The 142,903-nt window shown below is 47.7% G+C and overlaps 1 protein-coding gene across 6 annotated transcripts; it reads left to right on the top strand.

Moving 5' to 3' along the window:
- Positions 1-34,793: 34,793 nt before the first annotated feature.
- On the top strand, positions 34,794-134,072 carry FGFR2 (fibroblast growth factor receptor 2; the record flags this gene model as incomplete). Of its 6 annotated transcripts, none has more annotated exons than XM_082674335.1 (17): positions 34,794-34,959; positions 58,028-58,294; positions 59,181-59,258; positions 69,941-70,110; positions 81,238-81,361; positions 96,861-97,051; positions 99,774-99,918; positions 101,974-102,170; positions 111,080-111,231; positions 114,002-114,123; positions 116,453-116,563; positions 118,477-118,667; positions 125,069-125,191; positions 125,741-125,811; positions 127,466-127,603; positions 129,291-129,396; positions 132,413-134,072. In XM_082674335.1, the coding sequence occupies 17 exons, from the start codon at positions 34,794-34,796 to the stop codon at positions 132,575-132,577; spliced, it is 2,517 nt and encodes an 838-aa protein (XP_082530461.1). In that variant the 3' UTR covers positions 132,578-134,072. The 6 variants fall into 6 exon arrangements, with proteins under 6 accessions (XP_082530461.1, XP_082530460.1, XP_082530463.1 ...); XM_082674334.1 differs by lacking the exon at positions 99,774-99,918 and adding an exon at positions 98,394-98,541; XM_082674333.1 differs by lacking the exon at positions 58,028-58,294 and having other exon boundaries at positions 34,851-34,959; positions 132,752-134,072.
- Positions 134,073-142,903: the final 8,831 nt, after the last annotated feature.

The following is a 142,903-nucleotide window of genomic DNA, read 5'->3' as shown; positions in this document are numbered from 1 at the left end:
AACCAAACGAGGAATTACCTTTGTGTCTAGAAAAGTCATGACTGTGTAAAGAACCGGAAAATTCTAATGTAGTGCAGCTCCTGAGTCCCAAACTCTTGCTCCAAGAAAAGAAAAAGGTTGGATAAAATTCAGCATTTTCACTAATACTCTTCAATTTAGAGAGAAACAGCATCTCTAGCAGAGAAGACAAGAGTAGGTAACACTGTGAAAAGATCCCTTGAGTTTGGAAGGCCCTAAATGTCACCTTCAAACCTTGGGGGAGATTAGGAGTTGCCAAGGATTGCAACTGTGCAGGAAGCCAAGAACCACGGAAGTGTGATACAGCCTTGGCTGGATGGAGTGGACCCTGATTTATGATGTGTAGTGGCATCCCAGAAGAGGGAGCAGAGCCCTGACTTCCAAGAGAAAGCTACTGGCCATGCTCCCTACCCATGACTGGCCCCTTCCCCATCTCTGTATCCCCAGACTATAGGAGAGTGGAGAGTTTAGTAAAATCCATCACTGCACTGTAGCCTACAGAACAGTGAGACCCAGATAATGTGAAAAGGGTGTAAAGGAAAATTCCCCTGGTATTCAGAGTAAACAGATTCACACAGAGCTGCACTCATTAAACTTGAACAGTGCAGCCATCATGCAAACTCGTGATAGCAAACAACAACAACAAAGGAAAGAAAGGGAACATAGCAGGAAAAAAAAATAGATGAAGGGCCTGTCCTGGATGAAAACATATTCCAGGAACTACCTATGAACATTTTGGATAATAGAACTTAATAAGACTATTAATTCAGTAAGGCAAAACCTCAAAAGTGTGATGATGTGAAATAATAGAACGAGGTTTTAAAAGATTTCAGAGCAAAGGAAACACACTAAGTTTAAAAAGCAATTTTGATGACTTAATACATTAGAAGTAAGGAATAATAAAGTCACCACTGAAAAATCAAATTACTGACAAGGAAGAATTACTGAAATTATTCATGATAAATAAACAGGAAAAAGGCAAAGAGTAAAATAGGTTAGAGGAGATATAGCAATAAAGGACAAAGATGATCGAATAAAATAATTGATGTCTCTGAATTAGAGACTCAACAGACGAAACAGGGAACACACCACTCAGAGAGAGAAATCATCAGAAATAAAATACAAACCTGTAGATCAAAAGGGCACAGAAGAAAAATATGTAAGTACTGACATTAGGCTGTATCCTGGTTAAGATATTGAACTTGGAGGATAAACAAAGACTTCTCAGACATTCAGGCAGAAGAATCCTACAGGGGAAAAGTCAGGTGTCCCAGACTCATTAAGAGAAGACAATGGGGCTTCCCTGGTGGCGCAGTGGTTGGGAGTCTGCCTGCCGATGCAGGGGACGCAGGTTCGTGCCCCGGTCCGGGAAGATCCCACGTGCCGCGGAGCGGCTGGGCCCGTGAGCTATGGCCGCTGGGCCTGCGCGTCCGGAGCCTGTGCTCCGCAGCGGGAGGGGCCGCAGCAGTGAGAGGCCTGCGTACCGCAAAAAAAAAAAAAAAAAAAAAGAGAGAGAGAAGACAATGGAGTGATGTCTAGCGTGTTCTGAAGGAAAGAAAAGCAAAATCCAAAAATATTAAACCAGCGCGAGCCAAAGAGCAGCAGCCAGGCACTGGAGTCTTTGCTGCAAATATTTTTTCCCCAGTCTTGTTTATATATGTTTTTATATGTGTGCATATGTCTTTATATGTGTGCATATGTCTTTATATGTGTGTATATGTTTTTATCATCAAAATAATCTTTTTTCTTTATAAAAATACATGATTATTGCAGAAAAGTCAGATAATATAAACGGAGAAAAAGGAAAAAATCAGACAATTCCACCTATTCAAAAACAACCTCCGTTAACACCTTGGAGTGCACTTTTCCAGATGATTTTCTATATAGATACAAGTTGGGATGTTTTTTTTTTACACAAACGTCACAAAACCACACTGTTTTGCAATATGCTTTTCTTCACTGGATTTACTGTGAACATTTTTTCATGTCACTAAACGTTTTCCTAGTTTAATGATTATGTCCTGTTGTATGGTTTCGCTCTTTATTTTTAGTTAATTCACTCTTGGCCCTTTAGATGGTTTCCTGTCTTTCACTATTATAAGTCATGATGCAGTGAATGTGCTTTATAAATAAATTTTTGTGCACACCCATATGTCTTTCCATGTAACGTTGCTGGGACAAAAGCAAAAGATATTTTTAAAAGATGTTTGACATACATCAAAGGCTGCCGTCTAGGAAGCTTGACCAAATTTCAGTCCCACCAGAAGTACATGGCTGCTTTTTTCCCTACAACTTGCTAAAGAGGCATCCCATTGGTTCCTTAAACCTTCTGGTAGGTGAAAAATTGTGTCTGAAAGTTGCTTTAATATTTTCACATTCTTCGATTACTAGGGAGGTTGATTTTCCTTTCTTTCTTTTCTTTTTTTTTTTACTATGTATGAGTCATTTCTATTTCTTCTATAAGAATTTCACCTTCATGTTTTTTGCCATTAAAAAAAATTGGGCATCTGTTTCTTCTTGTGTCGTAAAGATTGTACCCTCGGTTATATATTTTATAAAACGATTTCCTGATTTGACATTTAATTCTGATTATGATCTCTATACAGAAGTTTTATTTTTTTCTGCCACCAAATTTGTCAAAATTCTCCTTAAAAACATCAGGGAGGACTTCCCTGGTGGCTCAGTGGTTGAGAGTCCGCCTGCCGATGCAGGGGACACGGGTTCGTGCCCCGGTCCGGGAAGATCCCACATGCCGCGGAGCGGCTAGGCCCGTGAGCCGTGGCCGCTGAGCCTGCGCGTCTGGAGCCTGTGCTCCGCAACGGGAGAGGCCACAACAGTGAGAGGCCCGCGTACCGCAAAACAAAAAAACATCAGGGAAGTATACAGTATAATATAGAAAAGTTTCTGTTTAACCACAATGGAAATGGAGAAGCTCAAGCACTTGACCTTGCAAATTTGACCCTCCAGCCCTGCTCCTTCTGCTGAGGTTTCAGATCATCTGGTTCCACTGCAGTTTGCTTTCATCTCTCCCAGTGCCAGGTTGTTGATGACCTGCTATGATCCATTTCTCTTTTCTGGAGCACCTGCGGCTCACCAGGCCCTGTGGATGGAGAGATCAGAGATGAGGCCTGTGCTTTGGGTACCAGGGCTGTACGCCAGGCTGGTGGAGCTTCCAGCAGGCACCAACACAAGTCCTGCAGAGGCAGCCGTTTCTTATGGGGTGCCTGTTGACATCCCCGCACATGGGAGGTGTAGGCCTGGGTCCCTGGGGGTTGTGGTTCTGGATCTGGACTCCATCCCTGGGACACCCGACGGGCGGGCAAGGTGACACTCTAATCAGAGAACTTGGGGGATCAGCTGAGAGCCCTGGGCCAAGAGAATGAGCTGGGGCCCTGCGCGGACAGCAAGGTGTGAAGAAGCGTGGTCATGAGGAACAAAGCGACATCCTCGGTCCAGAAACCAGGGGTGGTCAGAGTACAGTGACTGCCAGAAAAGGGCTCTGAAGACAGCTGCAGGCTTTAAACTGTCTTGACTTCCTCCTCCTCGGGCTTGAGGCCATATCGCCTTCTCTGAGCCCCCAAAGCACTTGACCTGCCGCTCTCCATTGTGTTAGGGTTATCGATGTGCGGGCATTATCTCCCCTTGCGGATTGCAGCCCCTCTGCAGGGTCATCTCATCTTTGGATCCCATTGAGCGACCATCGCATTGGCTGGATTGCACAAGCGTTCCTGCAGTGCATGCCTTCCAGGATTGTGCGACCACGTTCATTTTACAGCTACCGAATTAGCAGCCACTGCTGCTGCTCCTCCTTCTTCTCTTCATTATGGTAACGACGGTTTCATTGATCATGTAGTTCATCCAGTTTGGAAGTTGCAATGAACTAGAATTATTGAAGAAATAGTTTTCCCAGCCATTCATTTTTGTCCCAAAGATGAAGTTTGTTGTAAATAAGAATTCTTGGTTGGTTACAAATTACAAAATACTGACCCAAGATTATATTTATCTGTAGGCTTTCCCAAGGCTCAAGCTCCAGGCAGGAGCTTACAATAGTACTTCCTTATCAGTTTCCATAGAACCAGCCGAATGAAAATGGAAAGCTCGTGTTCTGCTTGCGCGGAGGCCTGGGGGACGCTTTGCTCCAGGGATCCACTTTATGATGTCACAGAGGGAAGGCTACTCCAAACCCACTGGAGGCCGAGCCAAGACCCCGGGGACAAGCACCCTCCAGTTAGAGATTTGCTATCTCGACACCTGGGGCGGGCAGTTGTGAAAAGGAATGAGTGAGACCACTTGGAAGACACAGCAAAAGATAGTCATGCCTCTGCCCCTGCCCCGGGGTCTCTGTTTCCAGCTTTCGAAAGGCAGCTGTTGAAAATAACCCTGAACTACTTATTTTCCTGCACATAAGCTCCGCCTGCCCTTCTTGCTGGCACTGACCTAGAAGTACAGGCCGTCGACTACATTCGCAGCCCAACTCAAGCAAACAGCGTGCTCTGGTCACTGCGCGGGCGTGGGCGAGGCCGACCTCCACCCTCCAACAGGGTCCCGCCAACAGGGGCTGCCTGAAGGAAAGCCCACGTGTGCGAGTTCTGGCTGACTGGGGGGGAAGACAGCCGGGAGAAGGCTGGCTTTGCTGAGAACCTGGTGTTGTAAACCCCAGATCTCCTGGGCCACTAGAAAGGAACAGAGGAACGTTTGTTCTTCTCTAAAATGTGTCTCTTAAGCATGTGGCAAGTCACCGTATATAAAAGTAATGCATGTTCCAGTGAAAGGAGGGTTCGAGCGAATAAGGCTGACTCTTCACTGTCTGGCCCAGTGTGTTTGACTTGAATGACAGGCAGAAGGATGAGTGCGTACTTGCCATTTCTTCTCAAACAGAGCGTCTAATGCGTTGCCAATCCGCCTCCAGGATGGGCGGCTGGGAGAGACCTCCTCTGTGTGTTCCCCAGCAACGATGTAACTGCTACTGAATCACTCAGCATGGAACCACTTTGGGGGAAAAAACTCAGGGATCCGAACTTTACTTCTTTGTTCCAGTTACCAAACTGGGGGTGTGGATTCCCAGCTTCCGATTTGAATCTGGTCACTTTGTAGCTGTGCTACCACAGGCAGGTCGCTCGGACTCTTTGTGCCTTAGTTTAGGGATTGGTAAAGAGCAGACGGTCAGACTTGTATTTGTGAAAACCTTCTTTAGATCAGGGGTTGGCAGACTGTGGCCCATGGGTCACATCTAGCTTTTGTATAGCTGGTGAGGTAAGAAAGGGTTTACATTTTTCAATCATTGAAAAAGTCCAAAGAAGAAGAATATTATGTGACATGCGAAAGTTGTATGAAATTCACATTACGCTCAGTGAAATAAGCCAGATGCAAAGGGATACATGCTGTATGATTCCACTTACATGGGGTACCTGGAGTAGTCAAACTCATAGGCACAGACAGTAGCAGCGTCATTGCCAGGGGCTGGGGAGGGGGAGGGGCAAGTTGTTTAGTTTTCATGGTGTTTCAGTTTGGGATGATGAACAAGTTCTGGAGCTGGATGGTGGTGGTGGTTGTACACAATGTGAATGTACTTAATGCCCCTGCGCTGTGCACTTAAAAATGGTGAAAATGGTCAATTTATGTTATGTCTATTCTACCACAATCAAAGTTATGTGAAATTCAAATTTCAGTGTCCATAAGTCCAAGTTTTGTCGGAACGCAGCCATGCCCATTCACTTCAGGGTCATTTATGGCTCCTTTTGCTACAACTGCAGGGTTGAAAAGTGGCAGCAGAGATCATATGGCCCACGAAGCCTAAAGTATTTCTATCTGGCCTTTTGCAGAAAACGTTTGCTGAGCCCTGGTTTAGAGACATAAAACCTGCTGCTTTTTTCGAGGGGGGCACAACTCTATGTCAGAACATTAATTCACAGCCTGTATCCCCCCATATTCAGGCATCTCTGAATTCAAAGTGTCGCTTTGGGGGCAGAATGCTGAGACAGAAAGAGATGGTGACAATGGGGGTCTAGCTCCGCCACAGATGGTCTGAGTGACTTTGGACAAGTCCTTTCCTTCTCAGGGCCACAGTCTATTTAGAGTTGTGAGGGTGTGTGTGGCCCTGTGTTTGTCCCTAGTCAGAGCCACTTAGGAACTGTGGGACATTGGACTAGTTACTGCACCACTCTCTGCCGCAGTTTCCCCATCTGTAATTGGGGATAAGGATTTAAAGAGTAGTTGTGTGTTGTTAGGGGTAATGAATGAGTTCTGAAGATAGGTGATGCTTGCTCACCATTGTGAATAAACTTAACACCAATGAGCTGTCCACTTAAAAAGGTCTAATATGATAAATTTCATGTTGTGTACATTTTACAATTAAAAAAAAACAGTGGATGTGCATACAGTGCTTAGACTTGTACCTGGTATGCAGCAGGCACTCAATAAATGCAAGCCGTCTATGTGGTAAGGTTGAAACAGGATGATGGTGAAACATTACGGTAACACTTGTGATATGAATGAGCGTGTTCACTTTGGGTCCCAAATTTATCACACACAATGAATCCCTGGAAGCAGAATCTCTCTGCCCGCGGATCCTCACAGACAGCAGGGGAAATCGGGTAGGCGTTGGGGCTTTCCTCCCCACTGAAGGAAGCCAACCATCGAAGGCATGTGCTTGAACTCTTTCTATCATATGACACCCAGGTGGCCCAAATACGGCTTCCACCTCCCATAGCCCCACTCAGCGCATCCTCAGTAAGACTCAGAAAACAGCCGGGCCGAAATGACCCTGCATAATGATCTTAGAATGCGGAGCTAAGGCAAAGTGCTTGCTTGGTTTCTTCCAGTGCTATGAGCAAATAGTTTCCTTTAGAGATGGTTAAGAACATTACTGCTGCTATGTAATTAATTGTCTTAAAACCAGCTCTTGAAACGCAGTGACTTACTATTTTTAGTAAGCTTTTCCAGTCTCTTCATTTTGTTTCCAAAATAATTGAGTTGCAGAGAAGTTAATAAGGCATGATTGGTTCACTGCTTGAAGAGGCTTTTGCTTCGTCTTATGGAAACAGGCAGGGCCCCAAACTGTCATTTCTAACAGAGTCAGAACAGCAGGGAGGACAGTGGAGTTACATAAAGACTTCTCTTCAAGGTCAACTTTATCTCTGGTTTTTAAAACCACCATAAAGAAATGTTTGTGGAGAAAGGCAGTTGAAGCCCAGCCCTTGATGTTTCGTTACGCGGAGAGCCCTGGTGCTTGGAAACTGACCAAAATGCAAGGTCGTGCTGAGATGCGGGGTGGGCGACTGGAGCAGGCTTGCTAGAAATCACAACGCGCGCTGCAGAACGGCAGCTCAGATTTCAGCCTCAGAGGTTTGCCACAGTCTGTGACCATGCGTTGAAACAGTCAGGTCGTAACTTAATTCTGTAAATCAGCGTTCCGCAGAAGGAGAGGTTTTCAGCTGCGGGGCTCTGCCCGTCCTTTTCTCGGCAGCCTCGCTTGGAAGTGGTGTGTGCCTGTCACCCTCATCAGATGCTTAAAGACGGAATTGAGAGCTGGGAAACTTTAGCCTGTTAAAAGAAACTCGGTCCATATGTGGACCCCTGACAAGACCCAGGGCGCGCTGGAGAGTACAAAATGTGATGATCACATTTGGTGTGGGACATGGGAGCGGCGAGTGGAGGGGAACTGGGTAATTGTTTTAGCAAGTAAAGGCCTGTGTTGGGCCTGGATCTGAAAGAGATTCTGTAAACACAGTTTTACAAGCAGCGTGCTAAACGGACTCATCTGATTCTGTTCTAGATGATACTTGTGTCTTCTGTGACCGTGGTATGTTGACTGCCCATAGTTACCAGGGAAGGGCAGAGGAATTGAGAGAGCTGGTAGAAATTTGGGAGGACTGAGTTGATAAAGAGCATGTGACGTGAGCAATCAGGCAGGGTTTGGTGCCACACACGCAGTGGTGAGCTGTAAACGTTAAACCACTGGTTCTCCGAGAAAAGAAAAAGAAAAAAGAAGAAGAAGCCCTGATTTATAGCATCTGCTGATTTCTGTGGTGCAAATACTCCCACCATGGCCAAGTTCAAGCCATCCACGTGAACTCCCCGTACACGGCCTTGGCAACAGTAGCACTAAGTTGGTTCCCGTGAGCCAGGCCGAGCCGGCCCCCTCACTTGTGTGAGATAAATGTTGATTCTCCCAGATTTAAAAGAGAAACGCAAATGTCCACGAGGAAAGAAGACCTGGATGAGGAAACCGATTAGGTGTAAACTAGGCTCAGTTATTCAGGAGGAACTCTCACCCGTCACTTTGCACTGGAGGTAGGTCCTTGCAGCAGGGATGCCTGGGGCCCTTTCTGAGAATTTTCATGTCTTGAAAATTGGGAAAGTTGGGTCACTGGTAGTTCCTGTTGGACTGTCAGCAATGTGACGGATGCTGAGAACAGTGACATTCAGCACACTTCTGTGTGAGCGTAGCCTAATACCACTGTGGGCAGCATCCCTCTCTACAGAGTGCAGTCTTTAGAAACAGACACCGGGAACGGGTACGATGATAGAGACGATGATAGAGACGCGTATGGGAGCAAGGTGAAGGGGCAGTGACTTGTGACTGGGCTGTCTGTGTCACGCACCAATAATCAGGGTGAATTGGTGAGCTCTGGAACACACCAAAAGAAGATGGGTGCACTCGAAGTACGTCACTGGTATCACAGCCGACATCAGCGTGCTAGCCACCACTCGTGCTGGTACAGACCACGCAGCGATGGCTTACACTTCAGTGGACGAGAGTCTGGGAGATGGCTGCAGTCCCAGCACCTGCTCATACTTCTGTGTAGCCTTGGGCAAGTTTCTGAACTTCTCGGAGGCTCACCGTCGTCCTTTGCAAGATGGGGTCTTGCAAAAATGCAGTGACAGTTAGAGACCGGCGCCTTACAGCGTCTCTCAGGACTGCTCATGTTCTTGAGGGCAAGGAACTTAGCATCTGCAGTGTGACCCTGAACCTGGGGTTTGCTAGGAGGCAGTGTCACTTCAGGTCACTCTTAACCTCCCCAGGGCTCACCAGCTCACTAGCTTCACGTGTCAAAGAAGTAGGTTGGATTTGATGATCTCTAAGGATCTCCTGTATCAGACAGGAACAGCCAGGGTGACCAGATGCCCTCGCCTGCCTGGACAGTCCTGGTTGATGCTGGCTGTTCTGGTGTAGTTATGATAGCTCCCTATTCGCTGCTAAAAGTGTCCCTGTTTGGGCAATAGTGTATTCGGTCACCTTTAAAAGCTAACATTTTTCAAGGACTTACTATTTGCCAGATAATGTGCTTTATAAATGTGGCTTCATTTAATATTGTACTTTCATCAAATCGCCTAAGTTTATGAAGACACGGGCGTAGAGAACTTAAGGTCAACCAGTAATGAACGACAAACAGAACTGAGACCCAGACCCAGAGCCTAGGTCTGTCTGAAGGCAGAGTCTCGGTCCCTCTGAGCCACCATGCTTGACGGCGTCCACGTTGTCAGTCACTCAGCAAATCTTTACAGAGCGCCTGTTATTCTATTCTAGTCCTGTGGTTCCGGAGACAGTTCCAGAAACCAGCTCAGAAAGCCCTGCCTGTGAAGTTGGTTCTTGCTAATAAGTAAACGCATCAGTAATTAGGCCGTGCCCACGGCACACGCTGGAGGCTTTTGTGCACGTGTGGTGCGTACCAGGCCCGTCCGTGCCTCAAGGAATCTCGCAGTAAACGAGCTTCGCCTTTTCTACTCGATGCTTTGGGGAGGCCACAATAATGTGAAATGTTAGCTTAAGTAAAGCACCAGTTAGGTAGGTGTGTTTGGTGCAGGGCATGTTCCAGGTTGATAATTGTTCTTTATCACACCCAGATGTGGGTCAGATTCCCAGAGATGACCAACCCTGATGCCAAAGAAACTCAGGGAGACCTACCAGGGGCTTAAAGAGACAGCACAGCTTTTTAGATACAACTGGATGGCTCAACCGGGAACACGGGGACTTTGAGACAAAGGAAAAGAATAAGGGATCCTGTAGGATCCGTAGGGGATGCAGGTGAGAGGTGGGGACATGTTGGTTCTATGCTCACACACGGTCATTGAAGCAGAGCCCCCTGTGTGTGTGTCAGGCACTGTTCTAGACGCCCATTTTGCATGATGTTTATACAAAGCTGCTCTATGACTCCCGATCGCTGTCTTTCTAACTGTTGCAGATTTGCTTACGCTGCACCAAGTCCCCTAGAACTACAAGCCACGGCCGACTCTCAACCACCTTCATTCAAATCCTCAACTAAGGATTCTGGTCTGTCTATTTCAAGTCTGGGTAAACGCTTCCAGGCTTCTAGACCTGACTGCTCGTTATGTTAACGACGTCTGTTTCCTCTGATGGGAAAGCAGGGCAGGTGATGTTGGCCCCTGTACAGATGGGCCACCGGGGCCAGGAGGTGGGATGCTTGTCAGTGATGTAGCCGAGGCTTGAGTGCCATCGAGTCCAAACTAGTGCTCTTTGCACAGCACCCTGGGGGACCCGGGGACTGAGTACAGCTCTCCAAGTCTCAGGAATGAAAAGAGGCAGAGATGTGTCTCATGGCTTCAGTCCACGCAAGGCAGTCCATCACAAATCCACCTTCCACGGTTCAGCTGTCCATCCACGCCACACACCCAGCTGGAACAGAATATTATTTCAGGCAAAGGTAAATTTAATTAAGTTTACTGATGGTCCTGGCACCTGGTGGAGACCCCTCTGAGCTCTCCCACAGCCCCTGTGTGATGGGGGGCTGCTAAGGACAAGCTGCTTGGTCAGGGTTGCAGGGAGCACTCAGTGTTCTGTGGTCCCTGGAAGACAGGCAGACATGCAGCATCTCAGGCCCCATCCCAGAACAACCGAATCGGATTCCGCATTTTTACAAGCAGGCTCCACGTGCACACCGAAGTTTCAGAGGCTCTGCTGGGTGAGTGGAGACCCGCTCCAGCGCTGACTGCCCGCCCAGAAGGCTGAGGCTCGGAGGCCGACAAGGCCGACAAAGTGACTTTCATCACTTTGTTTTGTTTCCCCACCTTGTTCCAACCTGTAATTGCTGTTTATTTATTTACTTACTTATTGCTTTGTCTCCTCCAGAACGTAAATTTTAGGGGGCAGCAAAGATACTGTCTTATTCGATACTGGATCCTTCGTGCCCTTGGGCAGAGCCCGCACAAGGCAGGTGCGCAAAAATTATTAGTGGGTTGGCTAGTTGGTTGGATGAATGAATGAATGAATGAATATGGAGAGAGGGCAGTAAAGAAGGAAAGAGGAGGTGGGTTGGCTGACATTTCCTAAAGCAGGTCTTGTCAGCCGCTCTCACCTGTGAACTGTTTGTCACTATTTGTCACAAAGGTCCATTGATAGAAATGTGTGGTGTTCACAGGTTAGCTGTAAGGGGTGCGGACTCGTCAGAAGGGTCCTTCAGTCGCCCAGCGCCATGCTTGTCACGTTCGTTTTAGCAGGGAAACTCTTTGTGAATGAAGTCTGACGTGGAAACCCAACCTAGATGACACACGTAATCCGGTGTTCATCGCCCTGGGGTTCCAGATCAGGGGACACCGGTGCACCCAGTCCAGGGCCCCCCACCAGGTGTGCTGCATGGGGGCAGGGTGCTCCTCGTTAGCCTCTGCTGGGGGCTGGCCTGGGCACACTCTCACCTCGAGCCTTCTTGTTCTGACCCTCGCCGCCTTTAGAACACAGCCCAAAGCGCTCTCGCTCCTTGCCTTTCATGACGGGGCTCCATGGTCAGGGCACAGAGTGGTGCAGGCAGAGCAACCTGCCCCAGCCACATAGGCTGAGCTTTTTGTCCTACTAAACAGGTAACAACAGCAGAATGGTCCCTAGGACAGCAGTGTGGCTGGGGGATCAGGACCTGCTCCCCAGGGGAAACCTCCCCTGCCTGCAGCTGCCTCCTTGTTGCTTTGAAGAACTGTTCAGTGAGAGAACGTGGTCCGCCAGTCCTTCCCCCACCCAATTTGCAGATAAGAAAACTGCAGCCAGAGAAGGGCAGTGACCTGCCTTTGGCCCCAGTGGCTGAGCTGGGACAGCCCTGCCTCTGCCTCCCCAGGCTGGCCCTGTCTGTTAGCCAAAGGCAAATGCAAAGCATTGGTGAGAGCTATAGACTGAAGGTTTGTGTCCCCCCCCCCCCAAACTCATATGTTGAAGCTTAATCCCTAAGTGATATTAGGAGGTGGAGCCTTTGGGAGGGGATTAGCTCATGAGGGTGGAGCCCTGGTGGGTGAGATTAGTGCCCTTATAAAAGAGAACCCAAGGAGCTCCCTCTCTTCTTTCCCCGTGTGAGGACACAGAGGGAAGACGGCTGTCTATGAAACAGGAAGAGAGTCCTCACCAGGCACCGAATCTGCTGGTGACTTGATCTTGGACTTCCAGCCTCCAGAAACAAGTGTTGTTTAAGTCACCCAGTTGGTGGTATTTTTGTTACAGCAGCCTGAGTGGACTAAGATGGGGTCATTGGAATGATGGGCTCTAGGTGTGGGTCATGGAGAGGTGGCTTGTTTTTCTCTGTGGTCAAGTGTCCACTTACTGGTATGAAATTCCAAATCTTTGTATGATATTTGGTAGCTGGGGGTCATTTCATCGCGTGTGGAACTGTGTCAATCAAAACGCAGCAGCAGACAGCATTAGTTCTGGACTTATTTGTTCATAATGTATTACTTGTTCAGATAGGACTTTGCTTTATAGCTGCAGAATCAAAATTGCTATGATTTTCAGTGATACACAGGATGGATGACATGATTCAGTTTTGCAGTAAGGAGCTGTTTTCACGTGGCCCTGGGCCTGCCTTTTCTGTGGCCCTCTTCCCACTCGTAATGACTTAGTGATCACCTGCATTCCCACCTGACCACAAGCTCTGAGACGACAGGGATATCCTGCTCGTGTTTACCGCTGTCCCTAGCTCTGGCATCCCAGGTGCTGGATAAACGTTGATCGAATGACTGAATACACACAGCCACAAGTCAATGGAACTTGTCTGCAGTTTCTTGGTTATTTACTGCATGTTGGTCCACATGGTGCCTTTTTATCAAATGCTCCTGTTACCTCCCAGATATGCCTTGTTGTGGAGACTGACCACCTTTTTCGTTTCATTTGGTTTGATTTGAAATTTGCTTTGGGATAACCTTGGGAAAGGAAGCAGAAGAATACGTTGAAACAGCGGATTGGCTTACCACTTGGCACTGTGGAGGGTGGAGACGTAGAGCAGGGTGGCTGTCCAGCCCCTCTGGGCCGTAGTCTACAGCTCTGCCGTCACATGCTCTGGAATTGCCTTGGGGATGAGAACGCCCTTTCTGGAAATCTGGTGTGGTTTTCACACTACTAGTTTGGGGAGCATTTCGAGCTGTTTCTGACACCCATACCTCTCCCCTGTGCTTTTCTAAGGAATTGATTGGACTGGCCTTCTGGGTATGCAGGGGGCTCCTTAGGGGCTCAGCTCAGAGATCCCTGCTGGGCTGAAGGTGCCTTACCTGCAGTCTGTGCATGTGAAATCAGGAGGAAATGGGCAAAATGAATTAAAAAACAAAAGCAAGTGTGTAGCTCTCTTTCCTGCGGTGTTCTCTATCTGTGTTGATTTAAATTTACTACAGGTGAATTAAACCCTAGGCTTAAGCTCCACTTTCTCTAGATCCAGTGCTGTCACAGAGAAAACAGGTGTTGGAAGTGTGTTTGGAGCTTGGGATTGAAAAGTACAGAGAGGAAGGATACTTCCTAGTCTCATCTCACCAGTAGACCTAAAGTAGGCGTCCGTGTTCAATGAGGGCTTCCTGTTTGAATCAGGAATGTTCAGACTCAAAAGGAGAAAAGAAAAAGATGGCCAGGCCAATGGGTTTCAAAGCCAAGCCACTCTCCCCCTGCCATTTCTCACCCACTGAGGGAAGGATGGAGATGTTCTGCCGTTTACATGACTTTGTGCCTCCGGCCATTGGTCTCCCTGCCAGTTCCATGTCAATCCAGGACAGGCATGTAACTGATCCTTCTTCCCAGCCTGTCGTGAGTCTGAAGCCCACACACTGGTGTCTTTTGCACCATAACGACAGGGCCAAAGTGGAGTGTCATTCTCCATCCCCATGGATTAAAGATGGGCTGAGAATTCTCTGCCACTCCTCCCATCAAGAGGTGAAGACGCTCTACTCTCCCCTTGAATCTGGACTGGTCTGACGTGCTTTGCCTGATAGGTTGTGATGGAAGTGATGCTATGGGACCTCCAAGCTGGGTCTTCACAGATGTGCAGCTTCTGCTTTCACTTACAGAGCTCCTGCTTGGAGCAGCGTGCTGTGCTGTGAGATGCTCGAGGCCTGTGGGGCAGCCACATGCATTGGGGGTGGGGGGGCAGAGAGCCCAGGTGCTTCTGTGGACAGCTCACCTGAGCACCCAGTCAATGGTCAGTACAGATGGCCGGCCACATGAGTGAATGACAGTGGTCATTCCATCCCAGTTAAGCTTCCAGATGAGTGCAGCCCCTGGTGACACCAGCGCAGAGCAGACGAACCCCCCAGCTGAGCCCAGCCAGCTCACACAACGGCCAGTACATTTTGGGATGGGCTGTTATGTGACAGTGGATAACTGAGCGACCCGAAGATGGGCTTGCTGACCAGACTTCTGAAGGCTGGGAATGTGTTTTCCCCATTTCTTATAAAGTGCAGTGTTTAGCCAAGATGTGAATTTCTAATGAAAACTCCTCTGGTTGGTGAATTCTTCAGTGTCAGAGACCAGGAGAACAATGTAGACCCTGTCATCCACCTTTTGCTACACAGGCAGTGATGCACCTGGTCCAGCGTCACCTGGCATTCCCTGTCCTCACTTTGGCACCCAGAGGCCTCTCTTTCCCTCGGCCAATTTCTCAAGCTATTCTTGTAATATGGATTACCTGGTATTTACATACCTTCCCCGCCTCGGCCTCCAACCAGCCAGATGCTTCTTTAAGTCAAAACTTGGTACCTGTGGCCACAAAGTGCCAAAGGTGTTCTTTATTTGTGTTTGGCGTGAGGGAAGATCAGGAGGGGTTGGGATACCCAGAACCTCCATGCTGTTCCCCACTGTCTCATGTCTGCAGGCCCATTTTAGCAACACTCCAGATGTCTTTGCCAATCCTAGGGATGCCAGCTCAGAGCTAAATGGAGTAAGAGATTATCCACTTTTATGTCAAGTAAGCCTGCATTATCGGGGCAGGAAAGGAGGCACAGAGGGAGGAATAGAAGCCTCTCGAAGGGGAACAGTAGGCTAGGAGCCTCGCCTTCCTTCTCGTCCCTGGGAGAGCCTGGCTGTGACATCTGTGACTGCTGTCAACTAAAAAAACGCACAACGTGAGAGTTGTGGGTGAAGTTTTATCTGGGGCAAAATGAGGACTACAGCCCGGGAGACAGCCTCTCAGAGAGCTCTGAGGAACTGCTCCGAAGGGGTGGGGGGAAGGTCAGTGTTACATAGGATTTTGGTGAAGGGGGTGCGTGCAGTCAAGCGCACGTCTCAGCAGAAGGCCGCTGCTGGTCACGAGGAGCAGATGTCTCCGTTCATGATCTTAGTGCTTTTCTAGATCTGAGGAGGTGCAAGACATGGGCTCATAAAACCTCCTCCTGAAGATCTCTCTCTGAAGCCCTGTTCTGCCAGTTTTCCCAGAGCACAGAGGGCCTCATTCCTGATCTCCGCCCTGAACTCCTCTCAGGGAGTGTGGAAGGTCAGCGACTGCAGTGGCTAGTGACCTTGTAGAGGCAGATGGCGAGTGACAATTTTCAGCCGGCACTGCCGAGCCAAAATTCAACTTCCGCTATTATCTCAGGTCGGATCCCCGTGCCGCAGACTCTGAGGAAGCTTACTGGACGTGTCCTTGGCACCTGCATCCGTGGGGGAGCGACGAAGGTAGGACGGGGCCAAGGTGAGCTCCGACGCAGCCACGGCAAAGGCCTCAGCCAGCCCTTCAGGAGCCTCTGGGGCCAGAGTGGCCCTTCAGAGCCGTCTCTTGCTGGTCGAGGGGCCAGGCCTTTGGTGCCCACCCCGTGCGACAACTATGGTGACCAACTCTCGCGGGACTGAGGGGCTCCTGGCACGTGGCCTTTCAGCCCCCAAATTAATGGGCCACCCTTCTAACGCCCAGTCACTGGACGTGGGCTGCCTCTGGAGGTGACATGACCTTGGGAAGGGGAGGGCGTGTGCGGTGGAGGCCAGCTCCCCACGGGGCTGAGAGCCATGACTGCCGACGCTCACCGCGGCCGAGGCAGCGAGGCCCACGGTCCCGAGGGGGCATGGGTGCTCCCCCGGGCCCACTGCAGCCGTGTGTTTCCTCGAGGTGCTCCTGGCTGTGTGACGGGAGCCACGGGGAATGACAGGAGAGGCAGCAGGCCCAGGCGTCCTTCCAGGAACCGGAGCCTGGTGGCCTCTGCTGCCTGGGCGTGTGGGTCGGGAGGCGTTAGGGTGCAAAGTTAGTGGCGAAGGTGACAATGCAGGTGAAAGGACCCTCGGAGATCCCTGGAGAAGGGTTGGAGACTGCGCCGTTTCTGTCAGTCCTCCAGCACCAGTCCGTCCCCAGGGCTGGAGCTGGCTCTACTGCCTTGGGCACCAGAGAGAGTGGTGGGTTTTCTTTTTGGAGCCATGTTGTCGAGAAGGAGAAGAAAGGGGGTTCACCTCAGGAGTGAGAGGCGCTGGCACTGTGACAGGTGCCCAGGATCATGACGGAGGGAACAGTGTTACCTGTCTGTCACCTCAGGCCTCAAATGGTGGGGCGTGTGGCCTGAGCCGTTTAAACTGTCTTCCCCTCCTCTCTTCCCCCTCTTCTCTCTTTTTCTGTCTCTTTTCTGACCCTGTTCCCCCTCTCGACCGACTCCCCTTTCCTAACACAAAACCCTGTGGATAGGATGCGACTCCACTGAGTGGTAGGAAGACCCTCCATCGGGGAATCGGACCAGACTCTGGGTCTCTTTCTGTCACCTGCTAGGTGAGCCCTTGGCCCAATTCCCTGACACCTCTGGGTTTCCAGTTCCTGAAACCTGGCCTCTGGCTCCTCTGGACTGTATGCGCCCCTGGAAGGCTGCTGTCTTGCTCAGCATTGCGTGATGGGCGCCGGGACCAGGACCAGTCCTGAGCGGGTTGCCAGTCACCTGATGCACCAGTGAGTGAATGAATGAAGGAAAGAACGGCCCCCCTGTGGGCCTCCCAGGGGCTGCTGTGCGAACGGGCTTTGGGGACCGGCGCCATAAGAATAAACGTGCCGTCTTTGTGACGGCTCAGAGCAAGGGAGGTGGCAAGGACATCTCCAGGTACCTTCTAGCCTGAGATGGAGAAGGAGTGAAGCCCAGAACCGAATCTTCTCCCTCCTTCTCCTCTCTGCGTGTCCCGTGAAGGGATGGAGGCAGGCAGACGCCTGTCTAAGGTGCCTCGGAGTCCCAATAAAGCGGGGGGCGGGGGTTCCCAGCTTAAAAGACTTGGGTGGCTTCTCACCTGGCTTACCTGACCCCCCGTGTTAGGCTGAGCTGAGGCTGGCAGCAGCAGATGCTGGGGGCCGCCTTCTGGGCTATGCGAAGGGTCGCCTGGCTTGTGCCGTGGGCCTGCCTGCAGATGTACTAGGTGGACCTGCTGCTCACGCCGTCCCTCCCCCACGTCCTAACAGGGAGCATTTCCTCCGAGCAGAACTTTTACACACAGGCCCACAGGGGGGATCCATAAACTAGGTTTATCCACCAGCTGAAAGGCGAGTAGCTTGGGACCCAGGGCCCTGATGCTAGGAAGATTCAAACATCACCACGTCTGTTTATTTTTTTTTAAGTTTCTGAGCGAATGTATATTTCTGCATGTTTAGAGATTGGCAGCCCTGGAAAATGAAGTTTATTTATCTACCAGATACACATCATATAAACAGCTGCAAACGGTACCCCCCACCCCACCCCCCGCCAGCTGCCCCATGGGGCTGTGGCACTCGGCTCTGACCTGCAGGCCTACAGCTGAAAGGTGGCTGCATTTCTTGCCTGCTGTGCTCTGGGCCAGGCCAGGTGACGCCCATGGGAGGTGGAGGCCTGCATCCTGGGACTCAGGTGGGGCTGAGACCCATTCTCAACTGCAAGCAGGGGCAGATTCCAGAATCTTCTCTGGCTGCCTCGAATCCCAGGTCTTCAGTTTATTTGTTTCTTCAGCCAACCCATAGTGATCTTGCCCAGGCCCCATGCTAGATCCTCGCGATGCAGAGGTGATCCGCCAGGCCCTTGGGAGCCCCTCACCCCGCAGGTGAGAGCCTTGAGGGGCCGTGTCTTGAGGGGGATGGTGACTTCCCTCTGGAGCGTCTTTCAGCCCCAAACAAGACTGCCTGTCTCTTCTGTTCCTCCGGCAGCGACAGCTGTCCCTCGTCCGCCCAGCTCTGTTCCCATCTGTGCTGGGGGAAGTGAGCTTAAGGATGTTTCCGGAAACGAGGAGAGGTCAGGACGCTCAAGTGTTTGGAAGTCGTTCTAGAGAGTGAGCGCCGAGGCCTGCACTCTCCACAGACTCTGCCGTGGCTGGGGACTGCTTTGCGTTTGCACATGTTCTAATTGATTAAACATGGAGGTACAAAAAAAAATGGAGTGAGATTCCTGCACTGCTGATGGAATCCATCAAACCTTTCCTCCTTTGCATTTTAAGTCAGGCCAACGTAATATGAACAAATGTGCAAGGGTGGTGATCAGTGTCTTGTATGTAGTGCAGACCCCCAAAGAATTACGGCCCTGGAATGCTAACTTGGCCAGGGTGTTTGGATGTTAATTGCTCTTCTTTCTAGGAAGAGCAGCTCGCGCTTACAAGACGGATTATTATCAGACCAGGAGAGGCAGAGGGTGCAATTTCTTGCCTGAAAATTACCCTTCTTCTGAACCTTTCTGCCACTGAGTCAGCATCTTGCTTTATCTTTGTTTCTCCCTTGAGTTTTTGACCTGCATTGCCTGATAGGAAGGCTCTGTTTCCAGCCAGCTGAGCGGCGGGATTTTCGGGGTGGAATAGCCTTTCCAGTCTCCATCTTTAATTGGCCCAACCTGCCAATGGGTACAGCCACCTGGGGGGTGGCCTTCCAGAACAGGTGGGGCTTGAAGAGTGGCCAAGATGTGGATTTGGACAGCCTGGGAGAAGGGAGGGGGCATCACCGACAAGGGGGCAGCCTGAGTAAAGGGCTGGGGGGAGGGGGTGAAGCTGAACACAGGATTGGAAAGGAACGGTCAGGACGCAGGACAGAAGGAAGTGTGATCTCTAGGCTCCTGCCACACATGCACCAGCCGGCCCCGTCCATGGCCGTGGTCACCCAGTGTGTCTGAGACTTCACTTGTGCATGCCAACCGCTACTATTGATTAAGCACCGGCCAGTGGTCAGGCCCCATGCCTGGTGCCTTTCTGGCATTACTTCGTGTTGGGGTTGAATTGCGTCCCCCCAAAATAGTTGTTGAAGTCCTAGCACCGGTATCTGTGAATGGGACCTAATTTCGAAATAAGATCTTAGCAGGTGGAATCAGGTTAAGACGAGGTCGTTAGGGTAGACCCTCATTCAGGATGACTAGTGTCTTTTTAAGAAGAGTGAAATTTGGACACAGACATACAGGGAGAAGCCCACGTGACGAGAGAGGCAGAGATTGGAGCGACGAGCTGCAATGCCAGGAACGCCAAGGATTGCCAGCCACCACTAGAAGCTAGGACAAAAGAGAAGGGATTCTCCTATGGTTTCAGAGGGGGCATGGCTCGCTGACACCTTGATTTGGGACTTCTAGACCCCAGAACTGTGAGACAATAAATTCCTGTGGTTTTAAGCCATCTAGTTTGTGGCACGTTGCCACAGCAGCCCTAGGAAACGAATGCACCTTGTTTTACCCTACAAAATCACTACCCCATCTGCGGTAGGCAGAATAATGCCTCCCCCCTCCCCTGCCCCAAAGACATCCATCGTCTAATCCCCAGAATATGGTAAAAGGACTTTTCAGATGGAATTAAAGTTATGGACATTAAAATAAGGAGATTAACTGGGGGGACCCAATCTCATCATGTAAACCCTTAAAAACAGAGAACTTTCTCTGGCTTGAGCAGAAGGGATGCCGGAGGGGAAGAAATCAGAGGGATTCCCAGTGTGGGAGGGGCTTGGTGTGTTGCTGCTGACTTTACCAATGGAAGAGGGGAGTGGAGAGGGGCTCCTGGCAGCCAGGAAGCAGGGCCTGCAGCCATCGGGAGCCGAATTCTGCCAATAACCCGAATGAACCTGGAAGCAGGTTCTTCCCTCCGAGTCTCCAGAAAGGGACACAGCTCTGCCAACACCTTGAGTTCAACTGAGCCCACCCGGACTTCTGAACCACAGACCTGTGGCTTAGCTAAATTCCTGTCGTTTCAAGCCACTAAGTTTGTGGTAATTTGTTACAGCAGCAGTAGGAAACTAATACGCCATCTAGAAAACAGGTGTAGCGATGGACACACAGAGAACTTGTCCAAGTTCAGAGAGTGGTTCAGTGGAGGAGCTGGCCTGGGAACCCAGGTCTGCCTGAAACCAACATCCATGGCTTACCTGTCGGAAGCTGAAGGCATTGGTGACAGAGGCAGATGACGGGTAAAGTGAGCCCTGATGCATGACGTGACATGACAGGGGCTGGCAGAGGGGATGGGAGGGATGGCCAGTGGAATCCATGATCTCTGGGGCTGGTGTTGGGGTGACACCCACAGCAGACGGCTGACACTGGTGGGGTCATGAGAAAGTACTGGGAATTCAGCAGGCTTGAGCAGAAAAATTGGCTCTGAGAAATGGAGTCAGGTAGAGTAGCAAGGGCTGCCACTGGAAAAATGGCCCAGGTGGATGGGGACATATTTGTAGCAGAGGTCCTGTCTGCTGCCATCTTGGACCAAAGTTGTGTTTTGCCCATCAACTAACTCCCCGTAGGATGGCAGAGATCAGGTGAGGAAGCACGGTAGCTGAGAGGCCCGTCATCACAGGCCTTGTGACCTGTGGCAAGCTGCAGTGCCCAGGGACTGTCACACACACTTGATGGCAAAACATCATGTCTTCTCCAATAGTGCAGTCAATACCGTAGTTACTACTTCATTCAAGAGGAAGCATGGTTTTATGATAGATTATTATCTTTATCTCCAAATAGCACTCTCAATGCATAAATTAATCAGGTCCAGGATGGGAGGGGGAGGCAGTTCCCAATGACCTCTGGAAAGAATGCCCAACTCTCTTGGACTTGCCCCAGTCAGTCAACTTGTGGGAGTGCCTTCTACCCAGTATAGGGTTGCCATATAAAATATAGAACATTCACCACAACCGGAATTTCAGATAAACAATGAATACTTTTTTAATAGAAGTATGTTCCATGCCATATTTGTTCATGCAATATTAGGGAATACTTATACAAAAAAAGTATTCATTGTTTATCTGAAATCCCAATTTAACTGAGTGTCCTGTATTTTTATAAATAGCTAAATTTGGCACCGCTAACCCAGTGGTGTTCTGAAGTGGTGTCTTGTCTTATTTGGAGGCTAACAAATGTCTTGATTCCTGTTTTGAAGCACACAGAGGATTTTTACAAAGAAGTGAATGGGTTCTTTCCTTGTTCCCAGAGGCTGGGACTAAATGATGCCTCAGTTGGATAAAACCAAGAATCGGCTGTTGGTCATGATGAGCCAACACTGGAATGAATTTCTATGTGATACTGAGAAGCCCCTTAGAAGAAAGTGAGCAATAATTTGCCCTAGACAGCTTGAGCTGCTTCTGGAATCAAGGCTATTCGGGGTGAAACTTGAACATGGTGACATCCAATGCTCACCACCTATAAATAAGGACACAGGAGGCTCAGAAAGCCCAAGTAACTTGCCCATGGTAACACAGCAAAGAGAAGTAGCAGGAAACAAAGCCAGGGTTAGGACAGAGCTACAGAGAAGGAGGTCTGAATGCCTCTTCATTCAGACTGGAGATAATAACACCAGCTAACATGTATTGATCATGGTATTAGTGTTACTTCATTTTACAGAGGAGGATGTGGAAAGAAGGTGCAGATGTGAGGCCCACAGCAGGCAGAGCTAGACTGCAGGGCCCACGATCCCAGCCACTCCAGGACAGCAGAGGGTGGGTGCAACCTGCAGGCCCACAGGCCAACTGAAAGAGGGGTCAGTCCAAAAATTGACACAACTGTTATAATCTGAATGGGATGGCCAAGCTCTCTGGAAGGATCAGAAGAATCGGCCCCATTGGCCTCCATTTCCATCCACCAGCTGAGGCTGCTGCCCCACCCTGGACCTGATGTGGCCCCCACCGCCTGCTCAGGGAATCCTGGCAGCATAAGGGACAAGCATCTGCCCCAAAGCCAGGCTCCCTACCTCATGACTGTATGACTTCGGCACACTCTCCATGTTTCCACTGCTTGATTTGTAAAACGGGGGTCAGAGTGGTGCCTACCTCACAGGGTCCTTGTAAGCAATAGGGGGTCACCCATAAGGCCATGATCACATTTGCTTGGACCAGAGCAAGTGCCTATTAAATGCCAGCCACCAGGCACCCGCTCTGTGATGACAGAGCAGAGGGTCGTGGTTCTAGCAGATGCATGAGCCGCCAGGGCTCTGAGTGATGAAGGAGCAGGGAGGTGGTCGCCACCTCCGGGTAGAGTGGGTGGCGGAGAGCAGAGGCTGGAGGGAGACGCGGGCCCAGAATCCTAAGGGACTGGGGATCCAGGGCAGCTGCAGTGATGCTAGGAAAACAACAAACCCGAAAGGGGGTCGGGCTGTGCGTGGTTTTCAAAAGACAGCCCAGATCTGGGCACGGACGGACTTTGGTGGGAGGGGAGCTGGAAATCCCCACCCTGGAGGGTGGCAGTCCGGGTGGGCCCTGGGGCCGGAAGCCCAAACAGGGGGCGGGAGGTAGGAGCTGGTGTAGGGATGAGTGTGCAGACGTGGTTCTCAGGCTTGATCCATGTGGAGAGATGTGGCCACACACTGGAAGTGTGGGGGAGAGGCCACGCTGTGGACAGAGGAAGCCGGAGGTAAGGACACGCCAGGCCAGGCCAGGCCCGGTGGAGGCCGGGCCGCCCGCTCCCCTTGCCGCATCCCGAACCCCAGACATCGGGGCAAGACATCCGTCCCAGCAGGATTCCTGCTGCAGACACGCCTCGACGTTAATCGCTCATCACCTGCCCGAACGACTTCCGGGAGAGGCCGGGCGCAGGCGGGATCGTCCCTGCTCCGGGCCGGGCTGCACCCCTCGTTCACCCGGCCCCGCGGAGCCGGGGCGCCACCGGCCCACCCAGCCACCCTCTGCGCGCACGGGACGCGCGCGGCCACACGGGGGCGCTGGCGCCCGCCTCCTGCCTCAGCGCAGAGTCCGGAGAACAAAGGGAGCTCTGGGGACCTCGGCCTCAGTCACCTGGAGCCACCTGCTCCCGGGGCCGCGGGCCGAGCGCCACGCCGGCATCCGGCTCCCGCGAAGGAGTTAATTTTGGTTCAGCGCCGCTCTTAGAAATCTGTGAAAGAAATCGCTCCCCCCTTGATGGTCTTTCTCCCCAGCCTGGGGACAAAATACAAGAGCTCTGGGACTCTAAAAGTGTTACTGGGCTTGTGGTTTACGATTTCTCCTCTGTATTCTCCGTCTCCTTCCCCAATTTTACCAGGATCCTGGCCGCATCATTTTTCTCCCCTTCGGTTTATTAAAGTGAACTTCTTTTCTCGTTTGGACGAAGTAGACACGCACCCTCAGGGAAATAGCAAACCAAACCAAACGCAGACATCAAGAGGAAAGGGGGAGGAAGGCGCTGTGGAAATCGCGTCTTGCGAAGAAGGGAACTTCCACTGCACAGCTAGGTGGGCCTTGCCGTAAAACGGCTTTTATTTTCTAACTTCTAAATATACTTCATGGACTAGCTGCAAAACCCTATGTAAATGTTCCCAGACGCCTTAATTAGGAAGCCCCCAAAGAGGCTAAGTTCAGTCACCATCAATCACCAAGTACCTGCTGAGGGCCCGTAGGCACAAAGGCAGCGCATGAACTGCCCACAACCAGCCAGGCAGTGTGCCAGGCCCTGGACCGCGAGATGGGAGAGGCAGGCTGGGCTTTTTATGCATGTTATGATCTAGTGGTCCCCAATTAACCCTTTTATCCCCAAATTGTTGTCCAAGGTCAAATTCGGCCGGGCTTTCTCCCAGGGCATTGCCATTTTGGTTCAGCCGGCCTTTCTCCCTCTGATTCACGGCCCTGGAATCAGAAGGTGATGCTACAGGCACCTCATCACTTTTATTCAGCCAACGGTAATATTGTATTTGTCCATCAAAGAGTATCCCGGGTCTCTCTGGCACTCTTCCCATTCCGAAGGGTAGAATTCCTATCCCTAAACCCTGCTGGTAGGGACTTCCCTGGTGGTCCAGTGGTTAAGAATCCACCTTCCAGTGCAGGGGACGCGGGTTCGATTCCTGGTCCGGGAACTAAGATCCCACATGCCGTGGGGCAACTAAGCCCACGCGCGGCAACTACTGAGCCCGCCACCACAACTAGAGAGAAGCCCGTGCGCCACAATGAAAGATCCCACTTCCTGCAACTAAGACCTGATGCAGCCAAAAATAAAATAAATAGAAATTATAAATAAATAAAAATAAACCCTGCTGGTAGCACAAGACGATGGAGAGCGAGTGGGAGTTGGGGGGAGAAAGTCAGGAGCAGGTCCTGGGGACTCCCCTGGCTAAGGAGATCCTCTTGGAAGGCAGGGAGCCTCTCCAGGGAAGTCCATCTGATACAGCATTCTGCCATGATGACAATTTCCTCTAACATCTTCACTGTCCAATGTGGTGGCCCTAGCCACATGTGGCTCTCGAGTACTTGAAATGGGGTTAGTGTTAACAAAGACCTGAACTTGAAGTCTTATTTAACTTTAATTAATTTAACTTAATCACATTGGCTGGTGGCTGCCGTATTGGACAGCACAGCTCCAAGCAGCGACAGTGGGCACGGATGGGAGGGGGCAGAAGGTGGCAATAGGACACCATGGTTGATCTCGTTCTAATTTGTCCTGCACCAGCTAAAACCACCTGCATGTTTTCTCTCCAGTCCGCTTGGAGGCGTTGTGGTAGAGGTGGTGGTTGAGGGCGGGGTGGGAGTGGAAGGAGAGCACGAGTCTTGCAGCCAAGCAATGACATGCCGTAAATTGCTCTTAAGCAGCAATGGGCCGGGGATTAGAGGACTTTTCCGGCAGATACCGTTACTAGCAGACAGGGGTCAACAGCAGGGTTCCTGGACTATGGTTTCAAAATACTTTAAAGTGGACGTTGACTTCCTGTAACCAGTTCGCTCTTCAGTGATGGGTAAATGACAACCTCTCTGTTTCTCTAGAGGCAAGGAATGCTCTGAGCTGGGAGGGGCTGGAGATCATAGACAAATTTGTCTTTGCAGCTAGAAGGGGGAGACCTCAATTATGCAAAAGTGGGTGATGCCAAGGGTGGTGGGGCGGGCACATTCAATGACTTTGCTGTTAGTCCCTGACAACGTTGGGATGAAAACCCAGGTCTTGGGTGCCCTGGCCTCGTGCTGTTTCTGCTGCACAAGGTTGCCTGTCAAGTGCCCTGTGACTTTGGGCTTCATAGATATCACATCTGGCTGGTTTGGCCAACCGTTGAATCGATCAATCAAATTTCCTTCACGTGTTCAGACTGGCAGACGCCAGGGAGGAACTTGCAGCTTATGGGGGTGACACTAGGGGACAGTGTTGAGACCAGAGTAAAATTTCCCCAGTTATGCCCTCTCCCACTATCTTTTACAGTGATTTTTGCTTTTCTTGAACCAGAACACAGTCAAGGTTCCTGAATTGCCCCTCAATTGCATTTTGAGTAACAGACCCAGTTACCCAGATGCAAATAGCAAATGTGGGGTGGATTTGTAAGCCTTCGTTTTTCAAACGCAAGCCTCAGCGATTCTTCAGAATCTTCCATTTCCATTTGTTTTTATAATATCACTGATAAGAATCATTTTACGAACCAAAAATGTTGGCCTTTAATTCTTCCCGTTTTGAAGACTGTGCAAATTCAGCTAATGAAATTGTAAGTGTGCAAAAGAGATGTCAGACGATCTCATGCACCTGAACTTGAAGGTTCTTTGAAACATAACATAACAGCAACGATAACCCTTACACAGATTCTTCTTGGAACACTTGAAGAAGGAGAAATGGGCTGGACCCATGGGGAGTGGGTAATTTCTCTGGAAATATTAACATTTTGGGAGGCAGTGAATTCTACTCAAAATATCTCAGTTCTATACTGAGCGGAATCGCCTGGCGTAAACAGATGAAAGTGGCTGACTTTTTGTCATGGCCACTGAAAAGAATCCCAGCCTGATTGGGAGAACAGATTTCTGGGTTTCCCTGCCATCAGCCAGCGTGGTGGCCTAGAGCCCGTCACTTCCCCTTTCTGCACCCTGATTTCCTCCCCTGTAAAATTCGGGAGTCAACAGGATGGTTTAATACACACTTCCTCACCTTGGGCCCAGTCTCCCTAGGAAGACCTACCAATGTCATCCAAGCCATTTGGAAATCTAGCAAACCATCAGAGCAGGGCAGAGTGGCAATTTTTATTCAGATGCTCCTCACGTTTTCAAAGAAGCTCTTTCTTAAGCTGTTCACTGGTGTTAAAAGTGTCTTCTGCCCAGCACCACCCCCTCTATCTTCCTTGCCATTCCCTGGGACCGCTTCTGGGCAGTGGGTACCAATGAGCGTTGTAATGCTTTCCAGTTGGATGGCCATTTGTATGACTTGGCTGCCTTCCAGCCATTTCATCTTAGGGGGGTCTTGGGTAGGCACCTCCAGGCCTTTCAGCTGGGGCAGAGGAGGATTGGGGAATCCAGCAGTGTTGGCTCCAGACTCGCTTTAATTTTTCCAGTAGTCCCAGGAGGTGGGAAAAATACTAACAGCTAATAATAATCATAGCAAACACATTGCATTTCCCATGTGCCCAAGAGTTGCTCTAGAACCATGGGGTATCTGGATAAAAAGGTCTAAATGCTTGTCACACCTTAATTCATTTAATTCTTTGAGTGACTGTATTAAATTACAGCAAACCCCCTACATACGAACGAGTTCCATTCCGAGAGTGCGTTCGTTAAGCCCTATTTGTTCGTAAGTCCAACAAAGTTAGCCTAGGTACCCAACTAACACAATCAGCTATATAGTACTGTACTGTAATAGGTTCATAAGACGTTTGCATCGTCGAAACTTTGCAACTTGAAGGTTCGGATGTAGGGGACTTACTGTACTACAAGATAGGTACCATTGTTTTCCTAATTTTATAGCTGAGAACATGGAAGACTCAGATAACTTAAGTTTTTCTCCAGGGAAGTCTTGGCTCAGAGATTCAGGCCCTGTTCTAAGTGTAGAATCATTGGTGATGATCAGTGCTGGGATTCATGATGTTGCTTCAGCTAAAATGTCATAAGCTCCCCGAAGATGGGTCCAAGCTCTCCGACCCCCTGCCTCCACCAGCCCATCCTAGGATTAAGGACTGTCACCATAGTCCTTGGACTATTGTAGATTTCTCCTTTCGAAAGCTTCTTTTATGCTACAGACATTCTTGAGATGTAGCTTAAAGAATAAAATTCATAGTTTTGCAGGGCGCTCAGAACCACGTTAAAATGGCTCATTAGCACTTAAATGTCAGTAGCCTTTTTATTCCTCTAACTTTTCTATCGGGTGAACAGCCACCCATTAAAAAACAAATTATTAAAAGAGAAATTCTAAATCTTTAAAGGAGAGAGGCCCATGGCAGCTAGGGTTCCCACCCCCTCCCCTTTTCTCTTCACAGAACCAATGGGCGAGCAGCAGTTTGTCCCTTGAAGCTTATGGGGCATTGGAGTTCTGGTCTCCTCATTTTCCTTCCTTCCATTGATGTATCATTACTGGAGTGAAAAAAAGAAGGGCGTCTCGAGGGCTTTTGAAAAAAAATGGGTGACTACTCAAGACATTTTGTAAAGGGGGGGAAATTGTGAGGAAAAGGGGCCTCAGTGGGGGGCGGAGGGGCTGTGAATGGGGCCTTGTCTGGCGGTTCTTCCAGCTGAAATCTGGTGCTGGTGTTCGTGGTTCAGTTCAAACTGTCACCTTTAGTTCTTTCTGGCTTCTCTGCCCTCGGCCCTGAACCTCAACAGATTGGGGCTTATTTACCTATTCACACTCGGCTGTGGAAGCTCATTAATAGGCTTATTAGCTACACCATTCACGGGAGGCCATTGACAAAAGGGGTTCCAGCCACTTGAAGAGGGAAGAGAAAAAAACTGTAAAGAGATTATTTTCTCATTCAGAAGCCTCGCTGGTGTGAAAGCTTTCCTAGACCCTCTGAGGTCACTCGAAGCCTAAATATGATGACAGGATTGGTTTTTTTTTTTTTAAATTCCAAACATGCTTTTGCTTTTCAAAAAACCAGTTTGCTGTTGTGGGCTTGCGGGCTTCACTCACTTAAAAACGGACACTCTTAAGGGAATAAGGGGCTTTTGATGGATGGGTGTCTTTTCATCCCTTTAAAGAATAAATTCTGCAAACTGCATCTGGACGTTGAAGTAGGTGTTCTTATCTGTCATTTTCAGCGGAAGGCTTCCTTTTTATTTGACGTACATAGAGCCATTGATGAATGGGGGATAGGGACGGCAGCTTCCTGCACCACTAATTTATGTGAGAATGTGTTAACAGCATTTTCAATGGCTGATGGATTCCTTGCAGGATGGGAAAGGAATCTGTACTGAGACGCTTGAGTTCCCCATTGGCAGGGAATATAAAGATGTAAGTGCCAGTCTCTGAGCAGGCAGACGCTCAGCCACGTCTCTTTCCGTGACCCCTGATCTGAGATGCTGAAAAGGTACTGATGTGGTCATAACAACTCAGGTGTGGTGGATGGCTGAGGGTCACCTGGCTGAGGTGTCCATGAATTAAAAGGTTCTGGGACTGATCCAGGTTTGAAGACTTGACCAAAACACATAGCCCTCCCCCAATCATATACATGAACTAATTGTTTTACTTGAGAGTCAGACTATTACTTTTGCTGTCACGTTTCCAAAATAGAATTTCATAGCCATTTGCCTGAAGCATTTCAATGGATCTGTTACTCCTGGCTTTTAGGGAATTTTACATAAAAGTTCTCTGAGATGTATTGTGAAGAAAAATGATTTTCTAATGATGTGGCACCTTGAAAAAATATTTCCGTAAATGTTATGAAGTGTGCAGTGTCAATGACCCATGAGCAACTGCATTTCTAAATTCAGGAAAAGTCGATTTCCCAGGTCACTTTGGTACTGCTGCTTCATCCATCTTCAGGACTCAAAAGCACTTCTGGGTTTAATGACCTTTTTCTAAGGAAAAATAATTAAGGTTTTTATCTATATTGTCTTGGACTTAAGGCACCACTGCTTAGAGCTGGATGAGTGAAGAAGAGAAAGTATATTAAAGAATAAATTATCCGGTAGATACAGCCTAGTGGAAAAGGTAAATGGAAAATATGAACTTTAACCAGTTACAGCTTGGCATTTGGTTGAAGACTCTTAAGATTGAGAGAGAGGAATTGATTTGCTCAAGGTCGTACAGCTATTTACAGTGGAGTTGAGTCTTTAGAATCTTCCGAATTTATTGATCCAAATATATATTACCAAACAACACTTTTTTTCCTCCAGTTTTGAACTTTTTCTAAGAGATCCAGATTCAGAGCCAGGCTCAGCTGCTGCCTACTCAGTAACCAGTTGTTTAACCCTGGACAAATAACCTCTCTCATCCTCAGTTTCCTTACCAGGAACTGGGACTATTACTCTGCAGGGTGGCTGTGTCAATTAAAAAGAAGACTATTCCGTGTGTCCCACCCACAGCAGGGCCTCCATAAATATTCGTTTCTTTTCTCATTGCTCTCGTTTTGAAGGACAGAGCAGTGTAGCGTCCAGCAACCATTCCCAAGTTGCTTCTTCTCCTCTCAAAGTTTCAGTTGCATTACGTTTCTCCCCCCAATACCACGCAGACGCATATTAAAGTCTCTTTCGGGGGTAGAGCAGGCATTCTGTCATTTGTTTTGACTTGAAATAAGACAACGTAACGCAACCGCCCGGCAAACCGTCGGTCAGGCCAACTCCCGAAGAAAGGGGGCGGGGGCGGGGGCGCGGGACCCGGCCTGATTCACCGAGGATGCTGATGCCTCTCTCCGTCCCGGCGCTGGCCGGGCCCCTCGCCTTCCCGGCCGGGGTCTTCGGGCCGCTCGCAGGCGTCGGGAGCCGCGCGGAGCAGGGGCGGTCGGGGCGCGCGGCGCTGATTGGCAGAGCGGGCGCCGCCGTCCAGGAAACGGCTCGGGTTTCAGCGGGGGCGTGACCCGCCGGGAGGGGGCGGCGGCGGCGGCGGCGCGGGCGGCGGCGGCGGCAGTGGAGAGCGCCGCGGAGAGCTGAGCGGGCGGGCGGCGGGTGAGGAGCGGGCGGGCGAGCGAGCGAGCGAGCGAGCGCGGCCGCCACAAAGCTCGGGCGCCGCGGGGTCTGCGCGCGGCGTAGCTGGCCCCGCGCGGCGACTCCTTTCCATGCTGGCTGGGCCCGGCCGCGAGCCCCGGGCGCCCCGAGGCCGCGGCTTTCCTGCGCGCTCCGAGCGTTCGCAAGTTGCGAGCAAAGTTTGCTGGAGGAAACGCCAAGCCTGAGTCCTTTCTTCCTCTCGCTCCCCAAATCCAAGCGCAGCCTGCGGGCGTCATGCCCGCGCGCCTCCGCAACCTGGGGTGCGCTTGAAGCCTCGGAGCCTTGGCGCCGGCGAGGACCCAAGGACCACTTTTTGGGGGGAGCTCGTCGTTTGCTCCGTCCCGACCCACGCCGGGCGCGGGGACAGAGCCGGTCGCCGGGGATCGTTGCCATTCAAGGTAACCTCCGTGGTGGGCCCCTCGGGGAGCCTCGCGGGACTGGAGAGTGGGCCCACGGGAGAGTGGGCGCCCTGAAAGCCCGGGACGCCGGGTGCACGGTCCCCCGAGCGGAGGGCTGGCACTGTGGAGGCTGCTCCTTGTTCTCCCTCTTTGGCTGCATAGGTGATGGGGGAGCTGGGTGCATGCTGACGGCTGGCGTTAGGGAAGTTCTGCCTCAACCACCCCCATCCAGATGCTGACATCTGCCTCTGGCGCTCACACCCGCCCCCCTGTCATACTCCGGCCGGCGAGATCCTCCGACCCCAGAGCTGGCGGGCGAGCGGCGGGGCTGCCTCGCTGGTGGCACAGCCGCGCAGGTCCGGAGCTCGGAGGGGCATCTTCGGGGTGCCTCGTTCCGGGGCCCGGGGAGCACCCGTCCCGTTCCATCCAGGCCCCGACGGGGGTGCCCTTCCCCGGGAGGGAGCCGCTGGGGTGGGGCCGGCGACACCTCCGTAGGGTAGGAGGTGCTCGGGGGTGGCACATTTGGGGAGGGGGCTGCTCCGGTTCCCCGATTGTAGTGCCGGGCGCCCCTGGCCCGCAGCCGCCGTCGGCGCTGGAGGGAGCCCGGCGCGCCTGGGGCTAGGGGGCGAACTGGACCGACTTTTTCTAGTTCGCTGCCTGCTCCGCCGGCAGCAGCTCGGAGATGTCGAAAGCGCAGGCGAGTTCTAACTTGCGCGCTCATTCTTTCGGCTGCCGGACCGCGCCGGGGAATCAGCTGGGGGCCGGGCCAGGAGCTGGCTCCGACCCTCGCGGCCAGAGGGCCAGGCGCAGAGGTCCGGCCCGGGGGCGATGAGTCTCCGCCGCTCCCCTCGCCGTCCGCTCCCTTGCAGACTCTTCTCGCGACCTTCCTTCCTCTCGCCCAATTCAATAAAACCTATCCTTAAAGGCAAACCTGCTTTCACCCATTATGTGTTTGGTGTGAAACGCTATCAACATTTAAAACCCCATTGTCCCCGTGGTCCCAAATCCCTGTAAATCTTCCACTGGCCTCGACTCATTTTCATCTGAAAAGACTGTTTAGTTTGAATAGAAAAGAAATCGGGAGCCTCTCTCTCTCTCTCTCTCTCTCTCTCTCTCTCTCTCCCTCTCTCTCTCTCTCTCTCTCTCTCTCTCTCCCCTTGGAATGTCAATTAAAATGCAGATTTCTCTGAGCTCTTTAGCGCCCAGAGAAGGGGGAGAAAATCAGATATTCCAAGCAAACAAATGAAAGAAGTGCTACAATGAAGCCGGGTTGGTGGTGTTCAGTTCTCCCGAAGCGGCGGCAAGTCCTCATTGGCTTGCCAGCGTTAACAGGGAAGAGAAGGTGGTCCCAGGTCAGCCTGTATTTTGCATTTTTTGAGAATTTCAGTATGTTGAGTAATCCCCACACCCACCGCATTTGACCCCTTGAGAGGCCCCTGCCCTGTTAGCTGTGGGGAGAAGGGGAGCTAGGGAGGCTCTGAGCCAGGAGTGGGTCTGCCCCCGGGGGACCTGGGCGCCCCCGCACCTTGCCTGGCTCTCTTGACTGATGTGAAATATACTGGGAACAAAACACCCAAGTGCTCGTCATGGGCGGGCAGGCAGGCAGACAACCTCTTAGGGGTAGAAACTCAGGTAAGGCGGGCGCTGCATGGGCTGTCTTCTTGGAGCGTGGTGGTGGTGGGGTTGGGAATGTTCTGGTAAACCGAGGAGCCCAGCATCGACCTGCATAGGGACCACTCCCCAGCCAAGCCCACTCGCTTGTCACTTTGCCTGTCTTTGGGGGCGGGCTTGTGCCGAGGTGAAAATGGACCAGGGGGACGGGTGGCCATGAAGAGCCATCCATCACTGGGAGGGTGACAACTTCTCCCGCGCCCAGGCGGAGAAGAGAGTTCCCTTTCAAGGGGAAAAATAAACACGCTGGGGCTTTCACTGAGGCTCAGACTCCAGGAGGGATTATGGTATTGAAGGCAGGAAGCTGGGATTGTGGCCGCCAGTGGCATGCTGGGCCTGTGTTCCCAACACCGAGCCTGGGGACCTCATTATCCTGCCTAGGAGGTCCCTCCATACTTTTGTCCAGTCCGGTGAGGAGTTGTGCAGACCTGCCGCCCTAGGCCTCCATCTTCCAGAGATTTGGGAAGGGGGTGGCCGCGGGGCCTGGACCTGGAAATGGCTAAAAGTCAGTTTCTGGTGCAAGCTGTTGGGATGAATGAATGGTTTGGGATTTAGCTGAGGTCACTTACTGTCCACCTTTCCCTGCCTAGAGCAAAGGAAGCTCCTCTAGGCTGGGACAGGTGGGCGAGGCGGCTGGGGAAGCAGCCTGGGGCCCACTCTCCTGCTAGGATTTAAGATTGTTCCTGTGAGGCAGAAAATTCCCATGCATTCTGGAAATGCTTAGTAAGTCAATGAGAATGTTTGTGTGTTTCCCTCCCACGTGTATGTAGAAATAGATATGGAATTATCTTTTGAGGCTCTTAACTTGAAGAGGAAAGAAAAGTTGGCCAAAAAATCCTTCAAGCAGACTGAAAACAGGGTGGGCACACATGCTTTTCTTGCTTGTGCCGTGAATCACACCACTTCACGTGTGCTTTCTTTGAAGCAGAGATTTTCTTTATTCCTCCTCTGGAAGTGGTGCAGCATCCTCTTTTCCCTTACCCACTTTAATCCTTAGTTAAAGCTAAAAGTTTTTTCTGATGTAGCTTTGGGGAGGCTCCAGCAGTATTGAAATCGTAGTCATAATTCGAAATATCAAGTCATGCAGAGAGCGTGGGGTTTAGAAAGTTCTCACCCCTACCCTCAATCCTATAAAATGTGGTTCATGCATGTATAGTTCACAGAATCTGACTGTGTCGATTAAATTCTCTAAAGTTTGTGCATTTCGGTTCTATACTTAGTAATTGATACCTAACAAATTTAAAGTTATTTGGAATATCTTAAGTGCGGAAAATTTTCTTTGCCTTTGGATCAAATGAGTGAACAGAATAGCAGGTTGGGCACCCCCTTGTAATTTCTGCTCTGAAATTTTAGCCAGTAGGTTAGCATACTGAAAGTTATTGGCCCAATCACATACCTTGATAATAATTTACATATCAGCAGAAGCAGCATCATTAATAAATGCCTGTGATATTCATCAGAATTTGCATTTGCTCCACTTCTTAACCCACTCTGTCTGAAGACATTCACTAGGCCTGGGTTGCCATTAGTCATAGTGGAACGGGATTCAGCCTTCGAATCTCTTTTTGGATCAGCTGCTTTGAATGTATTGCAGTTCCGTTCATTCTTTGTAAGTGGCTGCTTGGCGAAAGATTGAAATACATTTCTGCATTTGAAAATGAATCTCGACAAGTGTAAACTGGTGGGAATTTTTGGTCGCCTTCCTGGGGTTCTTTTTACTTTGCTTGTCTCCCTTCTTCCTGAGGGCTCCAGCCCCCAGAAGCAGATGCCTCTGAAGCGCAGTTGGCCTGAGAGAAGTTAACGAGAGGCTGGATATGCCAGCCCGAGCATCATTAACTTGCTTTTGTAGTTGCCCTTGAAGCTAAGGTCACGCTGCTTCTGCTTCTTGAGGGCGGTAGAGGTGACAGTGGGTAGGAGAAGAGAGTACACTTTGCCTAACTGAAGTGGCCGCACGTATCTGTGTCCTGTAGCTCCTCTTTTTTTTATCTCTGTTTCTTAAAAGTAGGCTTTCTAAACGATCAGCCTAACACCTTTTGTGGACGGGTCTGGTGGAAACCCCTGGGACTCACGTGCGGATGGAAGGCATTTGCAGATAATGAAAAAGAACTGGGTTGAAATGAATTGGAGTTGGGGAGGATTTCACTGACTTGCCGACTCTCTCCTCTAGAAGCTACAGCAGCAGCAGAAGTGGCTGCAGGGCCAGCAGAGGCTGTCACAGCACCTCGGTTCCCGAGCCCACCGCCGGCTGAAGGCGTTGCTGCAGGCAGTCCATGCTCATAGAGGAAGTGTGCAGATGGGATTAACGTCCACATGGAGATATGGAAGAGGACGGGGGATCGGCACTGTAACCATGGTCAGCTGGGGGCGCCTCGTCGGCCTGGTTGTGGTCACCATGGCAACCTTGTCCCTGGCCCGGCCCTCCTTCAATTTAGTTGAGGATACCACGGTGGAGCCGGAAGGTAAGTTGTTTAATTTCACTTTCAGGGTACCAAGTTTGTTTTGGGATCTGTCCGGGGAAGTGGCACTTAGGTCGAGGCCTGTCTGAGAATCAGCTGCCCCTTACGTTGTAAATGAGTCTTCCAAGAGCAAGGGAGAGTGGGCTGTCTGCTCCCCGCACGCCAGAGATTACGAGAGCAGGTTCCCAGCTGGGACACTGCAGGCAGAGTGGGGTAGTTTGGTGGTTTTTTGGCATGTGCGTTTCTCTGACCTGGGTGAGGGAGACAGCGGGCAGTTTATCCAGTGCCCAGGAGAGCCGCCGAAGGGGAGCTTGTAGCTGAATGCCATCTAGGGCTTTCTGCAGGAGCATGCTTACCGGAGAAAGTTTTGCTCACAGTGTAAAGAATTGCTGTTTTCTGACAAAAGGAGTCACTAAGGGAAATTGCCGACATCTGAAATGCTTACATTTTATTTTCATTGTCTAAGGAGAAAAAGCAGCCTCTGAAGTTCAGCACGGAGATGCTTGGCACATTACATTCTTTTGAGCCATTGTAATTCATAATACTTAAGCAGTACGTCACAAAGCGGTAGATTCTATTTTAAGTCAATTTGAAGTGTACCTGGGCCTTTCCTGAATTTCTGAGAACTTCCAGATCTAACAGGGCGTGCGTTGGTGTTTCAGCTTTGGAAATTGCATGAAGGCAACACATTATGCATTTTGGAAGGTACAGAAAGGCGTGAGGCCAGTTGTGAGCACCGAACAGGGCTGAATTATCCCGCCGGGCAGATTTGGAAACTCTTCCCAGGTCCTTCCAGAGATGTCGGTAGCCAAGCCCTGACTCGGTGCAGCACTGAAATCTGTCATCAGGAGGGAATATCGGTAGCTGAGCTATTTTTCAAGTGGTAATCTGAGAATAAAACGGCAGATCCTAGCACTCATCGCCACTTAATGAACCTGTTTGCTGAGAGCCCACCTGGTGCCTGCTGAGCTCGGGGGCCTGAGTGGGCTGGGGTCAGCTCAGCTGTTCTGGAAAGGCACCCAGCACAGAAGAGGACCGCAAGCCCGTCTAGGACCACGCGGGAGGGAGGGCTGTGTCCCCATCCGAGGGGGGCTCCTGCTGAGACCCCGAGTCAGGAAGCATAAAGGCATATCTTTTTCTAAGACGGAGGGACTTCTTACCGGAAGCAGTCCAGCAGTCGTGAGATGAGGCTCGTGCACTTTTTCTTACACAGAGGTACGGAGGCTTTATAATGAACAGGTGCGGTGACATCGCCGAGGTTTCCAGATCTCCGGGAAGGAAATCTTGTAGGAGCTTGTGTCTGTGACTACCTCCTTGTGACATAAGCATGGCTGTAATGTGCAGGGGTGATGATTTTTTTTTTTTTTGCGGTACGCGGGCCTCTCACTGCTGTGGCCTCTCCCGTTGCGGAGCACAGGCTCCGGACGCGCAGGCTCAGCGGCCATGGCTCACGGGCCCAGCCGCTCCACGGCATGTGGGATCCTCCCGGACCGGGGCACGAACCTGCGTCCCCTGCATCGGCAGGCGGACTCTCAACCACGGCGCCACCAGGGAAGCCCAGGTGATGCATTTTTAAAGGGTTTAACTTGAGGGAAAAGGGTCCTGGTTTCTGAAAGTCATGCCTGTACTTCTTTAATTTTGCTAATAATTAAAATGGATGTTTCTCTAATTGCCAGTTTTCCGCCGAGTGCGTGGCTCAGCCCACACGGAGGCAGCTGAGCTGGGATTTCCCAGGAATGGCCCAGGTTAGGAGGAAAATGTCATTTTTCATTTAGACTTCCAGGGCAGCATTATTGGGAGTTTATTTCAACATAAAGTGTAAAATGGTCCTGGAGGACTTCTTTTTATCATATTTAATTATTGAAGAGAGTTTAAAATATGTGTGCACATACTGGAAGAAAGAGGTGAGGCAGAGAGGGGGAAAAGCAGTGGACAGGGATGGAGTCCGCACGGTGGTTCTTGGTTAAAAGTGTGCATCCAACAATGTGAGTATCGTTGGAAGCAGGTCTTCCCAACTTGGCATCTGTGCGCTTGCGGGTTGAGGGGAGGTGCCTGAATTCCCTGAAATGGTAGGTCATATTTTGCAGATGTCCTTCTGTGCATATTTCGGGGTTCATAGCTTCTATGAGGTTTGTGTCCAGAGTTGTGAGAGGTTAAAAAAAAAAAAAGATTTAGTGGACCCCACAAAAGCCTGCAAAGAGGTGACTTTGGAAAAGCTCACAAACCCCTGGACCTCAGTTTCCTTCCCTTTCTGTCGTCTGAGGGTTGGCTAAGACAGTCTTCAGGGTCTCTTCATTCGTGCTAAATGAATATTTATATCCTCAGAAGCCTTCTGATGACCTGCCTCAAAAGCTTGCTGGGAGATTTAGGTGGGCCTGGACGTGAAGTGCGGTTAGCACAGGGCCTGGCGTCTAATGAGCACCTGGGATGTGTTGTCATCATTGTTCCCAGTGAGCTGGGCACATGCATCTTCCTGGTCCCGTGGGCTGGCTGGGTCAGTTGCCACAGTGTCAGGAAACATCTAGGCTTTTGGAGACAGTTGAGTAGAAAGTTGCTCTCTAATGGAGGAGGCCCTTCGTGTTTCCAGGCAGCTATGTTTGTTTGCTTTCTGTAGGGTCTGTACTTCCCCTTCCAACTGATTTGAGCCCTAAGATGAGTTCTTCCAATGCCGGAGTTTTGCTTTGGTGTCAGAGGTTGTTAGGAAGGTAATCTAATTGTAGATGAGGAAGAGGAGATTTTAGCAACTGGAAGCAGACTAAGTAGGGCAGCTCCAGTTTAGGCTGTGGTACCAACGAATTGGAGAGAGACAGACAGAGAGTCCCCCATCCATGTGTGTCCATCAGTCCCCGTCTGTCCTCCATGGTGAGTTTAACTGTAGCTTTGGTTAAAATAAGTTCAACCTTGACCTTCTAGTGCACAAGGCCTTATCTTATTTTTGTTTTGCTAATTGGGAAGCTCAGTTTAGATAATGTGTATCGGGCTGGACCAGAGGAAAATTTGTGTGGAGAAAAAGGTAACTAAGTTCCAGGAAGGAGCCCTAATGCTAGAGGGTCCTTTTCCAATTGTCCCAGCTTTGTACAGTATCATGTCATCTATCATCACCCTATCCCATCCATCATCATATCATGTATCACATCATCTCATCTACCATGTACCATCATATCATATATCCCATCATCTGTCATATATCATTTGTCTCTGGACACATTCTGAAGTGGTGGCAGTAGGTTTGGGTCTACTCAACTGACCTAAGAAGAAAATAATCTCTAGAAGATTTTAGTTAATATTCCAGACTAAAAATGAATATTTTCAACTGGTCATTCATTTTTGTAGGTGACCAGCTGCGAAGGGTTTAAACTCAGTTGACTCGAAGGGGCCAGTAGTCCTCAATGCCAAGTACTGCTCTGTTGATTAAGATTGTAATTATTTAAAGTATAGTCAAGCTTGATTACCTTGGGGTGGAGGCGACTCTTACTTTCAAGTTCTTCCTGACATTGTCACCTACTCTGGTTAATTAAGTCATTGTTGACATTAACCACATCTTTGTTTACATCAGCCCAGTAGGAGCTAAAATAAAGGGCTTTTCCAACCCAAAACGCTTTATTACTTTTCCACCCTCCACAAAGTGTCATTCTGAAAAGCAACAACCTGGGAAGAAAGTAGTATGCCTTTTTTTTTTTTTTTAATCAATTTTTGGGCAAGGTGATCCTGACTGATGTGAGTTGGTCCAAAGTTCAGTAGCAGAGAGATTGAGCATGGGGTCCACACGGAGACCTCCTTACCTCAGATTTTTCCAGTATGGTTTAAGTCCTTTGTTAGAAGTATTGTAAATGCCATGATATCAGCCATACGCATTTAATTGCAAGTTAAAAGAAAAGAAAAAAAGAATATATCCGCATACCAAGAATGAATGATTTAAAATAATCTTCTGTTTTGTATTATCTGCATCTTTGTTCCTCAGTATGTGTTAATATTTAAGAGTTGACTGTAACTTGATAGCTTAGGAACAAGGACTTATTCTTGGTAAATTAAACCAAACGTAGGCTTATGCAGTTCAATACACAACGAAGTACACATTCTTTATTAGTATATAAAGTATTTCACAATTCATAGACAAAGAGCTGTGTTTAATATTACTTCTAGAGCAAAAATTTGGCAAGCCCAGAGAATTGGTATTTGTATACTTTCTGTACTGGCTCGCTCTCATCCAAATTCCAAGTGTGTGTGTGTGTGTGTGTGTGTGTGTGTGTGTGTGTGTGTGTGTGTGTGTGTGTGTATTTTGCCTTTTTATTTTAACCAGTTAAAACACTGAGTACCTACTAGGTGACTAGTCCTTGCTAGGCCATAACTGAAGACTTGTTGCTCAGCTGAGGGTGAGAATTCAAATAACTAGAGCAATCCAATATGAGATGTTTCCAATATCAGACTTAATGAATAATTACATGGTTATGAAATAACTGGGGTCGTGTTTAAACAGGAAGAGTTTTGTTTAATGTTTGTGTTCTCAGTAAAATGTGTCCAGGAGCCGTCCCATTTGTAGTCTCTTGTTTGGGTATTTACTTATCCAGGGTAATTGTTAAAAGGCTGCCCCCCTCTTTCATCAGAGTCTGGCTTACTTTTACGTTTCCATTAAAAATGCTGTCTAATCTTAGTCTTTAAAGGAAAATGTGGGAAATTGATTTTTGGGTGCCGGCATCTTAGGCTCGGTAGGAAATACAGCTAGTGTGCTCCTTTCCGCTGTGTCGGTTTGACTCTTAGCAGGGTGCTTGCCTTGGTAAGCAGTTCAGAAGTGATTGTTTGGAAGTTTTTCAGGCTGTCCCACAAATGATTCTGATCCAGTGGGGTTTATGAGGCTGTGCAGAAAGGCCCATGGTCTTTATTATTATTTGGTTTTCCTGGAGGGATGACTTTAGCCTTAGGTTTTGCATCCTTCTTGTGCTTTTGCTGCATCCAGGTGGGATTTAGAGATGGCTCTGCTTTTCCGGCTTCCCTGGCATTGCAGTGCCTGATGCCACACCCTCACCCCACGTCCTTCTCTCTGCCTTACCATCTTAGCAGTAATTTCTTTTAACTGATGGTGACAGTGCTGAAGGCCATATGTGGCTGAATCGTGAACCTAATGTAAGGGCTGAACGTTTGGCCTTAAGCCAAAGAGGTGGGTTTCTGATCATTATATCCAAGATGAACAAACCCCGAAGAATTCAGCTTTGACTCCTTAGAGGCTTAGAGGCTCTTGAACTGGAGTTTTTAAAGCTACGCACAACTCGTGTTCCATTTTGCGGACAGTGTTTATCTTCATGGGAAGCCTTAAGGCTTTCTGGCAGCCTGAGAGTCTGCACAAACTGGCCACTTCCTCCTGCTTACCCAGATAGACCTGGAGTGACCCAGCCAGGTTCAGCTCTGGCTTTCCTGGATCAGGGAATGGGAGGAGGTGGGGAAGGGAGCTGAGGCCGAGTTCTGTGAAGAAGTCTGGTTGAACAAGCTGCTGGCCTTTTCACTATGATGGGCCCCCATGTCTTGGAGATGTCTCCTTTTGAAATTAACAAACGTCACACTTTTCCCAAGTTCTTTTTCCCCCGTGCTCTGATTGTTACTACCCCGGTTTTGGGCATGACAGGAAACCCAAAATGGTAGCCACGTCAGTGGTAGATGGTGGTTGCAGGCTTTCACTGGCCTCTGTTTGTGTAACTTCAAGCTTTTACCGTTTATATAATCATGTAAAAGGATATTTTAAATTATCAGGCTAGACCACTGTTGTCCATGAAGAGTGCAAATCAAGTAGAATAGGCATGCTTTAGAGTTTCAGTAATTTTGGTTTTAGGAAACTTGTACCATGATGGAGTTTTAAGATGTTGGGTGTGAGCTGTTGTCATTTATTCCACTTTGGAATCCCATAAGGAGTTACGTCCCATTCTGGACTTTTGCCATTTCATGTGAATATTAAAAATTTCAACTTCTTTTTGACTGTACTGAGTCAGGGAGCTAAGGTGTGGCCTACTCTTTGCTCTACCCCTGTCCAACTAAAGCATGGTAAATTCCGAGTCGTGTCTGAATGGAATGCACATATATAGAATGTCGGGTCGTGGTGAACGTGTTTTATGGGGAGGTCAAAAAAATAGCTTATAAGGAAAAGACTGACAGATTCAGATTGAGGTCAAGGGACATATATATTTTATGATTTATATACAGCACTTGACTTGAAAGAAAGAACCCAGTTCTGAGCTCTGACATTGATACGGTAAACTCTGTATATATTGTCATGATTATTTTCTAACACTAGAACTTCTTCTGAGTTACTATGTGTGACCTCTTTTTAAAGGCCAGTTTACTGTTAAGTTTTGCCATACATAACCAGCTGTAATGTTTTAAGAATATCAGGACATCAAAAAGTCCAACTTTGTGTGTTGCAGGGGGCAGGGGGGGTAGGAGGTGGGGGGGGTGCTATAAAATGTATGGAAAGATCTTTGCAGTGGTGAGTTTAGGGTTTAAACTCTTTGAAAACCCTTACACTTCAGATTGTGAGTAGACAGTGAGTTTGCCCCGAAGGAGTGTGGCTGCCTTCAAGGCACCTCCTTCCTTTGGGAATTCCATGGCGGTCCAGTGGTTAGGACTCTGCGCTTTCACTGCTGAGGGCCCGTGTTCAGTCCTTGGTCGGGGAACTAAGATCCCGAAAGCTGGCTGCACAGGTGGCGGCCACCCCTAACCTCCGCCCAAAAAAAGGCACCTCCTTCCCATCCCACTAAGCCTCCTGGATCTTGACCAAAACTTGTTGCCTTTTTAGCTGACCCAGGCAGGCGCACAATTAACTATACATCCTAGGGTTCAAACAGAAAATCACTCAGATCTCTAAAAGACCAGGAATACTCTATGTTATTATCGTAAATTCTGCATCTGACTTTTTTTTTTTCCGTAGAAATGAATAAAATCATTTAAAATGGTATGTAATGTGCTTTCTGGGGACCGAAACTCACAGAAGGAACTTGGCCTTGGGAGCTAAACAAAGCAGATTTGAATCTTTCCGTTATCTACTGGTGCTGTGACCTTGGATAAGTTAGATAACCTCTCTGAGCCTCTCTTTCTTTATCTAAAAGTGGGTCTGATAACATCTATCTTGAAAGGGGGACCATGAGGATCAAATGCAAGTAAAGCCCGTACAGTAGTTCCTGGCAGATAGTAGGTGCTCAGTAAGTGCTAGTTTCCTCCCTGCCCCACCCCACTTCCTTGTAGAGGTAAAAACCTGAGATAGGATGTCAAACCAATATTTCTGGGATGTTTACCCTACGATATACAATGACAGATATTCTGATGAGAGGCATTTACTTTAATTAAAGTAGAAAGGGAGCCTGTCCAACCCTTTGTATTATCCTGGGCATTTACAAGTGTGGACCCTAGAAATGGGGTCCTCTTGCTGCTTGCAGTCCAAATGGTTCAGGGTTGACATTTTTTTTCCCTGTCGAAAAAAGTCAGTTGCGGCTGTGTAATAACGGCTGGATATGTGCTTCATAAGGAGCAATATATTTTGGCAAGGAGTTCTGTGCTTGGGGCTTCCAAACAAAGGATTGTCAAGAGGCCCTGTGAAGAAGGATGGAGAGGGACTTCCCTGGAGTCCAATGGTTAGGACACTGCACTTCCACTGCAGGGGGCACGGGTTCAATCCCTGGTCAGGGAACTAAGATCCTGCATGCCACGCGGCACAGCCAAAAAAAAAAAAAAAAAAAAGAGAAGGATGGAGAGAGGTTTATGGGATGGGTTGGTGGGGAAGGGGGGTGTCACATGCTCTGCTTTTGTCCTGGCCCGTGAGGGGAGCTCCATAGCATGTTATGATAGGCTCTGCCAGGTTGGCCTGTGGTGACTTCCCCCGGGCAGTCTGCTGGGCCTTCCTTAGGTGAACAGGTGGCTGGGCTTCCAGTCTTCGTGGAAGGGAGCTCAAGGAGATTGTTATGGTACCCATGGTACTGGGGGTGTGAGTGGGGGTGGGCAGTGTGGATGGGGTCATATTCTATTAGCCCATTCCTTGAGAGGCTGAGGATGCAGGTGGTGGTAACAGTAATTCTTATTACCATCTATTAAGTGCCTGCTGTGTGTTGGACATTGTGCTAGGTGCCTTGACATGTTATCTCTAATCTCTTTCCCCAGTTTTATTGAGATATAATAGGCAGCACTGTTTAAGATGTATGGCATAACCATTTGAGTTACATATATTGTGAAATGATTACCACAATAAGTTTAGCTAACATCCATCATCTCATACAGACACTAAAAAGAAAAAGAAAAAAATATTTTGGGATTAACTCTCTTAATGACAGTCACATATACCAGCCACAGAGCCGTGTTAACTCTAGTCATCACGCTGTACATTATACCCCTGGTACTTATTTCCCTTCTAACTGGAATTTTGTACCTTCTGAACCACCTTCCTCCAATACCTCCTCCCGCCACCATCTCTCAGCTTAGTAATGCAGCTGACCCCAGCTATCCACATTCGCATTTTATGGCTGAGACTCTCGGAGATGAAACGATTCCTCCAAGGCCCCGTAGGTAGTGAGTGCGTGTCCAGGCCTTGGGGTACATTGATTGGTGCAACAAAGATTTCCCAGTGGCCTCCTCTTTCCTGAGCAGGTGGCTCTTCTGTGGAATACTGTGGGGAGCTGCTCATTCTTAAATCTGTCATTTGACTCTTAAACATGTAAGGACAGTGCTGGTTGATGCAGTTTCTTCTCATCTGTCCACATCTATTCCCCTAAAGCTATTTGAGGAAAAGTCGTAGACGATAAAACCATTCCAATAATTACCACTTCGTGGTTCTTCTGGAATGGCCTCTGGTGGTATGTCGCTTATTGGTAAGAAGCTAACCCTCTCTGCTGCGCAGGAGACCAGAGGGAGACTGCGTGGAGTCCCAGATAGTGGCATGCGGCAGGAGTCACAGCAGGAAGGGCCGGCCCGCAAGGCAGCAGCACGAGGCCATCCCGTTGTCCTCGTCCCAGGTGCTTCAGGCGGTCTGCCCTGGGACCTACTCAGTGTTCAGTTTTGGTCGTCAGTTTGACATTGCGTCAAGCTTTTCTTCAGCATTTCTGGTTTGAGGTTGGGTCAAGGCCTACCTCTGCAGACCGGTATACCTGGGGCTCCTGCAACCTGTGGTCATGGACAGATACTGAGCCCTCTAATGTCAGAAGCTAGGAAAGCAAAAATGAATAAATAAATAAAAGGTGGGGGAAGGGAAAAAATTCCCAGAACGAAAGGGCAGAAGCAGCAACACCTATATACTTCCTGTAGCCTTGGCCAGGAAGGGTGTCCCGAGGGAAAAAAGAGGCCGGGGTGCAGAGCCTGTTTTTAAAGCAAACGAAGTTCAGTTTGGTGGTTTTAAAAAAAAAAAAAGAAAGTGAACTCTGAGCGGTTCCAGCCCGACGGGGAGGTGAATCAAGCCTGGTTCAGCCAGTTGCACTCCGCGCCGGCCACCTGCTCGGTGACGCAGAAGACGCAGGCATCCAGAAGGGGGGCTCCGTGTGGGTGAGAGGTTGTAGGATGCTTGGCTGGAAGGTGACACTGCGCGGTTCCCTCTGAGCCTCTCAGCCCTGGTGCGGCCGCAGCTTCCAGAGCCAAGGTCATTACCACGGCACACCTTTCAGATTGCAGCATCGTTGCTGTGACTCCTTTGAGTTTGTCCCCCAATTATGTTGAGACCCTGCTATGTCCTACTGTGTGCTGGGCTCTGTGGGGATAGAATGACAAGCAGAGAAGTCTCAAGTCCTGTTGAATTGGGGGGGACGGGGGGCGGGGGGGGGACGGGGGGCGGGGAAGGGGACTGGCATTTGTCAAATACTTGCAAAGAACGAAGGGGCACCTTCCAATCTGAGGTGAAGGTAATCCGAAGTAAAAGCATGGTGTGTCTCAGAGGGATTCGGGGAACCCCGAGGAGGCCAGTGTGCTAGAGATGGGGCTGCGGAAGCAGGCCAGGCCGGGCGGGGCTGGAGGCAGCCTACGTGCCATGTTAAGGGTTTTTCTGGGTCTTCCAACCGTGCGCCTTCCTGAGGCTGGTCTTGCAGGCAGTGGGTGCCGCCTTGATTTGCTGGTAAGTTCACCGCGTTGGCCCTAGTCAGCCCCGGCCAGGTGTGCCAGCTAGGTTGCTCTGTGCCCACTTTGGGAATCCTCCTGACCTCTCTGCTGTCCGGTAAGAGGTATCTACCCTTAAAGGTATGGCGAGTCAGGAGGTCACGGGCAGCCCTCAGCCGCCACTTGAGTGGGGCATCTCCTCGCTCCTTGACGGTCTGGAGCTGCAGTTCCTTACCAGACCCACGTGGATGCGGGTAGACGGCCCCGGGGAGCCAGGGAGACCTAGTGAACACGATTCTGGTCCCCTCTCGGGGGCTTCACCTGGGCATTCAGAGATTCAAACAAGGCTTCCTCCTCTTTCTATGGAGAGGGGTGCACAATCTCAGCTTAAGAAAGGACCTGGTACTCCCTGTCCACGTCTTGGGAAGCCAAGACGCTGGGGAGCCGTGCACAGCCTTTCCAAGAGCAAATGCTCCCAAGGGTTTTGAAAGGGGCTCTATTAGGAGGTAGGGGCTCTTCAAAGTTTGTTTCCTTGAAGTTTTTACCTCTCTGCAAATAGGCGGCTTAGGGTTGGGGAGAAAGGTTAACCGCGGTGGCGCCTATCTTAATTTGGAATTTCCTGAATGAATGTGGTTTCAATCCTCAGGCACAGGATTCCCCTAGGGAGACGTTTTCTTTTCTCTGCATATCACGGGAGAAAAGTGATCCCTGTGGCTTGTCGTGCCTTTCTGGGTCTTGCCGGGCCCCCGGCTGGGAATGGGCCCTGCCCACCACAGAGGCTCCCCGCCCCCTCTGACTTCAGGGAGACCTCTGCCAGGGGTGATTCTGATCGAGCTGCTCGCTGAAGACCCCTCGGGCTAGGAATCTGTGCCTTCGCCTGCCCGAGCCGGATTTCAGCGCTGGCCGGGCCTGAACTTGTTGAGGCCCGGGCTGCCAGATCAAACCCATTCAAATGAGGAGGCCCATCTGTTTCCCAGCATCCAGCTGCTGTCCCTTCATTTGCAAATGGCTGGGATGCTGCTGGAGGGGGGACCAGTCTGGGGGACACATCTGCAGGCTCCGAACGGGTGTTGGAACTGGGGTCCTGCTGAGAGAAGAAAGGCCGAGCCCTTTAAGTAAACTTGCTGAACAGTACCCCCATAAGGTCCTGAGTTGCAGAACCCGAGGCAGCCTTGCCCTCAAGGAGTAACTCTTCACCTCCCTCTCTCCTCGTCAAGCTTCCTGTTTTTTTCCCCTCTCATTTGCAGCTGGGGCCACTTTAAAAGTATTCATGTATTCAGAACGTACTCGCTGAGGGAGGGGCTCGGGAAAATGTCCAGTAGGATTTGGACATTGATCTGACCTTTACGGGACTTAGAGGGCAAATGTATCCCCTGGAGTTGGCACCACTTATGTCAGTAATGGGGCCATGTGAGCCACAGGTAACACTAAGGTGGAAAGGCGACCGCCCCTGAAAACTTGCTTCTGAATGTGGTCAGGCTGCTGGCTTTGCAGCGTGCTCTCTGGAACGCAGGCCAACTACCCCGCTCACTGGAGCCCAGGTCCTCAAGCTAGTGGCCTCTGGGTCTGGCGTTCAGGGGGTTTCATGGCCTGCTGTCGGGGTGCAGTGAGTCATCCCTGAGCCCAGCTGGGATCCTCTTTTCTAGGGAGTTCTTTGGGGGGTTACCATGCCCCCCATACAAATACCAGTTATCTCAAATTTGTTGGATGGATGAATAGTAAATGGTATTTTAATAAGCCACAGGCTTCTTCCCTTACAAAAGTAATCAAACAGGTGTTGTACATAGCCGTTGATGACGACGACTCTCACAAGATCCTTGGATGTTTAGTTCCATTTGAGAACATTCCAGAAATCCCCACTTTGGTAACTTACATATATATGATGTGGCAGATTTGTTCATTTGAAAGAAAACCCCTTTTTAAAATCAGACAAATTCAAATTGAGGTTCCCATGTGATTGGAAAAATGTAATCTGCTGATCAGTTAATATATTACTCAGCCATAAAAAGGAACAAAATTGGGTCATTTGTAGAGATGTGGACGGATCTAGAGACTGTCATACAGAGTGAAGTAAGTCAGAAAGAGAAAAACAAATACCGTATATTAACGCATGTATGTGGAACCTAGAAAAATGGTTCAGATGAACCGGTTTGCAGGGCAGAAATAGAGACACAGAGGTAGAGCACAAATGTATGGACGCCAAGGGGGGAAAGCGGCGGGGGGTGGGGTGTTGGTGGGATGAACTGGGAGAGTGGTATTGACATGTATACACTGATGTGTATAAAATGGATGACTAATAAGGACCTGCTGTATAAAAAAATAAAATAAAATTCAAAAGTTAAAAAGAAAATGTATCAAGCTACAGCCCACAAGCAGGAGCCTGGCCTGCTCTGGCCACTGCTGAGGGGTAGGCAGGCAGGGCACCCCTGCCGGGGTGGAGGCTTCTCTTAGGTGTGCCCCCCACTTTACAAAAGCCTTCCCAGGCAGTCTCTGGTTTTGTCCCCGTGGTGACCTTGACCTAGCCTGGAGGTAGCCTCTTCTACAGACCAGGACTCTGAGGCTCAGGGAGGAGAAGGGGCCGCCCAAGTTGACAGGGTTCATCACTGCCGCAGCAGGTCTAAAGCTTGTCCTTAGACACTGGAGCTGAACTTCTCACAAGGCGGCCCTTGGATAGTATCAGCATTCCCCGGGAACTTGTGGGAAATCCAGAATCTCAGACCCCACCTCAGGCCTCCTGACCTAGAAACGTTGGAAGGGGCGCCCTGGAAGCTGTGTCTGGGTGATCTTTATGCAAAGTAAAGGCTGAGAAGCAGAGCCCCCCTCCTCCACTCCCCCCGCCCCGCCCCCAGCTCTCAATTGGAGTGGGTGGGTGGAGGCAGACTGTATTCTGCTGGGAATATACTAGATGGATAAACAAAGACCTGATGAATTGGAGATGGGAACCGTGCAGTCTGTCTTAATGGGAATCAGAGGAGATGATATTTGAGCTGGGCTCTGAAGGCTGAATAGGAGTTTGCCGTGCAGAGTATCGGGACAGGGGATGCAGGTAGAGGGAACAGTGCCCATGTGAACAGACAAGCCTCGGGTGTGAGAGAGAGGGTAGAGCGGGATCTGGGGCCAGGAGCAGCCAGGGCCTTAGTGTGGGTGATGTTCTTTGGGTTTCACCCTGTCGAAGTGTGGAGTGGTCTGTGCCTTTTTTTTTTTTTTTTAAAGTGGTGGTAAGATTTGCTTTTCAGAAGATTGCTCTAGTGGCTCATGAAGGACACAGGGGGCGGCCCACGGGTGATGGGTTGGGGGGTGTTGCAGAGCTCTTTTGGAGAGATGGTAGAGGCCTGGAGTAGTGGGCCCGTGGGACCGAAAGCCGCCCTTGCTTTATCTCCAGAGCTGTTGCAGAGACAGACTGAATAGGGGAGGAGATGTGGGGACTGACGAGGTGGGAGGCGAGAGGGAGCAGAGGTGCTTTCGGGTGGATTTGGAGCTTGCGTTGATGTCACGTGGTGACTCCATTCAGCAAGAGGCCAGAGGAGGAGGTTGAAGGTCATCTGCCTGCTTTAGATAGGACCTCTGTAGACAGCCAGGTAATGTGTTCCCTCGGGCAGGTGGAAATGTGAACCTGCAAGCAGGGGCTTGAGTGGCATTGCCATGTAGGGGTGGGAAAAGCTGCAGAGATGGAGGAGATCAGAATACAGGGAGAAGGACCAGAGGAGCTGGGGGTGGAATTCAGAGCGTATCCACAGGTATGCGGGGCGGGGAGGAGATTCCCAGAAGGGCGGGAAGGTCTCCATGCACGTTCCTGTTCTTGAGAACACATGTGCACACGCGTGTGCGCACACACACACACGCCAGCAGAAAACAGCATGCCGCTGTAGGTAAATAGGCGCTGAACTGTGTGTCAGGGGCTCTCCCTTTCCTATCATCGCCAGCCTTCCACGCTGAGAAGACCTGGTCAGGGCCGTTTCCTCCGTTCACAGTTAGCCAACTGCAGCCCCAGAACAAGGCTTTCAGCCACAGGTTCTTCCCCACGGCTGGTACTTTTGAGCACTCGCTAAGTGCTGGGCACTGTGCTTAGTGCCTTCCGTGCACTGTCAATTATGGTTGTTCCTGGTTTGCAGGGGAAGAACGACGAAGTGATTAGAAAGCTGAGGGCCCTGTCCTGGGTCACACAATTTCTAAGTGGCAGAGTTGAGACTCAGGCCTGTTCTGAGTCTGGTCTTTTAACATCCGCAGCCTGTCCTTGCCTTTTCTGAAGAGTCACCAGGGAGGGGACAGAAGTGAGGCTAAACGCTAAGGTACCACAGGGAACATCTCCAGGAATTGAAGGAGCATCGGATGAGGAAGGTGGCCTCCCACTCTGTACAGTGAGGAGGGCTGCCTGGGGTCAAGGGCTGCCACGAGGACTTGGGGACAAAACTGTTTTGGGGGGCAGAGGATGCGTTTTTCAGGACCGGAGATGATGATGTCTGTTCATTTTACAGGCGATGCCTCTGCAAGCCCACTTCAGGCAGATCCCGTTCATTCCTTCATTCCTTTACCTCCTCGCGACGCCCCCATCCCCGCTCCCCCCTTTTCCCTTCCTGGTTGTGGTGTTACAGGGAGTACAAAACCTTCTGCTGAGAAAAAGAGACAGATTTTCCAGTGGTCTCAGTCAGTCGGCAGGGCCAGCTTTTTGATGATGTGGTTTTTCCTAGAACAGCATGCCCTAGGAAGCCTAGATTTCGAGAAGGGCCAGCCTCCTCCGCCGTGTCTAGCAAGCGCGTTCCCAGAAGACAGGCTCAGGGCCTGGACGACCAGGGGGCTGAACGCATAGGCTCGCTGTATATCCGACCTGGGGCAGGGGAGCTACTTCGACACAACTCTTAGCGCCAGTTTCTGCTTCCTGGGCACTAGATACCCTGATGGCTTGTCTCTCTGGGAATTGGGTTTTGAACAAAGGGCTCAATTTTGAAGTTCTTCCTCAAGCAAAGCTACCAATATCTAGGGATTTTATGCAAGTGCTTCTGTTCCGTACCCTCCTCCTGGTGGTCCTGTGGGAATTTTGCTCTCCGAACGTGAGTTCGATGCACGCGTTGTGACCGGGGGAAAACCTCTTTTGTGTCCCTCTTGCTTCCTTTTGGAGGACACTATCATTCATAGCCTAAAACCTTGGATCAAAAGAAGATGGGATGCTGACAAAATACGGGGTGAATATTTCCGCATTTGGGGTCCGAATATTGGGCGATAACGGTGGCTCACTCTTAAATGTGTACTTTCTTTGGCACTTTACTATTTCCACATTTTTATTTTCTCTTAGGTAACAACGTCATTTCTTTTCAAACTTGGAGAGCTGTTCACCGGGTTTCTCAAAGACAGACCTAAATTATATGAGGGGTGCGCCTAAATATATAATTTTTAATGGTTACCATATTGGAAGCATTAGCCATTATCCCATCTGATCACCAGGAATGTGAGCCAGGCTAGAGTTTCTGGAACAGTCAGGCTACTGTGGCAGAGACAGCTATGAGTGGTTGTCCTGGCCCCCGTGATACCGCCAAGGAGAGTTTTAAGTCCTGACGTGAGTCTTCAAGACACCCCGACAAAGGGTTGGAAGAGAAAACTGCAGCCTGTTTACTTATCTGGGTTCCAGGGCTTTGAATTCTTTGAGGCCCCCATTTTTATGTTGGCAGTATTTCTTGAGGTAGAGAACTTTCATCTTTATATTGTGCAGAGTATTTGTCTCTCCCTTCCCCCCTTAAGGAACAAGTAGTACCCAGGCCTTATAAGGCCTCTGTTTGAGGCCCGGATTTTGTCTCCTGCAAGCCCGTTCTCATAAAGGAGAAGCTTCGAGCCTGTCTGAGCTGGAAACAGCCAGCTCTGCTGCTGCCATCTGGGTGTCTGCGGAACCCCCGTGCTAGGGCACGCGAGGGTGGTCATTTCTGACTTGAGTGCAGGGACACCAGGACCTTTCAGTCTTTCTACGGCTAAGCTTTGATGCCACCTAGATGGAAACCATGCCGTAGAAAAGTGTGGGCTTCGCTCTTCCAAAGCCCCTGTGCTCTAAGACACCATGGATTACGGAAAAGCAATGCGATGTAGATGTCTGTCTGTCCAGACTCCCTCCGTTCCGGCTGGTAGAAAGTACTTTGGCAGTGCTGTGTACGTGAGGGATTCTGTATTCTGTTCCTATGGACAGGAACGGGGGGGGGTGGCCAGTTGAAACTTCTTGCCGGGACTGGCGTGTGGCCTCTACGGGCCATCGTAAAGACCAGGAGGATGAGTCTGCAACAGACACTTACCTGCTCTGTGCCCTGTGACACTGCAGTGACGTGTGCAGCTGCGTCCTGTGTATTTCTTCTGTCAAGACAGTGGCAGCCCCACAGCAGTGATATTTATTCCTCTCGTGCGAGGTGGCGGAAGGTCGGGAGGGCACCAGGAAACCGGGGCTGTTTTACTACTCTTGCCTCACATGCTGGTGTCGTAGTTCCCGGGGAGGCCTGCCACCCATACGCCCTAGCAGGACACCCCTTTCCCTGTCTCTTCCTCCCCTCCTCTCTTGCTGAGGAATCTGTTTAGGGATTTCTTTCTCCATTTCTTCCCCTTCCTGGAGGAATGTCTTTAGGGCTTGGATGCCCCTGACTTTCTCAGATGGAGGGACCTCAGGGGGGATGCATTCCAGGGGTGACCCCCCTGCATCCTTGAAGCCGGGGCTCCCATTTCTTAGCTGTGATCATCTTGACCTTTGAAAAGACACTGGTCCCTAGGAAACCCCAGAAAAGGCTGAATTTGTGTAGTTAGTTGTCCCCTTGGCATATGCGGCTCTTTTCTTCCTTAACAGTTTAAATCTGTCATCCATTCTCCACGAAATGATTGGACAGGGCAAGACGCGGGTTTCCCATCTGTTCTCTGTTTGCATTTGGGCGCCATTTCAAAAACCACACGGGAAAAGTTTATAGGCAAACATTATAAAAAGTGACAGTCTGAAGTGCTGCTATGGCTGGTACGGCAGCATCAAGTGTTACCTGAAATAGCTCCCTGTTCCAGATTCTCTCCTGTTCCAATTCTCTCCAATTGTCTCAAGACGGCCTCCCGATGACACCAGGGAAGAATTCAGCTGGTCATGTACAGCGAAGTCCCAGAAACCACAGCCTTTTCTGACTTTTACAAGACTTGCCTCTCCCTGGGCTCTGCTCACCCCCAGCAAGGATTGGTTTCGCTGTGTTGATTTCCTGTGAAGTAAAGCTGGTGACATCAGCGTGATGTCACACCTCTGCCCTGATCCACTGCGGGACTTGGGGTGTCAGGCAGCCCTCACGTCCTCAATCTCCTCTCCGCAGTTGGAGGCCCCTCAGTTCTACATTCCAGGAGCTCCCAAAGCATCCCGGCTTCAGAGTTTCTTAGGGGTGGGAAGGAGATGCAGCTCCGAACAGGAATCACACACCAGCCGTGTGCAGTGGCGGCTGTTAGTCACACCATTCACTTTTTGATGAGCTGCAGAGATGCCCATCTCTCATTTTTTAATATCAGATTAGTCCATTTATTGGAAAGCAGCTGTGTGATAAGATGCCACTTGTGCTTCTCAAGTGTTTGAAACTTGTGGGGAGAAAGTTCAGATTGATGCAACCGAAGATCTGCACAGCCGAGCTGCCCCCGCCAGGCGTGTGGCCTCAGCAAGTAGAAACACGTGCCTTTTCGTCCTCCCAGAAAGTAAACTCAGCGCCTTGTTTGTTTAACACTTTTAGGTACAGAGACAAAGAATGTCCAGCACTGGTGTGTGCGCTCCAGCCTTCTTGCTTCTTTGTGGATTGTAATTTATATTATGAAAGAATATTATGAGGAAACATTTTCTGTCCATGGAAGCCTCTGAAAGAGCAGTTGGTGCATAGCAAAGTGGCTTCTGGAGCCTTCTCCTCGTTGTGTTTTGGTGAGAACAGATGACGGAAGTGTTGGGCTGTGTGTGTGCTCTGCATGGATTTCTCCACTCCTGTCTGTAAGAAAGAGTAAAAAGTATGCTACAGTACCAGAAAAAATAAATGCAGGAGATATTAATATTGCTATAAAAGGTATCGTTTAAATCTCTCAGGGAATACTTTGCCCCGTGTCAACCATCATATTTTATAGAGCAGGCCGTGCAGCTTGGTGGACTCAAGGGGAGGCATGACCTGTGACCCTGGGAGGTGATCACATCACATTTAGAGGGGTGGGTAGGGTACCGCAGATGCAGCATCACTGATGTCAGAGGGAACCGGCCCGTTGTCTCCATGGAGCAAAGTGAGGTCGGTACCACTGTGGAGGTGTCCACAGAGCACTCGGGAGCACGTGGCAGGGAGTCACCTGGAGGATAGCGGCACAGAAGAGAAACCAAGCCCCAGTGGCCGCGTGGGAGGGGCAGGGACAGAGCTGCCTCCACTGAGCCAGTGGTTTGGGTCTCGGGCTAAGTGTCCGTACCCTCGGATGTCTTCGATGCAGGAACCTACGAGCTGGGCCACGGGAGCTGCTGGGTGGCCTGGGATGGGTGTGTCGTTCTGCCCCTCACCCCCACCATGTGCCCCACTGGTCTTCCCCGACTTTTAATCCCCAACCTCTTCTCCCTTCTTCTCCCCTTTCTATTCACTCTCCCATCCTCCCTAAGTTGCGCTTGAAGTCCTAGATCATGCAGGGGTATTGCTGGGTTCTGCCGGGGTTCCCCAAAGCCGCCACAGACCCCCAGATGAGCCTGTTGTGAAATAATCAGCTGGGAAGGGGGAGCACACACTTGTAGAATCTCCCACTGGTAGTAGTTACTGGTTTCAGACCTTGAAGGTGGATGGCTTAATGTTATGAATGAACATTGTTATCTTATTGATGTATTTTGGGGAATTATTTTACTACCCTTGAAGCTTATCATCTAATTGGAAAACTGGGTGACAGGTTTTTGTTTTTTTTTTTTTTGCGGTACACGGGCCTGTCACTGCTGTGGCCCCTCCCGTTGCGGAGCACAGGCTCCGGACGCGCAGGCTCAGCGGCCATGGCTCACGGGCCCAGCCGCTCCGCGGCACGTGGGATCTTCCCGGCCCGGGGCACGAACCCGTGTCCCCTGCATCGGTAGGCAGACTCTCAACCACTGCGCCACCAGGGAAGCCTTGGGTGACAGTTTTTGTTTGTTTTTTTTTTAAAGAAATGAAATCCTTTAGTTTATTTATTTATTTTTGCTGTGTTGGGTCTTCGTTTCTGTGCGAGGGCTTTCCCTAGTTGCGGCAAGCGGGGACCACTCTTCATCGCAGTGCACGGGCCTCTCACTATCGCGGCCTCTCCTGTTGCGGAGCACAGGCTCCAGACGCGCAGGCTCAGTAGTTGTGGCTCACAGGCCCAGTCGCTCCGCGGCATGTGGGATCTTCCCGGACTGGGGCACGAACCCGTGTCCCCTGCATCAGCAGGTGGACTCTCAACCACTGCACCACCAGGGAAGCCCTGGGTGACAGTTTTGACCTGGTTTTCCTGGAAATTAAAACCACTCTTAGTATCTCAAGTCACCTTACCAGTCCTTTTGACCTGGGAGCCAATCATTAGTAGCATCACTCTGTATCCATGGCGATACAAATCCAAGGAGTCTCTCTGATGATCCTCCGAAAAGAGAGGCGCTCGAGATCGTGGTAGTGTCTTCAGCCTTGAAGAATGATGGAGATAGTGACCGTCATGGGCCCAACAAGGTATAGTTGGAAGGTCAGGTTCATATTGAATGGCTTGTTGGATTCTCAAGATAATATCCTGTTTTGGGGGCATTCTTGTTTCTCAGGAGATGAGGAGCTGAGGCCGAGAGCCTAGGTAGGAGCAGAGTGGCCTTGGACCTCAGGGCTTCATCCTTTTCCCAGGCAGGCCGCACGCACTTAACCAGCATCTCCTGTGTGTCCAGCCTGAACAGGACGTGGTCCTTACCGCCCCGTGTTACCGCCTTCTGCAGCAGCAGGTGGTAGTGTCCTTTCGGTGATGTTGGTCCAGCATCTCAGATACTCCTGGTTTCAGCAAGACTTTGTGATTTACCCATTTCAGATGAAGGAAAGGCTTCTCAGTCAAAATGCTTTCCTTTAAAAATGGAGAAATCATAATTCCACCTTTGTCCGGAGGGAAATTTTTCTGCATCATAACTGCAAGTGTCTTGCTTTTTTTTCTTTTTAAACAAACAAAACAAAACAGAAGCAAAACAGTATTAGAGCTTTCCAGTGCCTCCATGAAATAGGGACATGGCTTCCCCTTATCCGAGGGCCAGGACAGAACAGGTTGGCCCTACGGGTCCTGGGCTCTCCTTTAAGGGAGGAAAGTGTTGCAGCTTCTGACCAGCTGGCTTCTTGCTCAGTCATCTCTTGATGACCAGTTCTGGCTCAGAGGAAAGCAGATTCCACAACATTCTTGGTAACTTGCTGATCATACAATGTGGTTGTAATAAATATCGATTATTTTATGACCCAGGCTAAGCCACTGGCAGCTCATCCTAACATTGTGGGTGCTGTTTCTGTGATCAGTTGTTGGAGACCCAGGACCCAAATGACATCTGATCCTCGCCTTGACCAGCTGTGAAAGGGGTGGGCCAGGTGGCCTTTGGGGGCCCGTCATTTCAGATATTGACTGGCCCTGACTCTAGGAGGTGGGAAGAGGAGATGCTCTGAGATTACGGGCCAAGCTGATTCCTTTGTTCTTCTCCGTTTCCCCTCTTACCCGCATTTCTGCTCAGGATCCAGAGTTCAAAACATTTTTATTAGTCCCTGAATTCAGCAGCATTATGACTTAGCCTTGGGAGGCCGCATCTGAGGACCTTCCAGCTCAGTTCCCAGCAACATCTTTTAAGCATTGCTTTGCCCTTCACTTCTCTCCAGAGAAGACTTCTCTGACCATGCTATACAACAGGAGTTGGTGAACTTGCCCTAAAGGGCGAGACTGTAACTATTTTAGGTTCTGCAGGCCATTAGGTCTCTGTTTCAACTACTCAGCTCTGCCACTGTCACATCACAGCAGCCCCAGACAATACGTAAGCATGGCCGTGCGCCTATAAAACTTTGTTTACAAAGACAGACGATGGCTGGGTTCGGCCCGGGAGCTGTGGTTAGCCAACTCCTGCTTTGGAGCCCGGAGCCTCCATCTCTGGGTGTGCCGCTAACCTGCTGAATCTTCTCCCTGACACTTAGGACCACCCTGCATGCTTTCTCATTTTGTCGATGTTGTATTTATTGTCTGTAATTAATATCCCATAAGTGCAAGGACTGTTTTTGTTTCCTGTTGCTTCTTGAGCATCCGGAATGAAAAGCAGCGTGGCCCGTAGTAGGTGCTCAATAAATAACTGTTGAATGAGAAAAACAAACTTTTGAAATGTAACCTGCTTGTCATTGGGGCTTTCTGCCCTTGCTTTGGGGTGTGTTTTTCCATGTTAAACATGACTTCTATTTTCTCCTCTTTGTGTGGTAACCTCCTTATGTTCCCATCCTGTTCAACGTCTGGGCCCTTCTTGGCGTGGATGCCTCGGTGAGGCTAGGGGTGCCCCTTTGGGGGGCTCTGGCCCTCCATGTTGGCTGGCGGTGGTGGTGGGGAGAAGGATTTTTCTAGAACCAGATGCGTGCGGCTCTTGCTGGTCCTTGGATACAGGGACTGAAACGTGAAGTAACTTTCTTTCAATCTTATGTGGGAGATTGGTCCAGGCCACATTCAGAAGGACAAAACAATTGCCTTGTGATGTTGCCCAGCTTTGGAACCGTCCCAGAGCCGGGAAGCTTTGTGTTTTTCTGGGCCTGGGACTCTGGGTACCATTCATAGTTCTCCCTGTGGAGGATGAAAGCCGATTCACAGACCCTCGTGGGTCCCGGCTGGCAGCTCCGGCTGTTCTTGACGCACGGCTCCTTGTCAGTCCTTTCGCGGAGGCTGGATCCTGCCAGGTCCCATCTTGCCCTGTTCGAAATGATCACCTTCCATGCGTCTGCCTGGGGCAGGGGAGGGGCTCACAAAGAGCCACAAGACCTCAGCCCTCGCTTCAGGATCTTGGCATCTCCTCTGGACAGGACAAGTCCCTCAGGAATGTCGTCCGTCCCCAGGAGCTGGGGAAGAGGGGAGACCCGCTTCCCTCTGGGCCAGGGTGGCTGGTGGCACTCCCTCATCCGGGAGGGCACGAGTGATTTGGGCCTTGAAGGGCGGGTTGGTGTTAGCGTGGAGGCAAGGGAGGAAGGAACAGCCCTAAAGGAGACAAAGGCCGAGGCCTGAGGAGGCTGGAACCCAGGGTGTATGGCAGGGGCTTTTGGGCAGGGAGCGGTCCAGCTTTGCGAACGGAGCGACAGTCCTGCAGCGTTCAGCAGCTTCATTTCAGGATCCATTTACGTGTAATGGGGGCTGGGGACCGCCTCTTGGCTCCCTGGGGGCATTTTTCTCTTTTCTGTTTTGACATTAACGCCTTCAGGCTATTATTATTTTAAGGGAAAGCAGTGTATCCCAGCTCACCCAGCGCCGAAGTAAGACTCCAGACCAGCAATGTTCCGATCTGAGCCTGAGAGTTTGAGGCATTTCTTTTTAAGAAGCTCAGATTTATGACAACAGGCAGAGTCAGCACAAATAAATAGGAGTGTGTGTGTGTGTGTGCGTGCGTGCGTGCGTGTGTGTGTACACAGCCATGCAGTCATGTGGAATTAAACCATTTGTAAAACACACGATCTCACAGATTAAAAACGCCACGATGATACTTTCCCGGGGGTTACAGTGTAAGCAGGCTTAGGATTGATAATCGACTTTAGAGTTTTCTTGTACAGTGTCTTTCCAAGTTGGGTTTGGGTTTGTGTTTAACGCTCTACAGTTTGTGGAAACTCAGTGGGGCAGCTTTTGCCGGGTGCTTCCTCTGGTTGGTTTTGGATTCTCCTCTTCTCCTTGGTGAGGGCGGCTTCTGGGGGTGCGAGGAGAAGCAGACACCCTGGGGCCATTTGCAAAGCATGAACTGCCTCTCTTGGGAGTCAAGGGGCCTCCACTGACCTTTGTTGGACGTTCTCTCCTTTCCCTCTTTCCCATCTGTCTCCGTCTTCTCTCTCCCACCTTTCTGCAGAGCCATCAACCAAATACCAAATTTCCCAACCAGAAGTTTACGTGGCTGCGCCCCGGGAATCGCTAGAGTTGCGCTGCCTGTTGCGAGATGCCGCCATGATCAGTTGGACTAAGGATGGGGTACACTTGGGGCCCAACAATAGGACAGTGCTAATTGGGGAGTACTTGCAGATAAAAGGTGCCACGCCTAGAGACTCCGGCCTCTATGCTTGTACTGCTGCTAGGAATGTAGACAGTGAGACTGTCTACTTCATGGTCAATGTCACAGGTGAGTTGGCCTGCCAGCTGTCTGCTCTCTCTCTTCTCTGTAGCCATTTTTCTGGGTACAGTGTTATTGGACAAGTGAAATCATGGTGGGATCTGCTACTTGGATGCCAGGCACAGAACTTCACAGTTTGTGATTGATCTGTTGTTGAAGTTCTTCTATGGGACCTGGTATATCGGAGAGGCCGGTCGTTAAAAATGACGGGATTCTCACGTGCACAGTAACATTTTTCATTTAAGACAGCACACTTTCCTATAAGTAAAAACACATCTTTTTTTTTTTTTTTTTAACCCCCATACCACCGGCATCCTTGGCATTTAGAACATAGAATTGAAACTTGGATGCTGAAGATTTCTGCTTCCTTTTGTTAAAATTTGAGTTTCTCTCCTTGACTTTTCTTCCATGTGGCGAGGAGGGACTGCACAGGACCCCTTTGCAGCCAAGTTTAAAGTTCCGCTTTCAGAATATTAGTAAACGGTCAGAAGGCCACACGGGGGCTAAGTTTTTCTAGCGACTAATTTGCTTTCTTGAAGTAGACCCCGAGTGCTGAAAGCTTGTGTTGGAAAGAATCTTTGGATATTACACAATCAGTAAGTTCGTTGGGGACTCGAGTACCATTTGAAGCTTAAAATCCAGTTTCAGTATATCCAATTTTATAGCATGTTTAAATAAGGTGAAAGCAAAAAACGTTGAGAATCATAATATAGACGAACTATCATCATGGAGTGAAAATTTAAGCCATTAAAACCATCTTAACTAAACACGGTCTCAGACTTCTTGCCTGGGTTCCTGGGTTGTTGAATCCCCTTTCCAGAAAGACTAAGTTGTAGATGATTGCAACCTTTGGCTCAGCAAAAACACAACCATGGATATGTTCTTTTGAATACAGATGCCATCTCATCCGGAGATGATGAGGACGACACAGATGGCTCGGAGGATTTTGTCAGTGAGAACAGTAACAGCAAGAGTAAGTAATTGCTGTCTCTGAAGGTCCCCGAGAGAGGAGAGCTCAGTGGGAAGGCCTGACTCTAAGCTGTCTCCCTGTCGACTCTTCGGGATGCTGTCGCCCGCGGTCCCCACCTCTCTCTGCTGTGTCTCCTCTCTTGACTTTCAAATCTGAGAATAAACCAGTGTTACTGTACACCCTTCTCTACTGTTTGTTCTTTCTTATTGTGTCAGTAGCCACTTTTCTTTTGAAAGCAGTTATGACTTTTCTTTCCTTGGTTTTCCTTTTTCCTCTGGCTTCTTGCTGTTTGGAGACGTAAAGCCAGCAGAGCCGTGTAACATCCTGGTCTCGTTCATAACCGTCAACGGTGCTTGGCTTGTCCCAGTGGTTTTCCACGGGGGGTGATTCTCCTCCTTCCCCCTCCCCAGGGGGACACTGGGCAATGTTTGGTTGTCTCAGCACAGGAAGTTGGGGGGATGCTAGTGGCTTTGCAGAGGCCAGGGATGCTGCTAATAAACATCTTTACAATGTACAGGGCAGCCCCATAACAAAGAATTATCTGGTCCAAAATGTGGATAGTGCCAAGGTTGAGAAACCATGGCCTTATGAAACATTAGTGCTTGCTGAGCAGAAATAAGGGAAGTGTGTCTTACGTTGCAGATAGAAAAGGGGGGCAACGAATGCTGTTTGCGCATTTAAAGGCAGTTAAAGCACTGCCGTAACTGACACTAGGAGGCCTTTACATGGTGAGTGAGAATGTGGCCTCTCAGAGCTGGGCAGCCTCGGTTCAAATGCTGCTCCACCACTGCCGAGTTGGGTAACCTTGGGCAAGTAATTTAACTTTTGTGCCTCAGTTTCTTTATCTGTAAAATGGGAATAATCACAGTATCTTTGGGGGTTATGAGGATTAGTGAGTCCATATTTGTACATTGCTCAGAAAAATATTTGTGAGTGTTTATTCAATAAAGAAGATCAAATGTTTCCAATAACATGGTTGGAATATTTCCAAAGTGATTTTGCATTGGTCAGTGGCATTCTTTGCTTAGATGTTATATGCTACGTTTTCTCAAAAGGATATTACTTTAATAACTTTAAACAAGGCCTAAATAATAAGATAATTCGTTATTAAAATAGACCCAGGGCTTTTTCAAGGAAGAAGAGAAAAATCCATGTTGTCCGGCACCTGGGATAATGTTTTGCTTAAGTGGGGAACTGGATTTGTCTCTTGAGTCTCCTAGCAGCTTAGGCAAAAAGGGAGGTATTTTGGCTCATATAGTTTTCACTCTTTGGCAAGAGAAAGCTTGCGACCACTAGCATCAGCGTCACTTAAGAACTTACTGGGAATGAAAATTCTCGAGGCCCACCCCGGACCCACTGAATTAGAAACTTTGGGAGTGATTCTGATGCACAGGAAGCGTAAGAACCACTGGCTTAGGGATTCACACATGCAGATCTGCTTCCAGAAGGAGTTTATTGTTAGCGATCTCGTTGGTAAAACAGTGGGTAATAAGGCGAGTGAAAGTGTCTTCCGCTGTGCTTTGTACCAGCCTTCTAATGAGGTGGTTGTTATCATTGCGATTTAGTAATAAAACACTGGTACGTTACAACATGCCGCTCACTTCTTATTAGTTCTCTGGCTCCGGCAGGAGAGGCAGTGACCCTGACAGTGATGAAAAGGGTCTGCTCTGGGCCGACTCTGGGCTGGCTGCTGGTTCAGTCAGTGCCCCCAACGACCAGATAAGGTGGAGACAGGAGTTGTTTGTGTTTTATTCATTGGCAATCTGTGATTCAGTGAGCCAATAGCCGAGCCGCAGTTCAGTCAGAGAGGCCTGTTGCATGTCTAATCACAGCGCCCCTCTGCCAATACTCAGGGTGATGACGGGGGTGAAGGGAGGATGCTCGCACAGCTGTTTACAGCCCTCAAGTGGTACCCGTGTGTGGGAGCCATTGCTGGTGACTGGGACATCAGATTCAGCGCGGTTCTGTTGGCATGCCTGGGAACCGTGTTGTTCTGGTGATCAGTCCCCTGCCTAATAACACGTTACCCGGAATATGCAGGAAGTTATCAAATGTAACGGCAGGGTAGGCTGAATGAACTGAATCTCTCTCTGATGACTCTCTTTTCATCCTGAATACTAGTCCTGACTGCTCAGTGCCCAGGTAGGGCCAGGTAGTAGAGTGTTGCATTTAAGGCACGCCAGCCCACGTTGAGTGAATGGCCGTGCCTTCCTTCACCTTGCAACCAGGGTTCTTTGTAATTAGCTCTCGAATGACACCAACTCTGCCCCGAAGTGGGTGCTCTGCAGTGATTAAGGGCTGGTGTTAGCTGTACCAGGCAGATACTGCTGTCGGGAATTGCCTCTGTTTGGTGCCTGTGAAACATTAGATGCGATTTAAAGTGATAGCAGTTCTTAGCTGGCTCCTTGGCCTCTGCCATCTGTTAGTGTGATTAGGCCGGTCTGATTCACAGGTGCAGCCTGGGGCAGCTGAGATTAAGCAGCTGTGGCCCGTGTGGACAGAGGAATGCCATGGCCAGGGTAATTGGCAAGGCGGGGAAGGGGATGTTGCCATTAAGACAATTTTTTGCCACCTCGAGTGTCAAATGCCTGACCTGATTAATAGGGAAAATTGTAGAAGCACTGAATTCTTTGCATTTTCAGCCACCTGGAAACCACTCATGTGTCCAAATTGATTCCTTCGGTGCCTTCTGATTGCCTGGAGATGCCACTGGGGTGTGTTTGAAAGTTCCCCTTCAGTGAAGTTAACAAATGATGCGCCAGTAACCCTGTGCTGACAGTGATAGCTCTGAGCTTCTCCGAGAAGGGTTTTTCTCTTTTAGGATTGGTCTACGTTAGTTCTCCATCAAGTGACTCCAAAAATAGATTGTAGGTTACTCTCATTGCTGGTATTCTTGTTTATCTAATTTTGTCAGTTAACTCTCAGAAGCCAAGCTTATCTGCCTGGTAGAGTTCTTCTGAGATTCTGTACGGAGTACAAAAAGTATGGGAGTCAAATATAATGGCAAAAAGAACAGTCAAAACTTAAGGCAGGATTGTTGCATTTTGGCCGTGAAACTGGTATCCGTTAACCTCCAGGTCCGATTTGAGTTTTATAGGAACGTACTGCAATGTTCGGGTTGATCTGAACTCTTACCTCATCCTGCGAGACCCAGCTCAAAAGTGGGCTCCTCTGTAGGGGGTTTCCTTGTTTACACTGGGCGATTGAGTGGCTTTGACTGTTGTTCACGGGTTCTGTTGTATCACAGGTAGTGTACCTTGTATCACGTGTAGTGTCACGTATCTCAGACCTGCCTTTTCTGGTAGATTGCTTCTGGAGGGCAAGGACTAGCCTGGATGTTGAATGAATATTTTGTGGAACTACCGTCCTCACGTATATCTTTTACAGATCCCATTAAAAACAGAGCAGCGTTCAGGTTTGGTTTGTACATTAAGAGAATAAGCTGATGTTTCTCAAAGAGTATCCCTTGGAACCCTAGTTCGGCATAATTCTCTGCCAAAAATGACTTGTATTTTGAAATGAATTTGGAAAATACCTCATACCGTGACCTTTCTTGAAGACTTACAGTGTCCATCAGCCTGTTACAAGCTCTGGGAAGTTCTGTAGTAAGACATCTGTTTCTTTTTGTCCTTTCCCTGGGTTTTCCAAACTTACTGACCGTAAGACCCTTTTTAAAATATAGCATCTATTCACATCCTGCTGCACGTGCTTTGAAAATCCCCGCAATGGGCTGATTTGATTGATCTGACTGCCTCCCCTTTAAGGCAAGTTCTTCCATCACAGATGTGAAGGGCATTCTTCGGTCATATTTTAGCAGCTGACTAGCTGATGACCTCACACTTGACCAGTGCTAGACGTTTCCCTGAGTGGAACAATCTTGTGATGTCACTGCGAGCCCGGCTGCCAGGAAATAATGCTGCTACATATGCCCTTTGGTGAAAGAGACTTTCTCCGGACAGAAAGTTGTGATTTCAAATGCTAATTTTTGAAATGCGTCCAGGTTGAGGATTTTGAAAAGGTTCAAGCTTTGTGCTTTAGCTTAAAAAAGCGTAACTTAACTAGTCCTTGCCTTCCCTAGGTACTAGGTATCTTAATGGGTTATCTGGCAGCAAATAGATAGACGTGTCTGTCCGTTTTTTTCGAGGTACTTTTTATCACCTCCGGCTTGTGTTTAAGTGATTCCTGTCTCTGGAGAACTTGAGACTGACTTCTTGGGAAGGGCATGAGTGACAGAAGGTTCAGGTTGGCTGCTTAACTAGAGGGAATTGATAGTAAGACAGTCGTATCAGGTGGAGTGGTTCTTCCTATTGAGTAAAGAGAGAGAAGGTAATTTTCTATTTTGGCTTTATTTTCGTTCAGACCTGCATCTGCCCATCCTCCATATTAGGGAGAAAGGCAATTTTTTTTTTTGTTGTTGTTGTTGTAAGCAACTGGGGAAAATGAAGGTTCTTGGCCTGAGATTCTAAACGTTCATTGATAGACCTGCTGATCGTAACAGTTCACCGTCTCCTTGGCTCTAATTGAGATTTTCCTTGGAAGAGATCGTACCTAAGTTGGTAAATGCTGGTTTCTTAGTTGTGTTGAAGTTTCCAGGAACTGAAGAAAACAAATTTTTAGAAAATGTACCAGCTGCCTAAAGTTTTTGAAACACCTTTGCGGTGAAAACCTCATTACAAGTTTGGTTTGGGTGTTTTATCACAAAGGCCGGGGGTGGTGTTCCATCCATTCGGCCAGATTGAGCGTCTTTTCTTTCTCGGCCTCCCCTCTGGTCCAGCAGCATCACCGGCCACTAGCGGGTTCTCTTTTGAAGGCAGAGCCTGGGAACTCCCCCAAGCAACTGGTCTCCCAGTGGACTTAGGCGTTTCACATGTGGGTCGCTTGCCTGGTTTGTTTTAATGTATTTCTTATTGAATGCCTTGTTGGTCAGCAAGCTGTTGTTTTAATGAGATTTCTCCAATAAAGCCCCCCTGAGCCCCACAGTCACACCTTCACTGACATCTCCATATTTTGTTGGATTTGTTTTCTGTTTCTCTGTGCAAAACTGAAGACAGATGAACTGCAGTCTACTGCAAGGATGGGGTAGAGCTCTCAGAGACGTGCCTCCTTCCCTCATCAGGGGTCAAAGCATTGAAATGTCCTGATTAGTGATATTTTTAAAGGCACTAATTATAGACTTAAGACAGAGGCCTTAGTGAGGCTTTAGAGAGTTTGTGAGACTTAATCTAAGAGCTGAAACAGGCTGTTGTTTTTTTTTTTTACATCAATAAAAATACAGTTGGCAGTCATCAGCGGCCACAGCTCACATAAATCTTGAACTTTTGACTTAATTACCATGGGAGAGTTCAAAGGGCAGCATGGAGTGGTTGAAAGAGCACTGCTCAGGGAGCTGGAGACTTGGGTCTAGCCTCAGCCCAGCCTCTGGCCATGTGACCTTGATCAAATCACTTAACCTTTCTGGATGACATTGATCACACCAGCCGTTGGGCCAGATGGTCACTGAGGTCCCTTTTGGTACAGTGGTAATTTGAGTCCATGTTTTTCCTTTAAACCACCAGGCTGTATTCTCTCTATTTGGTGAGAGAGAGAGAGAGAGAGAGAGAAGACCATAAACCTTCAGTGTCAGGGTGGGGATACGTAAGAGTTTTTGTGGGAGCTGGCTCAGCAGCCCATGTTTTCTCCTTGGGTTTAGGTTGCAGGGTCAAAATAAATCCTCTGATCCTATCGTTTGTTGACAGAATCAATATCTGTGTAGAATATAGATAGATACCTGGAAAGAATGTTAGAACCGGGAGGGGCCTTATCAGAACATTCAGTTCAGCTCCCTCATTTTATAGCTCAGGCTTTTAACAGCCGTCCATCTGGTCCGTCCATCCATCCATCCATCCATCTGTTCAATAAACACTTGAGTGCCTGCTTCACAGTCTGAAGGTGGCTTGAGCTGCACACTCCAGGTGATCTGCCCTTATTGGCCAGCAGACATCGAGAGGAATATATTTCAGTCGAGAAACGCTCTGGGCATGGAAACAGACATAAATAACCAGGAAGATGGTGGACCAGAGAAGGAATGATGAATCTTTATTGTGGGTTGAAGGGGGGTTAAGAAAGGCTGTGTTGAGGGAACCTTGAGGGAAGTTTCTGTGGGGTTATGAATCTGCTTAACCAGCCACAAGTGAAGAGACTTCTGTTGTATTAAATTAAAATTCTACTTACTTGGTATTATTACTAACATACAGTATCTGTTTCAGTGTAGAAAATGATAATGAGTCTATACGCTAAACCTTGATGATGGGCTTGTATTTATTGATTTATTTTGGCTAGGTCTTACTGTTCCCTTAACTTGGTCGTTATTAGTATTTAATGACTAAGAGAATGTCGTTCTTTTGCTGCATACTACAGCAGAAGATTTGAGAGTGTCAGAGCAGAAGGGGCCATACCTATCATCTAGGTCAACTTATTTCCTCCTGATTTAAGTATAATTCATGTTTTATGCCATCAGGGGCTTATACCACGATTCCGTCTCTATTAAATAAATCCCTAAGATTATGTCAGGGAAGGCGTACAAAGTGGATGCCGTACACCTCTTTCAAGCAACATGGTGTGGCCTTGGCCATCCGTATTGAGCATCTACTGTGTGCTAGAGTCTTCTCTGCTTTTGTAGATCATTAATTTGTTAAGTGAGTTCCTCCTCCAAATGAAAGTTGTTAATGCTGTTCACAGCCTTGGGATAGAGAGGCCTCATTAGGTAGAGGAGCTTTTTAGGAGCCTGGTCCCTGTTTCTCTCCAGCTGCATTGTAGTTCTTGGGGTGGGCACCCTGGCATTTCCATGTGTCCAGACTGCAAACATAGCATGAAATATTGAAGACAGGAAGAGTTCGCAGAGGACATAGGACATTGATGATGGAAACACAGCAGGGCCATTCCTACAGTGTAATTATTTTTCTGGACCTTCCAGATTCTTCAAGTTTTCCATAAAACTAGTTTATTTCAGAAAGAGCCGTTGTAAAATAATAAAATAACTCCTCCCCTCCAGCATATGTTCTTAAAAAAATTCGTGAGCTTGACTTCTTAAAGGAAGGCCTCATCGTGAAAGCACATGGTGCCTGTGTGACGTTAGCACCCGGAGTGGTGTTGGACACGGAGTTGGTGGTGACCCATCACTGCCACTCAGGGAACCTCGAGAACTTGGCCTGACGGCCCTTTTTGTTGAGTCAAGCTTTGCCGTTATTCAGAGAAAGCGAATGTTGTGAATTCGGGTTTCCAGTGACAGTCATGTAGGTGATTGGCTTCTACTTTGTTGATTAGATTTCACGGCGCCTCACCCACCTGCGATCTCTGAGCCTTTAGATGAGACACACGGTGCCCACAGACTTTATTTAAAAAGATTTTTTTTCTGGTTTCTTCTTTTTTTTTTAACATCTTTATTGGAGTATAATTGCTTTACAATGGTGTGTTAGTTTCTGCTTTATAACAAAGTGAATCAGCTATACGTATACATATATCCCCATATACCCTCCCTCCTGCGTCTCCCTCCCACCCCTCTAGGGGGTCACAAAGCACCGAGCTGATCTCCCCGTGCGATGCAGCTGCTTCCCACTAGCTATCTGTTTTACATTTGGTAGTGTATATATGTCAATGTTACTCTCTCACTTCATCCCAGCCTAACCTTACCCCTCCATTGGGTCCTCAAGTCCATTCTCTACGTCTGCGTCTTTATTCCTGTCCTGCCCCAGGTTCATCAGAACCTTTTTTTTTTTTTTTTTTTAGATTCCGTATATATGTGTTAGCATACGGTATTTGTTTTTCTCTTTCTGACTTACTTCACTCTGTAGGACAGACTCTAGGTCCATCCACCTCACTACAAATAACTCAGTTTCATTTCTTTTTATGGCTGAGTAATATTCCATTGTATATATGTGCCACATCTTCTTTATCCATTCATCTGTCGATGGACACTTAGGTTGCTTCCATGTCCTGGCTATTGTAAATAGTGCTGCAGTGAACATTGTGGTACGTGACTCTTTTTGAATTAGCCCATAGACTTGAGATGAGAAGCATGGCTGTGTGTCTGTTTTGCACAAGCAGATTTTATAGGTGCAGGTTTGATGATTGAAATTTCACCCCAGGGAAGTGGCTATCTGCCAGAAATTCCAACAAAATTCTTTCACCCTTGTCCTTAAATAATTCCTCAGGCTCCAGGAAAAAGGTGCTGGTTGCCAGTGTGCTCTTGCCACAGGCCAAGACTGTACAGGCCCATGTGGCCTGGGGATCCCCATGTGGGTTGCAGGCTCACCAGCAGCTTAGCCCAGTGACGGAGGAGCAACGCAGCGTTCCTAGTTGCTAAAGCTGAGTCCTGTTTTTCCACATAGGGAACATGGAAATCGTGCCTCTTGGTACGTAAGCACACGTCTGTTGATTTCTTTTTATATAAAAATGCAAAGACATTCCACGGGATCAGGGCAGCTGTAATTGATGGTATCTGAAAGAGCCACTACATTAATATTTAGCTAATTCGTATGAATAGGCTATTGTGTTTACTTAAACAGATAACATGAATGCAGACACCTGACAGCATGAGGTATGCTTTTCATTTAGGGCAGATTTGTAAAAGTCTTTGTGTAGCGACAAAGCTCATTATTTATTTTGTGCTCTCACTGCTTTCTTTTTTAGTGGCTGTGGATGGAATTTTTCTAAGTAGGAGCTTTTAAAATGAAAGATGATTGAAATTGTTGCAGTATATGCCAGGCCCTGGGAGACTTATGATAAACAGGAATCGAGTACTCCCTGGGGAACCCTCAAAAGAATAGGTGTGTTTATGGGCATTTGACACCCCAAGTCAAGTGGCTACCAAGTTGCCTACTCATTACAGATGCAACTGGATTCAGAGGAAAGAAGGGCAGCTCTATTTTCTCCCCCAGCTCCCCTCCCGCCCTCCCACTGGCCTTTCTCTCTCTGGTGCACATGACTGACAAGTTTTGCCTCCCTTTGCTCTGGTATGGCATCGTGTCGATACCCCACCACCTTGACACTTAGATAAGCAGAAGGATAAAGAAGATACAGCATGTCCCCGTTAAGAAATCCCTGTTTCACCTTTTATAGCAGGTTTCAAGAGCAAGGGTGAGTCAAAGAAGGGTAGGTGTTTTGGATGCAGTCTTTCCACTTTCTGATTCCACCACGACAGCCTGGCTGTTAAGTGAAGGGCATTGTTACCTCGCCAGGAACGAGCTGTGTCATCCACAGAACAGAGGAGGAAGCTTCTAAGTCTGCATCATAGACAAAGCCCCTTCCTACGCCCGTTTTTGCTTCTGGTTTGTGGAGGGTGTGTGCTGCTGCTCAGTCTAACCCTTGTTAGAAATAAGCACTTATGGATCAGTCTTCAAGAGTTTTAGTGTTCTAGAATGTTCTAGGATGTTAAAGGCCCTGCTGATGGATGCTTTGGGGAGGATACAGGGATTTTGGTTACCTGTTTGCTGAGACAGAATCACGCATGTGACAAGTTAAATTGCTGTATAAGATTTCATTGGAAATCCTGGGCAGTAATAACGGAGGCAGTGTGCCTTCAGCTGAGGCTGTCCTGGACGCCAGTCCTGCACGTTCAGAGAGGTTAAAGGTATGGATTCCAATGCTTTGGAGAGTAGGTAGGAGACCAACAGTGGGCTCTGCAATCAAACTGCCTCGGATCACATCCTGGTCGCGCTTCTTCCTAGTTTTGTGGCTGTGGGCAGATTACTGCTCCGTGACTCAGTTTCCCCATCCCTAAACAGGGATTATAATTGAATTGTGTCAGGATTAATACAGTAAACACGTGAGAGCTTTGGGGGCTTTGTCTGCAAATAAGAAGCACCCAGTCAGTAGTGGTCATGAGCCATTATTAGCAGGCTTGAAGAATTTATGGTAGTATTCCCGATTGATGCTGTGACTTTAATTTAGAAAAAAATGTCCTTCCTGTGGTAATTGGAAAAGGTGTCTCCTTCTTTGAGTTTAAAAAATCCCTAGTGTTCCTGTCTTTGAGGGCTCCTTAGAGGGCACAACAATGTTTAATTGGCAGCCTCCTATTGAGTTACCTGCTTAGACGTGCTGGTAGAATTATGGCATTCACAACCACCATTCGAGAGGAAAGAAACCTTTTTTCATTTTTCATTTTAAAAATTAAAACATATTTAGTAGCATGGCTTGTTGACTTGTCATATAAAGTGCTGGGAAATTAATGAATCCTCCCTGAACTATTCTACCCTCCTGGGATAAGTTATACTATTGATTACCCTTTGAAGCGCGAATGGATAAATTGATGTGGCTTTTGGGCACAACCTGTTTATGTGTATGTGTGATCCTTTCATAGGTGTGGTGATCTAAAGTGATCTAAAGCTGTTGTTACGGTGTGTGTCGTCCCCGTGTGTCTAAAGTAGCATTTAAAGCATGGTTCATGCATTTATATTCTGGCACTAAGAACAGGGAGAGAAGCTTCCCTGTTAATAGACATAAACTATCAAGCAGCCCACCTCCAGGGGCCTCTGGGAGGCCAGCTGGAGCAGACTTCAGAAAATGTTTCCCTGATGTAAATATTACCCAAAGGTTTTGAAAGCGTCGGATCATTCACCTACAAAAGAAAATGATCTTACCTGTTAGGATTTAATGATGGAGACGAAGCTATCCATCTACGTACATTATAATGTCATTTTCCAAAACAGGGGCACCGTATTGGACCAACACAGAAAAGATGGAAAAACGGCTGCACGCCGTCCCAGCAGCCAACACTGTCAAGTTCCGCTGTCCAGCTGGGGGGAATCCAACACCAACGATGAGGTGGCTGAAAAACGGGAAGGAATTTAAGCAGGAACATCGCATTGGAGGCTATAAGGTAGAATGAAGCTTTCAAAATATTCTATTTCTTCAATTTTTATTTCTTTATTTTTTTAAGTAGTCAAAAGTTAGCAGGAACTAGAAGGAATATTCTTTTTTTAAAAAATCAATAATTATCATAATTGATCGTTTCCATGTTTGATATTTTAAAAAATTTACCCTGGACTTGCATGTAATTTTAAAGTACAATCCCCATTTGTGTTGTTCTTTATATGAAGAGAGTTTAGTAATAGAAGGGTCGAAAGCTGAGAGTCTGTTTTCTATATGTTTTATGGTCTGTAAAACTAAAACTGAAGCGGAATTTGAGAAGTGTTGTAAGTACAGTTGCCCTATCTGAGCAGGATTGTATGAACAGTGGATGGACTTGGATGAGAGACTGGGGTATGAAATACTACTCATTAAGAGAGAACACTTCCCGGGACTTCCCTGGTGGCGCAGTGGTTAAGAATCCGCCCGCCAATGCAGGGGACACTGATTTGAACCCTGGTCCGGGAAGATCCCACATGCTGAGCCCACGAGCCACAACTACCGAGCCTGCGTGCCACAGCTACTGAAGCCTGTGTGCCTAGAGCCCGTGCTTCGCAATGAGAGAAGCCACTGCGGTGAGAAGCATGTGCACCACAACGAAGAGTAGCCCCTGCTCGCCGCAACTAGAGAAAGTCCGTGCGCAGCAATGAAGACCCAACACAGCCAAATAAATAAATAAAACTAAAAAAAAAAAAAGAACACTTCCAAGATGACAGAGGCAATCTCCCTGTCCTCCATCCTCAAGGATTCTGAAGAGCCCATTACAGAATGTGGTGAAATATAGTCTCATCACTCACTGGGGAGGTTGAAATTGGCAACCATTTCCCTGAAGATGCCTCTTCAGGCGTTTGTCCATCCATTGAGCAAATGTTGATCGAGTGCCCTCGTAGCAGGCACCGTCCTAGGCTCTGGGCAAAGCACGGCCCTAGCTTATCGGGGCTCCTCGTCCAGCAGGAAGGCAGACAGAAGAGCTGGCAATCAAGACACTGATATGGGTGAAGTTAGAAGAGTAGGTTGTGCTGTGGATGTGCAGAGAGGTGATGTTGGCTCCTTGGGAGACTAAGGTAAAGGAGATCAGGAAAGGATTCTAGGCTGAGTTTGAAGGAAGGTTGTCTCAGAAGAGTGATGTGGAATCTCCAGATCATTTAGTGTGGAAGGGGAGAACTCTACGAATTTAGTATATAAGGATGACTTAAGGAACCTTACTGTGAAATTCTTTGGTGCATTTGGAACGTGAATGGGTGTATCAGTTACCCATTGCCTTGTAACAAATTACCCCAAGACCTGGCAGCTTTTATAACAGCATTTATTCTCTCACAGTTTCCATGGGTCAGGAATCCAGGTGTGGCTTAGGTGGCCTTCTGTCTCAGGGCCTCTCACAGGAGGGTAATCGTGGTTTCAGTTAGGGCTGGGGTCTCATCTGAAGGGTCAGTGGGGAAGGATCTGCTTCCAGACTCACTCATGTGGTTGTTGTCAGGATTCACTTCCTCGCAGGCTGTTGGACTGGGGGCCTCAGTTCCTCACTGGCCGTTGGCTGGAAGCCACCCTTTGGCCACATGGGCCTCTCCGTAGGGCAGCTGACAGCATGGCAGCTAGCTTCCTGAGGGGGAACAGACAAGACAGAGGAGAGTATGAGGAAGATAGATGTCACAGCCTTTGTAACCTAATCACAGAAGTACCATCCCACCACTTTTGCTGTTTTCTACCATTAAGTAAGTCACCAAGGGAGGTGATTATTGAGGGCACGAGTATCAGGAAACACGGGGATCACTGGAGCATCGGAGGAACCTGCACAGTGGATGAAGCAGGATATGCATCAACTCAGGCCCCAGGTCCTTAAGAACCATGTGGGAGAGGATTTCTTGGTGGCAGCAGTGTGATACCCAGGAGGACTTTCCCTGATGTACCCCTTACCTGTGTTAACACAGCAACATCACTTTAGATGGCACGTGAGTCCCTGTCCCATCCCTGCTGCGCTCAAATGGGGCTTCCCTCCACACAAAGTGCCCCGGAGCCCTTTCCTGAAACACTATACACAGTTACTCATCTTGAAAGGGTTAGTATTTTCGTCTGTAGGAACTTTTGACTTTTGTTTTAACATTGAAAAATTACTTTCTAGAAGCCAAAACCCAGAGGATAATTGGGAAAGCCTATGAGTAAATTTCTAAGCGCACGTGTGGGCAGTTTATGTGTGAAACAGATGTGAAACACATCTGCTGGAAGGTGGATGCCTTTGAAGCCGTGGAGTAGAAATACTTGGGTTGTCTTCTACGACTCCTGCTCATTGGGGGAAGCAGTAGCAGGAGGACGATTTGTCTCTTTGTTCAGTCCTTAGACTGGTACAATGAGATTGGAGGTTGGCTTTTTTTTTTTTTTTTTTTTTAAAGAATGAATAGACAGAGATTTCATTAGGTGATGCTGGTTGTAAAGGAAGAGTTAAACCACTAAAATCGAGGCCCCTGGGATTGTTCTAACCACCAAACGTTCTCTGAAATCATAACTGATGCAGTTCCAATGATTTATTTAAATACAACTTGAGTATAAGAAGGGTGGTCAAAATCTTGGTGGTTAACTCATTTCCTTCCTCAAGAAAGTCTGGGAAATGAGTGCAAAGGGTCAGTGAGCCTCCAGAAACTCCCGGTCTCAAAATAAATAGGACCAACATCATTATTACGGGGAAGGAGCTTTTTGCAAATCTGAATTAGTGGTTACAAACACGCTGGGAGACTGAGGGCGCCGAGTGAGGAAATGCTGCTTGCTTTTCAACAGGTGCAGTTCGGTTTTGATTATTGATGACAACACTCCACTAAATGAAGAGCAGCTAATGTTCTAAAAGTGAAACTGGGAACCTTTAGCCTCATCCCGAGGAGGCACAGACGACCAAAGTATTTTTGTTGTTTGATGTTGGAGTCATTTCTGGAGTGAAAGAGGAATGGAATTTGAGTGTGTGGGGAGAAAAATCTAAACTCTGTTTTTGTTTTCAATGAAAAGGGCAAACAAAAGGGAGAGTATTACACCTTTGGAGCGGGGGTGGGGAGTGCCGGCCGGCAGTGATGCATCTCTTGCCCAGCTGGCCTTTCTCTGTGGGCCCGACTGGCCTGGGGGCTTGCCGCATCATTGCAAGGGTAGTCAACCTGGATTCACAATGGTTGTGGCATCGGTCATTCGTTTTGGGAATACGGGACACCCTTGGAAATTCCATTGAGCCCAATGGGCTTCTGGGACTTGAAAGGAAAAGACAGAGATCTCTTACCTCCTGGGAAAATATAGTTACCTAAAGCCTAAGTCTTGCTAATGACGTGTTAGACCCACCCCAGGTCCCCAGGTTCCTAGGCCATGAAGTCACTAAAGGTCACAGAGGTGGACTCCCACCTGAGGGCCACCCCTGCTGGGCTGAGCTCCAGGGCAGAGGGGGGAGCATGGTCGTGATGGGAGGTTTTCCCTCTGATGTTTCCCTTTGTTACCTACATACACTTGTAAAGAACTGTGTCTCTGAACATGTGACTTGAGGGATCCGTATTGTACAGTTTGTAGTTTCCATTCCTCGGCACTTCCCCCCAAAGCCGAGACCTAATTGTTCACGTGGAGGGCCCGACTGATGTCCAAATGACCCCTCCTCTCACTCCCGTCCTTTTGCTCTTTTATTTAATGAAGAAGCAAAGTGTCAAGTTTTCCAAGATGTATTTTTCCAGAAAGCAAGACCTGAAATTTCCCACAAACAAAATTGTGATTTTTTTGGTGTGCATTTCTGTGATTTTTTTTTTTTTTCTCCGTCATAAATCTCATTGCATAAACCATGGCTGTGCTCTGATGGCCCAGCTGTCTGTCTAGCTCTTTCTACCTGTTTATGGGCTGGGCACTTGGGCCCTGGTCTACTGTATTATGCATATGTGGCCATTGAAGGGAGAAGGAACACAAAAAAACCAAAACAAAGTCAAAGAGAATTATGAAACAGGACAGAAAGCTCATTTTAATTAAAATGGCCCATAGAGCTCTTTGGTATTCTGTGTTTCAGTCTTACTTATCAAAGAACTCATGCTGAGCCATTCTTAGGTTATTAAGAGTCAAATTACTGTTTTTCTTAGTATGTGGGCAAAGCCTGGTTGGATGTTATATAATGACGAAGCATGACTTGAAGCAAAACCATATCTCCCTAATTGTGCTGATGCCTGGGCTTTTTTAACATCAGTTAAAAAGTTGGCTGAGATCTCCGGGCTTCACATCACCTATCCTTAAGATGAGAAGGATAGGATAGGAAATCTCTAACGTCTGATCCTTTCCAGCACTAAAACCTGTGATTTAGTAGCCTGACCATAACGCAGCATCAGCCATTTTTCATCTTAAACAGCAGCACAGAGTTTGTTTTTTATAAGGAGGTTGCCTTTAAGGCTAGATGTTTAGTAGGGCTCTGAGCAGTGATTACAATTAAATGTAGAAAAGCAAGAAGATGACTGAGATAACTAATAGACCAGCTCAATTGCTAGCTCATTCCTAGGTAATGATTTAGGCATAGAGGAGAAGAACATTCTTAAAAACCATCTTTCAAGCCACTTACTAACTGCATAAGACCCAAGAGAGATCATGGGATAAAGCTCTCCCTCAACACGGCCATAGAATTGGCACAAGAGCCCACGGCATCCAAGAGGTTAGAATTCCCACGGAGCGGCCTGGCAGAGGAGAGGAAGCATTGTAGAGTATGGACTGTTAGTTTCCAAGTACATTTCAGGTCCAAGAAAAGACAACTACAAAAATTATTTTCTTATCACAACTGAACTGGTTGTTTTGATGGTTAGGTTAGATTTACATTTTCTAGGTTATTAAGTGTAATGCTTAACCCCAAAGTGTGTTTATTTGGAAAAATCAGTACTAATTTGCGTTTTAATGTATTCATATTTGTTGAGCTTTTTTTCAACCAAGACACTTCTGCTTTAATGTCAGATCAGGGAGACTGTGACGAGGGGCAGGTGTATGTTGGTATCTGCTGGCATGTGTTGTCTGCTCACCTGTGTCCTGACTGTTCCAGGTGCCTCCTGTGTACATGGCACCCTGTCCCCTGCACAGCCCAAAGAGGTGGGCACTGTTCTTTTGTCCCCTTTGCACATGGGGCTCCTAGGTGGTGGAGCTGTTATTTGGACCCAGGCAATTTTTGCTCCAAAGTTCATGCCCATATTAAAATATGGTTCCATGTTTTGTTTAAAAAAAAACCCCAAACACTGTTATGATAAACGAAAGACACGTAGGTAGTAATGGCTTCCCAAGAGCATATAACTATCAGTTGATGCAGGGTATACTGTTGAGAGTAAAGTTGGGGGGAGGGGTATGACGCTGTTCTTCTAGCTTCCGTGACCTGTATGAGATTTTTTTTTTTTGGTGTGTGGTAAAAGTATAACATAAAATTTGTCATTTATTTCTAAAACTTTTTCATCATCCAAAATAGAAACTCTGTATCCATTAAACATTAATTCCCTCCTCCTCCTTTCCCCAGGCCCTGGTAACTTCGAATCTACTTTCTGTCTGTGAATTTGCCTGTCCAGGTATCTCCTATAAGTGGAATCATAGGAAATGTGTCCTTTTGTATCTGGCTGTTTCACTTAATATGTTCAAGGTTCATCCATGTTGTAGCATGTATCAGAACTTCCTTCTTTTAAAAGAGTGGCTGAATCATATTCCATTATATGGATATATCACACTTCGTTTATCCGTTCATCTGTTGATGGGCGCTTGGGTTGTTTCCACCTTGTGGCTACTGTGGATGACGCAGCTATGAACATTGGTGTACTAGTATCTGTTTGAGTCCTTACTTGGAGTTCCTTCGGGTGTATACCTAGGAATGGAATTGCTCGATCATATGGTGATTCTGTGTTTAGCTTTTTAAAGAAGGCCGTGACGTTTTTAAAGAGTTAAGTTCAAAAGGCAGCGGATGCCCTTTTGGCAGTCTGTCCCCAGAGCACCTTTCTGGGCACCGTCAGGGAACAGGCATCGAAGGGAACAGGCATCGAAGGGGATCAGCCTTGCATTTTATAATTCACTTCCCACCTCCTCTGGAGAGATCCATTGTTTACTGAGTAGAGGGAAGAGTTTCTGCCATTGGTCCTCAAAGATCAGAGCTCACCCAGCCCTGTTCTCTGGACCCCTCCCGAAAAGCAAACCTCTTGGCGTTTAAGCATTAAACAGGTGTTTGTCTCCAGGTCTGCGTGGTGACAGGAAGCAGCGTGTGCTACAGCCCTTGGCACATGTAAGCTCAGTTTGTATGTATACATCCCAGAGGGATGGTCTGGAGTCCCCCAGGAACCAGCTGAAAATGGGGATCTGCCATGGGCTAGTAAGATTTTAGGCATCCTCATGACACCTGGTTTATGTTGAATTGTAGTTCGTGGGGCACCTTATGAAGGCCAGGGTTAAAAGGGAGTGCTGTCCTTCTCCATAATTTGAGCCCTGATACTGGTGGAAGGAACTCTTGGGGGTATTTACCATCATGTGGACACATCATTCCTCGATTTGGCACAGAGCAAAACTTTCCATCCAGCTTCTGGGTGTTTATTCTGCTTGTTATCGAACACCTGGGTGTTTGGAAATGTTCAGAGTTTTTTGCAATGTGGAAAGCAAACATCCAGGTGACAGCTGGGTCTTTGACCTTTCACCTTTCACCTAGGTGTTTTGGTGTCCTACCAACTCAATCGACATTCCCAGTTGTCAGCTGAAGGCTAGGGGTTTTAGGTGCAACGTGGAGGCTTTAGGTAACTGAGGAATTCCGAGAAAACCTGTCTGGGCCACCTTTTGTCTTTGCAATGACAGGGTGTAGAATGTTTGTGGATCCAGTTTTTGGATTACAAGTAAGAAGAGAGTTGAGGCCATTAGCTTCAGTCTGCTTGGTTTCAGTATTGAAATGTTATTTTTAGAAGATTTTAGTGAACATAGTTTTGAAACTCCATGCTCTCTCATTTTGTTCCTTGGCAGATGAAAAATACTGATGAATTCCACAAAGATTTAGCCACAGGGAGGAATGAGAAGAAGGGATTGTGCATGGTCAGTTACTGCAGGATTTCTCTTCTCCCTGGCTTTTGTGGTCTGTCCGCCGGAGAGTTACACATGCGGTGGTTCTGCCACAAAACAACTACTACCCTAGGGTTTATTTCACTTTTTCTGTTGTGTGTGTGTGAGATTTATGTTTAAATTTGAAAAGTGAAAATGAGAAAAGAGTAAACATTTCTAATCCTACTGCTTAATTATATAAAGTATATCACTAACAGTTGAGTACATTTTCTTTCTGATTTTACCTTGTACACAAGTCATGCTTACAGATTCAGGCCTATTTGCGCCTAGAAGGTTGTGTGTGTGTGTGTCATGTGTGTGTCTTGTGTGTGTATTTTTTTACAAAATGGAATCATGAATATACATATTTGCACTCAGGCTACTTGTTTTCATTCATCAGTAACTATCAGTGATATTTTACCGGGACGGAACATAAGAATACCTCATTCTTTTTAATGACTGTATGCTATTCTTTTGGAATAAACTGTTCATGTTGAATGAGTCTCCTGTTGATGGATTCCAGTTTTCTTCTGTTACAAACTGTGCTTGAAGCAACAATTTTATTATGTGCTTTGAAGTAATCCTGCTCTTTTCTGTGTAGGCAAGATTTCTAGAAGTGGAATTAGCTGGGTCCAAAAAAAAAAATGTGTGTTGCTAATTTTAATGGGTACTAGCAAATTATTTTACAGAAAGGTTTTTCTCAACTTATGTTATCAATTTGAGTTTCTATTTCCCTCCACCCTCACCGAGTACTCAATGACATTGATCTTTCTAATTTTTGTTAATCAACTGGTGAATAACAGTGTCTCATCATTGTTTTTCCTTTTTTTTGCGGTACGCGGGCCTCTCACTGCTGTGGCCTCTTCCGTTGCGGAGCACAGGCTCCGGACGCGCAGGCTCAGCGGCCATGGCTCACGGGCCCAGCCGCTCCGCGGCATGTGGGATCCTCCCGGACCGGGGCACGAACCCGCGTCCCCTGTATCGGCAGGCAGACTCTCAGCCACTGCGCCACCAGGGGAGCCCTCATCATTGTTTTAATTTGCAGTTCCCTGCTCCTTAATGAGGTTAAGCATCTTTTCATATGTTTGTTGAGTACTTACATTCCCTCTTCTGTGCAACCAAAGATGGTTTATGTTCATTTGACCTAAGTGGCAGAAACAATGGAGCATTAAAAAGCAAAAAAAAGGAATTGAGAAAAACGTGTCGAAGATGACATCTTACATTTTTGTAGTTTCTTTAGGTGTACCCGGAATCTCGGTATGGAAATGGTGTGTTTAAAAAAGCACAGAAATCTTTGTGCCTCTGTTCCCCATCTTTGTAGAGTTACTGTTTGTAGTCTCTTAGCTTGTCATTAAGCAACCAATAATTAATGGTAGGATGTCCCCTACAAAAGTGTCAAATAGTCTCCCTGTTGGAGACTTCCAAGGGCATCCATTGGAAAATGCCACAGCTCATAAAATTTGGGATTGGTGGTATGTCAAGGAATCAAATACTGGAGCCATGGTGTAAGAAAATAAATATTAACAGCACTGTATGGGGCAATATTGATTGAGTACCAAGGTCTCTGGAAGGGCAGAAGCACCCTGTTGGGTAAATGTGTTTCTCATTGTGAAAGCATTTTATAAATGTTAACTTATTAACATTATTGTCGTGCATCTCTAGGAAGTAAATATCCAGGGAGCACATGCCCTTGTAGATCTTACGTGGAATGCCATAGCCCCGACGAAAGACTGGAGCTGACCATAGGCCCTAGGGTTAAAAAAAGGCAGTGGCGTGCGGGGCTGTATATGCCAAGATTTAATGTCTCGGGCAGAGACAGACCATGCCCTGCCTGCACAGTTCAGGTTCAGCTCCATTTGGAATCCACTCTGTGCCAAATCTGGATCCAGGCACAAGAAAGACATTGACAGTTTGGATGGGGTCCAGAGACAGGCACTAGCCATGATTAAGGGCTTATGGGCATGACATTTGAGCAGGGGCTCAAAGAACTGAATATTTACAGCGGGGCTAAATGCTGGATTACGTGGCTTGGTGACATCGGCCCGAGTTACCCTCCAAGTGACTGGTTCCTCAGAGGCCAAGAGAGCCCCATTCCTGCTACTGCTGAGCGCTTCTGGAGAGGGAGGGTCTCATTGTGGGCTCATCTGCCTCGAGTTAAGTCGAGGAGCTAGCACCTGCCTTTTCCATGCTCTGAGCCTACAGCTCCGGGGTAGCCCCCGGGGGGCCAGGATTTCCATAGGGAATGCTTAAACTGGAGATTTTAGTGTCCACGTCTTCTCTTCTTCCTGAGCGTCCCTTTTATACATTCTGCAGAGAAGGTGCTTCTCCAAAGAGGAGACACAGCCTCTCGTTTTGGTTCTCCTAAAAGCCTGTGGCCCAGCCAAGAGCAGAAAGTGAGTCTTCTCCGATGTAGAGAATAGACTCTCTCCATTGTAGGTCTGATGACTTCAAGTTCATTGACTGCCAGACATTTCCCCTGGGACAGTGAGACGAACACCCCATCACCAGCTCTAGGACCTTAGACTGAAACAACCTCCATGGTTTACAGGGGGAGTCGTTTTCAGGCAGCAGCTGAAGCAAAGGGACTGCTCGGAACGCAGTCTTAATTCAGGGCTTGTAGTCTGTGAAGAAGAAGAATCCAGCCTTCACCCCCATGATGCTTCCCAAGACTGTTAGTGATGACCAGCAATCTTGTTTTTGGACTCAGCGTCAGTAACTGCACTCTGCCGTGATGGCTTGTGCTGAACTGAACGACTGACATGAAAAGAGTTGTACTATCGCGTGTTCTTCTAACCTCTTACCTCTGTTGGCTCTGCTTTTCCAAGTGGACAGCTGCTCTGCCCTCCCCTCTTTATAATGGAGCGTTCACGAGACGATTTTCTTTATTCTCTAATTTAGTTCCTAGAATCTCTCATGTGCTTGCGCAGGCTCTGCTGGCATTATCGGTTTTTTATGTGATTAAGGCAGAAAACACTTGCAGTGCTCAGGGAATCATTCAGAAGGTCAGTTGGAATCCCTGAAATAGGATGAGTAGGCCCTGGCTTTTTATTTTTTCTTTCCATTTCTCCAGAATGCCTTGTCCAAAATGCCTTTAAAGAATGATACGGATTTGGAGAGAAATATTAAAGCCATGAACCTGAAAGATGAAATCTGCATTTTGACCTTGATAAGGAAAAATCATGCTTGCTTGAAAGTCTGAGTCTATTGAAATACTTTGAAAGCAAGGTGGAAACCTTAGAACCTAGTCTGTTTGCATGTTGACAGAACTAGGGTAAGAATCACAATAACTTCTTTTCTCATGTGCTGCTTATCTTTGAAAAGTCTCAAGGAGTTTGTAAACAGATAGATACACAACTTAAGTTTCCTGAGGATTCATTGCTCCCATATTTGAAATTCCGAGTGTATCTCAGGAACATGTAGCATCTATTCAGCCAGAGATGGGAGGGGCAGACCTATGTTTCCAGCTGAAACTTCTTGAGATGTCCTGACAGCATCTAAGCGCTGTGGGGAAGGATCTAAGAGGACTTCAAACCAGAAGCTTCCAGGAACAATAACAGCACCTACCTTGTGGGCTCCTTGGGAGAGTTAAGGTTAAGTTAGCTGAGGTGGAAAGGAGCGCTCAGCAAAGTGCCTGGTTTACGGTACGTGTTCACTGGCGTTTGCTCTACGTAGTTCCTTGGTGCTGTAGGGTTTGAGGGCTCCCAGTGGAGGAGCAGTCTGAGGCTCACCTGCCCTGGGGCACTGACGCTGTGGGTTAGTGTTAGGTTCCCCGGCCACTTGGCAGCTCCTGGAGGACCCCTCAAACCTGTGACAGTGACAGACCTACTGCAAACACTCTTTTGTATCTTAACATGATGATGTCAGCTTGCCAGATGTTCACCATGATGATAATTGTTGTTTTCCTTTGTCACCAGTCTGAGTATTTATTATGAGGAAAATTTAGAATTCAGGTGATTCTTCTCTGCCTTCCTTGTCTCCCTCAACTTCTTTTTAAATCAAGAAAGCAAAGCGCCTGGTGTTCTGTACTAAGATTGTTCAATAACCACCTTTCCTCTCATCTTTGCAGGTACGAAACCAGCATTGGAGCCTTATCATGGAAAGCGTGGTCCCATCCGACAAAGGAAATTATACCTGTGTGGTGGAGAACGATTACGGGTCCATCAATCACACGTACCACCTTGATGTTGTTGGTGAGTTTGCTTCTCCCCGAGCGGCAGCCATGTGCCAGCCTGCTGCAGCTTTACTCATTTGAAATTGTGAAAGTGAGTCTTGTTTCTCCCCATGCTTTCAGGAGGCTTGGTTTGTTTTCATTCTTTCTAAATACACGCTATCATTTGGGAAGGATTCTTCTGTCATTTGACAATGTTCTGTTTCCTGATTAGCTGAGTTTTATGTGTTTTGCGTGATCCCCTTGGCTCCCAAGCATCATTTTGTGTAATGTGGATGTGGTGTGAGATGTGCTGATGTTCTGGAAGCTGAGATTTCTCTGCAAAATGTTAGTGTCTGCAGGGAAAGGTACAGTTAGACTGTGGGAGAACATTGTTGCTGAAAGAAGGGCAACTATATAATGCTGGCTGAAGAGTAAAGGAAAAGGTATTATAATGACTGAGATTATAGCTGGTTGGACTAAGGTTAACGTCAAGGGACCCTTCAGTCCCATCAGAAGAAAGTCATTAAACACTACAAGTTCAACATCTATTCCTAGAAGCTATTTCTTCTGTGAAAAGGGAACTGTTTTAATGGGCTTATGAATACTTTTTTTAATCAAAGTGCTTAAATAAACTATTTTAATGAAATATCTTAAGACAACATAACTTGTTGTCCTGGAAACTCAAATTTCTTCCTAAGGCTGGTCTATTATGATGGGTTTAGTTGTAACCGATGAAGAAAGGCTGTTTCTCTGTCTTGTTGGAGGATTGATAAACTTACACCTAGGAGGTGTCTCGTTTCGGGATGGTGGGCTGAGATCTTTCCTTTGTAGAAGCCACCTTTTGTCTTTGCCATCTACCCTGACTCTCGGTGTGGCCACCTGTCCTTGAGTCCTTGCTGTGGGTTACCTAATCGGTTTGCACATCCCCACATGCAGGTTTCTGACTCCTGCTAAAGTCTCAGTCTCACCTTGACTCATTTTGCGTTAGTGTGACCCTCTGTAACCCCACAAACTCATGCCCGCCCCCTGTGCATCCACAAACAAAGGCCTTCCGCCATCATTTCCTGTGCACGTGCCCTTAGTATTATTTCACATGTGGGCATTTCTTCTCCTTCAATAAAATATAAACTCTTTGAGGAGAGAGACCCCATAGATATTTGAGTTGCCCAAAGAGCCATTAAAGAAACTTTGCGACATCTTGATAAACCAAATTACATAGATGTGGTTAATTGAAGTTTTAGGTTAACTGAAAATTAAATAGAAAACCATTTTAATTTTCTATCAGGTTAAATTAAATCCATAAGAAACTCTGCCTTGGAAAGCATGATTCAGTCTTTATCTCCATTTGTAAAGTGTTCAGTGAAAAAAACAGCATTTTGTTATTCAGAAGCCTTAATGTGAAATTTGAAAGGATTTTGTATAATATAGATTCTATAGATATTCATCAAAGCCTGAGTTTTAAGAGCCTTCTTTTCTCACAGAGATATTTGTGGAATGTTTCTTAGCGGGAATCACTACGTACTGATAGTTTACCAAACAAACACAAGGAGAAGTAACACTCACACATGAGAAGAAAATGGTTAACATTTATTTTGGCATTGATGTGTCATAAGTCTATCAATCAAAGAGCACACGACTTGGACTTCCCTGGCGGTCCAGCAGTTAAGACTCCACGCTTCCAATGCAGGGGGCGCAGGCTCAATCCCTGATCGGGGAACCACGATCCCACGTGCCACATGGCGCGGCCCCCCAAAATAAATTAATTTAAAAAAAAAAAAAAAAAGAGGAGCACACCACTTGGATTTCACTTTGGGCCTCGCATATCCTGAGTTTGACATGAAAGTGTTCCTATTAAAGGAAAGAAAGTTTTGGGGCTAAAAGTTCTAAATAGTTAATTTTGGACAAAAGTCATTTATTGTGGGAATAAAATCATTGTGTTAACAGCAGTCTTTGGGGATCCTGGCTTTGCAGAGATCTACAAATCATTCATTAAGATTGGTTGGGGCCATTCCAGGAATCAGGAGTCATATCTCGGCCACTTGAGCCACGGGCTCTCTCGCTTCTAGCAGGTTTTAGGTTGAGTTGTTATGTAAAATGTTCAAAAGCCCCTCACCCCACCTCCCCTTTCAGCTTGCTGGCAGCTCATCTCTGTGAAGCCCTGAAATCTCTCTTAGAGTTTAGGGTTGGATTTGAATTGTGCTGCTGAATAATGGAATTGTGCTGTCTAATGTTAATCCCCTGGCAATCAGTCTTGTTGAAAAGAGCGTATGATTCAGTGGTGTAATGTGGAGGGAGCGTAGTGTATGGAGTAATGCAGAGAAAGGCCTGATTATGTCACAAAGTTGGGAGATCGCCCAGTTAAACGTGGGCCAATAATGACACAATGCTGGTTGGGAATATCCATTAAAGCTCAACCCCAATAATTTTCCAAGCCTTGAACCTTCTTTATAAATAGAAGCCAAAAGTCAGCGGAGTATAAGACATTTTCAGGAAAGATGGAGGTGTGAAATACTCTCATCTTTGCTCAAAACCCTAGTAATTGCTTTGAGAAGTGGTAATAAAATAAGAATTGAGTCAGCTGAAGCGTCTCAGGCAGACTTACAGGGCTGGCAGACAGTCATCCTGAACATCTCGGCAAGTGGAAACAAAAGGGGTTCAGGCTTGAACTGTGAATTTCTGGTGGCCTGTAGGTCCAAGTTTAATACACGGCTGCGTGGTAGCAGCCTCTCACCTCCATCTCGGTTTGACAGAATATCAGAGACTCTTTCCCAGAGAAAGTGAAGTCCTGACCTAGTTCCCGTTCTCCGAGGTTTTATTTTTGTTGCTATGATACATAGGCTTGTAGTTTGGATATGACGACGCATCAAACTGGGTGAGACCTTTTTATTGAAATTCTTCCCTGGAAAGGCATTCCCATAAGCACTTTAATGTAAAAGCTGTGTAATTTAAGTGACATTCTTGTGTTCTGGAATTAAATAGCGAGCCATTGTTGTGTGTGAGGGAAACGCTTTGGTTTATGGGAGCCTTTTAGGAGCCCTGTTTGATCCTCATTAAAATTGACACCATTACTTTTCAGCCATTTACTTGCAAGGGAAAATTAGTGTGAAGCTCCACATCTCAGTAATTGTGGTGATAATAAAACGGGCTCTCCTTAAAATAGCGAGCTCTGGGAGGTGGCAAGTGCTCGCCCGTAGCTCATCAGTGAGTGAGGCTGGAGCGCAGAATTCTGCCTGGGGCCCGCCACCAAGAAGCAGCAGCCTGGCAGAAGGCCTTTAACTTTTTTTTTTTTTTTTTAACATCTTTATTGGGGTATAATTGCTTTACAATGGTGTGTTAGTTTCTGCTTTATAATGAAGTGCATCAGTTATACATACACATACGTTCCCATATCTCTTCCCTCTTGCGTCTCCCTCCCTCCCACCCTCCCTATCCCACCCCTCTAGGTGGTCACAAAGCACCGAGCTGATCTCCCTGTGCTGTGCGGCTGCTTCCCACTAGCTATCTATTTTACGTTTGGTAGTGTATATACGTCCATGCCACTCTCTCGCTTTGTCCCAGCTTACCCTTCCCCCTCCCCATATCCTCAAGTCCATTCTCTAGTAGGTCTGTGTCCTAATTCCTGTCTTACCCCTAGGTTCTTCATGACATTTTTTTTTTCACTCTCCTCGTGTCTGAAAAGGAAGGCGCTGAGACTCACTAATGTTAGATAAAGGCAGCCCGGTGTTGTGAGCATAGCGGCTCTGTCGGCCCACACACTGGGGACCAAGAGAACTGGGACAAGTGACTAGCTCCTCTGAGCCTCTCTCAGCGATGATGCTTACCTCGTTTCTGTGATGGCTGTATCAGTTTCCTAGGGGCTGCTGTAACACATCATCACAGGCTGGATGGCTTAAAACAATAGGAAATTATTCTCTTGTCAGTTCTGGAAGCCAGAAGTCTGAAGTCAGGCTCTCTGTAGGGTTGGATCCTTTTGGAGATTCCGAGGACGAATCCGTTCATGCCTCTGTCCCAGCTTCTGGTGGCTGTCAGCAGTTCTTGGCTTGTGGACATATCACTCCACCTCCAGCTCTGTCTTCCCGTGGCCTTCCTCTCCGTGGTGTCTCAAATCTCCCTCTGCCTTTCTCTCGTAAGGACACCTGTCGTTGGATTTGGAGCCCATCTTCAATCCAGGATGACCTCATCTTGAGGTCCTTAAACTCCATCACAAAGACCTTATTTCCAAATAGGGTCACGTTCACAGGTGCCAGGGGGTTAGGACATGGACTCATCTTTTCTGGGGCCACAGTTCAACCCACTCTAGTGGTTATGAGAAATCGGTTGGGTAAACAGGTGAAAACACCCAACTGGTACCTAGGTGGCTAGCAACAAATGCTACTTTCCCCCTTTCTAAACTTGGAAACTCCTTTGAGGGTTAGAAGACGTCTTAAATGGCCTTTATGGACTCAACCAGAAGTTTTGTTGAACAACCTGGTTGCCGTGTTGGGACCGCCAGAACCGGCCAGTGGCTGACGGTCACTTGTCCTGCTGAGGTTTCCATCTTTGGTTAATGCTGTCGTCAGGGCTTTCCCAGGACTGAGATAGTTGCTTGAACTCACAGAAGAGGGTTGTAGAGTTTGAGAGCTTCAGGTTCATCGAGTTGGTCTCGTCACCTCCACCTCCACCTCCCACCCCATTTTACAGTTGGGGACCTCCAGGTTCCGGGCGGGGAAGTGATGTTTGCCAAGGTCTCGAAGGAACTCCAGAGCTGGGTCCTCTCGAATCCTAGACTCGTGCTGCGCGCACCACACACTGCTGTCTCTGTTTCAGGATTGCTGTGGAGTCAGCAGCTGCCGCAGCCAGACTCAGAGGTGAACCCCATGTGCAGCTCTTTGTTTCCAAAAAACCCCAAAATGTGAGAGAGAGAGATGGAAGTATTCAGAAGACCAGTTGCTCCTTCTCACTCATATAGACCCTTTCTTTGGCTTGGAATTGTGAACTCTGCCCCCTTTCGATGTCCAGTTCTGCATTCCCAGAGACCATCAGATAACTTGTGAGCTTTTCACCTGGCATGGGGTATTCTGGGGGACAGCAGAGCAGCAGAGGTGGATACGGGGCCTCTGGATTTGCAGAGGCCAGCCTTGCCTACTCCTCTACAGTCTACTTTCCAGAAATTTGTCCTCCCGGGGCAAGAGCTATAAGCAGCACACAGTGTCTCGGAGGCTGGTTGGGAGCCGATCGGGGCCAGGAGTCCCTTCTGGCTGGGAGGGGATCACCCAGGCCCCTCCGCCAGCGCTGACTTGTTCGGCGGCAGACAGGGACAGTGCTGTCCACTGGCCCTTGACATCAATCTGCTGTAACCCGGCTTCAGACGTGATGGGACTCAGCCCGAAAGCAAGAAGGAGTCCGTGCCAGTGCTGACTGCCACCCCCCAGGTGTGTGTCGGGGAGGAGTGAAGGCTGTTATTGCGGGCGCTGACCCATAGGCCTGACTAAGGGGCTGACGTTGAGCGCTCGGCAGCCCGTCCAGTGGGAGAGGTGGTGTCAATCGTTTATTGCTTGGGGCAGTCCCGTCCTGGGAAGACAGAGGACCCAGTGTGATCCCTGAGCCCTAGGGAGGGGACTGAGGCAAGTCAGAGCCCCCGAAACCACACTTCTGCAGTGCACCGGACCTTTCTTTCTGGTGGGAGGTGTCAGGTTGGAACAAAGTGGTGTTTCAGTAAATGAAGAAATGGTGGTCTAGTTCATTAATTAACTGGTTGGTTTATTAGGACCGTTCCCAGCCACTTGTTCCTTATGGAAGACCCTTCTCTGTCCTAGTTTCTGTCACATCATGGCTCCCGGACACTGCTTCTGTTTCTCTGAGTGAAGAGGGTGGCTGCAGTGCAGGTGGCATGAAACTACACAATACCGTGTATCTGGAGATTTGAACGCATTGGACACCTGACTCTCACCTTCCAACTTGGAGCCCTTGTGCATTTCCCTGGCACTCGCCAGGCCTCAGCTCCACAGAGCCCCTTGGGATTCTCAACTTGAAGCATCTTGACCTAGAAGCTTCCTGGCCAGACCTCATTTGATTTTCCATATTCATGATTTTGATGCCAATGAATTCTTTTCCATTTCTTGCTCTGAGTTCAAGACTTGGTGTTTATCCGTTGCTACAGCATCAACCCTCGGGGGGACACCTGAGCACCTCTGCAGGTACTGGTGGGAATTACGTGGGTGAGTGGTTCAAATCCTGTTTCCATCCTTTGCTAGCTTTGTGGCCTGGGAAGTCATGGAACTTCTGAACCTCAGTTTTCTCATCTGTAAAATGGGGGATGGCATGCTTTGGTAGGAGGGCGGTGCTTTTAAATAATGGGACCCACTGGTGATGTCTAGTCCTGTCATCAGGGGGTCCCACACCTCCTTTCATAGCTCTCAGCTGAGACATGTACACTCAGCTCAGCCCTGGCTAAAGGAGTGGTTGGTCCTCTCCTTTCCTTCAGGACGCAGATTTCAAAACTTCCTTTGGTAGCTACTGTTTAACGAGCCTTTTGGTTGCTACAGAGTGGCTTTTCATACCTATTTCACAACAGGTATTCCAGGGGCAAAAGCTGGCCAGTGGGTGGCTACATCAGCGCCGAAGGTACTGAGCGGAAAGCGCTTTCCTGCAGGACTGATACCAGCTCAGAGTTACTCCTTCTGGGCATTGAGGGCAGGTGATGCCTGTGGGTGCCAGCTCCTGGGGCTGGAGCAGGCACACGCTGGCCTGGATGGGACCATGCGAGAACTGCCGTATCAGCATATTTGGATGTTCTCTGCAAGCCGTCAGTTGCCCTCTGCTCCATAGCTGAGGAAGGAAGCCTTATTGATTGTTTTGGATTCTGGCCGTGGGCCTGACTGCGGTGACTGGGGTGAGGGCTGATACTTGAGCTCTTGTCTGATCTTTGGCATTGAGTCTATGGTGTGGGCAAAGAGGATGTGGAAGTGTTACAGACAAGTGAACGACTTACAGCATTTTGTAAGAGGGTCTCTTCGTCGTAGCTGGAAATAATTCAGGTGGGCGCAGAGGGCAGAGAGAAAGCTTGTTGCTACTAGTCTCTGGGCAAGTAAGCGTGGCGTGAAGATGTAGATTCATCCATGGCAGTCAGAGTGCCCAGCGATTTGAGCTAGAACTTAGCAAGCTTTTGATCAGTATGTGCTGAATTGAAATAGTAGAACAGCCTGAGTTACTTCTGTTTGGGGGTATGTGGTTCTTAACATATGGCAAATCCTAATGCAAGGAATCTTCCGAGTTCCTCTCTAAACGTATATATACAGCTTCAATTACTGGTCACCTTTTTTCACAAAAGACCCCAGTTGAGACGTATTATGCCGACTCTCACTAAGATGGGTGTAGAAATGCCAACAAACTCTTCCCCTTTTAAATAATACTTCCACCAGAGTGCTTTTATGGAGTCTCCCTCCCTTAGAACACCCTGCTGTTACATTCAGGTCTTGTGTTTGGTTTATTTTCACCGTCAGGAGAAGGTAGGGCAGAAACGACCTATCGTAACGGGGGTGTGTTCCCAAGTTCAAGAGCAGGTTTGAGTTGGAGAGGCAGCATTTAGAGTTTCACCATAATGAGGTCAGAGTCGGGTTGGAAGTGGGGAAGAGATGGCTGAGGGGAGGATGTTAGTGTTTCTCTGGGAAAGTTTTTCTGTTTCTCCTTCTGAGAAGAGAGAGATGAGGAGACGAGGACATCAGTGCCTTGGTTTAGAGGGAAAAGATAGAGCAGAGCATTCTACAGGGATTGTCGTTATTGATTGTACTGTAATGGTTAATCCTCTATCTATGGGGCATCTCGTGCTTGGCCTAGAGGGTGTTTGGGACAATTGGTTGAATGAAACACGTGCTTTGGCCTCTTGGGGTTCTCAGCTCACAGTGCAAAAGACCCCAAACTGCCGCAGTGAGAAGATGATAAGTAGGGACGGAGATTCCTGGATCTTGATAGAACTTCTCCTTTGACTTTCTTTCTCCTGGAGCCTCCCCCTTAGAGAATTCTCTCAAACAAGGCCTGTAGGAATTCGGTCCATCCCCAATAAATGCGCACATCACGGGTCAGGTGGCGCCCCAGGCACATTCTTTATCGTCTCAGCCTGAAAGGGCTCTTTTTTGAAGATACACATTGCATATTATTTGGGAGGAATCTTCTGGAAGTTGTGCTTTTTTTGAAAAAGGAATTCCTCGTTTTATTTGGTTCCGTATACACTCTGGACTGAGACTGAGAAATGAAGGATTTAGTCCTTTAAATTTTACATTTTGGCCAAAAGAAACAAAACCATCTTGTGTGTGAACCATCGCTGAGTGATGGGTGGGCAGTGGGCAGGGTTGCAGGCTGGCCTGAGGCCTCCCATTTGCCTTGGATGGTGAGAAGAGACGTAGAATTCATATTGGAGCCTTTTGTGATCTGGGTGACTATTTTGAAACTTCTCTTTAGATGATGCTTACAGCAAGGAATTATCTAGAATCACTTTTATTTTCAGGGTCTGAGTTTGCCTCTAAGAAAACAAATGAGGTTTTATTGTTCCACTTCTCCTATGGTTCGTTACCAAAGGGAGGCATTTCTTGTTTGCTCAGATGGGCTAAAAGCTTTTGCTTCTGCTTGACACGCCCCAGGAGCAAAGTAAGGCATCTGAGAGATTAACATGATAGATTTTTCTGGACTTCCTCTAGAAGTAAGGTTTTTTAATGGTGAAAGTTGATGAAACTGTCAACATTATTACCGTGGACATCTCTCCATGTCTGTACATATCGCTTTGCTTCATTCTTCCTAGTGGCCTGTGTGCTGTCTGTTGTGAACAGAGTATAATTTATTTAATCATCCCCCTTTTGCTAGGTATTTAACTTGTGTTCATCTTCTAGTTTCCAGTTACCAGAGAGGCTCCGTTGACAAGCTCTGCATACACCTGTTTGTTGGGCACCTGGGTGAATATTTTTCTAGGACCCATTTCTGGATCTTTTTTGATGTCGACATTTTCATCCTAAACAGCTTCATTCTGATCGCTGCTGTCTTTGGGACTCCTCCATGGTTTGGTTTTTAGCTTCTTTGCAGATCATTTGAGAAAAGATATTCTAAATCAGAGTTCTGCCTGTGTAACAAGAGGGTATGTTTAATTCCTGGACTTTTTTTTTTTCTCTCTTCTTTTTTTATTGTTTCTAGCATACTCTTCCCATGAAGGGAACCCAGCTCTGCACACAACAGCTGATAATCTTGCATTCCTGAAAGATGTTGCACCCACTATGGCAAGTGGCGGGGTGCTGAGGCTCCGTGATGGAGCTCCCTAGCGTGACTGCTCTCAGCTGTGTTTACCCCAGCTCCTCAGGAGGGAGCCTGGGGAGACTGATGTCTGAGTTTCGCATCAGCGTGAAAACCAAGCACAATACGGGGTGGTGGTGGGGGACCTTGTGCAGAGTCTTTGCGTCAGAAGAGAGAAAAGCCTTCATTTAGTCAATGGGACAAGATAAACATGCTAAACTAATTGAGAAGGCAGCTTTTCCGTGATCCTAGGACTATATCTTACTCTGTGATATTGTCACCTTTGCCATGTCTCTCTCTCTCTTTTTTTTTTCAGTTGTGGTAAAATACACATAACATAAAATGTACCATTTTAACCACGTGTAAGTGCGCAGTTCAGGGGCATTAAGTACAATTGCTGTGTAACCATCACCGCTCTCGCTCCCAGAACTTCTTCATCATCCCAAAGCTATGCGTCCTTTTAACAAAAAGAAGGGCATTTTTGAACCTAAAATTGGCATACCTTTGTGGCTGCCAAAGAGTCTTCAGTTCCAGTTTAACTTTTCGAAGGCACAGAGATCAGGGTATCGTAAACATTTGGGGTGTAAATAGCACACGGCCCTGCTCCTGTAATTTGCCCAAGAAGACCTAAATTGACACCCAGCTGGTAGAAGCCACTCAACTCCCAGCCAAATAATACCGTCTATGACATTAATTAAGGAAGGCACTGCGCCTCCGCCTGCTTTGGGCTTCCCAGGCCCTCCGGCCTCAGCCAGCACTTCACCCTGCGTCTCCACCTCATCGAGCAAACACAAAGGAATTAGTGGTGTTTTGCTTCTAGCATTTCACATGGTGCAGCCTCCATAAGTCACTGAGGAACCTCAGTGCCGGAGGGAGAACACTTTGGCTTTTCCCAAACCAGCTTTTGCTCCCCAGACTTTGCTCTCTCCGCCGAGAAACATGTATGTTTTAGAGGAAGATGGATCCCCAGCCCAGTTCCTCAAGACCTTCCAGAGTCAGATGTCCAAGCAGGAGGAAAACGAGGCGATGTGCAGGTTGGAGAAAGAGCGGCAAACCAGTCACTTTCTACCAAAATGCATTTCCCGCCCCCCCGCTTTGTTTTTTTAAAGTAATTCCAGGTACCCAGCATCCCTAGCCTGTTGTAGAAGGTGACAAGCAAAATACTGGTTACGCATACCTTGATTCTTTCTGAGAAAGAAAGAAATGTGTACTCCTCCCGTGGCACACCTTCTCATCCTATATCCTAACTGTCCCTTTTCCTCCAGATCACTTTTGGTTCTGACCTTCTTTTGTGCTAGTCTCTAGAGGCTGGAGGAAGCTTAGGGAAAACAAAACTCAGAACCCAGCTAGATGTAGCCTGTCTGGTTTGAGGGCATTTGGCACAGTCTTGACAAGACAATGAACTCATTCTACTAATTGTAATTAGCATGAGGGCTTTAGCAGGTTTTTGGGCTCCTCAAACTTCAGAGGCCTTTGATCGGCTCCCCTAATAACCATGCCTCATGCTAACTGGTTTAGTGCGGTTTTTTTATGCAACAAAAGCCACCACCGCCTCCTCTTGAGAAAAAAGGGAGGCTGGGCTTTAGAAACAAGAATTCTCAGTTGTTTTCACTTGTTCTCTAAATCGCAGAATGTTCTTTCCTTATTCAGCCCCTTGGAGTTGCTAAGAAACTGCCGTTTTAGAGGAAAGGTAATTAAATTTTGATTTTAATTTAAAGACAGGGAAGGCAGGGTTCTTCACGTTCCTTAAATGAAGGGGCGCCCCGAGAGGAGACTTTCTGTTTCCAGATCAGTCCTGGGCAAGCGGTGTGATTGGAGTCTTTTGGTGTTTTGCTGCCAGAGAGCGGGGTTTTGAAATGGTTCTTTGCTGCAAGCGCTGCTGAACTTTGGGGAGGGATGCTTACAAGACCAGTGTGTGCTGGGAAACCAGTGACTCCGGGCTTGATTAATTTATAGGGTGTGATTTAAGAAGCTGGTTCTCCTTCTGATCCCCGGGATGCGTATTTACTGAGTCCGTGCAGGAGGCCCCTCTGCCCGGTGGACATTTTTTATGGCCTTTGCTATGTCAGAGCAAAAGTTGTAGATCTCTTATGAGCAAACGTATTATTATGTCCAGGAGAGGATGGGCATGTTATAAAGTTTCAAATGGTCAATTAACAAAGATTTATTCTTTGTCACTCAGGTATTTTCTCTCTCTTTCTCAATAATTAGCCCTTGGAATGAAGCAGGCTGTGTTCTTCCTGCTTTCCTGGTCGTAGCTTCAGAGCAGGATTTTGAGACAGGCCGTCCGACGTTTAGACTCTTAGCAGCTGGGCCTTCGGGTTCGGTAAAGTGGACTCATTTGGAGCACTTGACAAAAGGGAGTGAGGGAGAATGCGGGGGAGAGAATGTGTTTTTAAAGCACTCCGGGCTGTGTTTACTACACATATATTTGGTAGAACCTCATTCCAGCAGGGCAGCCAACTGTCCATTGGCTGCAGCCCCGCCCTTTGGACTGCCTTCCATTCTGTCTTAATTTGGAGCTCACGCAGGGACCTTAGAATCTCTATTGTTAAGAGTTCTCATCCTCTTTTGGGCCCATGAACTGGCCCCTGCGACCTGCTGAACCCAGAATATGTATTTTTAAACATTTCAGTAAAAACACAGGTGAGGTGCTCATCAGCTTTTCTGTATATGTATTTCACTCCCCCGGTAAAGAGAAAAATCTATTTGCTATAATATCTGAGAGTTGAACATGCTGTAAGAGACCCTTGCCTAAAACGAAATCCTTCCTGGCGGAGAAGATGTGACTTTCGTTATCGCAGAAGGACAAGAGATGGGCCAGCTCTGGGTTTTATTCTCTCATCCAGAGATGATCCACTCAGTAATTCTTCTTTTTCTATCAGCTTGCTGCCCAAAAGAGTTGCAGACCCAAGGGCTTTGGTGTGGCCCAGGGCCGAGGAGCACACATTCGCTGTTGGAGGGTCTTCGTGCCCACCGTCACTGCCCTGTCCCCGGGGTGCTTCCCAAGTGCCCACTGGGCCGGGCCTCGGAGGGGCTGCCCGCTTCCTGGGGGCTGCCACCCAGCCTGTCCTCCTAGCTGCCATCTGCACCCTGCTTTCACCCCAGCTTTTCGGAAGTTAGAACGGGAGTCCAATCGCTGTCATCCCCTCACTAACGATTCCTGTTCTTAAGGGTCTGATGGACACAAGGAAGAGTGATCACTGAAGGATCTGGGAAAGGGGAATGCCGTGCTCGGCAGATGCTGGCACCCAGGGACCTTTTCCAAGATGTTTCAGGCCTCATTCTCCGACTCGTTTAAGGGCAGAGAATAAGGTTGCAAAGGAAATCAAAGCCTGATGTGGAGAAACGAAACATGAGGCCTACTGACTTTTTAAAAACATTTTAAATAACATTCTCTAAGGTTTCATTTTATACTGAAGGCAGCTGTAATAAGTTTTGGAAGGCGGTGTAAGGTTTCGGTTACAGAGCGATCCAGCTTGCAGTTTTTGTACCCAAAGTGAGAAAGGGCTGAGGGGGAGTTGGGGTGGCTAAGAGGTTATTTTGAATAAGGTGAGAAAACTTGAAAGGATGAATTCAAGACTATAAGCGGTAACATTTGGTACGCTGTAATTTGCAAATGCAATAACATGAAACCATTGCAAAGGTGGTGGTTCTTTTTTTTTTTTTTTTTTTTGGTGAACATAGTCCGGATAGCAATGGAATAACTTAATAACCAGAGCACAGCAGCATGCTGACCACAAGTAAAGCAAGACTGCAGCTCCGTCGTGGGCCCTGCCAGTGTTGCCCCAGTGACGACGTTCTCCGCTGAAGGCTGGCGCAGGCTGGAGCTGTCGTGCCGTATGAAAGACCTCATTGTTCATGGGCATCGTTATTTGGTATTACATGCACAGTGTTTGCTTGTGAAACGATTTATGAGAAACAAGCATGTTTAAGAAAGAGGACTTGGTTTGAAATTCAGTTGATCTGGCTTATGACATTTAAGATTTTATAGTACCTTTGTTTCTGAGAATAAATATTTAGGTTCACTGTAAATATTTATCTCTGAACATGCAAACACATGCACGCAAAACTGGAAAACTGAGCCAGAGAATGAACCGATACCTGACATTCATTTCTCTGTGGAAAGGCGTAAACTACCTCAATATTTGATAGGTGCAGAGGTGCCTGTTTTGTGAACTTGGCTGGCCGTGTCCAGCCCGGAGGGCAGTGCACCTTGGGCTTAAATCTCTTGGGAGGAGGCCTGGTGGGGAGAGTGTGTGTGGACTTAATTCTGTTCTTCTCACGTGGATGGGGCGAGCCGGGGTTGAACCAGAGCTCTGTCCCTGCCAGCTGCTGGCGGGTCCCTGTAGCATCCAGCTGGCCGCCCGGCTGGACCAGGAGACTCGCAGTGGCCCATCGCTAGGATGGTGTCTCAGGCAAGCAGTGAGTGTTTCTAGTGATGCGTGAAAGGATCCCGGCTTTGACATTTTCTGCCCACAGAAACTAGGAGACTTGACTTCTGGGCTCTTTGCTTAGCCTGTGCGGGTGATACTGTGAAAAATGAATGACTTCTTTGGGGATCTGAAATCTTTATCTTTTTAATGTAAAAATATAGGTGTCTGTGAAGTGATGGGAGATTCTGGAATGAAATGTGCTCAGAGTAATTGCCAGCACTTTTTCTTTTTTCGATTTTCCCTCCCTCCCTCCCTCCCTCCCCCCTCCCTCCCTCCCTCCCCCTCCCTCCCTCCTCCCTCCCTCCCTCCCCCCTCCCCTCCCTCCCTCCCCCCTCCCCCTCCCTCCCTCCCCCTCCCCCTCCCTCCCTCCCCCCTCCCCCTCCCTCCCTCCCCCTCCCCTCTCCCCTCCCCCTCCCCCTCCCTCCCTCCCTTCCTTCCTTTTTTTTTTTTTTTAAAGTTTTTACAACCAGCAACAGGCTTATTGCAGTAAAATCAATTTGCGCATGGTCTGGCTCTTGTCCAACACATTCCACTAAATGACATTTTAATCTGAAAGCCCAGATATAGAAAGGCTTAGGTAGCCATCGTGCTGATGGGCTGTTTCCCGCCCAGTGCGCGGGGATACTTAGGCGCAGCATAGAGACATCCTTGCTGTATTGGGCCTGTTGGCCTGTCCTCATTTTCCTTGGTGGTGTTTTAGGCTGGAGGGTGAAGGCAATGGTACCCACAGTGCGGAGAGGGAAGTGGGCGGTGGCCCGTGCGTACAGGTAGGTGGGGATGGGGTGATATTTGTGAATGGACGGATGATTGGGTGTGTGACTCTTGACCGAGCTGCTGTGTAGGAAGGTTCCAGTCCAGTTGTGATTCTGGTGCCTCTGTGGACAGGATCACACACAGGCTGGTCTGTTACCTGATTCTTGAGGAGCCTGGTGTGTGTTTGCTCCTGTACCTTGGTGTGGGTGCCTCTCCAGGGTTTCTGCAGAGACCGCCTCTGAACCGGAGAGTTTCCCTAGAGACTGAGGCAGATGAGGGAGGGTGGGAAGTCATTGCTGGCTTCTTCTCTATGGGGCCTCCTTTAAGACAGCCTGAGACATGGCCAGGGTTTGGGAACCGGTGTCGCTTTTTGTTCTTTCGGTGCCACGTCTGAATAAGCTGAGGAATGTCTGTCTGTGCATCTAGCATGGGACGCACAGTGACACTTAACTACTTATGGAGGAGGTGAATGGGGGCATGGGACAAAGAATGACCGAATGGAGTGAATGCCACAGCAAAGAAACGAAACCATTTGTTCATAGCTTTGGGCCTTAGCTTTTAGTTTATTTTCTTTTTGAAACAATGGATGGGAGTCTTCTCAGAGCATCTTAGAAATGCACGGGGAGACACTGCCTATAGGCACCATTTTGGAATTCAGGGCGACCTTAAAGTTAGTCTTGTCGCTTCCCTGGGATTTGGTAAGCTGACGACCAAGGTGAGCTTCTGATGGTGTCCCCAGTGGGATGAGAGAAGAGGCGCTCTTTCCCCGCCATTTGTCTTTTAGATTGTCAGAATAAAATCTCATCCCTTGTTCGTCAGGTGGCCACGGACGTCCAGTGACTCATGATGTAGTAAGTTCTTCTCTCAGTTTTCTAAATAAGTACTCCTTTCACAAGGGTCGCGCTCCAGCCGTCTCCTTTGAAGTCGTTTTTGTTCTGTGTCGGGCTGTGGTGTTATTTCAAAGGAGTCAGCCAGCAGGCTCGAGGCCTTTTTGGCTTGAGTTCACGGTCAGCCTTCTGGACAACACAACTTATTTGTTCGTCTCTCCCCCCCCCGTCCTGGCCCTGCTCCCCCTTCCACCCCTCTCTCCCCCAGAGCGATCGCCACACCGGCCCATCCTCCAGGCCGGACTACCAGCAAACGCCTCCGCCGTGGTCGGAGGCGACGTGGAGTTTGTCTGCAAAGTGTACAGCGACGCCCAGCCCCACATCCAGTGGATCAAACACGTGGAGAAGAATGGCAGTAAATACGGGCCCGACGGGCTGCCCTACCTCAAGGTTCTGAAGGTGAGCACGTTCTGAATCCAAAGACGCCCACGGCCGGGGTCTCCCTGATGGGTTTGGCCACAGGTTCTTTGGCTTCCCGTTGGATTTGAGAGAAGAGGACTCTCTTACGTGTTCAGCACAGCGTGTGTTTAAGAATTAGCAGATCCTTAGGCTTGCTGATAACGCCTCAGAAGGGAGCCAGGGGGTAGCGGGAGGACTGCCAAAGCTGGAGTCAGAATAGTTGAGCTCTTTATCGGCCCTGAGGTCTTAGATGGGACATTTAGGCTTAGCTGCACATCTATAGAAGTGGTAATATCTCCCCTACAGGGCGTTACGGGGAGTTAATGGGATGAAGTAGCTGGAAAGAGCTTTGTAAACTCGAGGCGTTGTACCAACGTTTATTGTTACACTGATGTTGTCTTCTCTTAATATCCCTTAATACTACGTTAGGATCACATTTTAGTAGCCACCTTTTAGAAACAATTTAGATTTTCCTTTTAAGAGAGACCCCTTAACCTTTGAAATTCATTCACAAGTGGTTTAGTGATAAGCTTGAGAAGGTATTCCTGCACTCATGTAATGCTGAACAAGGAAACTTTCTTTCCCCTTGTAGTCCTTATTTGGTTCCTTGCAAGACCTTGTTTTAATAGCACCAGCCTCTTTATTTCGTAGATCTGTCTTGCTCTTCAGGATGGTGATAGCAAGCAGCAGTTAAGTCTGTACAGATGCTCTGAGTGCACTGCCTGCCACATCTCCCACGTTGAGCTGCTCATAGAGAATGTCCTTTAAAAGAACAGTCTCCCAGGGCTTCCCTGGTGGCGCAGTGGTTGAGAGTCCACCTGCCGATGCAGGGGACACGGGTTCGTGCCCCGGTCCGGGAAGATCCCACATGCCGCGGAGCAGCTGGGCCCATGAGCCATGGCCTCTGAGCCTGTGCATCCGGAGCCTGTGCTCCGCAACAGGAGAGGCCACGGCAGTGAGAGCCCCGCGTACCCCCCCCCCCAAAAAAAAGAACAGTCTTCTAGTAGGACCATAGGAAGCTCAACTCAGAACATTAAACCAGTGAAGTGTTCTCTCCAGCTGAGAACACCAAGGATCCAAAAAGCTGGAAAGAGATGACCAGCCTGGGGAGCTGTGGACCCGTTCTGCAAGGGGATTGATCACACCCTTCCTCCCCTCTCCACTGGGTCACTTCTGCTGTCCACTAGTTGACTTGTTTTCTTCCTTCTAAACCCACAGCCCCTTGATGTTGCTGTTAGATGAGATGGAGGTTGTTTTTCTGTGGTGTGTTGGTGGTGGGCCCCTAGGTAGTGTGAAGTCCTTCCTGGTTGGCCATTATATTGTTCTCCTATGTCTGTTCCAGCACTCGGGGATAAATAGTTCCAATGCAGAAGTGCTGGCTCTGTTCAATGTGACTGAGGCGGATGCTGGGGAGTATATTTGTAAGGTCTCCAATTATATAGGGCAGGCCAACCAGTCTGCCTGGCTCACTGTCCTGCCAAAACAGCAAGGTAACAACGTTTTGTTTTTGGTTTTGTTTTCGTTTTAAAGAAGGCTGGATATAGAAGCTGAAAAGCCTTGGTGCTTTGGGAGACTGCAGGCAGCTTATAGGGTAACTCTGTGGTCTTGGTATATTCATCATAATCTTTCTTTGGTGATGCAGCTGGTATGATACCAGCAGCCATGGAAAAATGCCCACAATATTCAAAGTGCTTGCTCTAACTTCTTCTAAAGATTACCTTCCACCCCCACCCAGTTTTTAAGTTGTCCCTTCTGGTTTATCTCGTTCAGGCTGCACGTCTCCCATCATTACTGCACACCAGCACCATTGTAAGCGCACACCGGCATGCCTACTGAATCTGTGGCATTTGCATAGTAGCAGAATTCATACCTCCTCTGCCCCGCAGTTGGAAAGAAATACTGGCATGATATAACCGGTTCAACAGAGCATCATTTTCTTGATTGTGTAACTGATGCTTAAGGAATGCTGTCCTTGACTTTGTTTTCCCAGTTCAAGGATGTTCCATCTGAATGAGTAGATGCACTGCTGGCCACTGTTGAAGACAGCAGGTTGCCTTTCTCGATTTGTCATGACTCACGTTCAAATGTTTGTATTAAGAAAAGAAAAAACAGAGTCCGGTTTCTTCGCTACCAAGATCGTGCCTTCTTCCATTTTCTTTCAATGCAATGTATGTCAGGATGGTTACGCAGGAGTAAACGTAAGCAGAGCCTGCTGACCAGCACAAACTCCCTTCACCCTGGTGGTTCCCACAGGCCTGGAAGGAGGTGCCAGGTGTCCACTTGGGCTTATCTGTGGTGTGCGGTCTTACGACACGACAGTTGAGGCAGAACCATCCTCTTTTCGAGGTGGGAGTCTGCAGCCAACAGGACCAGAACCCAACTTGGACTTTTGGGGGCCATACTTTTGGACAATCACCCCTATATCCAAAGCAAAGCAAAGGCCAAGAGAATGGATCTCTGTGGGTTGATTTTTCCATGCCTCTGATTGCATGCATGTATGTCTAGGTGGTGAAGCCAGTGTGGTGACGGGCCTGTGGAGGTGAGCTGCTCCGTGTCGCTCAGTCTCTCTTGGTTGTGGGCTTTGTGGATGGGCTGCAAATCGGAATCTTCCGGTGGCCGGTACCCTCCGGAGCCCCCGGCGCGACGCCTCATGGTTCCATGGCCCCCTCCACAATCATTCCTGTGTCGTCTAGCCTTTTCTCTTGCTTTCCTTGTTTTCTAGGCCGCCGGTGTTAATACCACGGACAAAGAAATTGAGGTTCTCTATATTCGGAATGTAACTTTTGAGGATGCTGGGGAATATACGTGCTTGGCGGGTAATTCTATTGGGATATCCTTTCACTCTGCATGGTTGACAGTTCTGCCAGGTATATACTGCTCTTTCTCTCCATGGTTTTTTCCCTCTTCTGGGTTGATTGCTATAAAATTAACACAGCTTCTGTTCTCAGAAATGGCCCCTTTCCCCCTTTGCATAAAGAGTTTTTTAAATGTTTAAAAATTATCCCCCAAGGATAAGAAAGTTGCCTTGGAAATTCACTCACAATGAGATCCCACCCTCACATTTATGATCAAGTGAAATTTCACCCTTCAAACCCGAAGGGATCTTATATTTTTAGTGAGTCAGTGGGTCAATGTATAGATTTACCCATCCCCCTTTCTTTTAAGGAAGAAGTTGAAATTACTTTGTAAAATCCAAAGTAATTTTTTCTCGTGTCAAATTCCATTTTGCTAAAATCCCATAAGTACTTTTATTACTTTTGTTCTGCTTTCTATTTTTAACAAGATGTAAATAGATGGGTGTGTGTTGAGGTGGCCGGGGAGAAGCACCCCCGTGCGTAGGGCGTACAGAAGCAGTGTGTTACCTACCTTGGGGATCGGTGGCTTGCTGCATGGTGGAATGCAACGGACTCTCAGTTTGCTTTTACTGCAAAGCATGCTCTTGCCATCTTGGGTTTGATGTTATTTCTACCCTACAGAGAAATCAACATCGCTGAAGCCCTGTTGCCTAAACATTGCTGCTGTCTGAATCTTTAACCGATATCTCTATCCTAGTCAAGCTTTTTTGATAATTACTGTCTCCTTAATGCATCTGTCTCTTCGTCATTTCCTTTGTGAAACTGCATAGACTATGGTTTGCTAGCTCATAATGTGCTACTCCAGTTATTAATTCCTTATTTTTAAAGTGTGGTGCCTACCTGCATGCTTATTTTATATCCAGTAAAAATAAATGGAGCATTTCATTTTGTGCTGTGCTGCTAAGAGTTTTGACTATCTTGCAAATAGTTTTCTGTTTCAAATGTATAAGCTTTAAATAATGCCATTGCATTCGTGTTTCCTTTTGTTGTGAATCTGCTCTGTGAACATTTGCTCTGAGACAATGAGATGCCTCTTGTATTGAGCTTGCTTTTACTCGCAGTACTGCATTCTGCAAGTGCCTGATCGGCACTTCGTAACCAATTTGCCTGACAGCACAAGCACATTAACTAAGAATGCAGTTTGAGAAAAACACTACTTGGAAATACACTGCTTGTCGATTGACCGTTAAGCACTAAGGAGGAAGCAGACATTATTGGAACTTGGTATAAGAATGTGCTAACATGATATGTATCCTCACATGCGACATTATCTCTATTTTCCCTTGAAGGGAAAAGTTGCAGTGACATCAGTATAACAAGATACACAAAAATTTAAATGGTTATTGATGAAGGAATGTTACAAGCTTTTTATCGTATGGACGTAATGATTCTATATTATAAGCAATTCAGTCTTTATATTAAATGCATTTGTTTGTTTAGTTGAATAACCTACTGGACTATATAAAGAAATTTGAACCTTTTCCAGTCCGGCCTACTAGATGAATATTTATCTCATGTCCTATGGAACTGTGTTCATCTGGGTCAATGACTTTGTCGCATCTTCCTTTGGAAGAGCTTTACCCAAATAAGACTGAGGCCATTCCTTTAGAAATAAAAGTGGGCATCGTTCCTATTTAAGAATCTTTAAATGGTTTGCCTCAGAGACCATCAAGGAAGACGACTATCCTTTTGTTGAGGTTGTGGTTGGCTGCTTTACTCTGCCCAAATGCCTAACAGACTGTGACCTCGTAACCTGCCCCTTGTAACTTGGTGGCAGTCAATCCACCACAATCGCAAGATTGTAGAGGCCCGTTGAGGATAGAGATAGTGACCACCCGGGCCCCGGTGGTCAAGTGAGGAGCCCTTGGCTATTCACCTTCGTTTGGAAGAGGTGCACGGCTGGCCCGGAGCCCATGCCCTCGTGCAGCACTGAGTTATCGGGAAGCCCGTCTTGCCTTGGGAACGGTCGTCGCCTTTTGATTCCTGTAGTTCTGCCAGGATGCATCCGTCCAGTGTCCTAACTCTGTGGCCTGCTTATCTGTTCCTCTCGTGTGATCTGCAATCTAGCTCCAGTAAGAGAAAAGGAGATCACAGCTTCCCCAGAGTATCTGGAGATAGCCATTTACTGCATAGGGGTCTTCTTGATCGCCTGTATGGTGGTGGGGGTCATCGTGTGCCGGATGAAGAACACGACCAAGAAGCCGGACTTCAGCAGCCAGCCGGCTGTGCACAAGCTGACCAAGCGCATCCCTCTGAGGAGACAGGTAACAGAAAGTAGATAAAGAGTTTGAAGAACCTTACCCCTCCCCCACGCCCAGCCAGCTCTTGGGTCTCCTCCTCTGCCTCGTGCCATCTTCTACTTCCGGGAGTGTCCCTGTGCCAGTGGTTCCCGTGGGCCTCCCAGTGGCCATCTGATGAGTGTCTGGAGCTTGGAGGGTCAAGTCCTGGTGCATCAGTGGGGTCCACCGAGTCTAGTTCTAAGGGCAGGAAAGCCCAATGGTGCAAGACTCTGAGCTCCTCCGCATGACTGGAAATAACCCAGGAGGCAGTGCCCTGGTGCGTTCGGTGGGACTCGAGTGCAGTGGTCTCTTCAGAGCGTAAGCCGCTTTTGTTCCTGTGATCTGACGCTGTTTCTAGAGACAGGCTCATGCCACTAGTTGGAAAGCAAGGGACTCTAGTTCTCTTAGATTTATGTTTTCTTAAGTCAAGTTCAGAAATCTGTCCCTGGAGGTGACTGAGCTACTGCCCCATGAGGAGGTGACTGAGCTACTGCCCCATGAGCTCTGTCTTAACTGAACTTTGGCGCCACCTCTTTGATTCTTAAAATAGAATCCTATGCCTGTAGTGTATTGTTTGCACTAACGTTGTGACTGTGGATTCGGTGGCAGAATGATTTTTTTTTTTTTTTTTTTTTTTTTGCGGTACGCGGGCCTCTCACTGCTGTGGCCTCTCCCGTTGCGGAGCACAGGCTCCGGACGCGCAGGCTCAGCGGCCGTGGCTCACGGGCCCAGCCGCTCCGCGGCATGTGGGATCTTCCCGGACCGGGGCACGAACCCGCGTCCCCTGCATCGGCAGGCGGACTCTCAACCAGTGCGTCACCAGGGAAGCCCCCAGAATGATTTTTATAATGAATAGGGAACAGATTGTTGTTAGCCCCGCACTTGGTCTTTGGTGGTTACTTTTTCCTTGTGTGTTCCTCCTGATTGGTTTACTCTTGCTTTGGGCAGACAGGGCAAGGTGCAGCCTACACCTCTGCTTTCAGCCGAAACCCTGCAGAGCTGACAGAGCAGGCAGTGCTCTGATTCTCTCTCATGCTCACGAAGATGGAAAGGGGAAACGGGTGTGAAGGCAGTGTTTCCAGAAGTACTTGGAACTTGGTTCCGATAAAGTCATGTTTTTTGAAACAGCAAAGAGGATGGCTACCTCATGGGCCCTAACTCCGTGTGTACTTCAGTTGAATTTACAGGGCGCTTGTTAAAACTGTAGACTCCTTGGTCTCAGCCCCCGAGATTCTGGTTGAGTAGGTCTTGGATAGGACCAGGAACCTGCATTTCAAGCAAGTCCTCCAGTGATTCTGAAATGCACTCTGAGCAACTCTGGGTTAATCCCAGCCCTGTCCCTCCTGGGACTTCAGGTGGCGATGACATCTTCTGGACAAGGCCCTGGCAAGGATCAGGGACCATTCGGTCAGCAGCGGTTTTTTTAGCACAGATCCGGCTGTTCTCAGCCCACCTCCGAACTCCAGGCTGAACGGGTCCTTGCTGACTTCTTTGAAGCCACGTTTCAAGCAGGTCTTTCTAAATGGAGACTGAGGGTAGCATCTGGAGTATGTGTCATGTGCAGGCAAGTGCTCAAATGGGGTTAAGAGTTGGGGGGGAGAAGGGTGCCCATCGGTCCCCCTGCCTCCAAGAATGCTGTTGTTATTAAAGGTACCACTGTCATTCTTGGGGCCAGGGCAGCGATGATGAGACCACTTGCCTGATTCTGGGAGAGTCCAGTCCTAAGGTGACTCTTACAAGCTGGTACCCTTGGTGACCTTCAGGTGATGTGGCCACCCCTCCCCAACCCTTGCTCCTTACCAGTTACCTCTGGGCCATCCTTACAGCCACCATCCTGAGAGCCTGGCTCCAGGGAGCTGAAAGAGGGAGTGGTGTTCCCACCTCTATTATTATTTTTTTTCCTAATAGGGAAAAATGCTGCCTTCTAGAGGAAACCTGTAATTTGGTGTAGCTAGACCATTGTCCTGTAATTATTTCATCATCTTTTTTTCTGCAGCTGTTTACAATGCGCTTCTCTTTATTTAATATAAACGAGGCAGATGCCTTTAGAATCCCCTCGACTCAACTCTGTTCATTGTGTTTTTATTTCTCTCTGGCTGACTGGCCTTTCTTCATTGTCATCTCCACCTAAGTTGGCCATTTCTCCTCTGCCCCCCTGTGTAACTAAAGGGAACATCCGAACTCTTCCTCCTTTTTTATCCCTCCCTCCTTCCTTCCTTCCTTCATAATTTTCTGAGTGCTTAGTCTAACCCAGGTTCCATATAAGACGTGGCCCGTCGCCTGCGCCAGTGGCTCCAAGGTCATTTGGGGGCCTTCATTTGAGATGCAATTGCCTTGTGTTTCAGTAAGGTCGAGTACTGTAAGAGAAGCAGAGCAAAGTGGGCAAACACGGTTCCCTGGAAAATTAAATCTCTGGGAGTTTATTTGTGGAAATGTTGACACATCTCAGCTGCTCATGTGGGAGGCACTGATTCTTCCCAAAGAGCGATTCGTCCATAATAAGCACAGCCCCTTTGGTGGAGGAGACGCTTAGCAGGTAGCTGGATAAAAGGGGGTTATTGGACTGTAGCTGGAATGAAGAGCCCCGGAAAGGCCGGCAGATATGTTGATGACGGAGTGCATACCACAGGGATGCCACGCATGCCTTTACCTGGCGACAGGTGAGCCTGTAATCAGATGTCTTAGGGGCTGGGTTTTTCCTAGGCATTTGCTAGGCGCCTGTCATGCTGCATGTGCCCGGCCCTCTTTATTACACGGTAGCATTCTGCGTCTTTGTGGTGAGTCCGAATTTCATCTTCTTGGCCCTGACCCTCGCCCCTCCCGCGAGGTGCAGAAACCGCATCTCACTCAATCAATCATTGCTCCCTTTTTAGAACAAGAGAAGGTTAAAAAAAATTTTTTATCCTACTGTGAATTTTTTTTTTTCATTGACATTTACTAATCTGTACTGGACTTACCAGTGTAAGACAGACATTTGAGTTTATTTGTTTCTGAGACAAAAATACTTTTTCTCCAGTACCTAGGAAGAAATTCCTTGTGATCATTTCCCAGTAACCATGAATTTTTTTGAGACTCTTCATGCGTTTTGATGTTTGGGGAAAGAGAAACAACTTTTAGGTGGGGGGGAGGCGGGTAGCACGGGGCATCTCCTGGTTCCCCTTGACGGGGGTCCTCCCACATTCTGAGCTGGGGCTCAGGCAAGGGGACCAGCAAGAGCCAGTCCAGAGAGGGGCGTCTGCGTGAGCCTGTCGGCCCTTGTACACGTTTCCAGGGCTGCTGGTGGACAGCGTGGCCATTGTGAAGCCTTCCTTGCACATCCGTGAATTACAGGGAGGGCTACCCTTCCCGCGTTTTGCACAAATTGGTTGGGTGGGGGCAGGGAAGGGTGTGAAGGGAATTGAGGACGTCTGTTCAGGAGGCGAGCAGCCTCGCTGCGTTTGTTGCATTGGTTTTTCAGGGAGCACGTCAGCCTCTTTCTCTGGAGCCAGGCACTTCCATAGGGCATGATGGAGATTCATAAACAGGTAAACGCAGTCCTGGGTGGGGACATACACGTGGGTATAGCTCATGCTGTCTCACCACCACCAGCATCTCAGAAGGGGCTGCAGGTTTGTTTGTTTGTTCTTTTTTCAGACTTCAGTTTCACCCTCTTGGCTGCCAATACAGATAGGTTGAAAGCCAGAGAAAAGTCAGGGGCTGCCAAGGTCATGCTTTGTAACAATGTCTTTGAGGCAGATGGCACGTTCCCAGGGGCGCCATGAACAGGGCAAAGATGGCGTGTGTGATTCAGGAGCCAGTTCTTGGGGCTGGGTATGAACGGCTATGAAACATACCGAACTCCGTGAAGGGCAGTCCCACTTCTAGAAGCTCATTTACGACCTAGCAGCTAAACAGCGTGATCTCGGAACATTCTCTGTATTTTGGTCAATCAAGTGGTCTAATGAAACCTCGCCAGTTCCAGAAAGCATGTGGGTAATTAGATGGTCATGGATGGTTTAACTGGAATTTGCCCTTTTGTGTGGGCGCCTGGCCCTCCCAGCCCCCATTTGGCCATTCTCTCCTCTCTGCTTCCAGAAGACACAACAGTTTGGCTAAGCTCGGGCCTGGGTGCGATCTTCTAGGAAGACCAGCCGGTTGGGCTTTGATAGGTTTACCCTGGAGAGTCCTGGGGGGAGGTCTGGGGAGACGGAGACTTGCTAAGGGAGAAAAGTGCGTGCCAGATCGACTACCCTGCCTCTTTACCTAAAATTTGTTACGGAAGGAAAAGAAATCCCGTCCCCGCACCCCTTGGACCTTTATTTCAGCTTGGGCTGGTGAAGGCATTTTGCCTGCCGTCGGGGAGTGATGGGCAGGGCTTATAGCAAACCTGTGTCGACTCCAGGACCTTGTGCTTTGGTCTGGGAATGCGGACCCGTGGACTGAGAGTCAGAGGGTTTCTCTGGCCGGTTGGGGTCCGTTTGTGAGTCCTCAGAATAAGCAGGCGCACGGATATTCATACCTCCTCCCTGTGGCATCTGTGCCTCTGTCTGCTCTGTTCTCTGTGGGCCCCCCTCTCACTGTTGAATTGAATCTAGTATTAAAAGATAACATAGTTTCTCGGTGGCCCTTTAAAAAGAAAAGAGAAAAGCCCGGCTTCCTTGCTTCGTCTCCTTTATGTACCGTGGAAATAGACAAAAAGCACATTTAGTTAAAGGCTTGATTTATGGCACGAGGAATTTATGGTAAAGAGATTCTGGAAAGTGAGGAAGCTGAATGGAGACTGAAAAAACATGCTAAAAACGTGGCTGCCAGGGTTTGGGAGTGGGGAAAAAAGGGCTTGTTTTAGACTGTTCATGTTTATTGTTGTACATAACTAAATGATCTCTATCGATGGACTATTTTAAAATTAGATAAAAAGGAAACCCAGAATTGAAGAAGCATATCTGACAGGGAGGATTATGATTTTGTGCCAAAGAAAAATAGCGATCATCTAACATTGCTGCAGAAGCAGGATTCAGAGGTGGACAGTGGATTTCCTTAAGGAGTGTGGTCCAAAGGAGAGAAGCTCCAGAAACACGGTGTTCCACGGAGGAATTGCCTGCAAGGGGTCGGGCCAGCCCTGCAGACACGTTAGCACGCGGAGGGAAACGGAGTGAAGAGAAAGCCAGTCCTATTTTACAGTCCCAGAGGGGATTTTAAAAGCATAGTAAAAATGCACGGGGGTAAAATGAAGATATACGTCCACAGACAGAGTGATTGAATTCTGTCGTTTCTTACACTTGGGGCATTTTCTTCCCTTTTTTCTCTTTGTGTGTTTTACAAAAGTATTTTCCAGATCTGTACATGGAATCTAAACCTCTGCACTTAATGTGAGCAAAATTTCCATAACTTTAATCATAGTGACAGCAACTCAGTTTGGAAAGGTTTTCCATGTTCAAAGCTCTCACCTTAAAACCTTGTTGGAGGCAATCTGTTTGTGGGGGAAGATGTATATGGGTGTGAACTTTCGTCACGGTCTGCGGGCCAAGATTCCTTTGGGGTCACAGGTTAGCCGCAGAGCAGTTAACTTCTGACTGGTTGTTTCGTTTTTCTTTCTGAAGCGGCCTCTAAGCCCTGTTTGTCATGAGGACTTTCTTGCTCTCTAGCTTTCCTCTTGCCCTGGGACCGTGCCCTGACTCCTGGGTCCTTAATTTCTGGGGTTTGCTTTTTTGCTCACTGGAGCCCCGGCGCATCCTGGCTGTGAGCAGAGGATCTAGTCTTTCACAGCATTAAGGCAAGTCCTGCCCTTAACGCCGCCGGTGGGGTTTCTCTCTCCCCCGTTGCACACCATGTCACAGGAGCTCACACACAGAACAGCCTTGGGCTCCAAGTCCTCGGGCTTCCCCCGGGGAGGGGCCCTCTGAGCTCCCTTGGATCTGAGCAGCAAATGACTCTAAAAAGATGCTAAGAGAAACCCTTGTGGGGTTGGTAGCGAAAGTTGACTGAGCTCCCAGCAAGCACCAGGCCCGGCACCAAACACTTTATGGGTGTGACGTCATTTTACCATCGCGGTCATTCTGTGATGTGGGAACTGTTCCGGTCTCCCTTTAACAGGTGAGGAAACCGGAGCCGAGGAACGTCAAGTGACTTGCCGAAGCTCTCACAGTAACTGTTGGAACAGGGATCCCACAGCCCGCGGTGGTCAGGGTGCCGCCACCGGCTCACGGCCCCACATTATAAACAGTTTGCAGGCGAAGGGCACCAGCTAGGGGTGGCTGCTTGGCTAGGGGAGGTCACTGGGTACCCACACGGGAGGACGCAGAGACGCCCCCGCACCCAGCCTCTAGCCCAGGGAAGGGGCGACAGCAGTGATCTCGTCATTTTAACTCATTTTAGAAGTCAGTGTATTTTAAGCATTTGCCCTGTTTTCCGCCCCCGCCCAGTGCCATGCCTCAGTCCAGATTCTCTTTATTCTTAAAAATATTTTTGTCATTAAAGAAAAGTGCTTTGTTTTCGTAGAACGTAAAAGAGATACATATGCATGGGAATGAAATTCAGATGGTTTAGGAAGTTCTGAAATAAGACATAGTCTACCCCGTCCCTCGGCGTCCTATAATCTCTCTCCCCAAAGGTGACCACGGCTAAGGCTCTTATATGTCCTTCCTGAGGCTTGTTTTCAGTGCCCGTGTCCTCACACCTTGCCATGGGAAGGCTACTCCTCTGCGTTGTGTCCTGAAGCCTCAACCGTGTGTGATGTGCGGGGACGTGGCAGGGAAGGCCAGACGGGCCTCTTCACCCAGAGCTGCACCCCCCATCACCGCCCCAGGGGTTTCTCCCTCACCACGATCCCAGCACACCATGCGTAGCAGTTCTGGCCACCCTGCGGTCCAGCAAGGAGGGCTACGCTGCTGGCCTTGGAGGGGGTGTTCGTCTGTGAAATCTGCCAGCCCTTGTCTGGTTGGGGCTTGTAACTGTCTCATTGCCAGGCTGACTTTGACTGCTGTTCCGAATCTTCTTGGCTGTCATCTTCAAGCCCGGTTCCCACTGCAATGAGTGGTGATTTTTGCTTCTTCACGTGGGAGACCTTTTTGTCTCTGAGAACACCAGTCTCCTTTTGCATCCATAGCTCAAAACCGACGCAGGGCGTTAGGATTTGGGGAATTATTTTTCGCCCAACTTATTCCTTGAATCTTTCTGAACCCTTCTCTGCAGTTGGAGCTCAAGACATATATATGTGGTCAGTGAAGGCTGTCGAGGTCTTGAGGACGTTCCTGGTGGGCCCTGCAGCTGAGGTCAGCGCACTGCGGAGGTCGTTTCCACGGGCTTTTCGTCTTTTTCTTTTTGCTTCTGCTGTTTTGCCTCTGTGGCCCAGACACTTGGGTGTGAAGCCTCAGCCTCTTAGAACCATATCTATTCATGAGGCCCCTCTCAGCTCCAAAATTAATGATTGTTCAGTTCCTTAAAAAAAAAAAATTATTTACTGTGCTCACGGTGAATAAACATTGATCATACTGTCTGCATAATAAAATTTAAGAATAACAACCTTTGACAAAAGACTGCTCAAAAGGCTCAGAAATGTTTTCATGGACATTTAAAAAGATAATAGAAATTCTGTGTTAAAAATTGCCTACTTCTTGATATTAATACGAAAACCAACTTCCTGTTCCTAAAATGATTCCCTCCGAATCCATTCTTCGACATCTTCTCAGGTCTCCTACCTGCTTTTTAAGGGCAGTCTGGGTTTAAAAAGGAGAGAATCAACATTTTTTAAGTAGGACGTTCCCAGGAAAGTACAGTCTTCTGGTTCCCTGTGGGAATGGTCCAGGCTCCACCTTGAAAGTTCATCCCCATTAAATATGTTCATCTTTACTTGGTCCTTGCCACCTCGATTTAAAAAGTGTTTGTAAGCAGAGCTGGGAAGATGGGTTGATGTGGGCAGTCATGCAGGGGACAGAACCACGTTTGAGGGGTCACGTCAAACCCCCGATTCCAGCTCTCTCGGGCCAGAGTGTTGTTCACGGTTTGGAATAAGGTGATGGTCAGGCAGCCCGCGATGGTGTTTTCCTTTACAGAAACCAGCACGGGGAAGATGATATAGTTAAGAAATAACCATTTTATCAAATGCAGACTATAATGGATTAGAGTAAATGAGAAAACTCGGTGAAACCCTGCAGGCTTCCCCGGGGGAGAGGAGCTTTCCCACGAGATTGTGAATAAAGAGGTACTTTTCTTTCCCTTGACTCTTCCACTAGTTTCTGAAACTGAAGTTGACAAGAGGCAGTTGATTTTCTTCAAATGGCCTGGGCATCAACCAGTTCCCAGAAGGACTAGGGAGAAGCAGATAGTGGTCCCCAGTGCCTGGGTCTCTGGTTACCTGGAGTCAAGGCACGTGGAGCTACTGGAATGCTTTTCACATTCAAATCCTAGAGCTAGTTCCTTGAGGTATTCTGCTTACGTTTCAAAAGATAGAGCTGATTGAAGAGCCGATTTTCCAGAAGTTTTTGTGGAATCTCACAAGCACAGCACTGATTCACCATCCCTGCTGGTCTACGGGCAGGAGATTGATAATCCGGGGCTCCAGTACAGGCACAGGGAAGAAGGCAAGAATGAAGCCCATGGGGTCTGCCTGTATGTCCTCAAGTGATTATCTTGAGGAATTAGGACAGAAAGAAGACATTTTTTATCAGGCACTCTCTAAAACTGTTGTTTGGAAACCTGGCCTTAGGCCCGTGTAATTTGGATGCAATCTAGCACATACTGCATGGATGGGAAGACAGAGGAGTTGGAATCCAGGGTTTTGGTCCTCATTCACGACTTTGGCCAACCCTCACCTTCCCACCTTTCTAAGAGCTGACTGGCTGGCAGGGCTCTGGCCGGCTTCCAGCCTTCGCAGGTAGAGCCAGGATTACATCTGTGTCTTCGTATTTTGTATCCAGGTTTCTGCTGAGTCCAGCTCCTCCATGAACTCCAATACCCCACTGGTGAGGATTACAACTCGCCTCTCCTCAACAGCAGACACCCCCATGCTGGCGGGGGTCTCCGAGTACGAGCTGCCAGAAGATCCAAAATGGGAGTTTCCAAGAGATAAGTGAGTACTTCTGTGGGGCGCATCGCTGGTGGGGGCTGAAATATAAAATGGGGGTATTGGGCTGACACAAAGAACTAGTTCTCTCTCTCTCTCTTTTTTAATAGTTCTTTTAAAACAGAGCTACTAAGCCATGGCTGATCCCCAAACAAAATGGTACCTTGGTAGCATTTTTTTTTTAGCTTCTAGATAATTCAAAGCCAGTCAAATGGAATCAAAGTGGGATTATCCCATTTATAAAACAGAGTTGACATTCCAACTTCTGGTTCCTAGAACGTGTCTGTCCTACAGTTCATTTCCTTAGAGAAATTAGGTCTAGCATATAAACTGCCTTAAGAATCTTCACCCAGTGTTGCTGTTTTTAATAGTTATTAATATAATATTGGGCTAGAAATCTTCAAATACGGTACCTGACATCGAATTTCTTGTGGTCCCTAGTATTTTCCTTATCGGATGATATGGGTGTGTTCCAGTCAGATGTTCAGTCAAAGTGTGGCCACCTGGGCTCTGCTGAAGGCATTGTTGGGAGCTGTGTGTCTCTTGGTCTGACTTCAAGTTCAGGGACTTTGGATTCTATTGGGCTGGATTGGAATCCTGGCTCTGCCAGCCAGTGGCTGGGCAACCTTGTGTGAGTTCCCTGATTCTCTTTGAACTTCATTTCTGTGAAATGAAGGTCATGGTACAGACCTCCAAGGACTGAGCACAGTTCTTGGCTCATGTGAATTTCCCTTCCTTCCATTTCCCTTCATAACCTGAGAGATCTGAACTGCAAATCTCAGCAAGATGGCAGAGCTGGGCATCGAGTCAGTGGACAGATCTTGGAGTACCAGCCCTCCATCTGCTAGCTAGGGACCAGCCCCCAGACTCGCCTTCTGAAATGAATACGATGGTCATTGAAGGGCTGTCAGCTCATTTCCAGGGTCTCTCTTGTAGTAATCAGAGTCCAAACAGCTTGAGAATAATGGAAGGTAGAAATCGCTGACTATACATCTGCATCAAATCAGCTGGAATAAGCTTTTGACTTGCTCATGTACAGCAACCCTATTGGTCTTGACATTTGCACTATCTCCGTGAGATTATGTCGGAGAAGTGTCTAATTACTGGAGAAGGAACTCATACACAAATTTGGAAATACAAAGATAAGCTCTTCCAGGGTCTGGATATCATGTGCTCCCTTTGGAAGGAGAGAGAGCTTCCATGGCACTTGTAATTTCGATTCACACAGCTCCAACCAGCTTTGTTTTCTAATGGCTCGTTACTTTAAATAATAAACAGCTCATTTATTAATGTGCAGCATACATTAGAACCAAATTACTGTACCGATATCATTCTGTTAGAGTGTTAATGGAAATGATTTCCAGTTTGTGTACTGTTCATTCATTCAGTACTTGTTTACTGAACACTTACCAGTGAGGTACCAGAAAAAACAAAGAATGATTTCTTTACCTGTAGAATGTGGAAAGGGGGTGTTTCTCGTGAGCCCCCTCAGCTCCCTGATTTGATCAAACAAGTAGGTGGGTTAATGTGCACATTCCTATGGATATAGGACTGAGTTTGGGAGCTGTGATCATACTTTAAGAAACTGCAGTGCTCAGGTTCAATCAGTGGTTTTTGCCACCTGTGACACCACTGGCAACAGTGGGAGTCTGTCTGTTAGCTCCCACCCGGGGTACCCGGAGTGTGGAAAATCTGAGTGCAAAGCATTTCAAAATAGTGTTTAGCACAACCGTAGGTGGAGCAGATTTCCAATGAATGAAGGCCATTTAGAAGCAGTTTATTAGATCAGAGGCAGACGTTATACAAAGAAGGCATTGTTATGCTTGTAGCAGCAGGGCAATAGGACATAAATTAGTCATTTTTCCAATGCAAATGTTTATTTTCTGCCAAGATATTAAATTTAATTTTAGCTCAGGATAGAAAGGGAATGACCTCAGCATAGCACACACTGCCCTCGGTCTTTGCTGTGACTTTTGCAAACCATTGCGTACTTACCAAAAATACTGCTTACTAGTGGCAGCTTGGTACTTTGCTGTGTTATGCTTAGATGAAAAAACCACATTCATAAGTGTTCCAAAGTCTCTTCCATTCAGTTGGTTTCTGGAACGCCCAAGGGGTCTATATGGCTATTAGTATGATGCATGTAGAGCTTCTGAGCTTAGAAATTAAGTTTGTTGTGATCACTTTGGATTTCTTCATTATTAATTTTGGGTAGTCATAAGGATTTCTAAACTATTATGTCAAAAAAAAAATTGCCCCAATTTCTAGCATTTCCTTTTTCCTTTAATGAAAAAATAGAGATTCCTTGAAATGCGTTTAAGATTCATATCTTGTAACTTGGCCCAGAATGTGACCGTAAAATCCATTGGTATTCAAATAATAGCGATTTTTAAAGACATCACAGAGACAAAAAATAACAGCTTTAATGGTTTTCTTTGAGATATTCTAAATGATGAAAATTCGATAGGCTCAAGATCAAAAGCTCCTCGTTTTTAGCACTTAGGAAGGCTGACCACCTCACTTGCAACGATACCGTCCATAAAGAAAATAAATCGAGAATACAAATGTGAAATTCAATAGCTGTTCCAGCAGTAATTGACATTCTCCAAAACGTCACTAAGAAAATACTCAAGCGCATGTGTACCCCAAGTCTCATTAGTTCCATATGATAAATGCTCCATGCTTTTGTAAGCCGCTGAAAGATTTTTATATTGAGTTCAGGAATTTCCCTCGCTACACCAGATGCTGTTTGCTAATCCTCTCTTTACACATTTAGGCTGACGCTGGGCAAACCCCTGGGAGAAGGTTGCTTTGGGCAAGTGGTCATGGCTGAAGCAGTGGGAATTGACAAAGAGAAGCCCAAGGAAGCAGTCACTGTGGCCGTGAAGATGTTGAAAGGTGAGTGGGGCGGAGGTGGGGAGGGTGGGGGAAGGGAGGGGTGAGGGCACCTTATCAAGAATGTTCCTTTTGTGGCATGTGAACTCTATCATGGCAGGGGGTTAGAGAGCACATAGTTGACCTAGGGGTTGAGAAGTTTTCAGTATAAATCAGCATCTTGGACAGACTATTTATCTTGAGCTGTGTGCACTTATAAAAAAGAAAAGCCAGTTGTATTGGAAACTGGCAGCCTAATTCCCTTTATATTTGTACGTGCTTAGAAAGTATCGATTCACGTAGAATTGATTAATTTAGATGAGTATTGGTATGTCAGATTCAGGACGCAAACCTTAATTTACAAATGAAGGAAAATTGGCCGTTTTAGAGGGAGAAAGGAGGCTCAGGGAGAGGAGGACACACTTACTCCTTTGCAGGAGGAACAAAGCAGGAATGACGTTGTCTGTGGGAGTCGCTTGGGAAGCTGAAAGGGGACTCACCGGATTGGTGCTGGTCTAGAGCTTTCTGGGACGTGTGAGCCGTTACCCAGGGATGTAAATGTCGAGTGGCGTTCGTGGGAGCCTGAATGTCTCTGCATTAACCTTCCAACCCTGCTTCATGCCTGCGTCCAAGGAGCTTAAAGAACTTTTAACCATTAACTTCATCCTCCCACAGTGTTCTTTCATGAGAGGAGTTATAGGGAATGGTTGCCTTATAATTCCCATTGTAGGCATCTCAGAAAGGACACCCCAAGCTGAGTTTTTCCCACGTGTCCCGGAGGAGAGAGGTCTGTTCTCAGGACATGGGGGGGGCCTCACGCATTGTGGACGCCCCGGGGGCGTGGCTTTTTCTTTCTTTCATGGGTTTTTGTGGGATAGTCACAGCGTCTCTCCCTGAGGGGAGGGAGCAAGGTGGAAATAGTCAGAAAGGTGTTGGGTGTTTTCTTTCTGTTTGTTTTTTTAGCTATGGATCTGAATGGCTCCCAAGGCATACTAGGGTGTTTTGAGCTGCTCCCCACTTCGGGGTGCGATGCCTGGGAGGACTATGTTCTCCCACCCTGCATGTCTCAGCTCCACCGACAGAGGCAGCCAGCCCTCTGCCTGCATCCTGCATGGCCTGGGCCTGCCTCCTGTGCCTTTGCCTTGCCGAGTGGCAGGTGCAGAGAGCTGTGGGCTCCCACCGGCCGCCCCGACAGCCCCTGGCCGTGTACCAGGGCCGAGTATATGGAAGGCCCAGGCTCCCGGTCTCTGTGGACAGAGCTTCTGATTCGGTTTACGGAGCTCAGGGGGAGGAGGTCTGGGAGTTTTCTTTCTCTGGTTATTTCAAGGCTGGCCTTCCCTTAGGATGGAGAAGGACCTTAGCCACAGAGCCCTTATGACGTGGCCATGTTTACAGCCAGTGGGTGGCTCAGAGCTTAGAGGAGACCCCACAGTGTCACCGCAGTGGAGCCTCTTCATCCAAGGGGCAGGCGCTCAGTCCTCCACATGAGTCTGCGTGGACTTTACACTCCAGGCAATTGTGTTGCTCTTCCTTTTGTGAAGCTAAAAAGCTTTATGCAGCATGGCTTCTATCCATGCCCTTACCTCATTTTTTATAGTAAGCCCAGATTTCCCCATATTGAATTAGCTCAAAGGGGGATACCTGGAGAAGAATCTTGCCACTTTTTGGAAGCTAACTGTGAGCCTGTGTATGCAGAACCTAAGCCATTCTTGCTGAAATTATGGAGCAGAGGTTTTTAAAACCTTAATTTTTTAGGAGGGGAATCCCAGCCCCTTTGGAAGCCCGTAGAAGGCATGGACCTTTGCCCCCTCAAGATGCGCGTGCACACACGCACTTTTGTCCTCAGTACAGGGTGTCCTCTGAATCCAGCTGTGAATGCTCTGTGGGCTGCGAGGGCTCAGCTTAGCAGCACGTGGTGCAGAGAAAGTCTGAAGTGATGTGAAATGCTCCCAAACTCCTCTCCCTCTTCCTTCCCGGAAGTCCTCACAGTTGCTTTCAGGCCCCATGAATTTTGATGTGATTTTCTCAGGTACCTTAGGTCTGCCAGAGGATGGAATTATTTCACGATAGAGAAAAATGCCCCCTCATTTGTGAGGTTTGCTGGAAAAGATTTGGCCTTGGCATCTAAGGCCTATATATTTGTTCTGACTTTTGACCCTATTGACCCCAAATTAGCTATTCGACACGGAGCAGGGCAGTGCTGGGCCCTTCCCGCTTCACCAGTAAGATGATTTGGAAAGTTTTTCTGGTTCTAAAATTGACTTTCATACTGCTTCAACCAAATTTTCATCAGCTAACGGTAGCAACCGACGGGTTAGAGGAAACTGATCTGTAATTTACCTAATGTTCCTAGATGATGCCACAGAGAAGGACCTTTCTGATCTGGTGTCAGAGATGGAGATGATGAAGATGATTGGGAAACACAAAAATATCATAAATCTCCTCGGAGCCTGTACTCAGGATGGTGAGTAGGAGGAGAAAGAGCTTTTATCCACATAACCCAGGGTTCAATGTCAGCGTCGTTTTAAAAATGGATGGACTCTTAGATCCTGCTCCTAGGGCCTCTCAAGTGCATGTTTAAAGTTTTCCTTAAAAACCCCCTCAGGGGGAATTCCCTGGTGGTCCAGTGGTTAAGACGCTGAACTCTCACTGCCTAGGGCCTGGGTTCAATCCCTGGTCAGGGAACTAAGATCCCACAAGCTGGGACTTCCCTGCTGGCACAGTGGTTAAGAATCCACCTGCCAAGAATCCACCAGCCCTGGTCCGGGAAGATCCCACATGCCGCGCGGAGCAACTAAGCCTGTGTGCCACAACTACTGAGCCTGCGCTCTAGAGCCCATGAGCCACAACTACTGAGCCCACGTGCCACAACTACTGAAGTCCACGCGCCTAGAGCCTGTGCTCCGCAACAACAGAAGCTACCGTGAGGAGAAGCCCACACACCGCAATGAAGAGCAGCCCCTGCTCACCACAACTAGATAAAGCCCGCGCACAGCAACGAAGACACAACACAGCCAAAAATAAATAAATGAAAGTAAATAAGTAAAAAAATTAGTAAAATCCCACAAGCTATGTGGTGTGGCCAAAAAAACCCAAAAAAACAAAACCCGTCAGGAAGTGTTCCTGGCCACGAACACAAAGAAGACGTTATGACTGTGCCTGGGTTCTGGGGGCGGGAAGGTGGGCATTGGGCGACTCTGGATGGGAAGGCCTAAAGCGTCCTCCTGTTTTTAGGGTATAACCTGGACGGTTTTTGGAAAAGGCAGCCTCCTTATGTTTTCGTTTTGTAAGTGCTAAGAGAGATTTCTCCAAATAAGATCCTGCATTTTGGTTGACAAGTTCTTCCCTTAAAGTGGGGATTGAGGAACCCATGTCTTGTTATGGGTACCAGGTGGCTGAGCTCCCACGAGTGGCCTGAAAGAGGGGAGACAGATAGGAAGGGGCACATTATCTTCCTCAGGGGAGCGAGACCCCTGACTTCTCTCGTGGATGATCTGTGGCACTTTGCGAATCAGTTTGATGATCATTAATAAACTTGAAAATGCCTGTCTTTGCCTCAGCAATTTCCCTTTGAGGTCTATACCAGGAGTCGGGAGACTTTTTCTGTAAAGGGTGATGATAAATATTTTCGAATTTGTGACAACTACCCACCTCTGCTGCCGCAGTGAGAAAGCTGCCACAGACAATACAGAAGTGAATGGGCCACGTTGTGTGCCGGTAACATTTACACTCAAAAACAGGCTCGTCTATACCATGGGGAAATTATTGCATATATACAGAGACGTGCATAGCAGTGCTCACTGCACACTGTTTGCAATGGCCCAAACCCGGAAACAACCCATAGGGGGATGGAGAAATAAATGTGATGTATTTATATGATAGAATCTATGTAACTGTTAAAAGGAATGATCTAGGTCTATTTTTATCAGCCTGACTGGCTTCCAGAAAGGTAATATGTGGGGGGAAAAATGGTGCAAAGCTATGTCTTTATTACTCATTCATGTGATTAAAAATAATACATTGTTTATTGATACATAGGTATCTGTAAAATAGTTAAAATGCACTACAAGGACCCAATTTATGGTAGCTGTTGCTTTCCAGGAGGGTGCAGGTGAGAGGCTGGGCGAAACAGGGAAAGGGCATTCACTGTAGTGTCGCTGTTTTATTTCTCAAAGACTGTTGAGTCTATCTCGACCAGGGGTCGGTTGTCATTGGGGGAGATTAGAATGCAGGTGTTCTGTGTGTGCTTTCTGTATGTTTAAATTTTTTTAAAAAAATGATAAAGCACTGGGTTGTAATAAGTAAAACTCCTTTGCTGAGCTGCCCCAGGGCAGATCCGGGCTCCCCTGCCTCTCCAACTTGTGTTCTCGTCCACAGGGCCGCTCTATGTCATAGTTGAATACGCCTCAAAGGGCAACCTCCGGGAATACCTCCGAGCCCGGAGGCCGCCCGGGATGGAGTACTCCTATGACATCACCCGCGTTCCCGAGGAGCAGATGACCTTCAAGGACTTGGTGTCATGCACCTACCAGCTGGCCCGGGGCATGGAGTACTTGGCTTCCCAAAAAGTGAGTCCTTCCCATTCTCCTTGGTTGGGTGGATTCCAGTGAAAAATGTCTTTGAAGAAAACAGACCACTGGGACGTGCTCATTTGCTGAATCAAGCCCTCGCCTGTCTTGTACGACCTGGAGACCATGTCTTGCGTTATCCACATTGGGGTTTAATGAACTCTTTAAAAGCCAAAGCCTCGTAAACCAGCAGTGACACCACAGAGATGAGCAGAAGGGAAGTCTCTTTTCGCAGGCACGGCTGGCTGTGGTCTGCCGGGGAGTCGGCTCTCCGGGTGGACGGCAGTTGGGTTGGGGGGGCGCTGCCTTCAATTCTGAGGAATTTTTGGCTTTATTTGTTTCGTGGTTATTGAGTCTTTGGACGTGGACTTCGGGTGTTGTCTTCATGGTTTTGAGTTTGAAATGACGTTAAATAGTCTAAGAACAAAGATCAAATGAAGGGATATTTCGGTAACATCGAGTGCTGGGTATCCGCTGGATTTATTTTGTCTCGTTGGCGGGGTGACCCTCTGCGGTTAGAAGCTGGCCAGGTCCCCTGAGGTGAATCGCCTGTATTCCGATCATGCCACACGCAGTGGACTTGAAACATCTGAGTTATTGTGAAAGCAGTTAGACAGGTGCCCAGATATCCCCTGGGGTATTTTGGACGGCCCAAGACACCCTTCCCTGGCCCACGCCTGGGGGGAAGTACAGACCTACCTTCTGGGGCAGAGGTGGGTCAGCTCCTAACCGCGCTGAAGCTTAATGCAGCATTAGGGATTCCTCTGGTCCCCAAAGAAGTAAGAGCCTCTGGTGGGCGTGGACCGTCTGTCCCCTTGTGGCCTGGGCTGGGTCCTGGCCATGCCAGTCACATGAGTGAGTGAGGCAGCCCCTGTCACATCACACCGAGTAGGGATTTGGGGACCGGTGGCTGCACCTCAGCCCCTGCTGTCTGTAGCCATGTGGGAACACGGCCAGAGCCACCACATGTTCTGTTTTTTGTTTTTTTATTTTCAAGAGAGTCCAGAGTTGAAGATTTTTCAGAGCTTTTTTCTTCCTGTAAGATGTCCCAAAGTATAGATTTTAGGAAACCGAAACAGGGTTGTGCGACTGTGTACACGTGCGTGTGCACAGCGGACTTTGCCAGCTGACAAGTCTTTGGCAGGAAAAAACAATCAGATCTAGAATGTGGGACATTTGACGAGACATTGCTTCAAAATGTCAGTGTCCCAAAAGACAAAAAATGCTGGGGCGATGGTTCCAGATTAAAGGAGGCTTAAGAGACGTGACAACTGAATGTACGTGTGTGATCCCGGAAGGGATCGTGTTCTGGATGGGAGGTGGGGCTGCCGCTTTTATAAAGGACATTTATGAACAATTGAAATGTGAAATTGATAGGATAGTAGATAATGTGACTGTTTCAATGTTAAATTTGGGGGTGGTGATAGAGGTCTTGTGTAAGGTGGGAGGTATGTGCTAATGAGGTCTGCAGCTCACTTTTAAGTGGTTCAGCCATAAAACGTGTGTGTGTGTGTGTGTGTGTGTGTGCGCGTGTGTGTGTGTGTACAGGGAGACTGGGTATAGAGAGAAAGAGGGAGCAAGGAGGCGTAACAAGTGAATCTGGCAAACCCGGATAGCTGTTCTCTTTCGCCTTTTCTGTAGCTTGGAACTATTGCTAAATAAAACCCTGCGGAGGCAGCCTGTCCGCAGGCTGCCTGTCCTGAGCCTCTGTTCCTGGTCGCCCTCTGTCCTCCTGGTGTGGGAGAGGGAGGAAGGATTTTTTGGACTCAGCAGGGCACTGCTACTAATCCAAAGTGGTGGGAGACTGGCCTGGTCATTTTATTAATCCTTCAACGAATATCCCTGAGCGTTCCTGATTCGGGTGCCTGGTATCCTGGGTCAGGTGACCAGGATGGACACAGTCCTTGGCCTCTTGGAGCAGGAACTGTGGGGGGCAGCAGGTGAAATCAACAATAAATGTGGGCATAAAATAAGTGTGTGAAAGGCTGAGAACCGTGCTGTGGGGGAAACCGACGGTGTGAGGTCAGGAGCAGGGGGGACTTGGGAGGTTGCAGGGGAGGTGAAGGGCAAGCCCTCCCACAGAGGGACGGGCTGTGTGGAGCCTCTAGGGCATCTGACTCTGCCCTGTGCTCTGGGCTCTGGGGAAGCCACCGAGGGGGAGTGATTTTGATCAGGTTTGAGCTGTAAAGCTGGCTCCTGGGACCATGGTTTGGGCTGAGGTTTATTGGCCCCGATAGACACGAGGGAGGTAGGTTGCTCTGGGATATATTTTGCTATCAGGACAGCTAAGGGATTGAGTAGCTATAGGAGGGAGAAGAGGAGGGATCAAGGCTGACTCCTGGGTTTCCAGCTTGGGAAACTGGATGGTGGTGCAGCTTCATCGGGATGAGGAAGATGGGGGCATGGGGCGGTGGCAGGAATAGGTTCTGGCGGGAAATCCAAGGTACATTTTGAACATGTCTGAGGGTCACTCGAGGGCAGGTGTCGACCGGGAAGCTGCGGGCTGAGGCTCAGCTCTGAAGGCTGGGCTAGACGCCGGAGCCAGTGAAGGAAGGGTAGTTTCAAGCCATGGGAATGGATGGGTTCTCCTTGGGTGGGGAGGTTGGGGAGAGACAGAGAAGAGGGGGAACAGAAGCCTGGAGTCAAACCCTGAGAAAACTCTCAAATCTAGAGATGGGCTGAAAGCACAGGAAAAGACGGAGGAGACATGGTCAGAGAGGGTCAGAGAGGGAGGAGGGAACCCAGAATGTGGTTCACAGAGGCCCCGGGAGGAGTCTCAGGAAGGTGGAATAGGAGAAAGGAGCTGGTGGAGTCTGGCTTGTGGAGCAGTGGTGGGTCCCCCCCATACCGCCGAGGACGAGATCCTTCCTGCCTTGAAGCTGCTTGGTGTGGTGGAGAGAGAACCAAGAATCAGGTGAACTTGGCAAAATGGGGAAAAGGATACATTTTAGAATGACAAACTGAAAATGCCCTTATTAATAGTATTGTAATAATAATAATCATTATTACTAATCACTACCACTTTGTGAGAGCTTAATGTCTGCCAGGCATGGAGCAAGCATTTTACATACAGTATCGTCCATAACCCCAGAACAACACAGAAACAGGTGTGTTTAAATCCCCATCTTATGGATAAGGATGCAGGGGAGTGTTTGGAAGTGCCAGGAAAGCTTTGAGCCCAGGTATGAGGGAGTCACTGTCCTAATTTCTGAGTTGGGGACTCGTCAGCCTGGAGAGTAAAGTGGCTGGTCCCAGACCTGGCCTTTTTGTTCTCTACCCACCTATCCTGCTCTCAGGTATTCCCTGCCTCCCTGGACCGAGAAGAGGACCATTGAGATGCCCTGTGTTGGGGCTTTGTTTGCTAACCCAGGGTGGGGTAGAGGGGACAGAGTCCTGTTTCCTAAGGCTTTGTAGTTGTGTTTCCAAAGCTCTTTGCTGAAGGCAACCGGCAATTAAGGACCTAGAACAGGTTTGAAGCAGGTTCTAGACCAAGATCTTAAGAACGGTCCCCTGAGTGGAACATGCTTCCAAAAATGGAGGGCTTATTCCTGACAGTGGAAAATGAAGAAGCAGGGGACAGGTCAGCCCCGTCACACCCATTCCCTCCCAGTGGATGGCGATAAGTTTGTTAGAGACCCGCCTGAGGAACTGTTGGGTGAGACATCTGGTTCATTGCTGATGGAGTGTAATTAGGAATTCAGCTCAATGGACGTTTACTGGGTCAGGTTCTGTGCTGGGAATGTAGAGATGAACCTGCAGTCCTGCCCTCGACCTGGGGACGCTGGGGGTCGACAAGTTAAGAAACTCCATGATGTGTACAGTAATACAATTAGGTGATGTGGGATTTGAGCCTTCTACCAGTTATGGAAGCCTTTCTATTTTCAGTGCAAAGTACACTAATTTTTCTTTTTTACAAAATCCTAAGGCCAGTTAAACCTCCCAGGTGTTAAACTTGAGCAGCTGTTTTTGTTTTTGTTTGTTTGGCTTTTCTTTTTTTAGGACGCTCTAACTTCCCCATCTGTAAAATGGCTATAATAATACCCATCTCATAGGTTGCTATGGGAATTTAATGTGATCAGCTGTGCAGAGGCACCCAGCACACTGTCAGGGTCATAGAGGTGTTAGTTTTCCCTCCCTTAGCGACCCGTTGACCTTTGTTTATTGAAGAAATGGAACACCAAACAGTCCGAGAGCCCTAGTTATGTAAAATGGTCAGCTCTTTGCACTGGAGAATAACTCAGATTTCTGCAGATGATGGGAATTTGGCTTGACTTTGATTATTTTCTTTTTCTTGGTATTGGTTCCAAGTCTCTTCTTGTTCAGCCCAGAGGGTGGGCTTTGGTGTTTCCTAGCACCCTGGGATGCGGGAAGTTTGGTGCTGAGTTCTGGCTCTCATGGAGAAAATGGGGGTCGCCGTCGTAGTGACTCTTGAGTTGAGCCCTTATGTGTGGTCAGAGCCCCACGCACAGGGAGTCAGATTCTTCTGACCACACAGCTTGCCAGACTCACAGAGTTGTGTCGGCAGGGAGCACACCACTGGGAGAGTTTGGCCCAGGGCTTGGAAGTTCAATTTGAAGAGGCCTCCAAAACCAGGAACACAGCTCCCGCCCCAGCTGGATCCGTGGGCAGCTTCTGGGAGCTCTCACATTTCCTGCTTCCATTCTGGCCGGGCACAGGCATGCCTGTGGGGCTCTCCTGCCGTCCCTTCAATGATCTTGGCCCATCCAGGGGGCCACAGAAGCAGATTAAAAACAAGGAATAGTTGGAGGGTGGGCAGAAAAAAATGATCCCGCATTTATTCTTCAGAGAGAGTTTGGTCTGCTCCTTTCTCAATGGGCCATGTTGCGGAGTATCAATGTCAAATCAGCCCCATTTCACCCGTGTCAGATCGGTTGGTAAGACTCTCTCCTTCATATAATAGTTAGCCTTTGCCTAGAACCTGTGTAAAAATGTTTGTTAGGGATGTTTGTTCACTTCTTTATACCTTACCATTTCCAAAACTAGGAGGTGATGATTTGGGACCCTAATTACCATGTATCCTGGTAAAATCTTGGTGTATTAAAGTGCAGCTAAAACACTTTTAACAGCTTACAAAAACGTATCATTTGTAGAAAGGGAACATAGAAGTTATAATGACTAGAGCTTTCTGAGACCAAAGAGTTAGTATCGGAACCATAAATCAGCTGCCCTGTAGCGAGCATCTCAGCATCTGGCCCCCGTGTTTGTGGCAGACACAGGTTGGGCCCCGTGTGGGGACCAGGTGTTGGGTGAGAACTGGACAGAGAATATGAATAGACAGGCATTGGCCTTCATATAAGCCTGGAACAGATGTGATCAGCTCCTTGAGAAACATAATTTGAGGGAAGCAGAGAAGATGCAATAGTGCTGAGTTTGAACACGGAGACCTGTTGGAAGGGTGATGAGACCCTGAACTAAGGGCTTAGCAGTGGGAACGGAGCCGGGTGGACAAATTGGAGAGGCATTTGGGGGTTGAAATCAAAAGAACTTGGGAGGAGTGTGTAAAGAATTCTGCTGTATATATCTCAGGTGTATACGAAAAAGACCAAGAAAATGAGAATAGAGTAGAGACCTTGAATTTAAAGGTGCCAAAGGGATGTCAATGTGGAAATGTCCTATTGAAAATGAGAATCTGGATCCCAGGAGAGAGGTCAGGTTAGAGATAGGGATTTGCAGATCTTCTGTATGTATCTAAGAATGGAAGCCGTGTGGATATGTGGAAATATACAAAAGTAATGGGACAGGTCCTCTATTTTGAGGGAGAGAGAAGCTAAAGCCAAGGAATCTGAGGGATCGGGGAGAGAGAAAGAGTGAGCTAAGAGAAGGGATGGGTTTAGAACTCAGCGGGGGGACAATTTCAAAAATGAGCAAGAAAGCAGAAGTGTCCAGAACTGCAGAGGGGGAATAATTGTGGCATTAAAAGAGGTCATTTAGGGCTTCCCTGGTGGCGCAGTGGTTGAGAGTCCGCCTGCCGATGCAGGGGGCGCGGGTTCGTGCCCCGGTCCGGGAAGATCCCACATGCCGCGGAGCGGCTGGGCCCATGAGCCATGGCCGCTGAGCCTGCGCGTCCGGAGCCTGTGCTCCGCAATGGGAGAGGCCACAGCAGTGAGAGGCCCACGTACCGCAAAAAAAAGAAAAAAAAAAAAAGAGGTCATTTAGCTGTTCATAATACGAAGGATACCAGTCAGCTGCAGATAAAAGGGCATGTGTTTCCTTATCTACCTTTGCTCTTTGAAATAGTTGGGGCCTTGTTCTTTTATTTTAATTAGAAAAGAAATACCAATTTTTGATGTAAGATGTATTTTCTCTCTGCATTATAAGAAGCGCGTATGTTACCTTTTTATTCTTGTAGCATTTTGAAATGCGTTCTTTGTCGATTTCAGTGCATTCATCGAGATTTAGCTGCCAGAAATGTTTTGGTAACAGAAAACAATGTGATGAAAATAGCTGACTTCGGACTGGCCAGAGATATCAACAATATAGACTACTACAAAAAGACCACAAACGTAAGTTGTGGCAGTGATGAAGTGGGAAGGGGTGGAGAGGTGGCACGGGATGTTCCAGGTGAGAGATGTTGCTCAGAGCTAGAAGGACCAATGCCTTTTTACTCCTGTTCTTCTGCCTTACTCTTTATGAACTTCTCAGTGAGCAAGTTTAGACTACAGTTAAGATACTCTTGGTAAATGTGAACCAGTCTTATATACGGAGTAGTCAGCAGCAAGAACCTTCGTAAGGCTCCTTGTCAAGACCTTTCCTAGCAAAGGTTAGAGCCTGGGAGTTTCTGGGTTAATTTTCGCCTAGGAGTTGGTCAGGGCCTGCTAGGGAGATAGATGATGATGAGAACCCAAGGACACGACATTTTATTCACGTGTCCAAATCTGTGCATCTCTCACGCTCTGTGTAGTCCCAGTTGGAGCTTATTTCTGCGCTAATGACTGTCCAGCAAAAACCATTAGAGTGTCAGCTCTTAAGATAAACAGGGCACAGCCCGGTTGAACCTGCTAAAATGAATCGGTTTTAATATATTGGTTTTTACATTTCTTCTGCACTTGCAGGGCCGACTTCCAGTCAAGTGGATGGCTCCCGAAGCCCTTTTCGATAGAGTGTACACCCATCAGAGTGATGTGTAAGTAATTCCCTTGTCTCTGCCTTTTCCCTCGGGCTGAGCTGTAAAAACCTCGTACATTCTTTGCCTTCCTTCATTCTTTGGTCCCTGCTGCATTTCACACATGCAGAGAAGGTGCAGGAGCTGGCCTTAGAAAGGATGGATTTTATGGTAGGCTGGTAACCAATGCTCTGTTACTAATCTGCCCGGCTTCAAAGCGCACAGGAGGTGGAACCGCTAACCTGCTCCTGCCAGAGCGGAAGTTCTCCCCCTTGAACTAATTCACGGATGTGCAAGTACAAAGCTGCTATCTAATTTGCCAAGCTGTTGGCATGTTCTTCGCGCCCTTAAACTTTTCCTACTTGAGAGTAGTTTGTCATGTTTTCCCCGTCCTAGGTTTGTCCTCATAGGGGAAAGCTGGTTGGGACACGGTCCACTAGGATGATCTCGACAGGGCCCGCTCCCTGTTTATCCTTTGAAAAAATTCTGATCTCGTCGTAGCATCCTTGATAATGTTACAGAAATAGAATGCAAACTATACAGTATTTCTATTGTGATACACTTAAAGCTATTATTAGGGCCAGGCTCCAACTGGTATTTTCGAATTCCAGCTTTGGAAATGTGGTCGAAAGATGTTACCATTGTGAGAAACTGGGTGAAAGGTACAGAGGATCTCTCTCTGTTCTATTTTTTGCAAGTTCCTATGAATTAAAAAATCAGTTGAGCTATTCTTGTTTGTGTGGGTGGGAAGATTTCTGGGGCAGGCATGGATCCCATGCTATAGCCACTGGTCCTCTTCAGCAGTCCTAGAAGGAAAGTGTTACGATTCCCGGTTCTGCAGTGAGCACACTGCCTGGATTGTGCTGCTCTTCTCGCTCTGCACAAAACCAAAGGCGGTTTCATTTCTGAAACTCAACAGAATCAGTGAGGGTGTATTTCCAGTGACATAGATAGATGCAGGATTCTCGGCCTGATCAGCTCAGGAACTGTGAGTCTCTTGAACAAGGCTCCGGATCCAACTGTGTGTCTCTGCACGGTCAGGTATAAATTGTGCCCCGTGAGATGTTTTCGCTTTCTTTCGTATGAAGTTTGTCTGGGGCACAGGGCTCCTCCATCCTAATCCCAGCCCGGCGCTAACTCCCTTCATGACCTTAGTAAGTCGGAAAACTTCTGTGCCCTCAGATGGTCCACTGGCCACCTTGGGCAGCTGTTACCTCTCAGAATTAGCATGCTGGCCTTATTCTGTCAACTGCTCATACTGTAGGTCACAGCCCTACAGGCACATAGGCCGGCGGCAGAGCTGGACAGGAGCATAAAGGGCTTTGCAGTTTCGAAGTTCATGTTTATAACACTTGCCTTAAGACAGAGTTTTATTTGAGAATGATGGAAGGAGGAAAAAAAACCCCAATCTCCACCTTCCCCTCTGCCCCCCAAAAGAGTGGTGGTTTACATATCACTTGTCTGTTGATGGAAAATTCCATCAGAATAGCCTCTCGTTGTCGTCTGGGGATGCTCTTTGGGGGCAGGAAGGGGCAAGTTGGATGAACTGTAGGAGGGCCCCGGTCAGTTGTCTTTGAATGTAAGAAGTAAGTGGGCGTTTATCTTCTTAACTGGGCGTGATTAGGTTTCTGTGATTCAGACGGATTACTAATGCCGCTTTCTCCCTTCTTTGCAGCTGGTCCTTCGGGGTGTTAATGTGGGAGATCTTCACTTTAGGAGGCTCGCCCTACCCAGGGATTCCCGTGGAGGAACTTTTTAAGCTGCTTAAGGAAGGGCACAGGATGGATAAGCCGGCAAACTGCACCAATGAACTGTAAGGGCCGTCGTCTCTCCCGATGCCCCAGGAGCCCCTGCCCGCCAGTGATGCTTCTCCTGGATGCTTTGGTTTTCTAAGGCCCCTGGTTTTTTAAACATGTCCTAAGAAGAAGAATTGCTGAAACTTTCTGGGCCCAATCCTGGAACTGAGATAGAGAGCTCCATGGACAGCCCTGACTGTCCAAAAGAAAGAGCATCCTTCTGAGGTGTATGGAACGAGCTTTAAACCACAGAGGGTGTCGGGCTGCCCGGCCGAGGGCTCCTGACTTCACACAGCGAGCCCGGTGATCTTCCTGGGCCACTGTACTGTGCCTTGCTGTTGTCAGAGTGACAGGAAGGTACATCAGGCTTCCCACATACACAAGCTCAAAAGCCCTGGGGCCGCCCCCTTTCCTCATGGGCTGTGCCTGGCCCCTGCACGGCGAGTAGTGGAGAATGGGTGCTTCTGCAGCCTCTTTGTGACCATTGAAAATTGCTATTATAGATGGACCTCAACCACATTCCTCAGGGCGAATGAACTAGCATCTGGTTACCTCTATTTTACCCATATTTTAGTGCAGAGAATTAAAAACTTGTCCAGGTGCCATCCTTAGAGTACCCGATCTGACTCTAAAACCATGAGCTGGTTTCTAGCAAAACCTACCCCGCACTTTAAGTGGAATTACACTGTGTTGGTGACATGGGTCTTGCACAGTAACGTCAGTGCTTTATAAAGGAGTCTCTCCTTCCAACCCTCAGAATTGACTAAGAAGAGGGATTGTCCCAGAGACCGCGGTCTCTTGGGTATCGTTTCACGGGATTTTATATCAGTCATCCCATGAGTGCTTTTCGGTGTACAGTGGACATCTGATGAATGGCCACATTTTATAGTATGTTATATAAAGGCCTTTATTTATTTATTTATTTATTTTAACATCTTTATTGGAGTATAATTGCTTTACAATGGTGTGTTAGTTTCTGCTTTATAACAGAGTGAATCAGCTATACATAAACATATATCCCCATATCCCCTCCCTCTTGCGTTTTATTGTGTTCCTTGTCATTCCTGGTGCTTTTGCTGCCTTAGAGGGTCTGTCGGAACCCATCCTCAAGATAAGGCCTGGGAACCTAGGCCTGTCCAAGAGTTAATCAGGAAGTGAAGGCACAGCCCAGTGACAGCAGATTAATTCATAAGAACCTTGCCTTAAAGTTGTAGTTTTCAAACTTCAGTTTTTTAAAACTGAGGAACCTTTGTTCAGAGTGTCAGGCAGATAACAGTAGAGCAGCTTTGGTCCAGGCAGGGGTGTGTGGGGAGGGAAGACCGGATTCCCGCCTGCTCCTCTAGGGCTCTTCCCACAGTGTGCAAAAGTGCCGTGGAAATGTGATACCCTATTATAAGTCACTGCCACAGGGATACCAGAAGTCAGCCGTGAAAACTCATGGAAGTGTCTCTTTTGATGGCATATATACCTTCCTAAAACGTTTTGGTGAACGTGATGTTTTTGTAAATCCAAGTGCCTTTCAGAGGAATCAAGCAGTGCCTCTTTTGGCAAAGTGGATCCCACCCCCTAATTTAGCTGCTAGGGAACTTCTGACACATTTTCGTAATTGAGGACATCTCTCCATATTGACTATTAAGACTGGCTTATAGCCATGCCCCCTAGTATTTAGGGATTTAATTCACCAAGGAAACCCATCTCTTCCAGGTATATGATGATGAGAGACTGTTGGCATGCGGTGCCCTCACAGAGACCCACCTTCAAGCAGTTGGTAGAAGACTTGGATCGAATTCTCACACTCACAACCAACGAGGTAAGAACCTCCTTCCAGAAGCCCAGGGTCCTTGCTTGGGAGACCAGCACAGTTTTTGAAATGTAGCCTCCCCTGTTGGACTCTGGGGTATAGTTTACCCTTGTTCCACAGGGGTCAGACAGAGTGAACCTAAGTGTTCCTCCCAAATCCTGACTTTTCTCAGAACTACATCTTGAGAGTTCTGTCTCACAAAACCAGAGACAGAGGACCCCACCTGAGGCTGCCCCTCACTGTGGCATGTGGGTGGTGGGTCCAGGGTGCGTATATGTAGGGGGATGGGGAGAGGAAAGAAATGGCCGACTGCAGTGTTTGGGTTTGCGTGGGAAGGAGCTGGGGTTTCTGTGCTGGTTGGATTCCTTGCCCTGGTCATTAGGGTGAGGGCTGCTGATGGTCCATTACTGATGAGCTTGATGGGATGCATTGAAGTTGTGCCATTCCAGCTTCTACATGACACATTCCAGCTTCTGTATAATGATGTGACCCTGCCTGGTCACAGCGTAAATGTACACAGAGTTTCCTTTAATGAGTGACTTACAGGATCTTTAAGTGAAAATTCATACCTTTTGTTAAAATATTTATTTTCTAGAAAATATTTATAATCTATACCAACAAAAGAAACCCTTTTTTCTCACTCATTGTCCAAACTCGGCCATGTCAGTGGCTGCTTCACCATAAGGAGAGAGTCATCTCTGGTTGTGGGAACAAAGTGGTCTGAGCAGGAAAGATGATAAACCCATCAAGGCCAGAAAAACCCCACGATAGGGAGAACTTATTAGTGAATGAATTAGAGATATTTAATGAGGATGTAGAATAGTGTTCCTCCAAACAGTGGGGGGGGGGGAGAAAAACCCTACAATTGTCTTAATAACAGCAAAAAAAGGTTAAAATTGCCTAAATATTTTAGAAGGAAAAGAATACCTTTATTTTAAAATAATGCACTTAATAGTTTCAGACTGATTTTTTAAAAAAATAATCAAATATTGTGATTTGAAGCCTCAAGCCAGCAATATTATCTGTGCGTCTGACTGTAGCTGATAGAGGGAGAGATTGCATTTAAATGAATACAGCTGACCTTCAGAAGTTGAAAGGAACAGTTCAAGGGGAAAAAAAAAAAAAACACCAACTTTCTTCTCCTGCCAAAATTGTTGTTTCTAGTATAAGTTCCTTTAACCCTAGACTTGGAATCCACTGATACCCGTAGTTTTTTTTCTTTTTTTCCCTATCAGATCTGAACGTTTATGGCTTCAGTTAGAAACTGGGAAAGCACTAAAGTTCCATTTTAATGATCCTGTGTCCGTGCTCTATGCTGTTTATTTATATATTTACATTAAAAGTGGGCCCATTTTCACCCTGAAATTTACATCTAGCATCCTAAAATTAAAAAGCAGAATGCCATATTGTCTAACGGATATAAAAATCGAAGTTTCTTTCCTTCTGAAAATCATTACCATATGCTGGAGAAAATTGGTTCCATTTAGGACAAAATTTCATTTTTATCATTGTAAGCAAAAAAGTTCCCTTTTGATGTGGTGGGCGTGTTTGTTTCCAGTTGTGCAGTTCCTCCTGATGTTGTTGGAACTGACACATCCCCCATTCTTGGATGGGGACTCTTTTTCTTGCCAAACCTGGTGATGAATTACAGGGGTGGTTTGGGTTTTGTTGTTTTTTGTGTTTTTTTTTGTCTTTTAAAATGTATAGTCGCCAACATTCTGTGGGCTCTTTTCTGATAACACTGAGGCTGGTTGTGCTGTGGTCTGCACTTTTTGCCCCCCTTCAGCAAAACCATGTGTCATAGTATTCTCCTTGGCTTTTGGGGGTGTGAGCAGAAGCACCCCAACATGTTAGCCCAGTTGAGGCAGTGATGCCCAGAAGTTCCCCAGTTTAGAAATCTTTTCATACTTTGCAGACCTTTGCTGTCAAGGGCCAGACAGTCAACTTTCAGCTTTATGGGTTTCTTTGTGGGTTTCTGTAGCAACCACTCAACTCTGCCATTGTAGCAGGAAAGCAGCCACGGACGATGTGTAAATGAGTATGTCTGTGCTTAGATAAAACTGGATGAACCCTAAAATTGAAATTTAATGTGAATTTTGTTATTTTACATAGTTTTAATACAATGAGATGTTATTCTTCTTTTGATTTTTTTCCCAACCATTTCAAAATGTTAAAAAACCGTTCTTAGCTCACGGGCCACACAAGAGCAGGCAGTAAGCTCTCACCTTGTCTCAAGTCGGAAGCAATGTTATCTGGGGGCCATCGGGTGGGCTTTCTGACAGCAACACCGATGGATACTTCGGGGAGCAGAAGAGCCCTTTTTGAATTTCAAACCTTCAAAACGTTAAAACGCAACCTGCATTTTCCTAAACTGTTCTCCAACAGTCCATTGTGGGTGTAACAAACACGAGTATATCCAAGCCCTTTTTGAACCTGTTTACATTTTCAACTCAGAGAGCTTCTGAGAGTAATGAATTGCATCTGTGAAATTACCTGCTGAATGAAGACATATTCCCCTTAAATTATCCTGGAAACTACAATAGTAAAATGTAATTCGTGAAATAAATATTCATGGTCTCGGCTATGGAAAGGGGTCCCGGGCATCCACAACATCTTCTGTTTTTTCCATTTTGCTGGGTGCGGATTTGAACCGTGTGGTCTAACAAGCAGGTCCTTGGGTCTGTGCCCGTCGAGGTGACTGCTCAGCTGGGTGTTAACATTCCCTACTTGCCGATAGTTCATTTGAGATGGCTTGAGAAGAAAAGTGAAGGGCAGCCTAGAGGAGATAAAGTTGGGGTCTCAAGGTGGTCTTTGTGGAAGCCGGGGTGGGCAGGTCTCAACCTGCTGGGGGTGCCCCCATGTTGTCCCAACTCCCATATCAACGTCTCAAGAGCCTGCGTTTGAAATAAAAGTCTTCTCTTCGCTTCTTTCAGGAATACTTGGACCTCAGTCAGCCTCTCGAACCGTATTCACCTTGTTATCCTGACCCGAGATGAAATAAAACGTCTCTCTTCCCTTCTTTCAGGAATACTTGGACCTCAGTCAGCCTCTTGAACAGTATTCACCTAGTTACCCTGACACAAGGAGTTCTTGCTCTTCGGGAGATGATTCTGTTTTCTCTCCGGACCCCATGCCTTACGAACCCTGTCTTCCTCAGTATCCACATAGAAACGGCAGTGTTAAAACATGAATGGGCTTGTCCCCCGTCCGCAAACAGGGCGGCACCAGGAACCTAGCTGTACTGAGCAGGGAGGCCCTGCCTCTGGGAGCCTGTTGTCTTGGCTTGTGTGTGTATATGCATCAGAGGAGTAAATAATTGGAAAAGTAATCAGCACACGTGTAAAGAATTTGTAATCTTCACCAGGAGAAGAAGAATGTTTCTGGGGCAGTGGACTGCCATGGGCCATAACGTTCTGATGACCCACTGTGGGTACTGGCTGTGGACCAGCCAGACTCAAGGCAAACATGCATTCTGCATTTCTTGTGAATTTTGTAATAAATGGAGAAAATATATGTCAGCACATACTTATAGAGCACAATTGCAGTATGTAGGTGCTGGGTGTATGTAAATATATTCAAATTATGTATAAATATATATTATATATTTACAAGGAATTATTTTTTGTATTGATTTTAAATGGATGTCCCAATGCACCTAGAGAATTGGTCTCTCTCTCTTTTTTTTTTAAATAGCTATTTGCTAAATGCTGTTCTTACACAGAATTTCTTAATTTTCACCGAGCAGAGGTGGAAAAGTACTTTTGCTTTCAGGGAAAATGGTGTAACATTAATTTATTAATGAATTGGTAATATACAAAACAATTGTTTATAGTTTTTTTGGCTTTTTTTGGTAATTTAAGTGACATTTCTATGCCGGCAGCGCATCAGACTAGCTAACCTTTTGCTTGGACTTAACTAGTTATCAGATCCTTTGAAAAGAAATATTCACAAACTAGGACTGATTTGGGGAAAATGAAGTTTTGATTTATTTGTGTTTCAACTCTGCTGTCAGATGATTGTTCTTAAACCACCTAAATGCCCATGTTAAAAAGAACTCGTTAATAAGAAGGCGTTTTGTTTTGGTGCAGCTCTGTCTTTGGGCCCATAAACGTTTAACTGGGCTCGCCAAGACAAATGGTACCACCGTTCTCTTAAAAAGATGCCTTAGTCCATTCCTCAAGGAGGGCCCTTCGTTGAGATGCTAGCAGAGTGTTCTGCTCTCCGGCAGCTGGCCTTCTGCCCCTGAGTTGCACGTTGATCAGATTAGCCTGTATTCTTCGGCGAATCTTCATAATGGCTTCCAGATTCATTGGCGACAGAGAAGCCTTTTAGAATCTTCATGTCCCATCGAAGAAAATGGAAACACCGAGTTGTTCTGCTGATAGTTTGGGGGATCCTTCCACCTTTTTAAGGAATTGCTTCCGCCTAGCAGGACCTCACCAAAAGAATCCCACGTAATGCCAACGTCAGAATACTGCCACGCTGTCCATTCTATATGAAAGTGCTGTGTTTTGCTTTCGAAACACCTACTCACTCTGCTGTAGCCATGCAGCATGAATGGAGATGACACTGATTTTTAACGTGCTATGAAATTGGAGAAAGTATTTAATAAAGCGTGTTAATTTTTATACTGACAATAAAAATGTTTCTACAGATATAAATGTTAACAAGACAAAATAAATGTCACGCAGCTTATTTTTTTAATACTTGTGTCTTACCAAATGGTTTCCCGTGTTCAGAGGTGCCGACGCATGCTGTGTGGTGCGATTGTGCGGAAGGAAGACAGAGCTGGGGAGGTCTGTTCTTTGCTACAAACGGTGTCTTGTCAGAGGGGTTGTCCGCCACCAGCAGTACCTGCAACAGGTGGGTCCAATGGAAAATCAGAAGAGGCTGGTTCAAGTCCTGGCTCAGTTGCTCCCTGGGACGCCAGGGGAGTCCGTGTTCCTTTCTGGGCCCCATCCGCTCCCAGAGGAGCACATGAATGGCATCAGAGGGAGCTCTGCAAACGGGCAGCTGTTCTAAGGCTGGGAGGTATTGAGAGGGGAGATAGTCAGAAGGTCTGGATACTGGGCACCTTGAAATCTTTTAGGCTGCCTTCCTCATGATGTAGAATTTGCTTCAAAATCTCAAAAAGACAACTTGAACAAACTTTCAAAATAATTTTACTTATTTCCATGCCACCCAGAATCTGAAGAGGGAAAGGGCTTTTTTGGCCTCTTAACAAATGTGAATCTGTGACTGTTACGGCTTCATTATATTTGCTTGCCAGCCTCAACACCAGGAAAAGGAGACAAAAGCAATCCGGCTTCTGAACTTCAGCCACGCTCTCAGAACCTTCTGGGGCTGTTGGTGGTTAAAAAGTGCCGTCCTTGGCCAGAACTCAACTTTTCAGTTCAGAATAAAATAAATATTTCTCGGGCTTCCCTGGTGGCCCAGTGGTTGAGAGTCCGCCTGCCGATGCAGGGGACACGGGTTTGTGCCCCGGTCCGGGAAGATCCCACATGCCCCGGAGCGGCTGGGCCCGTGAGCCATGGCCGCTGAGCCTGCGGGTCCGGAGCCTGTGCTCCGCAGCGGGAGAGGCCACAACAGTGAGAGGCCAGCATACCGCAAATAAATAAATAAATAAAATAATAAATAAATATTTCTCCTGGGGGGAAAAAAAGAGAAGGTGGCATCTTTGTTCTGTTTGAGGCCATTAGTGGTAGAGTGAGGGTCTCACCAGCCAGCTGAAGCGTGGCCTCAGCCCTAGTTGTGCATTTGCCAATCTCCTGTGCTATTTATTATCAGGACAGGGTTATAATCCCACCCAAAAGAATGGGATTTAAAAAATAAGATAACACGGGAATTCCCTGGTGGTCCAGTGCTTAGGACTTGGCACTTTCGCTGCCTTGACCCGGGTTCAATCCCTGGACGGGGAACCAACCCACAAGCTGCGTGGCACAGCCAAAAAAAAAAAGATAACATCGTAAATCAAGTATACTTCAATAAAAAAATTAAAATTAAAAAAGGGAAAGCAGCCTTTAGTCACATGTGTTCAGGAAGATTATTCTGCAGCCCTCTGGCCATCTACACCAATGGGCTCCCCTTGGCCAGGCTGCGGGAAGGACTTGCTGGTTCTCCACATCCATGCAAATCCACGGTCCATCTTCTATACTTGTGAGACTGAAGGAGCAGCTTACGGCTTTTTACAATGTAAACTATCTTGTAAATAGACAAGGTAGATTATACTCCTAGCTGTTGGCCATTTTAGTTTTAGAATTAGATTTGTCATCAAGGGAACAAAGGTAATGTGGTCCATGAGAAGGATGGGAGCTACTTCTTTTTTGATGCCTACCCCAAATAAACCGACACGGGCAAGGCTTGGTAAGAATCCTGGAGCATAAGGCTTCCCCCTGCCCCGCTTAGCTTAGCCCACCTCCCACCCTGAGACTTAAGGAAACAATGGGAATGAGTAGAAACACAGTGTGATTGTCATCGAGACATGAAGAACCAAAAGTCGCAGGCATCTTGGTGAGGAAGGAGGGGTTCCTGACGCTGCTGTCTGCGGCCCGGAAGCGGGGTGATTCGAGAGGCTGCTCAAGGTCTAGCTGGTGGCGAACTTGGAAAGGATGCGTGGATGGAGAAGCACGGTGGAGAAGTCAGGCCTTCAGGGGCGTTGGGTGGATTCCCTGAGAACCGGGTACCCTTTTCTCCTCTCAGCTTCTCCATCCCTTGTTACCTCAGGGAGCTCGCCTCCACCAGATGTTTTGGGAAGTTCCTTGATGCCACGCATAGGAAACTAAAACGTGCAGTTACAGTAAACAATCTGACAGACTTGAACAGCTGAGGATTGAGGACCCAGGCCCCATTCTGGAAACAAGATGTTGGTCTGCTAGCTTGTACTGTATAATTGAGGCTCTAGGAGGGCTAGGTACAGAGACCACTATTACAGATCAGGAATTTGAGGGTCTGCTTGAGGTTCCTAAGGGTCACATGGCTGGGAAATGGTCTAAGTAAACAAGGCTGCAGCCTTATGCCGTCCAGGAGGAAGACGATGGATGGTGGATTGGGAGGGAACTGGATTGGTTTATTTCTTATAGCTGGGTGATGTCGGGCAAGTCCTGGATTCTTTCTGGACCTTCGTTTCCTCAGCTGTAAAACTGGTTATCACCAGTGTCATGGTCTTACCATGAGGGCTGCCCGTAGGAGCTTAGCTCAGCTCTGGCAGGTGGTACTCTATTAATAAACAGTTTTCTCTTCCTGAGAACCTGTTTTTGTATATTTGTGGTTTTTTAGTATATATTCACAAGATGGTGCAACCATTACCACCGTCCAGAACATTTTCCTCACTCCAAAAAGAAGGCCTGTCCCAGTTAGCAGTCACTCCCCACTGCCCCCTTCTCCCAGCCCTGGCAACCACCCATCTGCTATTTGCCTGCTCGAGCCATTTCACATAAATGGAATCATATATGGCCTTTTGTGTCTAGCTTCTTTCACTTACCATAATGTTTTCAAGGTTCGTTCATGTTGTAGCGTATATCAGTACTTCATTCCTTTTTTGTTGGCAAATCATATTCCATTGTGTGGATAGGTACACATTGTGCTTATCCATTCATCAGTTGATGGGTATTTGGCTTGTTTCCACTTTTTGGCTGTTACGAACAGTGCTGCTCTTAACATTTGTGTACAAGCTTTGCGTAGTCGTATGTTTTCGTTTTTCTTGGTTGTCTACCTAGCAGTGGAATTGCTGGATCATATGGTCACTCTGTGTTTAACCTTTGAGGAACTGCCAGACTCTTTTCCAAAATGGTTGCACTGTTTCGCATTCCCATCAGTGTATGAGAGTTCCATTTTCTCTATGTTCTTGCCAATACTTGTTATTGTTCATACTTTTTATTATAGCCATCCTAGTGGGTGTAAAAGGTCTTCCTAAGATTTCAGTAGCTGAGGAAATAAGACTTAGATCATGGATCAAGGTACATAATAGCTACTGGGTTTTCTAAAACAAGATGTTTCAGTGAATTGGCTGGCTTTTGCACCTATAAACTGGCCAAGAGAGCTAAGAGGGCTCAGTGGAGCTTCACGGAGTAGAGGGCCTGAGAAATTGATCAATTCCATGTCTTTCCTCTTGACTGAGAAAGGAAGGAAGCACTAACGCATGATGCAGAGGGACAGAGATTCTTTCTGGCTGGAATCCTTGAGTGCCTCTCTGTCTGCCCCATGTCCCCAGTTTTATAGCAAATAAAGTCTAGTGAGCTTGAGCAATCCCCTGGGACCGATTAATGCACCATTACTTATGTATGCACACTGGAGTCGTCCTTATCCAGCCTGCATTTTGATGTTATTTATTTTTTGATGTTTTTGAAGATGAAAGCGAAGTTTATCTTCTCTCACGTTTCATTCCTTGGAAGCCTTGAAATGACTTGGCTGGGCAAGGACTGCAGAAGCCTTCCACGTCTTAAGTGACATTCTGGAATGGGGCCCCTCTGTGTCCTCTTTTCCTCAGGGTTTCCGGGGGTTTTGATGAAGCTGCCAAACACTGTTCCAATGTTGGCCACTGAAGCAGCCACACCAACTGTGGCAGCCCCAGCACCAATAAACTTGGCCGCTGCGTCGGTGTCCCAGGGGCTTCAAAATTGCCTCCAAGGCCTGTCTCACAGGTCACATGAGGTGCTACAGAAGACAGTGGATATGAGGACAGTCACTGCCGATCATCTGGAAACTCCAGCAGCCCTTGCCATCCTCCTGGGACCTTTGAAATAAAAGGCAGTGGATTTCTTTTATTTGCAAAGTTGAATTCTAGGGTATGTAGTTTAGTGACGGAATTAGGCTTAAAATACATTTGCAGGTAAGTAATCTGTCTCTCTTCCTGTGACTCAGGATACTGCCTTCTGTTGGGTTGGTGTGTTCTTGAGTCTCTTTTTCCCTCTAATTCTTTAGTTGACGGCAATTAACTGAATCTTGCCTGCATCGCTTACAAGTCAAAATCCTCAGCATAATGTACTTGGAAAGGGACAGATTTATGGATTTATAAATTAAGAATAAAGGAGGAAATGTTTTCTTGGTCTGTAAATGGCGTGACAAATGATCCCTTTCTCAAGTGAGAGTTGAATTCAGTGAGATTTTACTAAACACAGTGCCTGCTACGTAGCACTCAAATATTAGCTGTTCTTTTATTTATCTATCGATCGAGCAATCTAGATGTAGACAGACATAGATGTAGAGACAGATATAAAGAAAAATATATGTACATGTGTGTGTTTATAATTGTCATTTTTACCGAAGAAACTTATTCATGAAATTGCTAGTTAATTGTGAATTTCACTAGGACCATGTCTCCCCCACTTTTGTAAACAAACAAACAAAAAAAATAAGTTTTAAGTCAGTGAAAATAATGATCAAAATTTTTTTAAATCATGAAATTATGTTTACAACAGTGAACCTGTTATGTTCCCCTTTTATTTTTTTTATTGAAGAATAGTTGATGTACAATGTTAATTATATTCCCCTTTTAAAACAAGCATTTGCTCATAAATACTGCCAGGCAATGCCCTGGATGAGCTTTAAGGGACGATTCGATGCTTTCAGGACTGTACCAGCCAAGCTGGTGAAGGGTTTAAGTACCACAGTTAAAAAAAAAAAAAAAAAAAGCAGACCAGACCAAAAATGTAAAAGTTTGGAAGGGTTTTTTGCAAGGGAAGCTCCTCTCTGGCTCTGTATGTGATGTCGTTATAAGCAAATCAAAACTGGTACCGTGACAAATGGAAATATCACATGGAAAAAATAGAGGAGGCCTGAAGCAGTGCTGTCCAAGGATTATGATTGTAAATTGTTCAGGGGCGGTCCCAATGAATCTTCGAGAGTTGTGAAGTTAGCGTAAGTTCCCACACAGGGTTGGAAATGTTGAAATAAGCTCTCTCCGTTCTGTGGGGAAGTTCATCAGGGAATCTGGCCGACTACAGGCATCTCTCATTGCTGCTAATCGTACTGTAGAAGTTTAAATGGGAGAAGATGGCCAGAGCCTTATTCAGAATAGGAGCTGCCTTTTTACATTGTTTTGTGAGTTGACTTGCTGCCTCTTCTGGAAAAAGGCTAACTGTATCTGTGCATATACTAACACAGCAGGAGAGGAAATCAGAAACCTAGACTCCTTCCTGGCCTGGTCTTTATTCCCCATGAGACTAGCCCTTTGGTTGCTTCTAAGTGGATTTAGATTTAACCAAAATACAGAAGTTCCTGGTTCATTTTGGCCATCTCCCCGTAGTAGCCAGAGCCGGGAATGAAAAAGGCAAAGACAAAACGTTAAACCAGAAACTGGCAGTGAAATGACTGGGGCTAGGGGTGTGGCTAGTGGGGGAGCTTGTCTCGCTCTCGTGCAGCACAGGGGTGGACAAACTATGGCCCACAGGCCAAATCTGGCAGCCCACCTGCTGTTTTGTACTGCTTGCAAGCTAACCATTTTTAAATAGTTGAAAGAAAATAATAAAGATGTATTTTGTGACGTGAAAATTACATAACCCTCAAATTTCAATGCCTATAAATAAAGTTTTATTGGCACACAGCCATGCTTATTCATTTATCTATTGTATATGGCCACTTCAGTGCATATTATATCGGAGAGCTGAGTAGTTTCAACAGAGACCAAATGGCCCACAAGTAAGGATATCTACTGTCTGTTACCCTTTAGAAAAAAGTTGATGGACCCCTGGTTTAGATGATGATGTACCAGGTGGATGCCAGGCCCATGCAAGTGGCTTATGGTCAAGGATAGTAGCAAATAACAAGGTTCTGAAATTGGGGGATGCTTTCAGGATCAGGGTCCACTTGAAAGGCCTGGGCAGGTGGGGATGAAAGTCATGAAAAATACCCTTTGGCCAAGCGGGATGTTTTGAGATCCTTTGGAGACAGCGGCCAATGTGATGTGTCAAGACAAGCCTTCCTGGCGCCGTTTCTCCCCTGGAGTGCCGTGTACCAGCATGCCCGGTACTCTTCCAAACAAGGTTGCCACAGACAGCCCCAAACCAAAGCCTAAATAAATAACGTGGTTCTTTCAGAAGCGGGGAAGGAGAGCGGTTGACATTCGGATTTGAATGATGCTTGTTTGGCAGGAAGTAAATCTGATCTCTCCCAGCGAAAGAGCACCTTTGGACCGTCACACTCTGTATTCCTCTGCAGGGCTGGGACACTGTGGTCAGGGGGCAGGGTGGCCCTCCTTACGGTCTTGTTGGCTGGACCTTATTTTCCATCACTCCGGTGTTCTCGCGTGCATTAAGATTTTCATGGATGAGATGGTAGGCACACATTCTGGTCCAAGCTTCTCCCTGAACACAAAGGCCATCAGAGGACAGATCACGTTGGTGCTGCCTGAGTTCACCTGGACCCATCACTGAGCGTGACTTCTGTTTGCTTCCCTAAATCTGGAGTTAAAGTTATCTCTAAAGGTCAGATTGCTGAAGGCTTGAAATGACAGAGCCCCTTATCCCATAAATCAACAAGCGACTCTCCCACGTACACAGATCCAGAAAAAAAAAAAAAAAAAAAAAAACCTACATATGCAATAAATGTATGTATGCAGGTAATAAAAATGCTTGGATCTGGTCTCAGCTTTTTCCTTGTCTTCTAAATGAGGTTTAAAGCAAATCAAGCACTAAGCCCTTATTTTTCTGACCTGAAAGCAGGTGAGTTTAGTCAAGTGCAGGATATATGACATGAAGGGGACCCCTGGGAAAGGAAGCCGGGGCGTGTGTAGCTGCTCTGGGGAAGCTGAGCCTTTGGCAGCTCCCCAGAGTGAAAGCCGGGGCGGGTGCGAGGGAGAAGGCGAGGATGTAAGTGGTTATCCCTTGAAAGGTACACATTGTTGGCCTGACCTGATTTACATGGCACCTGTAGACCCAAAGAGAACCTGAGAAGGGGCCCCTGGGCAGCGGCCGGGCGGGGATTTGTGGTTGCCTGTGTGTGTGCACACGCACCATTGTAGATGAGGTTTTTAGAGCTTTTCAGAAAAATAAAAACATTCCGAATTCCTCTGGTTGCCCCACGACATAGGGCCTCCTGGTTATTTAAGATCTCATGGGACCCAAGCACACCTTAGGAGAGTTCAGATCCGTTCCACATCTACAGAGGAGCACACTGGCTATTAAGAAGGAAAGAGGTGGGAGGGCAGAGGTGGTTCCAGAATCTCTTCACAGAACTGGTGGAGGGTCTGCAATCGGTGTGGAAGGTGGTTTGAGGATTTAGGGAGTTGGTCTGGGGCTGCTTTTCCATTGCAAGCGTTCTGCTTTTATGTAAATCAAATGGTTTGGTTGTTAATGTTGCTGCATTTCAGGGCTTGGAGATTGGACAGGGGGCATTGAAAGGTCCCTAACCCCCCTCCCCCCACTGCCCACCTCTTCTGAGAGGTCTAATTAGCCTGAGCAGTTTCATTTCTCAGGCCTTCTCCCCAGAAGTCCCTCAGACCAAGTTTCTAACCACTCCTGCCCACCCCTGCTCCCCAGCCATAGCAGGCAGCGAGGAGCACAGAGCATCCTTTCTTGCCCCTTAAGAAGTCGTGCATGACTCCAGCTGGTGCGGGGCCCCGCTCCACGGGATGAACGCGGGGCAGTGTCTGTCCTGCACAGCAGAAACGTTGTCAGAGTTTGTGCAAAGGGAGGCTCCGGTGGAGTGTTTCACTTAGCTCCCATGAGGCAGAACCAAGGGTCACAGTGCATTCTAGAAATGTGTGGCCACACCCTGTTTCCAGGGGAGGAGAGGCTATTTGGGTAGAGTTGACATAGGGTGAGGAGAATGGGGGATGGTACCTGCAGAGATGGCCCTTTAAGACTGTCCCAAAGGACATTTGTGAAGTTGCTTTGTCAGGGGACAACTTCTGAGATGACGTAGATATTCATTCTAGCACTCTCCACCAAGCCAGCCAGTCATGAACTATGTGCTGTGGGCCCAGCACTGCACCAGGGATGGAGGGTGTATTAGCCATTATTCATTGTTGAATAGTCCTATAGTTCCCTCTTGCTGCTGTAAGAAGTTACCACAAACTTGGTGGCTTAACACAAGCAGAATTTATTCTGCCACCATTCGAGACCCAAATCAAGATATCAACAGGGATGTGCTCCTCCTAAAGGCTCCAGGGGAGAATGTGTCTTTGCTTCCTCCAGCTTCTGGCAGCTCCAGGCATTCCTTGGCTTGTGGCTGCATCACTGCCATCTCTGTCTCTGTCTTCGCATGGCTTCTCCTCTTCTCCTTATGATCGCTACTCCTTTGTGCGTCTCAGATAAGGACACTTGTCACTGGATCTAGGGACCACCTTCATGGTCCAGGTTGATCACATCTTGAAAGTCTTAATTTAATGATATCTGCAAAGACTTTGTTTCCCAAAAAGTTCGCATTCACAGGTTCCAGGGGTTAGGACATGGACATATTTGGGGGTTGGGGGGGCACTATTCAACCTGTTACAGAGGAGGAGGGTGGGATATTTGAGACTTGGTGGCCTCTCAAATAATTTTACAATCAGGTTGGTGGATCTGGGGGCTCCCATTTTATC

This window comes from Grampus griseus (genome assembly GCF_964374135.1).
Source record: "Grampus griseus genome assembly, chromosome: 16".
NCBI lineage: Eukaryota > Metazoa > Chordata > Mammalia > Artiodactyla > Delphinidae > Grampus > Grampus griseus.
Note: the sequence above shows the minus strand (reverse complement) of the source record. Positions and strands in the feature narration are given on the sequence as shown.